The sequence below is a fragment of the Periplaneta americana genome, chromosome 1, assembly GCF_040183065.1.
Source record: "Periplaneta americana isolate PAMFEO1 chromosome 1, P.americana_PAMFEO1_priV1, whole genome shotgun sequence".
Classification (NCBI taxonomy): Eukaryota; Metazoa; Arthropoda; class Insecta; order Blattodea; family Blattidae; genus Periplaneta; species Periplaneta americana.
In genome coordinates, this window is record NC_091117.1 from 119,947,108 (window position 1) to 120,091,286 (window position 144,179).

Below are 144,179 nucleotides of genomic sequence, written 5' to 3' on the forward strand. Positions count from 1 at the left end.
CCTACAGTCCACCACTGGTTCTGTCGTGCTTATTTACCAGCATAACCTCGCACGTGTTCCGTCTCAAACAGTTGGTCGGAGCACAAATGGTCTGTTTACATTTTCCGGCCATTTCTGAGCATGAAGCTACAAAAATATCTGCTCCATGAGGATAAATCTGAAAATTTTCAGTAGTACTTTACTCAAGGAATCACCTTTCACGAGCAGAAATCAAAAACTTTGTAGCACATTTATGGCATGTCTGTTAAAAAGCTGCAAGACCTCTATTCCATGTCTAAAACTTAGCGCCGGAGTTCCTCATTTTCTCCATCTGATTGAATTTTTACTCAAGAGTCGCATATAGTTGTGATGAACAGTGTAACTTATTATCTTCAGTAAGACCCACTATTCCGCGGACTTCAAACCTGTCATTTATTTCACATCAGTATCGTTATTTCCTACAAAGTAGCACACGTTTTTAAATTTCGCCCTGTCCTGATTTCAGAATATACCATAGTTTTCTTAATAGGAGGAAAATGTTAAAATGTTATGTTTTATTTAACGACGCTCGCAACTGCAGAGGTTATATCAGCGTCGCCGGATGTACCGGAATTTTGTCCCGCAGGAGTTCTTTTACATGCCAATAAATCTACTGACATGAGCCTGTCGCATTTAAGCACACTTAAATGCCATCGACCTGGCCCTGGATCGAACCCGCAACCTTGGGCATAGAAAGCCAGCGCTATACCAACTTGCCAACCAGGTCGACTAATAGGAGGATATTATAAGCTTTATACTTAATATATTGTAATTTTTAAACTAAACAACAATGTAACTTTATTATCTCAACAATAACTCTTCACTTTCTACACAGTAACACAGTATTCGTTAGTGCACTCCACAGACGACAATGACAATTTACTTGGACTATTACGAACAATGAACTGTTAATCTTAACTAATATTTACAAAGCACTATTTACAAATCAGAACTGTCAGTTCTCGGTTCACAGTTCTTCTAGCTCAGTCACTCGAGTTCACAGTATCTCGAACCACAGACCTTCAGAGACAGTCCACTGTACTCGAACTCAGGTCCCTCCAACTGCGGTCCACTGCACTCGAACTCCGGGCTTCAGGCTCCACAGTTACGGACACAACTCAAGTCGCGCTCTGGTCTCGAAGCTGGCTTCACTGCTACACAAGACTGGCTGGCTTGCTCTGTTCACTGGCTTACTGACTGAACTAATCATGAATCACACTGTCCGAGTTCACTCGCGTTTCTTCTTTTATAACCACAGCGACGTAGCCTGGAAAGTTCGAGTTCGCGATTTTTCGACGCGCGTCCAGATAGCACTCCAGAGAAAGCACTCGAACAATCCGGACCCCTTCTCTCCGCCGCGATCACTCTTTCCCCTTTCTTCTCTCCGCAAGCACCAGATGCGCGCGCAACCCGCCCAAAACACGGACGACTTAGCCTCTCCTCTCCGCCGCGCGCCGTCCCCCCAGTGCTCTGTGGAGCCCGTGTCGACTCGCGCGCGGGAAGCGTGTTCGATTCTCGAGGTGGCTGTCACAATATTTTCTTATTTTTCATACCTACGAAATTATAAGGACTAACGAAGCTGTGTTCATGGCTCAGCGTTAGAGCTCTGGTCTTCCATTCGGACGGACCAGGTTCGTTTTACTGCCAGGCTGTAATGGAATTTTTGGGAGACAGAGCAGACTTTGAAGATAATTCTCCCCCATCCCCTCCAGGGGTATTCTAGTTTCCCTCTTTCATTTAACCTACACTTTCATCTCCTACTCATTTCACATAGCTATCATCTGCAAGAGCTGAAGTAACTCTTAGGTATAGTATGGCCTTCCGATACTGATATAGGAAGAATTTTTGGTTCCAAGTCCTGGAATTTATCAGGTATTAGTCTGAGGATAGGACCTGGCTCTGTTATAGCTGAACAAGGATGGCCTACCTACCAACGTCGGATTCACGAATATCATCCATACTATCTGTCGGACATATATATATATATATATATACATAAGCATTTTTCATTGTTTGTTTTTTACATGAACGTAAGTTTCATGAAATGTGTCATGACGTGTCAAATCTTCGAAAATGCTGGAGAGTCATGTAGGACGTGGACTACTTGGACCACTAGTAGGGGAGAGATGGGTAGTATCGGACGTCGGGTAATATTGGACAGTGAGTTTCTTTCATCTACCACACGATGATAGTACCTGATTGACATGGTTACGTTTCTGTGATGTCGCATACAGAAACGTAACCATGTCATTCAGGTATTACCATATGGCGGTAGATGAAAGAAACGCATTATCCGATATTATCCGATGTCCGAAACTACCCAACTCTTCCCTATGCTCAGCATATTGTGCTCCATGTATTCGTAATATTGTAATTGATTGTGTTCTAAGTCCGAGTGTACTTAAAATCTGCCCCAGAATGGCTGTATTCAGAAAAGGAAATTGTAAGGATTTAAAAGCATAAATACCTATGGGTGGTCAAAGAGATCCAGTATCAGTGACTAAAGACATTACTATTTTCATAAAAATTTACACACTGTTATGAATATCACACTTCATTCTGCTTACAAACGCTCACTGGGTTAAATTAAACGGTCCTACTGAATCGTACATAAAGCAGCTTAAAATGGGAATGAAATATTGACCGTGAGGTGAAGTAAATGCTGCGGACCAGTAATCAATTTGTCTAATAATGGACTATGATAGAAGGTCAAGACATTTTCGTCCTTTAAATGAATCATAAATGTATGATATGTTTCATTTCAACAATATTAACACTAATCTTTACTGGAACTCCACAATATTAACAGAAACATTAGAGACAGAGAAAGCTACCTCCAGTTGTAGCTCTCTATTCCAACGATAAATTGGAGACAAAGAACGCTAAGTCTAGTTAACGCTGTTCGCCTCTTCACTATTTTTAAAATGCCAGAGCGTTAACTCCAAAAAAATTTAGACTATTGAAAATAAGAGGATAGCAATTTGGTGGTCGAAAAGCATGGCATTTATGTCTCTAAAACTGCCTTTAACTCAAAAGTTGATTTTTGGAGTTGACGTTGTCTGACTCTAAGCTCTCGATATCATAAAATGCATGAGTGCTGGATTCAATTCGTCAGAAGTTCCTTTTCTCCTTTATCACACTAACAATGAGACTTGGCTATTCAGCCATACTAAAGATGTTTGTAGGAAATGTTTCAGAAGCCTGCAATGGAGAACTTCTAGCGATGTGCGGCAAGTAAAATGTTATCATGCGATTGAAAGATCACAGAAATAGACCACGGGGTTATTGAACCCAGTCGGCCTGTTGGCGCAGTTGGTATAGCGCTGGCCTTCTATGCTCGAGGTTGAGGGTTCGATCCCGGGCCAGATCGATGGGATTTAAGTGTGCTTAACATGCGACAGGGTCATGTCAGTAGAACTCCTGCGGGACAAAATTCCGGCGACGCTGATATAACCTCGGCAGTTGCGAGCGTCGTTAAATAAACCGTAACATTTAGTGAACCCATAGAGGAATAAAAATTACGTAGGCTACAGCTAACTGATAAGGCAAATCATTGGGAACAAGTTGTATTATGTATATTCATTTCCCTCAAGGTTCTCTTTAATTTTAGAGTGTCATTTCAAGAACAAAGGGGTAATTTGATGTATCAAAAGTGCTTAACCACACAGAAAATATATCTTGCTCTTTATATGCACTCTTTGATGCTATGTCGAGAAACCTTTTCAGTAACTCAGACATAAAGAAGGCACGTCAAGTGACAAAGGTTATTGGACTACACGATACACAGTACACATATACAGTCTCTTTGTTCTCGCGTAGCTTATGTTGTCTTCATTATGTAAAGGTAAGTTCAGCTATACTGTAGACTTTCCTGGAAGACGACGAGTACAACTCTCTCGGTGTGCCCTTTAAACCTATTAGTTGCATTTACAAATTGTCAAGTAAAACAGGGACAGATGACAACATGAAGAATTCTAATTTCTTAAAAGTGTCTGACAAGCTTTTCAAATGACTTTCGTTTGTTGACAAATCTCACAAGAAAGTTATTTAACTGTAACATAGTTTTTCTACAGAATATTAAATAACATAACATCTTCCCAATTTTTACGAATAGATACAAAAACTAGGAAATGGAAATTAATTTCTCAGGTGATTGAATCTTAGGAATAATTTACAGAAAGTCATGCAGGCACGAAATTGATCAAATGAGGAAAGAGAACATATATCAGCTAGACGCTTGCGTATAAATTGTTTTTTAAGTTACATAATTGCCATTTTATTACACTACTCAACAAATTTAAACTTTTCTTTCCATGACATTAATAAAATAGGCTGGTATTAATTAATTTGCAAGCACTGAACACGAAAATGACAGTGAAAAGTTCGTAACACGTCACGTTTTTGAGTTATAGATATTTACTTGATACACTTAAAAATAAGGATTTTTGACCTATTAAAAATTACTTTGCTCTAATTTTTTGTATGAAAATTTCTAAGGGCAGCTTAGATATGATAAAACTTATACATTAATAACTGGCCAGCTATTAAGACTTATAAAAACCACTCATCGTGAAATAAGATAGAGAAAGAAAACAAATACCTTAATTTTTTCTCTTGTGAGAATTGGAATCTTCCCTTTTAAAAAACCAGCAATAATCGCTCATCATCGCTGGATCTCATATTCCTTGATACCGTTGCTCCATTGTAGCAATGTATTGGTGAAATTGCTCTCTCTGCTCATCACTTACAGCCCCCAAGTTCTCAGGAAAGAAGTCCAAATGTGAATGTAAGAAGTGGATCTTCAGTCACATACGGCAGCCCATATTATTGTAGTTTCTTAGTAACGCCTCTATTAATTGACGATAATTTTCTGTCTTATGATTCCCTAAAAATCCTTTGACGACAGATGCAAAAGATTTCCATGCTGGTAATTTCTTAGGGTTAAGTCTTTTCTAAAAAATGCTGTCCTTCAAAAGTTTTCTAATTTATGGACCGACAAATATGCCTTATTTTAATTTATCATCACTGATTTTAGGAAACAGAGTCTTTCAGTATTGAATGGCTTCTCCACTCTTATCTAGAGCTTTCACAAAATATTTCATTAGCACTAGTTTTATATGCAGAGGAGGAAGAAGTACTTTTTCACTTTGCACTATCGGAGGATATTTAATATTATGCTCACTAGGAATATAACCTTATTTGATAGGCCAGTTCTTCACCACATAAAGTTTTGCTGTTGCTTGACTGTCCCACAAACATAAACAACAACAACAACACAACTTAGTAAACTCTCCTTGTAATCCAAGGAGCAAAGCTATTACTTTCAAATCTCCACAAATTTCCCCAGCGATGTTCATTATAATTTATTGCATTCAATATTTGTGACATGTTTTCATAAGTTTCTTTCATAGCGACTGAATGGGCCACTGGAATGGAAGGTTTTGTATTGCCATTGTGCAACAAAACTGCTTTTAAGCTTATTTTTGATGAATCGATGAACAGTCTCCATTCTTCTGGATTATATTCAATATCTAATTCGTCCATCAGTCCGTTCACATTTTTTGCAGGCACAAACAGAATTTCCCATTGCAAAGTACGAATAACTAGTCAGCTTGTCGTTTCGCTTTCTGAACACTAAAATCTTAGTACCTTTTGCTAATAAGTTACATTTTTGTAATCTAGAACCTAATAGTTCAGCGTGTTGCTTGGAAAGACCTAAATCCCTAACTAGGTCATTAAGTTCTGCCTCTTATCAGATGTGGTGTTTCTGATGTTCGGGAATTTAGGTGGGATCAGTGGAAGTTGAAGGGTAGTCTGAGGATTCTGATAGTTCGTGTTCCTCTGGAATTACATAATCTTCCCCACTGGGCGAAGGGATAGGGACAGGAAGTTAGGAGAATATAGCACGGGTATTATGGCTGATGGGAGATTAGGATACATAATTTTATCTTTAGTTTTCCTTGAAAATCTCTCTGCTTTGGTAATGAAGAAGTAACAATCTTCCAGATGACTCGTAGGCTGTCGCCAAATGGTTGGAACAGCGAAAGACATGTTATTTTCCCCCCGCAACCAGTCTGTTAACTTCACGTAACACGTTACACAACACAGTGTGGTGTCCAATTTTTGTCTTCTTCATCACTTTACAGCCAAAACACAAGTAATATGCCTTTTTACATTGTCTGTAATTGATCGACGTCGTGATTTCAAAGTTAATTCCCCACAAACATAGCAAAAACTATTTTGAGAATTTTTACGTGAACGACGATTGCGATCCATTTAACACTATTACAGAATAACTAGTACCACTCACAACACTTCCACAATCAGAACTAATCGCTAAAATGTTAATTTCTTTTCTCACAATACAATAGCAACCGTATTTACTTTCCCTTAGTCAGTTATAGCCGGATGTGACCTTCCCTCCGTGCAGCCGCATAATAAAACAATAAACCACCGCGAAGGGTAACACTCATTCAACCCACAAAAGTGAAAATATGTTTCAAATGGTACCTGAAAAGAACGTAAATGATTATATAATTGTGTGAAAGATCTACGTTAAATAAAATAACCTCTTTCAAAATGGGTAGGTTTTAACACATTTTTATACGAATCGCTAACAAAAAATAAAAGCTTCTAAAAAATGTGACGTATAGGCACTTTTTCAATGCCATATTCGTAATCAGGACATATAAATTACATAAAAATAGTTATTCTTGTTCATGTTATGAAAATCTCGTTGAGTAGTGTTATTAATACTTTATTACAGACTCAAAATTTATATTTACGAAGTTGTGAGGCAACTATTGTATATAATGGAAGATGGAACGAGAATAAACTAAACACTTATTTTAAATATATTAGTCTTTGCTGATGATGTGGTGATTCCGCAAGATACCAAACACAAATACAAACTGCGAAAAGCAGTGTATTCCTTAATGATGTTTGTAAGAATTTGATTTGGAGATTGCAGGAAAATATTTTCATAACGTGTACTCTATAAGTTCAAAATTATCCATAAAATTAAGATATTGCAACATGTGCCGTACTTTAATTATCTAGACTGTGATATATTCTGCTAAAAGGTTGAAGATATAAATAAGAGACTCCAAAGAAACCAATCAGCAAATGGAATCATTAGAAAAACATTAAAGGGGAAATGTAGACAAAAGTCCCTGTTACGTTTCTGTAATTTACTCTCAGTGCAGACGCTCTTATATGGCAGCGAATCATGGACTGGAAAGGTAAGTTGAAAATAAAATACAAGACCAAAATGTGTATGGTTATATAAAAATTGATAAAATAAGAAATGAATATATATAACTTATAAATGAAGGACTCAGAGCCAAAGGCGACCAACCCACAATTTTGTATTGTTCATTATTAAGCCTTTTTTCAAAACTATACATTGTTGTAATAGATTCATGTTATATTTTTGTATTTATTCAATGTAGACCAATTAAAATAACTTCTGACACCAATCATTTTTTGTCAGGATCCTCGTAATTTCAACCCTTATTAACTCATTTTGTAATTGTGGGTTAGTCGCCTTTGGCTCTGAGCCCTTCAAATATGTCTTTTAATAAATTATAAAATAAAATAAAATATATTTAAATGGAAAGAATATTCGACCAAATGGAGGAAGATAGATAACCTAAGAAATACTTTTATATACACCAAGAGGAAGCAGGAATGTCGGTAGACCTGTTAGGAGGTAGACTGATGCTGAAACAAGCTGTTAAGCCTATTCTTGAAATGCCGTTGCTGCTGACGATGATGATGATGTTAATGATGATGATGATGATGATGATGATGATGATGATGATGATACAGACGAAATAATATTGGTCACAAATTTTTATAAGAAGTACGAAACTTAAAATTGGATTAATATTTATAATAAAAAATATTTAAAAACGACCTTCCAGATCTGGAAAATTATGACTAGCTTCAAAGGTTGGAGATCATTGGTCGCCTGTGAAACATTACATGGTTAAATCTGGAAATAGAAGAAATCGCACAAAAAATAATCTGTTTTAATACACATTCTATCTTAAGCTGGGGTAATATTTCTTCTGAATGGAGTAACTGGAGACAGAAATTTAAAGTAGTGTAATATATTTAGAAGCTTAAGGCCAAGATTTAAGAAAAGGAAGTAAAAAATTACAATATTCTTTAACTTAGCTGGAGATCGAGCATTAAAAATATAGCCTATAATTTAAAAGTTAATTATTTATATTCACTACCTTGAATGAGCTAATAGCCTAATTGCCTAGTTTGAAAAGCACTTACTCAAACGGAAAATGCAATGAATAAATTGTAGAATATCTAAAATTAAGTCAAATAAATCAAAACTGCGTAGAAGTGTTTGACAAATTCCTTTTTAGATGACTCCAGCAAGCTTCTCAGTGTGAATTTTGTCAACGATATTTGCAGAAAATAATATCATTACAGACAAAATAATAATAGAGTTATATAACAAGTAACTACAAGAAAGACTTCATCGTAAACCAAACTTCAATCTTGATCAAATAATAGACATTTGTAAATCTTATGAAATAATTAAACAACATCAAGAGATGGAGTCACAAAAAGAGGAGAATTCTATAACTGCAGCTCCAGAGTTAGAGGAAACGTGTACAAAATGCCAGCACTGGTTGAAGATGTCTTTGACATTAGATTCAGAATCATTAGTCTGTGCTGTTGGACCAATCCATTATTTTAGCCATAAGAGCTAGTCCAGGAAATAGCCTATATCCGGAACGTCAAAGGAACGTGCGAATCTTAGGCAGCGGTTGAAATCTTATATGGTACGACCAGGATATGGACTGTCTGAAACCTCGGAGGTAATATTAAACATCAATTCACTGCTCAAAAATCTACACGTTTCACAAAATCATCACAAAAAATCTTTAACTCTGATATAAAATAATATAGAGCTACATACTTAGCAGCCCATAATTGTAATCTTTCTCGAAAAATGTAATGTTACCATGTTAAAATCCTTAACATGGCTTCCCCCGAGAGGGAATTGAAGTTGTAAGTCTTATGTCATGATTTCAAGACTTTAAAAGAATCCTTTGTCTGACAGAGGTTTCCAAGCAAAACTTGTGGCCATTTCTTGTCGACGTTGAAATTTAACGCTAAATAACCTCTTCAGTTTAAAGTGTCGTACGATAATATAGTCTATTACAATTATTACCACAACTATTACTACCGGGTCTGCGACAACTACCACTACTACTACCATTGCTACTGCTACTACTACTACTACTACTGCTGCTGCTGCTGCTGCTGCTGCTGCTAACAAAGGTGTGTAGGTTTAGCTTTTAAGCGTTATTAAATTGTTTAGTTCAAAAGCGGTTGTAATAATTTACATAACTCTTACATTATCATTATTGGTTCTACAGCCTGTTGCAGGTCTAGACCGGCCCTGTAATGCGCTTGCATTCGTTCCTACAGAGGATTTCACTTTAAGAAAAAAATCATTGAACTTATGGAGGGCTGTTCCATCAACTATTTATAAGTATTTTCTTGAGAATTGGGAATCAATTAGTTTCCTTCAATTCACTAAATATAATTTCATGGTGAACTCGATCGATTTCATGTGTTAAATATTGTTACATCTCTAAAGTTACCATATAATTTAATTTTCTTTTAACGAGGTAACAGCTAAATTGGTGGAATAGCCAACTGCTTTCTTGCCGACTGCTTTCTTATGGAACTTGACAGATAAGTAGAGGTGGTATAGTTGAGGCTAAGATTTCACACTGTTAAAACTCGTAGAACATTGTCTGCGTTTATTATAAAGTGCACAAAATTTAACTATCAACAAAACAATTAAGACATTAGGTATGTAACTTAAGTTATTGTTTGATTTTAGTGTGAAATTAATAACGGAAAACTTGTGCTGCATATAATATTAAATCTGTATTAAAAGCGCTTCTTAACTGTTAAAGACGGAAAACATGTGCTGCACGTAACTCCGTCACGGGCGAGTAGGCCTATTTTTAGTGCAGCAATTGAAGAGAAAGTTTAGACTCAAAGACATCGTAATAGTTTGGTTGAAGGAATGAATAAATTCCCGCTAAGTAACTGGTTTTATTGAGCACTTGAGCGGACAGCAGCAATATAAAAGAGCAGTGTCGTGTGAAAAGATAATTTTGAGCTTAGAAATTGGTTCTAACAAAAGACAAAGTCTCAAAACAGAAAATTTAGGCCTAGATAATCATTGTCATGCAAAGTCAATTATGAATTTGTTAATAGGAAATTAATTAGTTCTAACAAGTAAGTGTAATATTGAGATCTATGTATCGGCAACCATAGAGACCATGAGACCAATGAATTCATTAATAATAAGTTAATTATTCATAATTTAAGACATGATAAGAACGAAATTTCTAAACACAATTTTTTTTGCTGTCATTGTCACTGTATAGGGTAATAATAATTAATATTCACTAATTATTTGCATCGTTATATTTCATGTAATTTGAATGGGTAAAAAATTTACGTTCCTAAAATCGTATACTTAGCTGCCTGAAATTGTATTTTCATGTGCCTACAACTATGTATTTTAATACCTATTTTGATTAATTTAGAGCCTAGTTGAGGTGCCTAAAAGTTGGTTATGGCCTAAATGTCCTAACTCTAGTTATAATATATATAAGATATAATTTATATGTTTTTGCAGGAATCATTATGGCATTAATAGGTTTTTTAATAACTATTAATTTCAGCGGATTCGATGTACCTATATTGTGCGATAAACTTGCGAGAACACTGTATGTTTAGGAAGAGTGTGAGACAGAGATACTATACCTCACTCGTTCTACTAACGAAGGCATCTTGCGGCAACAGTGTACTAGGCAAGATCCATGAGGCCAATGCTTTTTTTCTTAAGCTGGAATCCTCTATATCTTCTGCCTTACTTTTTCATCCTTGTACTCCCATTACTTCCAAATCTTGTTCAACACTATCCTGCCATCAAATGTTAGGCCCTCCAATTCTTCTTTCGCTGTTCATTTTTGTTGAAGTAACTTTGCAGCATGAATCCATCTAATCCTTGAGATTTTAATTATCCTAATTATATCGATATCACCACATAGCGGGTAGGAGCACACCAGGTCTACCGCGGATCTTTTTTTTATAATGATCTTTCGGGTTGTCTCATTAGTACATAATTATAAAATAAACACAATTCACCATACAGACAAAATTTAATTAAACAATAACCAAATAGATAAGTTAATATGTATATAATATATAAATAAATATCACAAGCAAGCATAATATCTAAAAAAAAAAATCTGACTCCCCTCATTACACATGATCCAGGCCATCACATTCCAAATACAAATATTACTGTCAAGCCGCGTGCTAAGACACTGATAAACATTCATACTCTGGCCCACACACCAGCGACGTACACTACACGACAGTTGTGAAAAAGCAACTCTTAATCTAAGCCAGTGATGTCAACTGGTGCTCATAGGAGCAAGCGCGCGCTTTAGAGCCCAGGAGAGCCTGAGAACTTTACAGCGGAAAGGAAAGAGACAGACGAAAGAGGTAGTATATGCCGCTTGGTCGAACTATATTCAGGGATGGCCAGCACTGATTCAATGGATAAAGGGAAGACAACTTATTAAAACTGTATCCATGTTAATTTTTAGATTTGTCTGAGAAGTATAAGTGCATTATAAGAATGTAAGTTTTAATTTTAATGTTCATTTTTCACAAGTTTGCTTTTTTATTCAAACGGAATATTTTCTCAACTTTTTTTTTTACAGGAAGTGAAATTTTCAGATATGTTTGTTTAGTAGCCTTACAGGTACTAAAACAATGTTTTCGTAAATCTAATATATCGTAAATACGTGTTACTGAAGATAGTGTATTAAAATGTTTGAAAATATTCGCATGGAAAATGTTTGTAAGGAAAAGAATTAACAAAGCAAATACTGTTACATCACAAACAAAAGATATGTGCCTATGTGTTGGTAAAACGTCAGCCCTATAGCTTCAGCAGATTTCGAGATAATTTAATATTCTGATAACAGAAAGTTGCGCACAAATATCACCTAAAAGTATAATGCGATAAGAGTTTTATTATGTAATATTAGTTACAGTTAAAACATATACCTAGACAACTTTGCTTTGTACTATAACATTATTTTGATTAATTTTATAATGCTAAAGATACCATCAATATCAATTTCAACTTATTATGTCATATTCAGTGTCTCCCTTTGGGATAACACTTTCTTTATGAATGATGTGTTTAATTCACTTAGTACAGTATAGTTGTAGTTATTATGGAATTTGTGTGAATATTCCTTCTTTACTCTTTTTTATGTTATTAACGTTTAAAACACAACTGCAATATTAGGCTACGAAATAGGTGTTAGTACTTTTGTTTTACAGACAATATAGAAAATAACAAACAGAAAGAAGCCATATAAAAATAACGACATAAAATTTCACGTTCCGTTTGAAGTTTGTGCACCAATGTTTTCTTAATCCAACAGGCTGCTTATTCTTCCTTCAATACCCAGCGCTTAATGCCCGCGTACGACGTCAAGATCAGAAAAATGCGCTTGCTCTGACATCACTGATCTAAGCTATCACGTTCCATGCTGAAATAACAGTCACCCGACACACACGGGGAAAATAACAGTACAAATCAGCAATATTTCAAATACGGCTGATGACGGGTTTACCAACCTAGTTGGTACACCAAGATACCATAACGAAAGAGAATACACTAGGCGTTACTCACTTCCCAAGCAACATAAGCCTCGTACAACACAACACGAGACGAACGATCACCAAATGGCAACCATAAGACAGCTGTCCCACAACACATCAGTCAACCACGTATCCCTGTTAAGCCTATAATTTTCCTTGCAACATACAAGCATTTCTTCTGAAGGAAAAACATTAATATTTCCTTAACTACTTACAGTATATTATAAGCATGCGGGTACTGTCATTATTATTATATTTCTTTAGCTTAATTTCTGCTACACTTAAGTCTATTGATTTTAGTAGGTTATTTTACGACACTTTATCAACATCTTAGAATTAGATGACGGTGATTATGCCGGTGAAATGATTCCGGGGTCCACCACCGAAACTTACCCAGCGTTTGCTCATATTGAGTTGAGGGAAAACCCCGGAAAAACCTCAACCAGGTAACTTGACCCGACCGGGAATCGAACCCGGGCCACCTGGTTTCGCGGTCGGACGCGCTAACCGTTACTCACAGGTGCGGACGCTATTGATTCATAAAAATAAATTTTTGTGAAGAAGATACTTTTTTATGATTAATATTCATCCTTTACTTATTGGCTAGATTTCCTAGCTCTAACGTGATTTTAAATCTAACGAAAATAGCTTGTCGATATCAGTAATACGAGTATGAAATACTTAAGGTGGTGGTTTTAAGTGCCGCACTCTGTGTAAGTAATTCCGTTGTTGTGTAATTACATGCATGCCGTATGTATAATATGCATACATGTGTCCATGAAAAATAATTGTTTCAATGGACTTTTTATTAATTTAACATTTGTTTTGTATACTTATTAAAGTTAACATAGCTACTACCGACAGGAAGCATCACACTTGGACCACACTTGCCCATCGGTTCTTGACTTCTTTTTAAAAAGTTTGCTTGTGTGCGGAGCAAACACTGAAGCCTGAGCTCGTGTTTGCTCACTTGTCTTTCTCGGTCCACTCCGGTGGACGGTGCCTTGGAGAAGCAAACCAGGTGTGAAAACTCATAGCGGCTATTTTTGTGTCGGGTTCGCCGCTTTGTGCAAGTACACTCATATGCGCAAGTGTGTGTTAGTGTGTGGGTGAGCACCTGTCTAAATGTCGTGTTAGTCCATGCAACAAAACCTCTAGTGTGATAGTTCATTTATCAAGTATTTTTTCCACGCTGAAGTAAATTCAGCGTTTTATGTTTATTTTATTTTTTGCTTCCTCAAATTCTGGGGTTGCTCGTAGACAAAGCATACCAAATAATAATATATTTATATAATGCATTAAATACAATGTTCAGTTAAAGACAATTGATGTTCACAACAGTGAAAAATCCTGAAAAGTTCAATATGTAAGGTAAATAATAGAGTCATTCCACGTCAAATCGCACAAAATTATACAAATTTTGACCTTCATATTTCTGATTGCGTTTATATTTTTTTTACCAACTCTATGGGTCTCATAAACCAACAAGTCTATTTTTAGTTCCTCCTAAGTCCACATGTTTTTAAAATATTACATGTTAAAATTCGTTAAAAATGTCGCACAATGCAACATTTAAAGCGTCATATTTCTGACGATATTAATGTTAAAATTTTTTTGAAAAAAAAAATGCATTTAAAAGCTTAAAGTACTGTCTTTTATTAAATATTTACTAACTAGTTTTAATATAAATATTTCAAATATTTTTTATAATTCAATTTTTAAAACAAATACATCAATGTGAAATAGCCCTATTAAAAATCTAAAAAAATGCCTACTAGGTGCACTAAAGTATTCTTCATAATTCCAGAAAAAATCAGAATGGGATCTCCAATAGTTTAATGGAAATTTAATTACTTATGACAGAATGTGTAGCGGCCGGCGCAGCAGCAATGGACGGGAAGCGATCGGCGCTGGATAATTGACTGAACGTTGCAACATTACACCCAGTACGGATCAAGTTACTCGAGGAAACACTGCTAATTTACTTATTATGATATCTTCAAATAATTGTACATTATGCTTCCCAAATGTTTCTTTTCATTCACACTTTAAATTTTCATTCGCCTACTTTCTTTCTTGAAAGAAAATTGTTTTACTAAATCTTCAGTTTTTGACAACGGAATGAAAGAATATAATTTTAATGTACCAGTTATTGGTTTTAGATTATGGTATCTGGCCTGCAAATTTTCAGTGTGGTTTTTGTGCTTATTGAATGGACAAAATATAAATGACACGTTAGAAATGTTTTTTGTGACTAATCAAACAGTTTTTTTTTTTTTGGTGTTGTTATAGGATCTTGTATAGGCTAACTCTCGTGGCAAGTCTTTTAACAGTATCTCCAATGCCAACACTTGGACCTTTACCATGCGACATTGCAAAGAAGTGTCATTCAGCACTAATTCCATAATCGTCTTCATGTAAGCAATTATTTTTAATTTTTTTTTTTTTTTTTTTTTTTTTTTTTTTTTTTTTTTTTTTTTTTTTTTTGTGAACTTGATCCATTGGAAAAGTAGATGATTTTTTTCATATCGTTGAATTCTTGCTTTAAGAAATTGATTGCTTAGAATTGAAAAAAGTGAAAGGGATCGGTGTCATGTTTCATGGTTTCTGAGATGACATTACTTTTGTAACGAATTTCTGTATCTCCTTTGAAATATACTACGAAAGCATTTATTTATTTATTTATTTAAATATACAGAATAAAGAATATAATTACAAATAAGAGAAATAGAAATAGAATAATACAATCAATATAAAAAAGGAGATGCAGTAGTATTAACAAAATTTGAGACCGAATGAGCAGCGCTCGTGTTCGGTCACAGTTCAGATATAATATTAATAGGCCTATAAGAGAATATGAAATAAAATAAAGTAGGAAGTAAAATTAAAATTGTATTGTATTGTGGCTTGGCATATGTTCCAATGCACACCTTCTATTGAATCTTGTATTACAAATGAATAATTTTCAGAAAAGTCTGCAATAACTATGTAATTTTCAGGTTGTACCTTTCTTTGCATTCCGTCAAAAATAAAATATGGCTGACTTTTGAATGGATGATGATGATGCATCTTCTACATGAAAAACTTAACATGCTAGGGAGCATAGTAGAAAAGTTTTCCGGGCTATGAGGCCGTGGTCTGTTGGTTGTGAGACCAAACGTTTCGTTCACTGCTGCGGTGAACATCTTCAGTGGTGTCTATTGCTGGTGCGGCTGGTTCTACTGCGTGTGCTGATTACAGTCTGCGCTCGAAAAATCGAAGGAGAATTGGGAGGAAAATTTAAAAGGTACGCAAAACGCGTCCTTGCAAGGGGTTGGGGGCTGTACAAAACTAAATATGTGAGCTCCAAGCCTGTTGGCCACTAGTCTCACTCCGGGTTACGCTGCTCCCCTGAAGGAGCTCTAGAAAATTTTGAAGGGGAAGCCGAAATTGGACGTAACCTCTTAGGTACCACATACGCGAGGGGGGCTGAGATTGATCAATTGATCACGGAATGGGGCGAAGAGGAGTTGGCTGGTGTTTGCCGTTAGGATGGCAAGACGCCGTCATCTGTTGTTCGATGACAAAGCAGGTGAAGGCCGTCGGAAGAAGCGCCGTGAAATCTAAGCTGCAATTTGAGAGGTCCCTGTCCTTTCAATTTGCGACTTATTGAGTGACCTCGTATGTTTAATAGACTATTAATATTATCTGAACTAGGGCATACATAATTTATAATAAAGGTGGAATATATATGGGGAAGGGCATATAGGTCCGTGGCCCATTTCTTATAGGGCTCATCCCGACATTTGTCTTACGCCTGAGGAAAACCACGGAATACCTTAGGCAGGATGAGTTGTCTCATATAAGAGACTAGCCAATTTGGCTATTATGTAGGAGGTCATGAGCCTTGTTGATTTGTCTCAATTTCGAGACCAGCCATTTGGCTATATGATGGCTCAATTGCGAAGAGGGGGGAGAGATGTAATTGTTAATTAGGGAGTTTCATGGGGATATGAGTGCAGGTCCGTGGCCCATTTCTTTTAGGGCTCATCCCGACATTTGCCTTAGCGCCTTAGGAAAACCACGGAAAAACCTTAGGCAGGATGAGTTGTCTCAATATCAGAGACTAGCCAGTTGGCTCTTAGGTTGAATGACTCTATGAATCGATGGATATATACTAGCCAATTGGCTCTATTAGATTTCCATCGATCAACAAAAGTAGATAATGTTATGGAGGGATTTTGTTTAGCCCAGTTAAGACAAGGTCATTTTACAGCGGTTGCACTATCCAAGGAGTCTCATGGAGTTGAGTCGTGGCTACCAAAACCTGGGAGTAACGCCAGCCTCCCTGTCCTCCTGTCTCAATAGTATAGCTAATGGACCTGTCTGGTGTCTACGCCGTAACCTAGGATCATACTGGCCGAGGCCAGATATGAGCGGGTTGGGGTTAGCACGAGCTTCCGCATACAGGTTCCTAGCCAGTCGAGCAATGAACTCGTCTATGGTTGGCAAATCTAGTTCATCATGGAACTTTCTTCTCGAGGCGACTCGGGGGAGATGGGTAATGAGTCGAATCACCTGGTTTTGGACAACTTGGAGTTTACGGAGATGGGACACTGCCGCAAACCCCCATGCGGGTGCGGCATAGGTAATGACAGAGCGAATGAGGGCCTTATACATGGTAAGTCCTACCCTCAGGTTGTCAGGAGTTAAGGCCGCCAGAATGGGATAGTGTCTAACTATCAGCCCGTTGGCCTTACGAAGAAGGGATTGGATGTGATCTCGGAAGTTGAGATGAGAGTCCATAATGATCCCTAAATATTTAATTTGGTTCATCCACGGCATTTCTCGTCCGAAAAGTGTGGGTGGTGGTGGTATGTCTTCGAGCCTCGCTCTTAGTGAAAAGAGTATGGCCTGACATTTGTCTACATTGACCTTGATTCTCCAGTCGTGGAACCACGGCTGGAGGTGATCTAAGATCGACTGTAATCTACGGGACGCTAATCTATAGGTTTTGCCCATCGCCAAGAGGGCAGTGTCGTCTGCATAGATATACAGATGACTACTTCTGCCGTGGATATAGCGAAACGGGAGGTCATTAATGAATATATTGAAAAGTATGGGCCCGATAATGGAACCCTGTGGGACTCCTGCGTGAATTTCACGGGGGGTGGAGAAACTAGTGCCTACACGGGTTTTGAATGTACGGCCTCGGAGGTAGTTAGAAATGAGGCGTATCATTCCATCTGGGACTCCCATGCCCAGTAACTTAACGAGGAGTCCCTCATGCCAAACCTTGTCGAATGCTCGCTCGATGTCCAGGTAAGCTGCAGCTACTACACGCTTCGTGCTCATAGCCCAGGTAATGTCCTCCGTCATGCGGAGTGCCTGGAGTGTAGTGGAACGACCAGGGTGAAAACCGAATTGCTCGTTCCTGATTTGGGGCAATACTACTTCAGTGAGGCGTCTATGTATGACCCGCTCCGCCAGTTTGCTGAGACAACTGAGGAGACTAATAGGCCTATAGTTGCTTGGATTCGTCTTATCCTTTCCGGGCTTTGGAAAGAGAACCACGTGAGCTTCTTTCCAGGGAATGGGATAGTGACCGGAAGCCAAAATGTTATTAATTATCTCTGCTATGCGCTTCATAGCTGACCTTGGGAGATGCTGCAATATAATTCCTTGGATACCGTCGGCTCCTGCGGCCTTATGAGGGCCGAGGCGACGAATGAAATGGGCGACCTCGTGAGTGTTCGTAGGTCGTATCCCATTTTCCGGCTCCCTGCTAAGGAGGTCTCGAACCGATTCCTCAACAGCTCTGATATGGGGCAAGTTTAAATTGTGTTCCACGGGTTGAAAAGTGGTCTCTAGCACGTCTGCCAGTGCGGTAGCCTTCTCCTCAGGAGTAAAGGCCGTGACATCTGGACCGACTACTAATGGGTGAATAGATTGAGACGGATTGGACAGAGCTCGAGATACACGCCAGACATCTGACATGTTTCTGCTGTCCATCGTCTCAACCTTGGATTTCCAAGCATCCACGACCGTTTCGTGGACCGCCTCACTGATCCGCCTGCGCAAGCGGTTCATTTCTATTCTATGTTGATCTAACCTAGTACGCTTCCACAATGTTCTTGCTCTATTGCGGGCGATCTTTAGGTCTCTAATATAGGCTGGGAGCTGCATCCGTCCCGGTTGTGAAGACCGTTTCGGTATAGCAGCAACCATTGCCTTCTTTATGCACTCCGTCAGGTCGCTAACTGACCTATCTATCCCTGCCGGAGTGACTTCAGGGGGGAGTGGTGGAAGCGTAGCGGCTACCTGGTCTTGAAAGAACACCCAGTCTGCCGCCTTGTAGTTGAATTTCTCAGCGGTTGGGGAGAGTTCGACTGGGTGCATGATCTCCATTATCACCGGTAGGTGGTCGGACGGAAGATCATCCAGGGTTGTTAGTCTCGCTCTAGTTGTGAGACCTTTCACCAGAGCGATGTCTAATATGTCAGGCAGTTGATTTGCAGCATCCGGTACGTGTGTGGGTTCCCTAGGGGCCATCACGACGTATCCGTTTCCTGTAGAATTAAGGAAAAGCCTATCGCCCTGCCGATTGGGGCGTTGACAGTTCCAGCTAGCGTGCTTCGCATTGAGGTCGCCGGCGACTACGAATCTATCGGATAGACTTGTCACTATATCTAAATCGCGTTCATCTAGTATGCCCGGAGGACTGTAGGCAGCCATAAGCAGAAAGGGGAGTCTGCCTATGTAGGCTCTAATAGCCACTGCCTCTAATGCCGCTAGCTGGGGAAGGAGATACTCACAGTGCGCGATCGTAGAACGAACGAACACCGCTACACCTCCGCCTCTTCTACCTGCTCTATCTTGTCTATAGACTTTAAACCCCGCGCATCTTAAATTTACTTGGGGTGTCAGGAACGTTTCTGTTATAAATGCTACGTCTATATTATTAGCGTCTAGGAAAGCCCTGAACTCATGTCTATCATGTCTAAGGCCCCTGGCGTTCCATATACACATCCTAGCAACTCCGTCACTTCGTCTGGCCATTGAGAGAAACGAGGGAGGTTAGGAGCTTAAATATCTCCGGGAGGGCAGACATAGGATTCTCCATAAGGAGAACTATCACTCTGGTTAATCCTTCTAGGATTGGGGCGAGCGGGAGGTTAGGGTTTGCTAATTGCAACGCCTCGGCAAAGTGCTGAACTTGGTCCAAGGTCGCGCCTTGAACGGTCGGGCCTTTCGAGGTGCTTGCAATAGCTTCCTGCTGGGCCGGTGGGACAGGGGCGGAGATGGACTCTACCGTGGTAGCCTTGGCGGCTTTTCTGCTGCCCCTGTTGCGCTTAGGGCGCTGAGAAAGGGGTCCTACATTATTGGCAGCAGTTTGGGGGGCTGTCGCTGCCACGGTGGACCACAGAGGCGCGGCTACGGGCACTTCCAAAAGCGAAGGGATGGTCACCTGCTGCTGCTGCGTTTGCTGCTGCTGTTGGCGGACCGGCCCGAGTTCCGTGCGTCGCTCCGCACGGGGCACCTGCACAGGGGCGCGAGCCTGTGGCTGCGGCTGCTGTTCTCGGAACAGCTGCTGCTGCCTCGCAGCTCGCTCCACACGCTGCTGCCGGAGCCACTCGTATTGGAGCGTCCGCTGTTCCTCGAGCTCTGCCCTCCTCCGTCGGGCAGCCCTGCTCGTTCCTTCCGTGGCATCTCTAACCTGTAGTGCCACGGGACACCCTCCATAATTGGCGGTGTGAGCGCCAGTACAGAGTGCGCATGTAGCGGGGACATCGTGCGGCTTGCGACAATCTTTAGTCTTATGGGGGCGTGCACAAGCTCGACACATAGGCTGCGCTTTGCAGCTAGCCTGCGTGTGGTAGTACCACTGGCAGTTGCTGCACTGAGGCGGGCGCTTGCTGGGGACGTAGTCCTCAACTGTTACCCTCATCAGGCAGCACTGACGCAAGGCTCTCATTCTATCCCGGGTTTCGGGGGAATTCTCCACATCGACAATGACCATTGGGAGTTTGGCCTTTGTCCTTGATGAGTGCATCCTCGTCACTCGCCGGACGATTATGCTTTGGAATTCCAGGTCGCCCTGGATGTCCTCCTCATCTGTGTGAATATCTATTCCTCTTAGAACGAATCGCAGAGGCTTGTCGTTCTTGGGGCGCAGCAAGTTGTACGCTACTCCCCGTTCGGTCAGGAACCTGCAAAGATTTGCGTAATCCCTTTCGCAAACAGTTTTCACGGCCGTCCCGCCGCGCGCCCTGTACGAGCATAAGCCCAACGGTTCGTATTCGGCCTTGAACTCTAAGTTCAGTCGGCCCAGCGAGCCAGTGAAGGCTGGCGTAATAATAACGGGTGGGATATCACCACGTCGCCTAGTGAGGGCAGTCTCAACATCATCTTCCTCGTCCTCACTCTCCGACACGTGAGTACGAGCTGGGGAAGGGGGGCGGGGAACTGCCTCATCTACCTCAGGGGCAGCAGCCGTCTCCTGTGGGGCCTCAGGTTCGGCGGGGGGTGCTGCCTCCTCGGTCACGACTTGAAGAGTCGCCGCCTCCAATTGCTCCAAGGTAGAGAGAGCCGATCTCTCTTCCTTGGTGAGCTCACTAGCGGAAGGAATGCCGCCCTGCTGAGTCCTTCTTCTTTTTGGCCTTAATGACCTGATGTGCGCCGGACCCAGATGTATTCGGCGGCACTTCATCAGCCAAGACCGTAACACCACGGCTATTCAGTCCGCTAGGACCGGGCAAGTCAATACGTGTCACCTCAGTGACCTTGGGAGCTATCTTGGGAGGGGTGGGCTTTCTCGGGAGTCCTGAAGGGACTGGGATGGTGGTAGGGGGACGAAGCTCAAGGATCTCCGCAACGGGGACCGGGACAGGCGGCGTCCGTACAGGACCAGCCGATCTCAGGTTCCGACGCCTGGGCGGAGGAGTAATCTGCGCGGGACGCGACACGCGCAAGTAGGAGGTGGTGGGCCCTGTCTGGCTAGTGCAAACTAGCAACCGCTGTACGCCACCTGCAGTAGGATGGCTCGTGGCCTTGTTGCTCTTAACTGGAGCCATTCGAATTACAGATTCGATCCTGTCAGGGGGGGGGAGACCTAAGCGGCACTCTGTCCGCAGTGCAAGAACCTGCTAGGCCCCTTTCCCACTAAGGGTGGAAGCCCAGCAGTTACGCCCGACCGGTCGCCGTCGCCTAGCCCGGTTAGCCGATCGCAACAAGCGTTGCGGAGCCCGCCGGGGACCGTCGGTTTGGTTCGCTAATTTCGTTGGCCCTGATAAGGGCCGGACGAAAATTTGCGTAGCCCTCAGAAGGGCCGGTCAATAGTAGAAGAGTGGGCAGTCTCTCCGGCACGAAGGTACAGAGTCTCTCCCTAGCAGGAAGCCTGCCTAGGGGCCGAGGACGGCTAGGGGTCTCCTCGAGAGAGGACCCAATCCCCGACCGGGATCCGCCTGGCCTAGGGAAGTTAGTGCGCACAGCCCTCCGTAGGCTGCGCGGCTTTCTTCGCGCTGAGCGCCGGTGCGGCAATGGAACCAATAGGCTGCTCTTTAAGAAGTGCCGATTACGTAGGTGTCCGCCGCCTGGCCGACAGAAGTACGATGCTCGGCGCCTCGAGCCTCCCTGGCCGAGAGCTGCTTGGCTGCTGCGCTCGCTTGCTGCTGTAGAACTGAGGAATCTGGTTGGTTGTCCGCTGTAGCTGCTTTCGCCGGTGCGCCAATCAGAAGTTCTCAGGACACGTCTTGCTCCTTTCACGTCCAAGAAAGAAGTTCTTTCCAGTCTGCGCTCGAAAAAAATCGAAAAATCGAAGGAGAATTGGGAGGAAAATTTAAAAGGTACGCAAAACGCGTCCTTACAAGGGGTTGGGGGCTGTACAAAACTAAATATGTGAGCTCCAAGCCTGTTGGCCACTAGTCTCACTCCGGGTTACGCTGCTCCCCTGAAGGAGCTCTAGAAAATTTTGAAGGGGAAGCCGAAATTGGACGTAACCTCTTAGGTACCACATACGCGAGGGGGGCTGAGACTGATCAATTGATCACGGAACGGGGCGAGGAGGAGTTGGCTGGTGTGTGCCGTTAGGATGGCAAGACGCCGTCATCTGTTGTTCGATGACAAAGCAGGTGAAGGCCGTCGGAAGAAGCGCCGTGAAATCTAAACTGCAATTTGAGAGGTCCCGGTCCTTTCAATTTGCGACTTATTGAGTGACCTCGTATGTTTAATATACTATTAATATTATCTGAAATAGGGCATACATAATTTATAAGAAAGGTGGAATATATATGGGGAAGGGCATATAGGTCCGTGGCCCATTTCTTATAGGGCTCATCCCGACATTTGTCTTACGCCTGAGGAAAACCACGGAATACCTTAGGCAGGATGAGTTGTCTCATATAAGAGACTAGCCAATTTGGCTATTATGTTGGAGGTCATGAGCCTTGTTGATTTGTCTCAATTTCGAGACCAGCCATTTGGCTATATGATGGCTCAATTGCGAAGAGGGGGGAGAGATGTGATTGTTAATTAGGGGGATTCATGGGGATATGAGTGCAGGTCCGTGGCCCATTTCTTTTAGGGCTCATCCCGACATTTGTCTTAGCGCCTTAGGAAAATCACGGAAAAACCTTAGGCAGGATGAGTTGTCTCAATATCAGAGACTAGCCAGTTGGCTCTTAGGTTGAATGACTCTATGAATCGATGGATATATACTAGCCAATTGGCTCTATTAGATTTCCATCGATCAACAAAGGTAGATAAGGTTATGGAGGGATTTTGTTTAGCCCAGTTAAGACAAGGTCATTTTACAGCGGTTGCACTATCCAAGGAGTCTCATGGAGTTGAGTCGTAGCTACCAAAACCTGGGAGTAGCGCCAGCCTCCCTGTCCTCCTGTCTCAATAGTATAGCTAATGGACCTGTCTGGTGTCTACGCCGTAACCTAGGATCATACTGGCCGAGGCCAGATATGAGCGGGTTGGGGTTAGCACGAGCTTCCGCATACAGGTTCCTAGCCAGTCGAGCAATGAACTCGTCTATGGTTGGCAACTCTAGTTCATCATGGAACTTTCTTCTCGAGGCGACTCGGGGGAGATGGGTAATGAGTCGAATCACCTGGTTTTGGACAACTTGGAGTTTACGGAGATGGGACACTGCCGCAAACCCCCATGCGGGTGCGGCATAGGTAATGACAGAGCGAATGAGGGCCTTATACATGGTAAGTCCTACCCTCAGGTTGTCAGGAGTTAAGGCCGCCAGAATGGGATAGTGTCTAACTATCAGCCCGTTGGCCTTACGAAGAAGGGATTGGATGTGATCTCGGAAGTTGAGATGAGAGTCCATAATGATCCCTAAATATTTAATTTGGTTCATCCACGGCATTTCTCGTCCGAAAAGAGTGGGTGGTGGTGGTATGTCTTCGAGCCTCGCTCTTAGTGAAAAGAGTATGGCCTGACATTTCTCTACATTGACCTTGATTCTCCAGTCGTGGAACCACGGCTGGAGGTGATCTAAGATCGACTGTAATCTACGGGACGCTAATCTATAGGTTTTGCCCATCGCCAAGAGGGCAGTGTCGTCTGCATAGATATACAGATGACTACTTCTGCCGTGGATATAGCGAAACGGGAGGTCATTAATGAATATATTGAAAAGTATGGGCCCGATAATGGAACCCTGTGGGACTCCTGCGTGAATTTCACGGGGGGTGGAGAAACTAGTGCCTACACGGGTTTTGAATGTACGGCCTCGGAGGTAGTTAGAAATGAGGCGTATCATTCCATCTGGGACTCCCATGCCCAGTAACTTAACGAGGAGTCCCTCATGCCAAACCTTGTCGAATGCTCGCTCGATGTCCAGGTAAGCTGCAGCTACTACACGCTTCGTGCTCATAGCCCAGGTAATGTCCTCCGTCATGCGGAGTGCCTGGAGTGTAGTGGAACGACCAGGGTGAAAACCGAATTGCTCGTTCCTGATTTGGGGCAATACTACTTCAGTGAGGCGTCTATGTATGACCCGCTCCGCCAGTTTGCTGAGACAACTGAGGAGACTAATAGGCCTATAGTTGCTTGGATTCGTCTTATCCTTTCCGGGCTTTGGAAAGAGAACAACGTGAGCTTCTTTCCAGGGAATGGGATAGTGACCGGAAGCCAAGATGTTATTAATTATCTCTGCTATGCGCTTCATAGCTGACCTTGGGAGATGCTGCAATATAATTCCTTGGATACCGTCGGCTCCTGCGGCCTTATGAGGGCCGAGGCGACGAATGAAATGGGCGACCTCGTGGGTGTTCGTAGGTCGTATCCCATTTTCCGGCTCCCTGCTAAGGAGGTCTCGAACCGATTCCTCAACAGCTCTGATATGGGGCAAGTTTAAATTTTGTTCCACGGGTTGAAAAGTGGTCTCTAGAACGTCTGCCAGTGCGGTAGCCTTCTCCTCAGGAGTAAAGGCCGTGACATCTGGACCGACTACTAATGGGTGAATAGATTGAGACGGATTGGACAGAGCTCGAGATACACGCCAGACATCTGACATGTTTCTGCTGTCCATCGTCTCAACCTTGGATTTCCAAGCATCCACGACCGTCTCGTGGACCGCCTCACTGATCCGCCTGCGCAAGCGGTTCATTTCTATTCTATGTTGATCTAACCTAGTACGCTTCCACAATGTTCTTGCTCTATTGCGGGCGATCTTTAGGTCTCTAATATAGGCTGGGAGCTGCATCCGTCCCGGTTGTGAAGACCGTTTCGGTATAGCAGCAACCATAGCCTTCTTTATGCACTCCGTCAGGTCGCTAACTGACCTATCTATCCCTGCCGGAGTGACTTCAGGGGGGAGTGGTGGAAGCGTAGCGGCTACCTGGTCTTGAAAGAACACCCAGTCTGCCGCCTTGTAGTTGAATTTCTCAGCGGTTGGGGAGAGTTCGACTGGGTGCATGATCTCCATTATCACCGGTAGGTGGTCGGACGGAAGATCATCCAGGGTTGTTAGTCTCGCTCTAGTTGTGAGACCTTTCACCAGAGCGATGTCTAATATGTCAGGCAGTTGATTTGCAGCATCCGGTACGTGTGTGGGTTCCCTAGGGGCCATCACGACGTATCCGTTTCCTGTAGAATTAAGAAAAAGCCTATCGCCCTGCCGATTGGGGCGTTGACAGTTCCAGCTAGCGTGCTTCGCATTGAGGTCGCCGGCGACTACGAATCTATCGGATAGACTTGTCACTATATCTAAATCGCGTTCATCTAGTATGCCCGGAGGACTGTAGGCAGCCATAAGCAGAAAGGGGAGTCTGCCTATGTAGGCTCTAATAGCCACTGCCTCTAATGCCGCTAGCTGGGGAAGGAGATACTCACAGTGCGCGATCGTAGAACGAGCGAACACCGCTACACCTCCGCCTCTTCTACCTGCTCTATCTTGTCTATAGACTTTAAACCCCGCGCATCTTAAATTTACTTGGGGTGTCAGGAACGTTTCTGTTATAAATGCTACGTCTATATTATTAGCGTCTAGGAAAGCCCTGAACTCATGTCTATCATGTCTAAGGCCCCTGGCGTTCCATATACACATCCTAGCAACTCCGTCACTTCGTCTGGCCATTGAGAGAAACGAGGGAGGTTAGGAGCTTAAATATCTCCGGGAGGGCAGACATAGGATTCTCCATAAGGAGAACTATCACTTTGGTTAATCCTTCTAGGATTGGGGCGAGCGGGAGGTTAGGGTTTGCTAATTGCAACGCCTCGGCAAAGTGCTGAACTTGGTCCAAGGTCGCGCCTTGACCGGTCGGGCCTTTCGAGGTGCTTGCAATAGCTTCCTGCTGGGCCGGTGGGACAGGGGCGGAAATGGACTCTACCGTGGTAGCCTTGGTGGCTTTTCTGCTGCCCCTGTTGCGCTTAGGGCGCTGAGAAAGGGGTCCTACATTATTGGCAGCAGTTTGGGGGGCTGTCGCTGCCACGGTGGACCACAGAGGCGCGGCTACGGGCACTTCCAAAAGCGAAGGGATGGTCGCCTGCTGCTGCTGCGTTTGCTGCTGCTGTTGGCGGACCGGCCCGAGTTCCGTGCGTCGCTCCGCACGGGGCCCCTGCACAGGGGCGCAAGCCTGTGGCTGCGGCTGCTGTTCTCGGAACAGCTGCTGCTGCCTCGCAGCTCGCTCCACACGCTGCTGCCGGAGCCACTCGTATTGGAGCGTCCGCTGTTCCTCGAGCTCTGCCCTCCTCCGTCGGGCAGCCCTGCTCGTTCCTTCCGTGGCATCTCTAACCTGTAGTGCCACGGGACACCCTCCATAATTGGCGGTGTGAGCGCCAGTACAGAGTGCGCATGTAGCGGGGACATCGTGCGGCTTGCGACAATCTTTAGTCTTATGGGGGCGTGCACAAGCTCGGCACATAGGCTGCGCTTTGCAGCTAGCCTGCGTGTGGTAGTACCACTGGCAGTTGCTGCACTGAGGCGGGCGCTTGCTGGGGACGTAGTCCTCAACTGTTACCCTCATCAGGCAGCACTGACGCAAGGCTCTCATTCTATCCCGGGTTTCGAGGGAATTCTCCACATCGACAATGACCATTGGGAGTTTGGCCTTTGTCCTTGATGAGTGCATCCTCGTCACTCGCCGGACGATTATGCTTTGGAATTCCAGGTCGCCCTGGATGTCCTCCTCATCTGTGTGAATATCTATTCCTCTTAGAACGAATCGCAGAGGCTTGTCGTTCTTGGGGCGCAGCAAGTTGTACGCTACTCCCCGTTCGGTCAGGAACCTGCAAAGATTTGCGTAATCCCTTTCGCAAACAGTTTTCACGGCCGTCCCGCCGCGCGCCCTGTACGAGCATAAGCCCAACGGTTCGTATTCGGCCTTGAACTCTAAGTTCAGTCGGCCCAGCGAGCCAGTGAAGGCTGGCGTAATAATAACGGGTGGGATATCACCACGTCGCCTAGTGAGGGCAGTCTCAACATCATCTTCCTCGTCCTCACTCTCCGACACGTGAGTACGAGCTGGGGAAGGGGGGCGGGGAACTGCCTCATCTACCTCAGGGGCAGCAGCCGTCTCCTGTGGGGCCTCAGGTTCGGCGGGGGGTGCTGCCTCCTCGGTCACGACTTGAAGAGTCGCCGCCTCCAATTGCTCCAAGGTAGAGAGAGCCGATCTCTCTTCCTTGGTGAGCTCACTAGCGGAAGGAATGCCGCCCTGCTGAGTCTTAGCTGAGCCCTTATTCTTCTTCTTTTTGGCCTTAATGACCTGAAGTGCGCCGGACCCAGATGGAATCGGCGGCACTTCATCAGCCAAGACCGTAACACCACGGCTATTCAGTCCGCTAGGACCGGGCAAGTCAATACGTGTCACCTCAGTGACCTTGGGAGCTATCTTGGGAGGGGTGGGCTTTCTCGGGAGTCCTGAAGGGACTGGGATGGTGGTAGGGGGACGAAGCTCAAGGATCTCCGCAACGGGGACCGGGACAGGCGGCGTCCGTACAGGACCAGCCGATCTCAGGTTCCGACGCCTGGGCGGAGGAGTAATCTGCGCGGGACGCGACACGCGCAAGTAGGAGGTGGTGGGCCCTGTCTGGCTAGTGCAAACTAGCAGCCGCTTTACACCACCTGCAGTAGGATGGCTCGTGGCCTTGTTGCTCTTAACTGGAGCCATTCGAATTACAGATTCGATCCTGTCAGGGGGGGGAGACCTAAACGGCACTCTGTCCGCAGTGCAAGAACCTGCTAGGCCCCTTTCCCACTAAGGGTGGAAGCCCAGCAGTTACGCCCGACCGGTCGCCGAAGCCTAGCCCGGTTAGCCGATCGCAACAAGCGTTGCGGAGCCCGCCGGGGACCGTCGGTTTGGTTCGCTAATTTCGTTGGCCCTGATAAGGGCCGGACGAAAATTTGCGTAGCCCTCAGAAGGGCCGGGCAATAGTAGAAGAGTGGAGGGCGGAAAGCAAATTAGCCCGAAGGCCCTGCCTTTGGGCAGTCACTCCGGCACGAAGGCACAGAGTCTCTCCCTAGCAGGAAGCCTGCCTAGGGGCCGAGGACGGCTAGGGGTCTCCTCGAGAGAGGACCCAATCCCCGACCGGGATCCGCCTGGCCTAGGGAAGTTAGTGCGCACAGCCCTCCGTAGGCTGCGCGGCTTTCTTCGCGCTGAGCGCCGGTGCGGCAATGGAACCAATAGGCTGCTCTTTAAGAAGTGCCGATTACGTAGGTGTCCGCCGCCTGGCCGACAGAAGTACGATGCTCGGCGCCTCGAGCCTCCCTGGCCGAGAGCTGCTTGGCTGCTTGGCTGCTGCGCTCGCTTGCTGCTGTAGAACTGAGGAATCTGGTTGGTTGTCCGCTGTAGCTGCTTTCGCCGGTGCGCCAATCAGAAGTTCTCAGGACACGTCTTGCTCCTTTCACGTCCAAGAAAGAAGTCCTTAACCTTGAGGCCTTCTTCTTTTCGATTGAAATTGTTCTTATGTTTATATATTTCAATCGCCTCTCGGTGTAGCCTCGCTTAGAAATGTGGTGTGTCGCTGAGTGTATCGGTGTCTTCGAACCTAATTTTATGTTCGCCTTCCAGATAAGCATGTTCAGCTACAGCCGACTTATCTACGTGGCCAAGGCGGCAGTTTCTTCTATGTTCGGAGATCCGAGTCTTGAAGCTCCGCTGCGTTGTCCCTATGTAGACTGCTCCACATGAACACGGGATCCTGTAGACCCCCGTAGAAGATAATCTGTCGCGTTTGTCCTTGGCTGAGCGTAGGCTGTTGCGTATCTGCTAGGTGGGCAGGAAGATAGTGTCCACCTTGTGCCGGTTGAGGATCTTGCATATCCGGTCCGTAACTTGCTTGTGATAGGGCAAGAACACCGTGCCTCTCTTCGTATGGTCTTGGCCTGACTCCGTTGTCGTCTTCTTCCTTGGTTTCAAGGCCCTTTTTAACTCTGTCTTGGCGTAGCCATTAGCGGTTAGGGCTGAATGTAGGTGGTCGATTTCTTGGTCTAAATGTTGGGGGTCAGAAACCCGTATGGCTCGGTCGAAGAGGGTTTTAATCATTGCACGCTTCTGCCGGGGATGATGATTGGAATCTTTGTGTAGATATCTATCCGTGTGTGTGGGTTTCCTGTACACCTTGTGGCCGAGGGCGCCATTTTCTTGTCTGTAAACCAGTACGTCTAAGAAGGGTAACTGGCCATCCTTCTCTGTTTCCATAGTGAATTGTATTTGTTCATGTTGACTATTGAGGTGTAATAAGAAGTCTTCGAGTGTCCGTCTTCCATGTTTCCAGATCACGAAGGTGTCGTCCACGTATCTGTACCAGCAGCTAGGCTTCAATGTTGCCGTTTCCAGTGTTGCCTCCTCAAAAGCTTCCATGTAGAAGTTAGCTATCACAGGACTTAGTGGACTCCCCATGGCCACTCCGTCGGTTTCTTCGTAAAACTTTTGTTGCCATTGGAAATATGTCAATCCCGTGTTCATGTGGAGCAGTCTACATAGGGACAACGCAGCGGAGCTTCAAGACTCGGATCTCCGAACATAGAAGAAACTGCCGCCTTGGCTACGTAGATAAGTCGGCTGTAGCTGAACATGCTTATCTGGAAGGCGAACATAAAATTAGGTTCGAAGACACCGATACACTCAGCGACACACCACATTTCTACGCGAGGCTACACCGAGAGGCGATTGAAATATATAAACATAAGAACAATTTCAATCGAAAAGAAGAAGGCCTCAAGGTTAACAATGCCTGGTATCCGGCATTAAGGAAAACCAACATCAAACCCGCCCGCGTAGCACAATTAAACAACACAAGCTCGGACGCGGAGCGCGTGGAAAACAGCAAACCCGCCCGCGAAGCACATTCGAGCGCGGACCGAGGCGACAACAGCAAGCCCCCCCCCCCTCCCGCACTATATATACAACGATGCAGCCAGCGCAGACTGGAGAAGAGGGGGACTTCTTTCTTGGACGTGAAAGAAGCAAGACGTGTCCTGAGAACTTCTGATTGGCGCACCGGCGAAAGCAGCTACAGCGGACAACCAACCAGATTCCTCAGTTCTACAGCAGCAAGCGAGCGCAGCAGCCAAGCAGCTCTCGGCCAGGGAGGCTCGAGGCGCCGAGCATCGTACTTCTGTCGGCCAGGCGGCGGACACCTACGTAATCGGCACTTCTTAAAGAGCAGCCTATTGGTTCCATTGCCGCACCGGCGCTCAGCGCGAAGAAAGCCGCGCAGCCTACGGAGGGCTGTGCGCACTAACTTCCCTAGGCCAGGCGGATCCCGGTCGGGGATTGGGTCCTCTCTCGAGGAGACCCCTAGCTGTCCTCGGCCCCTAGGCAGGCTTCCTGCTAGGGAGAGACTCTGTGCCTTCGTGCCGGAGTGACTGCCCAAAGGCAGGGCCTTCGGGATAATTTGCTTTCCGCCCTCCACTCTTCTACTATTGCCCGGCCCTTCTGAGGGCTACGCAAATTTTCGTCCGGCCCTTATCAGGGCCAACGAAATTAGCGAACCAAACCGACGGTCCCCGGCGGGCTCCGTAACGCTTGTTGCGATCGGCTAACCGGGCTAGGCTTCGGCGACCGGTCGGGCGTAACTGCTGGGCTTCCACCCTTAGTGGGAAAGGGGCCTAGCAGGTTCTTGCACTGCGGACAGAGTGCCGCTTAGGTCTCCCCCCCCTGACAGGATCGAATCTGTAATTCGAATGGCTCCAGTTAAGAGCAACAAGGCCACGAGCCATCCTACTGCAGGTGGCGTACAGCGGTTGCTAGTTTGCACTAGCCAGACAGGGCCCACCACCTCCTACTTGCGCGTGTCGCGTCCCGCGCAGATTACTCCTCCGCCCAGGCGTCGGAACCTGAGATCGGCTGGTCCTGTACGGACGCCGCCTGTCCCGGTCCCCGTTGCGGAGATCCTTGAGCTTCGTCCCCCTACCACCATCCCAGTCCCTTCAGGACTCCCGAGAAAGCCCACCCCTCCCAAGATAGCTCCCAAGGTCACTGAGGTGACATGTATTGACTTGCCCGGTCCTAGCGGACTGAATAGCCGTGGTGTTACGGTCTTGGCTGATGAAGTGCCGTCGATTCCATCTGGGTCCGGCGCACTTCAGGTCATTAAGGCCAAAAAGAAGAAGAATAAGGGCTCAGCTAAGACTCAGCAGGGCGGCATTCCTTCCGCTAGTGAGCTCACCAAGGAAGAGAGATCGGCTCTCTCTACCTTGGAGCAATTGGAGGCGGCGACTCTTCAAGTCGTGACCGAGGAGGCAGCACCCCCCGCCGAACCTGAGGCCCCACAGGAGACGGCTGCTGCCCCTGAGGTAGATGAGGCAGTTCCCCGCCCCCCTTCCCCAGCTCGTACTCACGTGTCGGAGAGTGAGGACGAGGAAGATGATGTTGAGACTGCCCTCACTAGGCGACGTGGTGATATCCCACCCGTTATTATTACGCCAGCCTTCACTGGCTCGCTGGGCCGACTGAACTTAGAGTTCAAGGCCGAATACGAACCGTTGGGCTTATGCTCGTACAGGGCGCGCGGCGGGACGGCCGTGAAAACTGTTTGCGAAAGGGATTACGCAAATCTTTGCAGGTTCCTGACCGAACGGGGAGTAGCGTACAACTTGCTGCGCCCCAAGAACGACAAGCCTCTGCGATTCGTTCTAAGAGGAATAGATATTCACACAGATGAGGAGGACATCCAGGGCGACCTGGAATTCCAAAGCATAATCGTCCGGCGAGTGACGAGGATGCACTCATCAAGGACAAAGGCCAAACTCCCAATGGTCATTGTCGATGTGGAGAATTCCCCCGAAACCCGGGATAGAATGAGAGCCTTGCGTCAGTGCTGCCTGATGAGGGTAACGGTTGAGGACTACGTCCCCAGCAAGCGCCCGCCTCAGTGCAGCAACTGCCAGTGGTACTACCACACGCAGGCTAGCTGCAAAGCGCAGCCTATGTGTCGAGCTTGTGCACGCCCCCATAAGACTAAAGATTGTCGCAAGCCGCACGATGTCCCCGCTACATGCGCACTCTGTACTGGCGCTCACACCGCCAATTATGGAGGGTGTCCCGTGGCACTACAGGTTAGAGATGCCACGGAAGGAACGAGCAGGGCTGCCCGACGGAGGAGGGCAGAGCTCGAGGAACAGCGGACGCTCCAATACGAGTGGCTCCGGCAGCAGCGTGTGGAGCGAGCTGCGAGGCAGCAGCAGCTGTTCCGAGAACAGCAGCCGCAGCCACAGGCTCGCGCCCCTGTGCAGGGGCCCCGTGCGGAGCGACGCACGGAACTCGGGCCGGTTCGCAAACAGCAGCAGCAAACGCAGCAGCAGCAGGCGACCATCCCTTCGCTTTTGGAAGTGCCCGTAGCCGCGCCTCTGTGGTCCACCGTGGCAGCGACAGCCCCCCAAACTGCTGCCAATAATGTAGGACCCCTCTCTCAGCGCCCTAAGCGCAACAGGGGCAGCAGAAAAGCCACCAAGGCTACCACGGTAGAGTCCATCTCCGCCCCTGTCCCACCGGCCCAGCAGGAAGCTATTGCAAGCACCTCGAAAGGCCCGACCGGTCAAGGCGCGACCTTGGACCAAGTTCAGCACTTTGCCGAGGCGTTGCAATTAGCAAACCCTAACCTCCCGCTCGCCCCAATCCTAGAAGGATTAACCAAAGTGATAGTTCTCCTTATGGAGAATCCTATGTCTGCCCTCCCGGAGATATTTAAGCTCCTAACCTCCCTCGTTTCTCTCAATGGCCAGACGAAGTGACGGAGTTGCTAGGATGTGTATATGGAACGCCAGGGGCCTTAGACATGATAGACATGAGTTCAGGGCTTTCCTAGACGCTAATAATATAGACGTAGCATTTATAACAGAAACGTTCCTGACACCCCAAGTAAATTTAAGATGCGCGGGGTTTAAAGTCTATAGACAAGATAGAGCAGGTAGAAGAGGCGGAGGTGTAGCGGTGTTCGTTCGTTCTACGATCGCGCACTGTGAGTATCTCCTTCCCCAGCTAGCGGCATTAGAGGCAGTGGCTATTAGAGCCTACATAGGCAGACTCCCCTTTCTGCTTATGGCTGCCTACAGTCCTCCGGGCATACTAGATGAACGCGATTTAGATATAGTGACAAGTCTATCCGATAGATTCGTAGTCGCCGGCGACCTCAATGCGAAGCACGCTAGCTGGAACTGTCAACGCCCCAATCGGCAGGGCGATAGGCTTTTTCTTAATTCTACAGGAAACGGATACGTCGTGATGGCCCCTAGGGAACCCACACACGTACCGGATGCTGCAAATCAACTGCCTGACATATTAGACATCGCTCTGGTGAAAGGTCTCACAACTAGAGCGAGACTAACAACCCTGGATGATCTTCCGTCCGACCACCTACCGGTGATAATGGAGATCATGCACCCAGTCGAACTCTCCCCAACCGCTGAGAAATTCAACTACAAGGCGGCAGACTGGGTGTTCTTTCAAGACCAGGTAGCCGCTACGCTTCCACCACTCCCCCCTGAAGTCACTCCGGCAGGGATAGATAGGTCAGTTAGCGACCTGACGGAGTGCATAAAGAAGGCAATGGTTGCTGCTATACCGAAACGGTCTTCACAACCGGGACGGATGCAGCTCCCAGCCTATATTAGAGAGCTAAAGATCGCCCGCAATAGAGCAAGAACATTGTGGAAGCGTACTAGGTTAGATCAACATAGAATAGAAATGAACCGCTTGCGCAGGCGGATCAGTGAGGCGGTCCACGAGACGGTCGTGGATGCTTGGAAATCCAAGGTTGAGACGATGGACAGCAGAAACATGTCAGATGTCTGGCGTGTATCTCGAGCTCTGTCCAATCCGTCTCAATCTATTCACCCATTAGTAGTCGGTCCAGATGTCACGGCCTTTACTCCTGAGGAGAAGGCTACCGCACTGGCAGACGTTCTAGAGACCACTTTTCAACCCGTGGAACAAAATTTAAACTTGCCCCATATCAGAGCTGTTGAGGAATCGGTTCGAGACCTCCTTAGCAGGGAGCCGGAAAATGGGATACGACCTACGAACACCCACGAGGTCGCCCATTTCATTCGTCGCCTCGGCCCTCATAAGGCCGCAGGAGCCGACGGTATCCAAGGAATTATATTGCAGCATCTCCCAAGGTCAGCTATGAAGCGCATAGCAGAGATAATTAATAACATCTTGGCTTCCGGTCACTATCCCATTCCCTGGAAAGAAGCTCACGTAGTTCTCTTTCCAAAGCCCGGAAAGGATAAGACGAATCCAAGCAACTATAGGCCTATTAGTCTCCTCAGTTGTCTCAGCAAACTGGCGGAGCGGGTCATACATAGACGCCTCACTGAAGTAGTATTGCCCCAAATCAGGAACGAGCAATTCGGTTTTCACCCTGGTCGTTCCACTACACTCCAGGCACTCCGCATGACGGAGGACATTACCTGGGCTATGAGCACGAAGCGTGTAGTAGCTGCAGCTTACCTGGACATCGAGCGAGCATTCGACAAGGTTTGGCATGAGGGACTCCTCGTTAAGTTACTGGGCATGGGAGTCCCAGATGGAATGATACGCCTCATTTCTAACTACCTCCGAGGCCGTACATTCAAAACCCGTGTAGGCACTAGTTTCTCCACCCCCCGTGAAATTCACGCAGGAGTCCCACAGGGTTCCATTATCGGGCCCATACTTTTCAATATATTCATTAATGACCTCCCGTTTCGCTATATCCACGGCAGAAGTAGTCATCTGTATATCTATGCAGACGACACTGCCCTCTTGGCGATGGGCAAAACCTATAGATTAGCGTCCCGTAGATTACAGTCGATCTTAGATCACCTCCAGCCGTGGTTCCACGACTGGAGAATCAAGGTCAATGTAGAGAAATGTCAGGCCATACTCTTTTCACTAAGAGCGAGGCTCGAAGACATACCACCACCACCCACACTTTTCGGACGAGAAATGCCGTGGATGAACCAAATTAAATATTTAGGGATCATTATGGACTCTCATCTCAACTTCCGAGATCACATCCAATCCCTTCTTCGTAAGGCCAACGGGCTGATAGTTAGACACTATCCCATTCTGGCGGCCTTAACTCCTGACAACCTGAGGGTAGGACTTACCATGTATAAGGCCCTCATTCGCTCTGTCATTACCTATGCCGCACCCGCATGGGGGTTTGCGGCAGTGTCCCATCTCCGTAAACTCCAAGTTGTCCAAAACCAGGTGATTCGACTCATTACCCATCTCCCCCGAGTCGCCTCGAGAAGAAAGTTCCATGATGAACTAGAGTTGCCAACCATAGACGAGTTCATTGCTCGACTGGCTAGGAACCTGTATGCGGAAGCTCGTGCTAACCCCAACCCGCTCATATCTGGCCTCGGCCAGTATGATCCTAGGTTACGGCGCAGACACCAGACAGGTCCATTAGCTATACTATTGAGACAGGAGGACAGGGAGGCTGGCGCTACTCCCAGGTTTTGGTAGCTACGACTCAACTCCATGAGACTCCTTGGATAGTGCAACCGCTGTAAAATGACCTTGTCTTAACTGGGCTAAACAAAATCCCTCCATAACCTTATCTACTTTTGTTGATCGATGGAAATCTAATAGAGCCAATTGGCTAGTATATATCCATCGATTCATAGAGTCATTCAACCTAAGAGCCAACTGGCTAGTCTCTGATATTGAGACAACTCATCCTGCCTAAGGTTTTTCCGTGGTTTTCCTAAGGCGCTAAGACAAATGTCGGGATGAGCCCTAAAAGAAATGGGCCACGGACCTGCTCTCATATCCCCATGAATCCCCCTAATTAACAATCACATCTCTCCCCCCTCTTCGCAATTGAGCCATCATATAGCCAAATGGCTGGTCTCGAAATTGAGACAAATCAACAAGGCTCATGACCTCCAACATAATAGCCAAATTGGCTAGTCTCTTATATGAGACAACTCATCCTGCCTAAGGTATTCCGTGGTTTTCCTCAGGCGTAAGACAAATGTCGGGATGAGCCCTATAAGAAATGGGCCACGGACCTATATGCCCTTCCCCATATATATTCCACCTTTCTTATAATTTATGTATGCCCTATTTCAGATAATATTAATAGTATATTAAACATACGAGGTCACTCAATAAGTCGCAAATTGAAAGGACAGGGACCTCTCAAATTGCAGTTTAGATTTCACGGCGCTTCTTCCGACGGCCTTCACCTGCTTTGTCATCGAACAACAGATGACGGCGTCTTGCCATCCTAACGGCACACACCAGCCAACTCCTCCTCGCCCCGTTCCGTGATCAATTGATCAGTCTCAGCCCCCCTCGCGTATGTGGTACCTAAGAGGTTACGTCCAATTTCGGCTTCCCCTTCAAAATTTTCTAGAGCTCCTTCAGGGGAGCAGCGTAACCCGGAGTGAGACTAGTGGCCAACAGGCTTGGAGCTCACATATTTAGTTTTGTACAGCCCCCAACCCCTTGCAAGGACGCGTTTTGCGTACCTTTTAAATTTTCCTCCCAATTCTCCTTCGATTTTTCGATTTTCGAGCGCAGACTGGAAAGAACTTCTTTCTTGGACGTGAAAGGAGCAAGACGTGTCCTGAGAACTTCTGATTGGCGCACCGGCGAAAGCAGCTACAGCGGACAACCAACCAGATTCCTCAGTTCTACAGCAGCAAGCGAGCGCAGCAGCCAAGCAGCTCTCGGCCAGGGAGGCTCGAGGCGCCGAGCATCGTACTTCTGTCGGCCAGGCGGCGGACACCTACGTAATCGGCACTTCTTAAAGAGCAGCCTATTGGTTCCATTGCCGCACCGGCGCTCAGCGCGAAGAAAGCCGCGCAGCCTACGGAGGGCTGTGCGCACTAACTTCCCTAGGCCAGGCGGATCCCGGTCGGGGATTGGGTCCTCTCTCGAGGAGACCCCTAGCCGTCCTCGGCCCCTAGGCAGGCTTCCTGCTAGGGAGAGACTCTGTGCCTTCGTGCCGGAGTGACTGCCCAAAGGCAGGGCCTTCGGGCTAATTTGCTTTCCGCCCTCCACTCTTCTGCTATTGCCCGGCCCTTCTGAGGGCTACGCAAATTTTCTTCCGGCCCATATCAGGGCCAACGAAATTAGCGAACCAAACCGACGGTCCCCGGCGGGCTCCGCAACGCTTGTTGCGATCGGCTAACCGGGCTAGGCTTCGGCGACCGGTCGGGCGTAACTGCTGGGCTTCCACCCTTAGTGGGAAAGGGGCCTAGCAGGTTCTTGCACTGCGGACAGAGTGCCGCTTAGGTCTCCCCCCCCTGACAGGATCGAATCTGTAATTCGAATGGCTCCAGTTAAGAGCAACAAGGCCACGAGCCATCCTACTGCAGGTGGCGTACAGCGGTTGCTAGTTTGCACTAGCCAGACAGGGCCCACCACCTCCTACTTGCGCGTGTCGCGTCCCGCGCAGATTACTCCTCCGCCCAGGCGTCGGAACCTGAGATCGGCTGGTCCTGTACGGACGCCGCCTGTCCCGGTCCCCGTTGCGGAGATCCTTGAGCTTCGTCCCCCTACCACCATCCCAGTCCCTTCAGGACTCCCGAGAAAGCCCACCCCTCCCAAGATAGCTCCCAAGGTCACTGAGGTGACACGTATTGACTTGCCCGGTCCTAGCGGACTGAATAGCCGTGGTGTTACGGTCTTGGCTGATGAAGTGCCGCCGAATACATCTGGGTCCGGCGCACATCAGGTCATTAAGGCCAAAAAGAAGAAGGACTCAGCAGGGCGGCATTCCTTCCGCTAGTGAGCTCACCAAGGAAGAGAGATCGGCTCTCTCTACCTTGGAGCAATTGGAGGCGGCGACTCTTCAAGTCGTGACCGAGGAGGCAGCACCCCCCGCCGAACCTGAGGCCCCACAGGAGACGGCTGCTGCCCCTGAGGTAGATGAGGCAGTTCCCCGCCCCCCTTCCCCAGCTCGTACTCACGTGTCGGAGAGTGAGGACGAGGAAGATGATGTTGAGACTGCCCTCACTAGGCGACGTGGTGATATCCCACCCGTTATTATTACGCCAGCCTTCACTGGCTCGCTGGGCCGACTGAACTTAGAGTTCAAGGCCGAATACGAACCGTTGGGCTTATGCTCGTACAGGGCGCGCGGCGGGACGGCCGTGAAAACTGTTTGCGAAAGGGATTACGCAAATCTTTGCAGGTTCCTGACCGAACGGGGAGTAGCGTACAACTTGCTGCGCCCCAAGAACGACAAGCCTCTGCGATTCGTTCTAAGAGGAATAGATATTCACACAGATGAGGAGGACATCCAGGGCGACCTGGAATTCCAAAGCATAATCGTCCGGCGAGTGACGAGGATGCACTCATCAAGGACAAAGGCCAAACTCCCAATGGTCATTGTCGATGTGGAGAATTCCCCCGAAACCCGGGATAGAATGAGAGCCTTGCGTCAGTGCTGCCTGATGAGGGTAACAGTTGAGGACTACGTCCCCAGCAAGCGCCCGCCTCAGTGCAGCAACTGCCAGTGGTACTACCACACGCAGGCTAGCTGCAAAGCGCAGCCTATGTGTCGAGCTTGTGCACGCCCCCATAAGACTAAAGATTGTCACAAGCCGCACGATGTCCCCGCTACATGCGCACTCTGTACTGGCGCTCACACCGCCAATTATGGAGGGTGTCCCGTGGCACTACAGGTTAGAGGTGCCACGGAAGGAACGAGCAGGGCTGCCCGACGGAGGAGGGCAGAGCTCGAGGAACAGCGGACGCTCCAATACGAGTGGCTCCGGCAGCAGCGTGTGGAGCGAGCTGCGAGGCAGCAGCAGCTGTTCCGAGAACAGCAGCCGCAGCCACAGGCTCGCGCCCCTGTGCAGGTGCCCCGTGCGGAGCGACGCACGGAACTCGGGCCGGTCCGCCAACAGCAGCAGCAAACGCAGCAGCAGCAGGTGACCATCCCTTCGCTTTTGGAAGTGCCCGTAGCCGCGCCTCTGTGGTCCACCGTGGCAGCGACAGCCCCCCAAACTGCTGCCAATAATGTAGGACCCCTTTCTCAGCGCCCTAAGCGCAACAGGGGCAGCAGAAAAGCCGCCAAGGCTACCACGGTAGAGTCCATCTCCGCCCCTGTCCCACCGGCCCAGCAGGAAGCTATTGCAAGCACCTCGAAAGGCCCGACCGTTCAAGGCGCGACCTTGGACCAAGTTCAGCACTTTGCCGAGGCGTTGCAATTAGCAAACCCTAACCTCCCGCTCGCCCCAATCCTAGAAGGATTAACCAGAGTGATAGTTCTCCTTATGGAGAATCCTATGTCTGCCCTCCCGGAGATATTTAAGCTCCTAACCTCCCTCGTTTCTCTCAATGGCCAGACGAAGTGACGGAGTTGCTAGGATGTGTATATGGAACGCCAGGGGCCTTAGACATGATAGACATGAGTTCAGGGCTTTCCTAGACGCTAATAATATAGACGTAGCATTTATAACAGAAACGTTCCTGACACCCCAAGTAAATTTAAGATGCGCGGGGTTTAAAGTCTATAGACAAGATAGAGCAGGTAGAAGAGGCGGAGGTGTAGCGGTGTTCGTTCGTTCTACGATCGCGCACTGTGATTATCTCCTTCCCCAGCTAGCGGCATTAGAGGCAGTGGCTATTAGAGCCTACATAGGCAGACTCCCCTTTCTGCTTATGGCTGCCTACAGTCCTCCGGGCATACTAGATGAACGCGATTTAGATATAGTGACAAGTCTATCCGATAGATTCGTAGTCGCCGGCGACCTCAATGCGAAGCACGCTAGCTGGAACTGTCAACGCCCCAATCGGCAGGGCGATAGGCTTTTCCTTAATTCTACAGGAAACGGATACGTCGTGATGGCCCCTAGGGAACCCACACACGTACCGGATGCTGCAAATCAACTGCCTGACATATTAGACATCGCTCTGGTGAAAGGTCTCACAACTAGAGCGAGACTAACAACCCTGGATGATCTTCCGTCCGACCACCTACCGGTGATAATGGAGATCATGCACCCAGTCGAACTCTCCCCAACCGCTGAGAAATTCAACTACAAGGCGGCAGACTGGGTGTTCTTTCAAGACCAGGTAGCCGCTACGCTTCCACCACTCCCCCCTGAAGTCACTCCGGCAGGGATAGATAGGTCAGTTAGCGACCTGACGGAGTGCATAAAGATAGAGCAAGAACATTGTGGAAGCGTACTAGGTTAGATCAACATAGAATAGAAATGAACCGCTTGCGCAGGCGGATCAGTGAGGCGGTCCACGAAACGGTCGTGGATGCTTGGAAATCCAAGGTTGAGACGATGGACAGCAGAAACATGTCAGATGTCTGGCGTGTATCTCGAGCTCTGTCCAATCCGTCTCAATCTATTCACCCATTAGTAGTCGGTCCAGATGTCACGGCCTTTACTCCTGAGGAGAAGGCTACCGCACTGGCAGACGTGCTAGAGACCACTTTTCAACCCGTGGAACACAATTTAAACTTGCCCCATATCAGAGCTGTTGAGGAATCGGTTCGAGACCTCCTTAGCAGGGAGCCGGAAAATGGGATACGACCTACGAACACTCACGAGGTCGCCCATTTCATTCGTCGCCTCGGCCCTCATAAGGCCGCAGGAGCCGACGGTATCCAAGGAATTATATTGCAGCATCTCCCAAGGTCAGCTATGAAGCGCATAGCAGAGATAATTAATAACATCTTGGCTTCCGGTCACTATCCCATTCCCTGGAAAGAAGCTCACGTGGTTCTCTTTCCAAAGCCCGGAAAGGATAAGACGAATCCAAGCAACTATAGGCCTATTAGTCTCCTCAGTTGTCTCAGCAAACTGGCGGAGCGGGTCATACATAGACGCCTCACTGAAGTAGTATTGCCCGAAATCAGGAACGAGCAATTCGGTTTTCACCCTGGTCGTTCCACTACACTCCAGGCACTCCGCATGACGGAGGACATTACCTGGGCTATGAGCACGAAGCGTGTAGTAGCTGCAGCTTACCTGGACATCGAGCGAGCATTCGACAAGGTTTGGCATGAGGGACTCCTCGTTAAGTTACTGGGCATGGGAGTCCCAGATGGAATGATACGCCTCATTTCTAACTACCTCCGAGGCCGTACATTCAAAACCCGTGTAGGCACTAGTTTCTCCACCCCCCGTGAAATTCACGCAGGAGTCCCACAGGGTTCCATTATCGGGCCCATACTTTTCAATATATTCATTAATGACCTCCCGTTTCGCTATATCCACGGCAGAAGTAGTCATCTGTATATCTATGCAGACGACACTGCCCTCTTGGCGATGGGCAAAACCTATAGATTAGCGTCCCGTAGATTACAGTCGATCTTAGATCACCTCCAGCCGTGGTTCCACGACTGGAGAATCAAGGTCAATGTAGACAAATGTCAGGCCATACTCTTTTCACTAAGAGCGAGGCTCGAAGACATACCACCACCACCCACACTTTTCGGACGAGAAATGCCGTGGATGAACCAAATTAAATATTTAGGGATCATTATGGACTCTCATCTCAACTTCCGAGATCACATCCAATCCCTTCTTCGTAAGGCCAACGGGCTGATAGTTAGACACTATCCCATTCTGGCGGCCTTAACTCCTGACAACCTGAGGGTAGGACTTACCATGTATAAGGCCCTCATTCGCTCTGTCATTACCTATGCCGCACCCGCATGGGGGTTTGCGGCAGTGTCCCATCTCCGTAAACTCCAAGTTGTCCAAAACCAGGTGATTCGACTCATTACCCATCTCCCCCGAGTCGCCTCGAGAAGAAAGTTCCATGATGAACTAGAGTTGCCAACCATAGACGAGTTCATTGCTCGACTGGCAAGGAACCTGTATGCGGAAGCTCGTGCTAACCCCAACCCGCTCATATCTGGCCTCGGCCAGTATGATCCTAGGTTACGGCGTAGACACCAGACAGGTCCATTAGCTATACTATTGAGACAGGAGGACAGGGAGGCTGGCGCTACTCCCAGGTTTTGGTAGCTACGACTCAACTCCATGAGACTCCTTGGATAGTGCAACCGCTGTAAAATGACCTTGTCTTAACTGGGCTAAACAAAATCCCTCCATAACATTATCTACTTTTGTTGATCGATGGAAATCTAATAGAGCCAATTGGCTAGTATATATCCATCGATTCATAGAGTCATTCAACCTAAGAGCCAACTGGCTAGTCTCTGATATTGAGACAACTCATCCTGCCTAAGGTTTTTCCGTGGTTTTCCTAAGGCGCTAAGACAAATGTCGGGATGAGCCCTAAAAGAAATGGGCCACGGACCTGCACTCTTATCCCCATGAATCCCCCTAATTAACAATCACATCTCTCCCCCCTCTTCGCAATTGAGCCATCATATAGCCAAATGGCTGGTCTCGAAATTGAGACAAATCAACAAGGCTCATGACCTCCAACATAATAGCCAAATTGGCTAGTCTCTTATATGAGACAACTCATCCTGCCTAAGGTATTCCGTGGTTTTCCTCAGGCGTAAGACAAATGTCGGGATGAGCCCTATAAGAAATGGGCCACGGACCTATATGCCCTTCCCCATATATATTCCACCTTTCTTATAAATTATGTATGCCCTATTTCAGATAATATTAATAGTATATTAAACATACGAGGTCACTCAATAAGTCGCAAATTGAAAGGACAGGGACCTCTCAAATTGCAGTTTAGATTTCACGGCGCTTCTTCCGACGGCCTTCACCTGCTTTGTCATCGAACAACAGATGACGGCGTCTTGCCATCCTAACGGCACACACCAGCCAACTCCTCCTCGCCCCGTTCCGTGATCAATTGATCAGTCTCAGCCCCCCTCGCGTATGTGGTACCTAAGAGGTTACGTCCAATTTCGGCTTCCCCTTCAAAATTTTCTAGAGCTCCTTCAGGGGAGCAGCGTAACCCGGAGTGAGACTAGTGGCCAACAGGCTTGGAGCTCACATATTTAGTTTTGTACAGCCCCCAACCCCTTGCAAGGACGCGTTTTGCGTACCTTTTAAATTTTCCTCCCAATTCTCCTTCGATTTTTCGATTTTTCGAGCGCAGACTGTAATCAGCACACGCAGTAGAACCAGCCGCACCAGCAATAGACACCACTGAAGATGTTCACCGCAGCAGTGAACGAAACGTTTGGTCTCACAACCAACAGACCACGGCCTCATAGCCCGGAAAACTTTTCTACTATTGACGCCGGCCGTGAAAGCCTACACTCCAATATATGCTAGGGAGCCTTTTACTTTTGAAACTTTTCACGGGGGTATCGTTATGTTGTATCTTTCTTTTCTTGATAGGGGATTCTATTGACATCAAACTCTTTGTTTAATTCCTCAATATTACTGATTTCTAGCACTGTATCCAAGAACTACTAGAAGCAGTAATGGGATAATCACTTTCTCTGTCCGCACTTTCATTTGATTCATGTTTATTAATATCACAAGAACTACCGGCTTCACATATAATTTCACCTGACCTGTGCGGGAATTGATTGATTTTTACGGAACAAATCACATATTTGCACATTCAAAGACTCCTTTAAATTGAGCTTTATCAATAAGTCGCGACTTACGCATCTTAGTACTTTTCCTTTTAAAAGCGTGATTAGGAAGGTAAATGGATTTAAACACTTGTTATATATTACGCGATCTTTACCATTACTCATGTTGTATAAATTCACGTCACTCCGTGAAATTCAAACCCAAACTGATTATTTTTCTCTCCTGCCATCTGTTTACTGCCATAAAGTTTACTGCCTTACCCAGCCTTGCTATCATCAAACACTTGGCAATATTACAGTATAAACATACAGACCTGTGAAGGGCTTCCCCTCCTAGCTGAGCTGACAATAATAAAATAATTTTAGATAAGATATTTACTGTTCCTTAAGGTATTAATCATTTGATGATTAGTATGGTGACATCAGATGCAACGGGGAATTTCCACGGGCAGCCTTCTAGCCTATGGCTGCAAGCAGTTCATTAGCTGGTCATCACGAGCGCGTGCATGCCTCCGGAAAATAAATTGTTACAAATGTATGGGTGCCGATCCCATATTTATAAATGCAGTAGTTTACAGATAATACATCAGCGAACAAGTCTATATTTTTTCAGATTTGTAACTTTGCTATTTAATATAGTAATTTTGCTTTGAAAAAGAAACGATTAAAAAAATAGGCCAAATTTTAAATTTATTTGTGATAGGCCTAAAGTAATAAAAAGTGTTGTATTTCGTCTTTCAAATGCGCCAAACCGCAAATCTCAATTATATGTAGACACAGAGTTCCAAGCGAGTTTATGTAAGAGTGCGCGCATAATTTGCGTAACTTCAAATCTTCATAACTACACAAATAATTAATAATTGTGAAAATAAAAAAATACGGGTCTCCTTATTTGATGTCTGGAATTCATGAAAAAAAAAATTCGACCATTTCCGAGAAGGTCGTGTTTTTTTGCTGTGCGATTTGACGTGGAATGACTCAATAGCAATGGTTATTTAAATTTTGTAAGGAACCCCTGATAGTGGTAATAGTTATTTCTTTTAAAGTAGATCTTGAGAAGGAAAGAGATTTCCAAAATTTTTCTAGGAAGCCTGGAATTGCTCCTCTAATTCCGATGAGTAGGCCACTACCTCTAGATCGTAGAGTTCGTATTTTTCTTTATAATATGAAATGATGGGCGTATAAATGCTCTACTTTTCTTGATGGACTTCTAAAGGCTGGGACTGATGGCTTTCAAACCTGATTGTTGGGTCAGGGGGTTAAGTATGAATTAGCTAAACTGGGATAAATACAGATTTAGACTCTCCACAATTACTTCTTGTGTTAAAGGGCTTAAATCATTCTTCCATCCATGATGCAGTTACAGTACTCCGTATTTTGTGACAAAAGGGTTGTTTTCAGTACCAAATGAGAGAAGTTTACATATCTTACAATTATTTGATTTAACCCCCTTTACACGAGCACCCGCGATATAACCTTTGTTTTTGTTTTTAAAGGCAATTATATCGATTCTTCTGTGGCTTCCATTTTCTGCTAGGCCGTGGACTTCTTCGAAAACCTTGAAGTCATTATCTCTCAGTGCTGCAGCTATAATGGAGTGAATGTTATGATGATGCGTATTCCTTAATAAATCACCGTGAGAGCAGGATCCCAAAACGTGCGCAAGGGTTTCTATCTGTGACACCGCCTACAGAGGTGGTCGTTTTGAGGTCATACCGGTACAGATCTAACTACAGAAACATTTGCTGTCATCTCGATAGTCTTTCGCCATTCACTGCATGACAAGCTACCATGGTCTCGTGTCCATGAGTTAGTGAGTGTATAAGTCTTACTTCTTGTATAAACATACGCCTTTCCCTTTATATTGCAAATTACTCCAATTTCAGTTAATATTTCACTTCACTTTTTCGTTATTAAAATAATGACCTCAATTATCGGCAATAGCTCGTCAATGCAACTTTACTATAATAATGCTTTCATGCGACTTAGTTCATGTGTCCCATCTTCTTCGTGGCTACAATACTTTGTCTCTGGGCTCATGTAAAATTTAAAATACCAACAGTAACAATGACTGAGTCGTAACATTAGAGTTAGCAAAGCTGTTTAAATGCGAATAACTCCTATTGTTCTGGGTGGCTAAAATCCATGAACGAAGTACCTTGAAAAGGGGTATAGCTATACAAAGACTACCACCATCACCAGTACAGCAAATAACAGGCTTACAATCGGTAACAATACTCAATCATTAGTGGGCCTAGTGATTCATTACCACAATCATTGTCGATATCATCACTACTTGTACTAGTAATATAACTAACACACTTCATCATCCACCACTTTCACCATCACCACCACTTGTCTGCATCCACTAGTTCTCGCTGTCACAACCGCATTACAATCAGCACCGTTTACAAAATTTTCGGTGTTTTCAGATCATCACTGTTTCAACGATCATCGCCACTTTTTTAATTATGACATCATTCCACTATCACTACCGGAACTGTACCGTTTTAACTACGATAATTTTTCACTGTTATCACCATTTGAACTATGGCATCGAATTCACTATCACCACCGTCTGAACTATGTCATCGTATTCACTAACACCACCGTTTGAACTATGGCATCGTATTCACTGTAACCATCGTTTGAACTATGGCAACGTATTCACGATCACCATCATTTCAACTATGGCATCGTATTCACTGTAACCATCGTTTGAACTATGACATCGTATTCACTATCACCACTGTTTGTACTATGACATCATATTCACTGTCAATACCATTTGAACCATGGCATCGCATTCACTATCACTACCGTTTTGAACTATTGCATCGTATTCACTATCACTACCGTTTGAACTATGGCATCATATTCACTATCAACACCGTTTGAATAATGGCATCGTATTCACTATCACTACCGTTTGAACTATTGCATCGTATTCACTATCACTACCGTTTGAACTATGGCATCATATTCACTATCACCACCGTTTGAACTATTGCATCGTATTCACTCTCACTACCGTTTGAACTATTGCATCGTATTCACTATCACTACCGTTTGAACTATGGCATCATATTCACTATCACCACCCTTTGAATAATGGCATAGTATTCACTATCACTACCGTTTGAACTATGGCATCATATTCACTATCACCACCGTTTGAATAATGGTATCGTATTCACTATCACTACCGTTTCAACTATTACATCGTATTGACTATCATACCGTTTGAACTATGGCATCATATTCACTATCACTACCGTTAGAATAACGGCATCGTATTCACTATCAATACCGTTTGAACTATTGCACCGTATTCACTATCACTACCGTTTGAACTATGGCATCATATTCACTATCACCACCCTTTGAATAATGGCATCGTATTCACTGTCACTACCGTTTGAGCTATTGCATCGTATTCACTATCACTACCGTTTAAACTATGGCTTCATATTCACTTCACCACCATTTCAATAATGGCATCGTATTCACTATCACTACCGCTTGAACTATTGCATCGTATTCACTATCACTACCGTTTGAACTATGGCCTCATATTCACTATCACCACCGTTTGAACTATCGCATCATATTCACTATCACCACCGTTTGAACAATGGCATCGTATTCACTATCACCACAATTTGAATAATGACATCGTATTCACTGTCACTACCATTTGAACTATGACATCATATTCACTATCACCACCGTTTGAATAATGACATCGCATTCACTATCACTACCGTTTGAATAAGGACATCGTATTCACTATCACTACCGTTTGAACTATGGCGTCATATTCACTATCACCACCTTTTGAATAATGACATCGTATTCACAATCACTACCGTTTGAATAATGACATCGTATTCACTATCACTACCGTTTGAACTATGACATCGTATTCACTATCACCAAGGTTTGAACTATGACTTCGTATTCATTATCACCAAGGTTTGAACTATGACTTCGTATTCACTATCACCACCGTTTGAATAATGACATCGTATTCACTATTACTACCGCCTGAATAATGACATCGCATTGACTATTACCATGTGTTCAATAATGATATTGTATTCACTATCACCATCGGTTCAATAATGACATCATATTCACTATCACCACCATTTGAATAACGACATCGTATTCACTATCACCATCATTTGAATAATGACATCGTATTCACTATCACCACCGCTTGAATAATGACACCGTATGAACTATGGCATTCTTTTCACTGTCATCATCGCTTGAATAATGGTACCGTATTCACTATCACCACCTTTTGAATACTGAGATCGTATTCACTATCACTACCGTTTGAACTATGGCATTCTATTCACTGTCATAACCGCTTGAATAATGGTACCATATTCACTGTCAACACCGTTTGAATAATGATATCGTATTCACTATCATCACCTTTTGAATACTGAGATCGTATTCACTATCACTACCGTTTGAACTATGGCATTGTATTAACTGTCATGACCGCTTGAATAATGGTACCGTATTCACTGTCAACACCGTTTGAATAATGATATCGTATTCACTATCACCACGTTTTCAATAATGACATCATATTCACTATCACCATCGTTCGAACCATGGCATTCTAGTCACTATCACCACCGTTTGAACTATGCCATTCTAGTCACTATCACCACCGTTTGAACTATGCCATTCTAGTCACTATCACCACCGTTTGAACTATGCCATTCTAGTCACTATCACCACCGTTTGAACTATGGCATTGTATCACTGTCATCACCGCTTGAATAATGACATCGTATTCACTGTCACCACCGTTTGAATAATGACATTGTATTCACTATCACTATCGTTTGTACTATGGCATTGTATTCACTGTTATCACCGCTTGAATAATGACATCGTATTCACTATCACCACCTTTTGAATAATGACATCGCAGTCACTATCACCACCGTTTTAACTATGGCAGTGTATTCACTATCACTGCCGTTTGAATGACATCATATTCACTATCACCACTGTTTTAACTATGAATCTTTCCACTGTCACTACCTTTTGAACTATAACATCGTATTCACTATCACCACCGTTTTAAGTACGAATCTTTCTGCTATCACCACCGTTTCAACTATAACATCATATTCACTATCAGCAGAGTTTTAACTATGAATCTGTCCACTATCACCATCGTTTGTACTATAGCTCGTATTCACTATGACCAACGTTTGAACGATAACATCATATTCACTATAACCACTGCTTCAACTAAAACAGATTTGCACTAGCACTACTATTTTCACTAACTTCAGATTCCGATAGTACAATTTATTTCTCAATCACTATCATTTCACTGTCACTTCCACAGCCAATATTAATATCACTATATCCCCCATCAAAATACCCGATTCCCATTATTTCCGTCACGTTCCTGTCATTGCCACTATCATAATTGTCACTACTATTTGTCAGTGTAGAAAACATGAACGTAAGTAGGTCGAAATTAAGATACCGGTATGGCGCTGGCACCCTTGCATTACTAACATTTGGTCTACTCTGCTGTACGGTCCATGTTTAGCTCTGTCACTGTGTAGGTGGGATTATCTGTTGTGTCTGAGACATTCATTGTGCGTCAGTTAATTTCGGTAAATTTAGAAGCAACAGTAGTCTACTGTCAGGTGTAACGCGAATTGATGTTGTTGTAGGTGGATGGATGGCTGTTGCGATAACATGGAGCCTTGTTGACTAAATATATGTTCCTAACCGAGATAATTTGGCTTTGTATATAGTACTGAGTAGTTGAAGGAAAATCATTTCTCTTCACGGGCGAGATAATAGCGTGAAGAGTACCCACAGAGCCAAGATATAATCTAATATTGAAATGGAAAATACATTTTTAATGTATCAACGCTATGGAGAATGCTTGCAGCCTTCCAGCTCAAATACGATTACGAAAGCGAAGTGCACTGTACGTTGGAGATGTGTGTATGTAGGCCTACATTAGACATTTAACGGACGAGATGAAATGGTAAAATAGGGAATAACATGCGAGTAGCGAGTGAGTGAATGAAATGAGTTAATCATGTAATTTTTATGTTTATTCCATCCAGTAGTAAATATAATTTTAAGGTAATATTAATTAAAAGTTTGTTTTACTGGAGTAAATTAGTGACTGAGTGAATTAGTGACTACGATGAATTAAAGAGTGAGTGAAGTCAGGCATTTCAATTAATTACGTTTTTAAATGAAATGAATGAAATGAGTACGTGGTTGGGTGAATCAGTGAAATGAGTTTGTGAATAAGGAACAGACATGAATTTGTGTGTGAGTGAAAGAATGAAGCGAGTTAGTAGGGGAGTGAATGAATGATATGAGTTTCTAGATTGAATGATTGAAGTGTGTTTGTTGATTAGTGAATGAATGAAATGAGTATATAAGTAAGTGAATAAATGAGATAAGAACGTGGGTAAGACAATGTTTGGGATGTGTACGAAGGTAAATGAATGAATGACTTGAGTACGTAGGTAAATGAATTAATGAGATAAATGTTCGTACGACTTGGATAAGTTTTTTGAGTGAATGAATGAGATGAGTTTGTAGCTAAGTGAATGAATGAAATGAGTATGTAAGTAGGCTTAAATGAACGAAAGAAATTAGTATGTATCTAACTAAATTAGTGAATTGAGTTTGTAGTTAAGTGAATGAATGAAATGAACTTGTAGCTAAGTGTATAATTTAAATAATTATGTAGTCAAATGAGCGACTGAAATTACTAGACTATGTAGCTAACTGAACAAGCGAATGAGTAAAATAAGGATTTAGCTAAGTAATTAAATTAAATACATATTTAACTAAATGGATGAATGAAATGAGAACGTAGGTAAGCGAATAATTTGGACGACTTTCAGAGTGAATGATAGAGTCGAATTTGTATGTAGTGAATGAGTGAGATAGCCTAACTATGTAGGTGAGTGAAATGAATAAAATGAGTGTAAATGCATGATTAAGATAAGGCGTATTTTTAGATGAGTGAATGAGATGAGTTTGTGAGAGAATAAATGAATGAGATAAGATTGTGAGAGAATGAATGGGACGAATCTGTGAGAAAATGAATGGCATGAGTTTGTTGATGAGTGATTGAATGAGATGATTTTGCAGGTGAGTGCAAGAATAGAATGCGAATATAGACAAGTGAATAAATGAAATAAGGATTGAGGATAAATGAGTGAATAAGTGAATCATTTGGATGAGTTTATGAATGAATGAATGAATGAGATTAATTTGTAGATCATTATGGGATGGGTAATGTAAATGCCTGAATGAGATGAATAGGTAAGTAAATAAATAAGATGACATTTTGAATGAGTGAGTGACTTGGTTGAGTTTATGAGTGAATGAATGAGATGAGTTTTTATGTGAGTGAATGAAATGAGCTTATAACTAAGTTCATTATATGACATGAGGATGTATAGGTAAGTGAGTGAATGAATGATGAGTTTTTGAATGAATGAATAGTTTGGATGAGTTTTTTACATATATGAGTTAGATGACTATGTAGGTGAATGAATGAATAGAATGAGTATATAGCTGATTGAGTAGGCCTAAACGAAATGAGGACATATATATATGTGAATGAATTAAATGAATCTTTGAATGAGTAACGATTTTCATCAGTTTGTGAGCGAATGAATGAGATGAGTTTGCAGGTGATTGAATGAGTGAGTTAGGTTTGTAGGTGAGTGAATGTTTGAAATTTATGTAAGTTGAGTTTGTGGGTGGAAAAATGATTGCAAAAGTGGCCGAATCGGCGTATATGTGTATGACAGAGCGAGAGAGAGAGAGAGAATTGTAAAGTTTTTCCAAAGCATGCTGTTTACAATGAAGTTTATGTTCAATGGGACATATTCTTACAAATAAACTTTGCAAACACCTCTTGTTATTACAGCACGGAAGACATTTTGTTTTCCTCGTGGATTGCAAAATTAAGTGAACTTCGTAAAATACAGCCATAGAGATTTCAGATGAGAACTTGAAATCGTTTGCACACTCAGTCTATATTCGTCTGGATTCCATACGATACGAAAGACATTAAAGACAAACGTTTTTAAAAAATCGGGACTTTACATATAGTTACATATAGTTAAAGATAAGTTATTTAATCCTATAGAAGAATAGGGAGTAATGAATATTTGCCTAACTGTGAAATTACTTATGTAAAAATAATTAATAAAACACTTATCATGCAATTATATTCCATTCGTTAAATTCCTAGAATTTCTATTCAACGAGGCAAAAATGTCCATTTGGGAGAATGTGTAGACATTCTTCTCGATGCATTTGAAGTAGCGACCTCAATAACGAACATTTAGGCGTTCATTAATACGAACTTCATGAAGTGGAAATTGGAAATAATGTTGATGACCGTCAGTCACATGGTGCATGGAAACAATGCAGAAGTGTTCTCTGACAGTTACATCAATTCACGCCATGAAGAGCAACTGGGTCGAAAGCGTGGTCCTTGTATCATCCAATTTCAAGTACAGTTGGGCTCAAAACCTAGTGCAGTTACTCAACGATGACTACTCAGAAAGTTGTCTCCTCATTTAGCCTACTTTCTCGTTGTGTGTAGTATAAAAGGAATGTGTTTGTAATGCGTAATAAGTCTTACGAGATTGTCATAAAAGTCAACGTTTTCAACACCAAAAATATTTTGGGAAGCTATACAGCAATTTATCCTGAACTGTTTGGAAGGATTTTTATTAACATTCCCAATTTACGAATTAAATAACCTGGGAATGATACATGTTAGTAATATTACTTAAATAATTTATATATATATATATATATATATATATATATATATATATATATATATATATATATATATATATTATAAATTAACAAGATACAATCGCAGTTTACTCCGGAGTTGAGTAGAAAACTTTATCCGTGACATTTTTATGATGTCAGATAAAAAAATTCAACAGTTTCTATGAAAGCAAAAATTATTTATTTGATAAATTAGTTCTATACACATAATAATTTCTACAGTCCAGTTGAGATTTCCATAAAAAGTTGTATGTTCTCCAGCACGGAAAAATTAATAATCATTAAAAGACCATACGTTAAGTCCAGATAAAACAAAATGGTTGCTCATTTTTAAAAGATGAGCGCTCAGAAATTTAAATCTTCATTTTATGTGCAGACGACGTCTACAGAATAATAAAATTAATATATTCTAATATTGATATCACTATTGTAAGTCATTTCCTTAAAATAGGAATATGACATTAAAATAATGAAATATAAAAACTACCGTAAATTGGGGTTACTTTGAACACAGAGGAAACTTTGAATATTTTTTCAGAAAATCATATTTAGGTTTCTACATGCTGCACTTGTATAGATGGAGGTAAATTTGTTATGAGAATGATTTTTATGATAATTTACCTCCATCTATAACAAGTGCAGGATGTAGAAACCTAAATATGATTTTCTGAAAAAAATATTCAAAGTTTCCTTTGTGTTCAAAGTAACCTCAGTTTACGGTAACTATTATGTGAATTTCTGTACAGTGTTTCTATCATAGATAGATAGATTTATTGATATAGTTCACAAAAGTACAAAACAATAATTTAACAAAAGATCTATATACAAATGTAGGTGAATTTCTGTAACATACGTATCCAAAAAATATGCCACTATTTTAATATAATTTAGGAAAGTGTGTAAACTGTAGGAACGCAGTTAATCTCAATAGACAGCTAATATTTCCTAGTTTATTAAGCTTACTTCTATCACACTGTATGCACATGCGATGGCTATTGTTGGAATATAGTTAGAAGATAGAACTATCGAAACCTCAGAGAGCTTTTTGCATCCTGAATTTAGCAGCTCATTGTTCTGTTGTGACTGCAGGAAGAGAAAGACGAGTTCATTTTCCAGCAGGATGGTGCACCACCTTAAATTTCAGTGTCATGTGCGTGAGTACCTCAAAGAACATCTCCCACAACGTTGGATTGGTCGTTGCATTGCCAAACACTAAAACTTCTTGAGGTGGCCTCCGTACTCACCTGACCTAACAACCTGCGATTTTTCCTTTGGGGATACGTAAAGAATAATGTTTACTCTACTTTCCTCTATTGGCCAATAACCGCAAGGAGCTATGACGTCGCATCACAACTGTGGTGCAGACGAGGATAATAATGCGCCGCTAAGGGTGTGGGAGGAATGATCGTTTAGATGTGTGCCGTGTGACCAGAGGTTCACAACTATATTGAGAACTTGTAAAGTATCAAACAAAACGTATTGAGATTGACTGTTTACCGGCACTTAATTGAGTTTCTCTTGCATTAATACCGACAGAAATAAAGCACTGTCAAGTGTGAGCAATTATTTTGAAAAAAAAAAATACGGCGTGTTGTTTGTTTAGCATGTATATATTCAAAACGTGGAATTTATAAATTAAATCATTCTTTTTTTTTTTTTTTTTTTTCATAATTTGGCACTATAAAGAATATTTTGTGTGAATAGGAAATTATTTTTCTGAATGATAATTCAATAAAATAAATTGTAAAAGGAAATATAATAATTAATATTTATTTAATAATGACAACGTGATAACTAGACCTCGGATTTTTAGGTTATAAAAATATTAATTTAGGTACCTACATAAAATAATCTTTATTCCGAAGCAAAATAGGTTCTAAAATGAGAAAGTAGGTTTTAGAAAATTATGATTACATTAATAAATTATCATCAATTATAATAATTCAAATAATGTTTATGAAATGTCCATTTTAAATGATATTTAATGGAATATTTGCCACGACAAGGACTTGACGTAAGTCTACATGACATTCATTTTCATTTGTCGAACATGAAGTTTGAGTAAGTTAATTAAGAGTGATCGCTTGAATATTTCCTTTGTGCATTTACCTGATATTTAACTCAGCCCGTGCCTTTCCCCTCAAGGGAACTAATCGAATATCCTGTGGATTCGCAGTAGAGTTAGTTGTACTTGACCACGGGACCAGTGATTTAAGTTCACTAAAGATGAATGTTCAATATAACTGACTTCACGATATCCAGAGTTGACTGTATATATGTATAAATATAAAGTTATATTAGGGCCGTGACATATTTTATAACAGCCTTTTATGTTTTATTTACCGGTATATATTTTGGAAAAAGGAGTGAAATAGGTAAAAAATATAATTTCTAAAGTAAATTTAACTATTTTAGATACTATAGGACCACTAGTTTTGATAATATAGTCCCATAAATCGTGTATATACGAATTAATTTTCATGTATTACATGAGAAAGGAACAAAAGGTTTTTACCTAAACTCCGAGATCTAGTGATAACAGAACAAAATCATTACGAAACTTGTAAAAGATACGAGAAACACATATATTCTCACGTTCGTGATACCAATTTGTTTGTTCTTGTCAAATAGTCGATCTGAAGAAATTAAATTTAAAGACACAGTTCAGACTTCATTTATTGTTAATTTATTTGATCAAAATAAACACTGCATTCTATACATTTTCCTAACGCTAAGGAATTATCCACGCCCCTTTCTATTCAAATCGCCATTGTTTTGAGTGAAGCTCTTTTTAACAGTATTCATCAAGAAATTGAAAAAGAAAAATAAATGCAGGAATTCTGCTATTATGTCATGAGTATAAAACTGGAAGAAGTCGCTAAGTATGTATGGACTTTCATTTATATAGCTTAAGGGACAGGATGGAAACCAGAGCAATGAATATTAAAATCAAACTGCTAAACTTGATTTAAAATAAAGCCAGACTTTATTTTCGTTATACTTTGATAGTCAATCGCATAATGTTTTCTGATGTAACATTGAAGTTCTACTATATCACCACCATCACCACTAGTGACTATATTTACCTCTTCAAGTTTTGAAAAATTCTGTCCTTAAAGAAATCTTGCTCACGTTGGAGTCAGCTCATAATTCCGACTCTAGCAGATGAAATTTATAGACAACTATACGGAGGCAACAGAGAACAACAACATTTTGTCGATATGAGTTGAGATGGCTAATACTGGGTACTATTTTTGCATTACACGTCTATACAAAGAACGTACGTAGTCATTAAAATATTCATTTTTTATGTAGAGGTTTTCAAATGTAAAATAACTTCACTGAAAAATTAACTAAACTGACTTAGGCCTACACATTTTCCCCCGTAGTCTTCATATAGAAACAAAACTTGTAATATGAAACTGCCATGCTGTCGCAGACTTTAGATAATATGTATAGGAAAATTTACACATACAACCCAAAAACCAAAAACTCAACACACTAGATATGAAATATACTGTATATGAAATATACAGACACACTAAAACACAACCCAATCAAATTCTCAACACACAGATAAATTTCAGATCACACACACTATTTGACACAACTCTTCATCACACGAACGCACCCACACAACAGGCAGCGAAGTTGAGATAGCGCCGAGATCTAGTAGGCTCTGAGAATGGTGTCGAATAGCACTGAAACAGCTGTAAGCCGCACATGCTTACATAATTAACACGAGTAAGATCGCCATTTAACCTATTATTTATATTCAAGTGTTAAAAGTAGTGTACGAAAGATTCAACATGGAAAACTTATAATCTGATTTGACCACTCTCAGCATGACTCTGTGTTGAGCGTTCTTAAGCTCGTCCAACGTCTTAGTTCAGCCGTTTTCAACCGTTGTGCCGCGGCACACTCCGAGAATGAACTGCAGGTGTGAAGCGAGGAAATGAAAATAGTAAAGATTGTCGAAGCAAAAATTGGAAAAAATTAAAATTAAAAGAGTAATAAAGCTAAGTGAGTCCGTAAGAGTCAACGTTCAGCGAACGCAGCACAAGTTAACATTGACTAGTCACAGTGTGCAGTGTATATAGATGTGTAAGCCGCAGAGAAGAGAATGACTGACGCGCAGCTAGAGTTGCTAGATCAGTAAAGCTAGAACATCGTACTAGCCTTAAAAAATCGTATTTTATTTACTTACTTACAAATGGCTTTTTAGAGAACGCGGAGTTCATTGCCGCCCTCACATAAGACCTCCATCGGTCCCTATTCTGAGCAAGATTAATCCAGTCCTTACCATCATATCCTACCTCCCTCAGATCCAGTTCAATATTATTCTCTCTGCCTCCCCAAAGGTCTTTTTCCCTCCAGTCTCCCAGCTAAAACTCTGTATACATTTCTGGATCTGGATTTCTCCATACGTGCTACATGCTCTGTGCATCTCAAACGTCTGGATTTAATATTCTTAATTATGTCAGGTGAAGAATACAATGCATGCAGTTCTGCGTTGTGTAACTTTGTCCATTCTCCTGTAACTTCAGCCCTCTTAGCTCCAAATATTTTTCTAAGCATCTTATTCTCAAACACCCTTAAACTCTGTTCCTTTCGCAAAGTGAGAGTCCAGTTTCATACATAATCATACAGAACAACCGCAAATGTAACTGTTTTATAAATTATATTTTTTAGAGCAGACTGGATGACAAAAGCTTTTCAATCGAATAATAAGAGGAATTTCCCACATTTATTTGTTGGGATTTCGTAACAAGTTGCTTTTTACAGTGATGGATTGTTAGTCCTACGCCTAACTCCCAAGCTGGAGGACCACCCCTTATCTGCTGTCCTCGACTGTTTTCAATATATTCGCAGCTACCCTCGATATCTGGAGGCCGTATCCTCTATCCGCAACCTGAGGACGCGCGATGCCGTGATATTTTACTTGTATGTATAAAAAAAATACCGTACATTAAATATCTCGGCAAAGCATCTAGTAATATTTTATGTTTTCAGATTTCTCAAATAACAAATTAATAAAATATCCATATTACCATAATTATCACACTAATATTGCACTGTAATAATTTTTTCTCATTAACATTTCTATCATAAACTTCAAATAAAAGTACAAAAAGTGTGCTAGTTCTATTTATTAATAATATGTATCCTGTTTTTCTTCTCAAACTTTTTTCCGTCATTCGTCTTTTCACCTTTCATCATACTATCATTCCCCCTATGTTAATTAAAAAATAATGCATATAAATTTTAAAATATATTATTTTATATATTAATGCATATACACATATCCTTATCTCACTTACTTGTATTTTATAGTCCTCAAACCCTTGTAAAAGTTCCCCCTGTTTGGCAACCACAGCTTTAGATTATATGAGACTGCAGTGGGATTTTAAATTACGTCTTTAGTGTGCCATATGCTGGAAAATGTTGAAAAACGCTGTGTTAGATTAATTGAAAGATATTTGAATAACCGAGCAGGTGTTAAGAATTACTAAAGTGCAATAAAATAGAATTCAATATTAAAATAATAGAGAAGCCATGTCCTCAAAAATTATCTTATTAGACCCGAAACATCGAAGATTGAAGATGCAAGAGCAAAACTATGTGATGATCTAGAAGTCGATCAGTATTTTACAGTACATTAATTTCCCTACTAAGATTAAGTTTACTATGAGGGATTCTGTGTTATGTCGATGTAAGACATTGTAACCAAGTTGTTTCAAAATTGTGTCTAGCATCTGAACCGATCCAAAATTCTAACATAAATTGGGTGTTCTCACCGAGATACAAGGGCGACATGTTCCAAGCTTGTAGTTGTTATTTCATCCGTTGCAATTACTCACACTATTCCAGCATCTCACAATATTACTTCTGACTTACTGACTGCTTGTAATAATATTTCCTGTAATACTTACGAATTTAAATTTACACAATACGCTTTCCTTTCTGAAACTCACTGATTCACTGCTTCAGTTATGTCAACCTGATTAAGAAATGTAAAACATATAGATCGATGGAGGAAGGTTTAAAATATTCACGAAGCTTATCAAAATACATTGTCACAGGAAAAGTTTGAACATAAAACTATTGTTCTCCAACCAGGAAATCAATCGTGAAAGGAATGTGCTTACTATTGCGTCATTTATTGGAGCGAAGTAGATAGATAATATTATCGTTATAACGTCAGTTTAAAAACCATGCGCTCTCCTGCATATGTTATTTCCTATATGGAGGGATTAAAAGACCACGAGGTTAACAGTGATCTAATTTTGTAACTAGGGTAGTATAAATATGTGTGTAACAATGTTATTGTTTGTACTATGAGAGCGAGCCACTAGAGATACGAGTACCCACGTATGTGACCTTATGACATCTTATGACATCAACATTCATTCACAGCATTACCCCGCTGCGTTTCATTCCGCAAAGACTTTCTCGTGGTTGGAGCACAGTAAGATATACTTCAGTATACATCTTATTGCAGAGAGTTTTCGCATACCAGACTGAGAAGGCACCAAGAAAGTTGAATTTGGTGCAGAAATTTCAAGTGGATTGAAGGAGAAAGTCCCCAGTTGAAATTAGCTTCTATCTAATAGACTCGCCTGCAGTTTACCTATTTAGGCCAACTATTTTTTTCTTCAGTTTGCTTCTTGATTAAATTTCTTAATAAAAGTCCTTATTCGGTGTTTAATCATTTTGCTTACATTCATTGTAACTGTTCTGGATTTATGACATTTTATACTTCTTATTCTTATTACGTGGTAATTTCCCTTACATGATATTTTGTTCAATTTTTTATATATCAGTACCTAAGTTCCTAGATTTCTCCTTATTTTTTTTTCCACTACTTTAATTAGCTTTATACAGATGTCTAGTTGGAAATTGCTTGCAATTTAAGACAGAAAAATAGAAAAGCAACTTGACCTGGAATATTATTCTGGCAAAACTCATTACTCCGTAGAAGTAAACGTGAGACTTCATACAGCCGTTGAAGTCAGTCTTTGGAGAGAGCCCAATGGCTTTCGAACAAGGTAATCATAAGATCTTTAAATCCACTATTGTTATTATGTTAATTTAAAGAATACTATACAACTTCAGTTTTCAAACGCTTAAAGGAAAAATCGATGTGATGAAAATGGCACTTTCTCTTCCGTAGACGGGGATCATAGTGAATGTTTCTGCATCGCGATCAGTCTTCAAGGCGACAAGATCCTGCTGCTGACAAACTTCTCCATTAGTAGTGCTCTGCACCTCCCTCTTTAATTAACCTTCCCTGCTATCTTCTTCCTTTCAGACTTTATTCTTCTGAATTCCCTCAGTAATTGTATAATATTATGACGACAAAAGTGGTCAACAAATTTGCAACTCAGTTTTCTACCACTGTCACATCCTCCAGCATGTGCATTTTTGTTTCATTCTGCTTTAAAGTTCCATCAAGTGACATTTAATTTTATGTAAGAGAAGTGGCCAAGCGCAAATGGTAGAGTTTATACTGAACAAACAGCAGATTTGTGTAATTTAAATAAATATGTCTTTTATTAACGTTATTATATTATATTTCATGTTAAAGATTTCCGGATAATTTGAGTTACAGATACTGAATGTTAACAAATTCCATACAGTGCGTATTGGCCGGCAGCATACCGAGAACTACTTTTTTGATAGACGAATGCTGAAAATATAATATCTCTGCGAAAATTTCGAAATATAATTTTTGAACATCGTAATGATTTCTCTTTATACATGCACAGCAAGAGAGACGATTAAGCCTAATACTTACTAACTGATAAATATAATTAGTAAAACTCATAAATGAACTAATTTGAGTGAAATTAGTAAAATTAATTTAGTGTAACTCACTCACGTTTCAATAGTTTATTTGTACCAATTTAACACATTGCGTGACTGTAGTTGATGTTTACAGATGAAAGTACCATGGTTACATTGCTATCTAATGTCATTACGTATGGGATATTTGACGAAGGAAATCAAACAGTCATGTGCTCAAAATACCCTATTAACGTTGATTGTATTTAACCTCGTTCACGGTTGCTTGTTTGGAAGCAGGACAAGAGTCTCATTAATAAGTTTCAGTGAGAAAATTAAACCACTGTGTTATATTTATTTACAATACTGTGTATAATCTATTTGGCAGCATTGAACGGTGAAAATTTTAATTATCATCAGTATTTTTTAGATTAAAGCACAACTGAATTCCTTAGGGTGAGACCTATTTGAAAAGTCCTAGGATGATTGATTTCAGATTTAATGCATTATTTTTTAAAGATAAGATGAAAATATATTAGGGATATATAGCAACCACCTATATAATAGGAAAATAAACTTTGTTAAGAACATTTTCACAGATCTGTTACAAAAAGATATTAAATGATGTAGTGATGATTATGTAGAATAACTAATTCACGCAACATTTTCAACCCTATTTATTTCGGGTCATTAAAATTTAATCCATATCTTTTAAAAACTAGCTTACTTATCCGTACCTTGGACAGGAAATCTAAAACTAAGTGGAGTATGTGTGTGTCACAGTGTTCCCATCTAGGATTATATTATAATAGCTTTATATACGAGGGGGATCCAGGAACTAACGACCGTTTTGTTGTAATAATTAAAAAATATATATATTTATTTGAAAAAACAAAGTCTGTTACATAACTGAAGCTTCCTTTACTTCTCTACATAATCACCACCTACATTTAAACATTTGTCGTATCTGTTCACTAGCTTTAGAATTCCCGTGTTATACTCCTCTTCCGCCAGTTCATTAAGCCAGGTGTTCACTGTCTTCTTCAACTCTTCATAACTTCCAAAACGCGTACCACCCAGAAAGTCTTTCAGCTTAGTGAAAAGGTGAAAATCGCTAGGAGCAAGGTCTGGACTATAGGGCGGATAATCAAAGATTTCCCAACCGAATTGATCCAGCAATTCTCGAGTTGAAGCAGCAGTGTGCGGGCGGGCACGAAGAAGCACAAATCCTCTCGAAAGCATTCCTCGCCTCTTGTTTTGGATGGCTCGCCGTAGTTTTCGTAAAGTCTCACAATAACGATTTGCATTGATCGTAGTGCCTTTTGGCATGAAATCCAGCAAAAGAACACCTTTGCGATCCCAAAAGACAGTAGCCATGACATTTTGTGTTGAGAGAGTCTGTTTGAATTTTCTCGGTTTCTTGGGTGATGAGGGATGATGCCACTGACGTGATTGGCGCTTGGTCTCTGAGGTGTTGTGAGACACCCAGGTCTCTTCACCAGTCACAATTTGATCAAGAAAGGCGTCTCCATCTGTGTGATATCGCATCAAGAATGTCAATGCTGAGGCCATTCTCTGAGTTTTGTGTTGGTCACTCAGTTGCCGTGGAACCCATCGTGCACAGATTTTGTGGTAGCCAAGATGTTGCTACACAATTTCACCAAGCAAAGAACGAGAAATGTCAGGAAAGGCAATATGCAATTCGTCGAGTGATGTGCGCCTGTCTTGCAAGATTCTGTCGTTCACTTTAGTCTTCAGGTCTTCTGTGATGAGTGATGGGCGTCCGGGTCGAGTTTCATCGTGGACGCTTGTTCGGCCATTGTTGAACATTTCGCACCATTTTCTCACATTTCTTTCATTCATTACAGTATCACCATACACTTCTTTCAATTGCTGGTAAATTTCTGCAGGTTTCAAATGTCGGGCATTCAAAAATCGAATCAAACTCGTCACCTAACAGTCGGCGGGATTATCAATCACGTCGTTCATTTTGAAGTAACACAAAATGCACAATGGCGACTTGTTGCAACCAGTACTCACAACATTATGAGAACACATGTTAAGGAAGCCAGTTGACCTTCAAACAAGGAAGGGGAGTCAGCTGCGCGGCGGGTATGCGCGAACGGTCGTTATTTCCTGGATCCCCCTCGTATATATATATATATATATAATACACGAGAGTCATTTAAAAAGCCATGGTAATTATGTTATATCTTCCGAATAACCGAAAATGTGGTTAGTTTAGTATACATGGTATATCAAAAGGTGAGGTCAATCCTTATGGAGGTGATTCAGGACCTTATTTGCAACAAAAAATCCTAATACACTTTTTCAATATTCATCCCCGTTTCTGAGTTACACTAATATCACGTATAGTATCCATCCCCATTTGATTCCACACATAATGGACCTGTCTGCTTGAGAGATGGTAGGTTAATTTGTCAGTTGTCTAGAGCAGATGCTCAAAATGTCCCCCTCTCGCATGAACACACTCTTCAGCACACCATCTGACTTCTCGCTGCACATTATCCAATCCGTACTGGTGTATCTCCATTGCAGCCGTGTTAATCTTTGCACCGAGCTCTTCCCTGCTTCTTATCTCTGGTACACTTTCTCCTTCATGCGGCCCCAGACAAAGAAGTCCAATGGTGTTAGGTCTGGGAATCGGACTGGCCAAGCAATGGGACCATCCCTTCCAATCCATATACTGGAAAATGGTGATCTAACCACTAACGTACTGGAAGTCTGAAATGTGCTGGAGCGCCGTCTAGTTGATACCATAGTTGCCTGGATTGTATAATGTGCAGCGAGAGTTCAGACGGCGTGCTATCTTGGGAGAGGGGGACATTTTGAGCATCTGCTCTAGACAACTAACAATTAACCTAACTTCTCTCAAGCAGACAGGTCCATTAGGTATGGAATCAAATGGGGATTAGGTACGGTACGTGATATTCATGTAACTCGGAAACAGGGATAAATATTTAAAAAGTGTATTAGGATTTTTTGTTGGAAATAAGGTCCTGAATTACCTCCTTAAGGATTCATCTGACCTTTTGATACACCTTGTATAGTTTTAAAACCTGTTGTACACTGTACGGAATTTCACCGCCAGATTGCATCTGTGTACATTGGTAGCTAGTTGACAGCACACGCAAAAGTTGTAAGATAGAGGCTGTGCTCTAAGATGGATGTAAGTAAAGTTCAACAGCGGTCATACGTGAAAATTGCGGTTATTTGTGGTAGAATGTTCGTCTATGTCATTCTGAGCTACGAGAAGCAATTGAAGAAGCCGTTGCATGGGAACCGGTTTGCTAACAGGGAGGACATCTTAACAGCGTTCGACAAGAAGTTTTACCACCATAGACGAATTCCACACAGCCGATCGTATTCAAAGCCTGCATCTTCGTTGGCAAAGATGTGTGGGAGTCTTGGGGGATTATTTTGAAGCGTACTAACTGTGAATAATTGAGCCGTGCCCACGACCACGACCGTTCATCTAGTACGTCACTTCATCCGTCAGACGTCACAGTATAGATAGCGCTATCAATCCCTTCATTTGTTCTTTCCGAATAACCCTATTCGCCGGTTCATTACGTCTCACGAGGATAGAGGGGGAGAGAGTTTACCTGTTTTAATGGAGATACACGGAGCGTCACTCGGGTTCCGGTACGCGGCAGATACACTTAACAAGACTTAGGCTCTCGTACGCGGGAGATACACGGAAACAGTTAGCTCAGATTCAAGCTCTCGTACGCGGCAGAAACATTTAGCAAGACTTACAATTTTGGTACGCGGCAGATATAGACAACGTGACTCGGGCTTTGTACGTGTTGGAGATAGATCAGTGGAGTAGTTTTATTGCGTCGTGTGTGTTTGGGATTTTAGTGGATCGTAGTTTGAAACATCGCTTGCTAGTGATACGTTTTGGAGGCAAGTTTTAGTATTTGCATTGAGTAATATATTTGTGAGATATATGTGTTTGAGGTAAATTGTATTTGGGAATTATGTAATGAGATTTGATTTGAAACGTGAGTTCATGTTCCGAGACGGTTAGAGTGATAAAGCAGCGGTTACGGTCTCACATTTTGTTTTAGTGTATTCCCTGCTCCATTTGATTATTGGTTTCCTTCGCCGCTATTTTGTTATCATATGCGTCGAGTTTTGTTGCTATTTAAACGATCCCTGAGATTGGAATTATCGTCCGTTACTTATTACGTGTATCTGTCTCTATCCCTCTCTCTCTCCGTTGGGTGTTCATTTTGTTAAGTGCAGAGATTTGTGTTAGTGCAATTTGCACAGAGTATGTGAGCAATATGTGCAATGGGTAATGTATAGTGATCAGTCATGTATTGTCTTATGCTGGGTAGAGTTTCTCTCCGCCATATTAGATGGTTTAATCACTTATAAGTGTGTTGGCCTCATCCTTGTGATACTTACATGATTTACATATCCTGGCGATATCATTTCAGATTAGTTTGTCCTATTTTCACTCATCTATTTCATGTTTATTGTTATTTCATTTTTCATTTATGTACATTGTTACTTATTATTGTTAATTATATTTGTTTTACAAATTCACACTATTCATTTCTAAAAGTCTTCCACTGCGCACACCCAATCCTTTCAATGTGCCGTCCATCTGGCGAAAGCAGCCAATATAAGAAAGATAAAGAGGAGGAGTGGATGATTGTACCACCGCCCTCACATAATATACTTTGTTTCCTTTTGTGCATAATAAAACAATGATTTCTATTTACGCATACCCATTGCCTGCTGTACCCGGACCCATATTATTGGTACTAGCGTTGCGAAGCACATTCCAGTGATCTTCAATCGCATTTAGTGAATTTCTATTACTGCAGCTTTATTCGCTGATATAATTCAGCTGCCATGACTTATGAAATGACCCTCATATATATACACATACTCACACACATTGTATTAAAGTTGGTGTTTCATGGTGAAATTGTTATAACATATAATTTGTTTCATAAGACAACCCAATAGTCTTCTCCTCTTCTTTCCTTTTCATTACTGAAACGGTTCATGAATAGATTTAAAGGGTTAGGCTTACAGAAGTAAAATAAAATTAAAAACAGTTATACTGTGCAAGTTTTTATGTGATTTTGCGAAAAATTTATTATATTTACTTAAACGTTACTATTTATAAAGGAAGAAAAATTACCTTTTAGTGCAACATGAAAAGCGAAAGAGTATTTTTTGTATGCTTCAGCAATAAGAAATTTGATAGAATTTGATATATAAATTTTTTGATAAACAAAAGAACTGGAAAAGCAATATTAATTTGTAACATGTTAAAGAGCCGAATTATTGTAAAACACGTAAAACGTAGAAAAATGAAGTGTGCGCCAGCTTTATGACATAATTTTTGACCCAGCGATAGTTTGACCTTGGTCAGTAAATAAACAATGCTATTATATTACTCAATTCCTTAGCCTTCTTCTTTGTTCCAGATAATCGAAACGCCAGGGTCAGATACACAAAGCTTTGAAAGCAAAAGACAGATCTTCATTTCGTTTATTTCTGCGAGATAGGCTTCTTACAGATTTTTAATTTCCTCGAGGTAAAAGGGAGCAGCAGCTGTACATCCGTACGTCTGTCTGAATGGCTGAGACAGTACTACGAGTATACACGTATAGTGAATTTAATATCTTCAGCATCTGCCGGGAACAAAATAATGTGATGCAGGTCCGAAGTCCAAATCTAGGCTAGAGTTGGTGCTTGCACGACCAAAATAAATAGGCCATAAGAAAATAGAGCCATTAGGATATCCAATTTTGGAACCAGTATCTTAGTGTTGGTACTGCGACATTAATACAGTAGCAGAAATTCGATTTGTACAGGAAAGTGAAGATATGAACTACGTACCACTAACACGCGTAGACTCAAGCACGAAGATCGTGCGATATTTTGATCCAAATAGTTCAATTTTTGAACACATACTAATGATTCTGCTGTTACTACTACCATTATTATTTCTATTATACCTGAATGTATGTAAGTACGGTAGCCTATGTATGTATGTATGTATGTATGTATGTATGTATGTATGTATGTATGTATGTGTATATATGTATGTATTTATTTATTATTTGTTTATTTATTTATTTATTTATTTATTTATTTATTTATTTATTTACTTATTTATTTATTTATTCACACTGCAAATGGGTAAATATCCGGTGGCAGTGGTAACTAATTACACTTAATAATTACAATTAATAATAAATTACAATTCATAACATTAATTATAAAATAATAATAGCAATATATAATAATATTAACAAGGAGCATCCTAAATTAAATGAAGCACAATCACTTGATATAACATAATTAATTAAAGTAAATCTAATTTGTATCTTAACCCTAAGTTCGAACTTAAACCCACGAGTGTATATCATATGTTCATACTTGCCCAAGTACCTTTCAGCACTACACTCGTTTCGCTATCAATTCACTCACTGCACTGGAACTATGAAACGTTAAACTGACACTATCCTGATTTCACTAACACTTCAAAAACATTTCAGTGATCAAATACTTTGCACTACCACTATCAACTATAAAACTTCACTAACACAAACACACTTCACTGACACAACACACTTCACTGACATAACACATTTCATAGACACAACACACTTCTTCACTGATACAACACTTCAAATAACAAAACATCAGTTACATCCTTATTATTCCGTAAAATTGTACTTGCTATATTAACCTCAAATCGCTAGCCTAGACCCCATTACAAGCAATTTAGGACATTCAGTATAACTCATACCCTTTCACTATAAATCTCTGCCACTATAACTCTCAGAATTTACTTTTAAGCTCACTGCGCTTTCACTACAACACACTGCACACCTAATATAAACGACTGGAGATTCACTATGTTTCTCTGCTTACTCACTATACTTGTAAAACCATAAAATAGTGTGCATAATATATTACCGTCTATTAGTAAAGTCCTTAAGCCTATTTTGAAATACATTTTTGGTTATTGGTAAAGCCTTTAGTACGTCTGCAGGTAGAGCATCCCAATTCCTGATGATTAATGTAGGCTTAACTACCCCTACCAAATTCTACTCCTGCAACCGTTGCTCCTACTGCTACTGCACCTACTACTGTACATACTACACTTATCTGTTGCACGCTCATTACGTTAATGGTGGGATTGAATATTCTTGTCTAAATACATAATACTTACCGTTCACTTGAATACTTACACACCACGTGTATACCACTGTCAAACGGAAGGGATTCAATAATTCCCCAAGCGCAGAAAAGTCTCTTTGTTTCCTTTATTTACCTTTTCCTAATTCTAACCGTCTTCATCGGCACGGTTTTAGCGGAGTATAGATATTGCTACAGTTACTACTGCTGTTATCGGTACCACCTCTCTTGATTCCGCTAAAACAGTCACTATGGCTCCAACTAATCCTGCAGCTAATATTACTCCAGCAATAATTGCTTCTAGGCCTACTTCTACTGCCACTATTGCTACTATTACTACTATCGCTAATTCTACCATCACTGCTTCTAATAAACCTAGCTTTATTATGTTCATTACTTATATTATCACTATTACTGCCATGATATCACTACAGCTACTGTTGTTACTGATACTACCGGTACTATTACGAATAGCTCTCTTACTACTACTTCCAATGTTATTACTGCAACTCTTATTATCAGGGAACGGACTTATATGGACTAAAAATATATGAAATATGTAAATATATATGTAGTTATTTTTACCAAAATATGGAATTAAATATGGATTTTTACCAAAATATGGAATTAAATATGGACTTAAAATTATAAAAAAATGACTATGTACGTTAAATATTGGTACATTTTAATCAAACTAAACAAAAAATATAATGGACGTACCTTATCTTCCAATGTAGTTTCAACAAAACACAATTTTTATTGTCTGTTACCATAACAATAGGTTACAAACATTTCTTTCAAGTGCTGAAAAGTGAATCTTCTTCTATTGTCTCTGAGGATAGATTTATACTGACTAAAAGAGCGTTCGACGTCACAAGAAGTAACTGGTACATAATTCAATTTCACAATGTCTGCTGGGGATAAGTCCAAGTTAATCTTCACTGTTGATTCACCACTCATCACAGCAACAACCTTTTGTAGTTCTTCATATCCAGGGTTTTTTGAAAGTACAGTGTCCACCTTAGCTCTTACTGCATCTGCAACTTTACCTCTACCACGATTCAGTTGTTCCACAGTACTATTTATAATTTCAAAACTTTCAGATAGTGAAAGGTGCCTATTTTGGAGACTTTTGAGCGTTTTTATGATGCATGAAAATGTATGCTGAATGTGAGCTAAGTCATTCTTCACACTTATGTCACAGGTAACTGTTTTCGCAGTATCAATTGAGACTGCATCTTCAGAGTCCAATGCAAGGAGAACATTGTTAATAGAGTCTATATGTTCGGCATAATATTCAACTGCTTCTAGCCATGTACCCCATCTAGTTAAAATTGGCTTTGGTGGCAATGGAATTTCAGGGTACATTTCTTTCAACACGTTAACTCTACTGGGAGCTTTGAGAAATACTTTTTTCACTGATGAAATCAACAAATCTACTTTAGGGAAATTGTCTCTGACCACTTCTGCCACACGATGAAATGCATGCGCCACACAAGTAAAATGAGTCAATTTAGGATATACAACAGATAATGCTTGTCCAGCTTTGACCATATAAGGGGCAGCATCGCTAATAAAGAATAACACATTATCGTACATAATACCCTTTGGCCACAGGATACCCATAGCTTCGTTGAACAGTTTAACTATAGTTTTGTTATTGCACTTTTCTAGAACATCACAATGTAAAAGAATTCGTTCAGAATATTGTTCACTTAACAAACCGATAACTACATTACCAACAAGTCTACCTTCTTTGTCGGGAGTCTCATCAATGGAAACCCAAATTGAACTATCTTTAATTTCATCTCTTATCTTCTGTATTGTCTCATCGTAGATGGATGGAGCATACGTCTTCCTAAGTGTTGACTCATCCGGGATTGTATGTTGAGTATATTTTTCAAGGAATTCCCTGAAGACCTTATTCTTTAGTTTGTAGAGAGGAATATCAGCAGAGATGAGAGAACGGCACAGGTCGATGTTAAACTCAGATCTTACATTCGATGTTGTTGGTTGTGTTAAAAACAATTGTCTCTGCTTGGAATTTAGTTGTTTGTTGGCCTGATGTTTACTAGTTGTAATGTGTTGTTGCACCAGGAACTTTTGTGTAGATGATACTGCACACTGACACAAATTACAAAATAATATTTTATTGTCAGTTGATAAACCATCTTCTTTAAATTCTGAAATGTAACTTGTTAGTTTTGATTTTAAATTGACTGAATGACGTACTTTTGGCATATTTACCGTCTTTATAGTATGATTTACAAAACTGAACCTATGTGTACTCTGACTGGCATTTAACTGTTGATCTGCACAACTGAAGTCTGTTAAAAATTTTAAATTAAATTAATACAGTTTTGTAACTTACTTTCCCATTGTTGATAGGACTGCTAATTTTCAAATAACTCTGATGTTAAAGGGATTACTGAACATGTGTTTAAATCTCTATTGTTGAAATGTATTTTTAAAAGTTAATGGAATTTTGTTTTGTTTTATTGTTAAACCTAATATAATATGGACTGTTTTATATGAAATATGGAAAATATATGGAAATTAACGAAAATATGTACTAAACTCTAAAATATGGAAGAATATGGAAAATAAAAGTAGGATTTTTCAACCCTACACATTGTGAAACATAAAGATAATGCAAAATATAAATTATATTAGCTTTATAAGTAAATATGTATTTACATATAAATCCTTTCCCTGCTTATTATATAGTACTGCTATTATTACTACTATCACTACTTCTGTTACTAACACATCATTACAACTGATACTATTATGGATACTGATACAGAATAAGATATTACTGTTACATACATACATACATACACACATACATACATACATACATACATACATACATACATACATACATACATACATACATACATACATACATACATACATACATACATACATACATACATACATACATACATACATACATACATACATACATACATACATACATACATACATCTGCTAGTAATATCGAAAAGAAGACCAGTGATTGAACGAGATCTCAAGATATACCTCAACAATAAACAGTTACAGCAGACAGAAAGCTTAAAGTACTTGGGCATAATTTTTGACAAAAAATTTAACTTCACACAGCATATAGAATACGTCAGCCAAAAATGCATTAACCTTATTCACGCACTATCCAAATCTGCTAAAATAAACTGGGGCTTAAATAGTGATGTTATGAGAATAATATACAAAGGAGCCATACTGCCGATTTTGACATATGGGGCACCAGTGTGGGTTGAAGCCATCAACAGAAGACACAACAAACTGAAACTACAAAGAGTCCAGAGACTTATAAATATAAAAATAGCAAAGGCCTTTCGAACCACGTCATCCGAAGCACTATGCATCCTAACAAAAAACATACCCATAGGTATAGAAATTCAGAAGCTGGCGACAGCATATGAAAGCACGAAAAGGATCCAGGAGGGAATTAAAATTGACACAGTAGAGCATTACACAACATGGCCGCATCCAGCAGATAAAATCCTGATTAAAGAAAAATCAAGTGATCAAACTTACAAAGTAGATATCTACACCGATGGCAGCAAGGGAGACTCGGGAGTTGGCTCAGGTGTCGCCATATTCATCGATCAAGAATTAGTCCATGAGCTGCAATATAAACTCCACAGGCGGTGCTCGAACGACCAAGCGGAACAGTACGCCATTCTCAAAGCACTAGAACAACTCGAAATACTCCAGCAACTAAACGATGTTCGAAAATCAGCAGCCATTCATACCGACAGCAGAATCACACTCGATTCGTTACGAAATTTCAATAACCATCACCACTTGATAGAACATATTAGAAAACAGATAAGAAAGCTGGAAACATTAAACTGGACTATTCACTTCGCATGGGTCAAGGCGCACGTTGGACTTGCGGGGAACGAGCTGGCCGACCACTTGGCAAAGCAGGCAGCACGTAACAACGAGATACCAGTGAGCTTCGACAGGATACCAGTCAGCGACATCATGCGGGAACTTCAAGAAGAAAGTGTGGTTAAGTGGGAAAGTGAGTGGCAAAACACGAAAAATGGTGCAGTGACAAAATCGTTTTTCCCCAGTGTAAAAGAGAGGTTACGCGTTAACATTCCACTGAATGGAAAGGTCACAACTTTTCTAACTGGACATGGAAAAACCGGTGCTTACTTATACAGATTCAAGCTGAGGGACAACCCGTCGTGTACGTGTGGAGCAGAGGAACAGACCGTCGACCACCTCCTTTTCGAGTGCCCGAAATTGGGCAAAGAAAGACTAGCGTTCCAGCGGGAAATGTTAAGGAAAACTGGCAAGTGGACTTTCACAAAGCTTAAAATAATGCAAGAACATGCGCATACATTCACAAACTATGTCAATGTTATAAATTTAGACGAGTAAACGTAGGATAATTTAATCTAGGATAGATAAGAGTAGGCAATAGATATAATGAAAGACTCAAATTTTCACAACAGAATAACAGACCTACATACGCTTAGAGAGTGACAGAAACGAGACATAATGTGTTATATTGTAAACATACAGGTAGCAAGGCATGTAGTATTACCTTTATTGTAATGGGACATGCCGTTCAACTAATATAAAAAAATACATACATACATACATACATACATACATACATACATACATACATACATACATACATACATACATACATACATACATACATACATACATACATACATACATACATACATACATACATACATACATACATACATACATACATACATCTTGGTTACACAACTTTTAACACTACGTATATCACACGGAATATGTATTATATGTCTTTCTCGTGTTAAATTTGACTGTACCTGGTTAACATGTTTCAGCCTGTTATGGGCCATCTTCAGAACTGGTTAGTGCTAGTCTTGGCTCCTTTTGTTTGTGTGGAGGTGTGTTTGTGCAGTGTAATGTGGAGTCAAGGAGTGTGTGTGTTCTGAAATTGAGTTTTGTGTAGAGAATTTCATTTGAATGTGTTTTTGTGTGTCTATATATTTCGTATTGTTCTAACCCTTTTTACGAATAAATGACATTATGATAATGTTTTCGTAGTTGAATATTTTTTCATCTTATACGATGAATAATTATCAAATCAAGTGGGAGACATGATTATATGATATTAAACCTAAAGATTTATATTAAAACATTTTAAAGAATAATATTTTCAGTTTAAGGGTCTTGGAGAATATTCTACTCTATTCCTAAACAATCTAAATTAACATTCTAAGAAAAGAGACTCATCACAACGCTATTTTTTTCATTATATTATTGTGAAATAAATGTAGAAATGTTTAGAATATATAAGAAATGTAGATTCGAGGAAAATAATGTATTGACTATAATTTTATTGTGCTTTTTAATGTCGATGAGCATTACGACTTATCATTAATCGATAATAATATTCATAAGGTGGAAATGTTTCTAAAATAAATGCCTGGAAAGGAAATGAAAAATATCCATATGTTTCTAGTTTTTATGCTCGTGTAGTAATTTTCAAGCAATATGCTATCACTTTTATTGCAGTCTTACAAAATTTTGTCCAGTATTCTTTTGAGAAGATTAACTCCATATATAGATGAAATTATTGGTGATAATCAATGTGGTTTTAGGCGTAATAGATCGACTATTGATAAGATTTTTTGTATTTGACAAATATTGGAGAAAAATGGGAGTATAAGGGCACAGTATCCACATCAGTCGTTCATGAATTTCAAAAAGGCATATGACTCTCTTAAGAAGAAGCTTTATATTAAGGGTTCAGAGCCATAGTGGGCCAAGTGCCATATATTAAAAACAAAGAAAACAATGGTTACAATTAAGTGAATATCATAATTTAATGAAACATATAGCAAGTAATATAAAGTACGCAGATTAAAACTAGATGATATGTCAATCTTCATTACACTATGGCATTCATTTAATTTTAATCCTTGCTTTCTCTGATTTTAATATATGGCGCTTGGCCCATATGACTCTGAACTCTTCATGTAATAATTTTATTGAATTTTATATTCCCAAGAAGCTTTTTCGATAGATTAATTAATATGTCTCTCGGTGAAATATAAAGCAGAGTCCGTATAGGCCAGTTTCTGTGTGACCCTTTTCCAATTCACTGCGGGGTAAAGCAAGGAGATGCACTATCACGTTTACTTTTTAACTTCGTTCTAGTTATGACATTAGGAAAGTCCAGGAAAATAGAAAGGGGTTTGAAATTGAACGGGTTACATCAACTGCTTGGTTATGCGGATGACGTGAATATGTTAGGAAAATAATCCACAAACTATTAGGGAAAAGACGGGAATTTTACTTGAAATAATAATTATATAGGTTTGGAAGTAAATCCCGAAATGGCAAAGTAGGCTATATGATTATGTTTCGCGAACCAATACATAGTATGAAATGTAAATAGAAAAAATTGGAAAAATATCCTTTGAAAAAGTGTAAAAATTAAAATACCTTGAAGCAAAAGTAACAAATATAAATGACACTCCAGAGGAAATTAAACGCAGAATAAATATGGGAAATGGCTCTTTTTATTCATCTAATCTGCTTTTTTTTTACTGAAAGTTAGAATTTATAAAACAGTTATATTACCAGTACCTTTGGGGAGACCGAGACGTAGATGGGAGGATAATATTAAAATGGATTTGAGGCAGGTGGGCTATGATGATAGAGACTGAATTAATCTTGCACAGGATAGGGACCGATAGCAGGCTTATGTGAGGACGGCAATGAACTTGCGGGTTCCTTAAAAGCCATTTGTAAGTAAGTAAGTTATATTACCAGTTGTTCGGTATGTTTGTGAAACTTGGACTCACTTTGAGAGAGAAGAATAGAGGTTAAGGATGTTCGAGAATAAGGTGATTAGGAAATTATTTAGGGGTGAGAAAGATGAAGTCACAGGAGATTGAAGAAAGTTACACAACTCAGAACTGCACGCATTATATTCTTCACCTGACATTAAATCCAGACATTTGAAATGGAGAGGGCATGTAGCACGTATAGGTGAATCCAGAAGTGCAGATAGTGTTAGTTGCGAGACTTGAGGGAAAATGATTTTTGGGAGGCCGAGCCGTAGATGAGTGGATAATATTAAAATGGATTTTAGGGAGTTGGACCTGTATTAATCTTGTTATAGAGAACAATTAAGCGGGCTTATATGAGGACGACAATTAACCTGGGGGTTCTCTAAAAACTATTTGTAAGAATATAAGTAATAAAATTTTAATTCTTTTAACTTTGCAATACAGTCATAATTAATAGTTTCTAATTGCTATCCATATTATTATTATTATTATTATTATTATTATTATTATTATTATTATTATTATTATTTGTTATCGGTATTCATAAGGTAAATTGCGCTTAAATTTAAATGTCAATTTGAGATGTGATTTTTGAAACTGATTTACATGTTCTTTCACCTCTGAAATTTTAGAGACCTTACAGAACAAATGATAAGTCTTCTTGTCAATAAATCGCTTTGTTTTCATTTTTCGTTCATTGTGGGATATTTCTCTGTAAATGCGCCTGTAAAGATTAAGAAATTCCATACCGTAGTGCAATTTCATTGTATACGGGGCGAAAATAAGATAGAACAATATGTTAAGCTATAAACAAATCAGTGGAGATAGCATCTCAAGAATATGTGTGTCCGTGCTTGTAACTTTTCGTCGAATTCAGTTGGAAGGAATTGTTTGTTCTGGGACTAAAAGCAGTAGGCCTATGGCATGATAATAATCGAAAAGCCAAAATATTTAGATTTTTATGGTGAGGCAAAAACGCCATTTGTTTAAAAACCGGCAAGAAATGTAATGTTCATTTGCAGAGAATTAGGCTTTCGAGATTCAAGATGAAAATGAATAACACAGAGACCCGCAAAGTTTTTAAGAATCACGACACATATGAGCGAACAACTTCGATCACGCGACACAATGCTTAGGCGTGTGGATCAATAGAATATTCAGTTAGGTTCTACAATTTGTGCTTCAGTTAAAATATTTTTTCTCGATATTTATGCTGTCTTCCACCTTTCATTACATTTATAACTAGAGCCCGGATGTTTAGGCATTTGTAATAGTTAAAATAGACAGGCAAAAAAACGTAAAAGAAGCACAATAGTCTTTGAAAAAGTCATTATACATTTTAAAAAGGCATAATATGCTTTAGCAATAAATTTAAATTATATTAACATAACTCACATTTTTTACTTCGTAGGTGACATATATTGACTTATAAAATACCGTACCTTTTTTTTCGTGATTAACTGTCTTTTCACAAATCCTACATAACAAAACTGTTCCATCGCTTGAAAACACATGGGCACCAAATAGGTACTAACGTAAGCATGAAGTTTACTTTGCAATGGTTTACTGAATTTAGGCATTGTAGCTAATCGAACTCATACCTTCTGTCATCCGACAATAACTGACTCTTCCTCGTTCAAATTTCTTTCTCCTACAGTAATAAACACGTGTATCAAAAAATTGTAACAATATGATTTGAAAATATGAAAGCAAACAATTGAAAATGCTACGTGACAACGAGCTTAATATTTAAAATTATAAAGCTGATTGTTGGTATCGTGAAGACATGACAATATTTTTTTTTATCCATGACCATAACAAAAAACATGCCTTTACTAAATACTTTTGCGTTTGTAAAGTGGGCTTTTATTCAACATTACTTTATTTCACTAGTGAGGTAAAGACTTTACCTCACAGTTTGAACTTTATCTCACAGTTCATTAGTATTTTCCTAGTACCCGGGTACACACGTATACTTTTCCATTGAACTATTACTCAAGAAGTTAATATATTAGTTACTAGATGTCACTACCTCTACTTCTTTATTATCATTTCTTAAATATACACACACTCAATCTCCTTCTCTTTTCTCTATCTGCTACGTCGTAATTTGTACATTACATCCATATCTAATATGCATCTTTTTAAAATTTTGTAATAATTTACCTTTTGGGATGCGAGGAGACTTGAACCTACGAAGTTGGGTTTATAGGATTTTAAAACAACGCGCGTTAGCCAACTGAGCTAAACAGACACGATGATTAATTAAGTTTTAATATTCCTCTTAAGTTTACAGAAGTAAAATGTGAAATTATTTTAATCACATTAGTTCCGTGAACACTTCTAAATAATCCCTGAAACTTCAAAAAGACGAAAATACACGTTTAAAGTGAAAAAATATATATTAAAATTATATAATTAATTATAATTTGTTATTTATCCAACGCCTTGGATACCATTCTTTACTAATCATGGGCTCCTACATCATGACCTACCTAGTAACGTATTGATTCTAAAATCCATGACATGGTATGTGATTAAATGAGGACTTATTTTCAACATATTTTCTTTTATGAAACATAATTTTTCGTTTTGGTCATGGATAAAATTACGTATGGTACTTGTGAGCGTGATCTTTATTGCACTCGTGTAATTTAAGCACTCGGCTGACGCCTCGTGCTTAAATCTTTCCACTCGTGCAATAAAGATGCACTTACCTCACAAGTACCATAAATAACTATTATCCAATGCCACAAGGTTGTCTTTTCGACATTTTTGGTCTTCTGTCCTGGCTGCGGCTTAATTGTAACCCACTTCTGAGATTGGGGCGCCAGGAAGGCGTAGTTACATTACCCCGATGATGTGATAGGATGATTATGGTAATGTAGTGCCAGGAGAGGTCTTAAATCTAAACTTAATCTAAATTCCAGACCAAGGACGAACACAGGAATAATCCCCTTTAAGGAAAAATTCCTGTGCTCTAACCGGGAATCGAACCCGGGACCTCATGAACTCTGTGGATTGTCGATCATTATTCATATTACACTAATAGTATTAAAGCATGATTATTAGCAGATTAAGCACCGAAATAAATTACTATTATTTACTGTTGTTAGTGAAGTTAGTCATTGTTTCAAATATTTAAATGTCATACACATTACATTGCAATTAATTAGAAAATTTCAAATAAAAAGGAAATATTGCTTTGAAATGAGAAAAAAGGCATTTATTAGTACGTAAAACACCTTAAAAAGGCAAAAAAGCTCAAATAAATATTGGCCCTATTACTTTGATTTATTCTACAACACATTTATATCTATGCAAATAATGATTTACTTACACCCAGTAAAAAAGGAATTTTGCCAAACATCCGGGCCTTATTTATAACACTTGACTCCATATTATTTAATAGTATAAAATTCTTTGCATTTCAGCACCGAGGCAATTACATTTGTAAACTGGCTGACAAAAATCACACTATGTCAGACCCACCTGACATACAATACATCATTGTTTGTGTGTGTGTGTGTCAAAGTAAATTCCGTGCTGATTTGATTTAAAGTTTACTGCACAATAACCAAAAACATTTTAAATTTTCTTACATTCTGTCATTCTTTTGTGCCATTGTACAGTATTCGTTCGTGTTTCAGTGTAAAGTACTAAAATTGGAGTTTAAATTTTTACTAAAATGTTTACTAAAACCGAAGAAAGCTTCCCTGACGGGACCACCACCAAAAATATATTTTGTATATCAAAACGAGAACATTCTATTGTGAATGTATCTAGTAATACTCTCTAGTGTTATGGGTGGATGTTGAATATTAAATTTGAGCTTATTAATATTACGTTGTAAAAGCCACAATCCTTCAGTTGAAACCTTACCAAAATTTCCGATACTTCACTGTGAGATTACTATAGGAATATGTTTAACGGAAATGATAGTTGAGATTTTTTGCCGAAGAAGATAATATGTATATTTCTATTGTTGTCTCTGTTAACTATATAGTTTATGATGCTTATGATTGTTTATTAGCTTTAAATTTCTTATGCTTTTTTCTATTCTCGGTATTTTCCTACTTACTTTTTAGGACGTGTTTTGTATTCTATATATGATAATATTATCCTCTTCAAATAATCTACTTGAGGCATTTATTCGTTTTTAAATTTTCAAGTATACTTTCTAGTCATTACATAAAAATTCGTGATGTACCTACCGACAAAGATGTAGGAAAAATGACCTCGATTTATATTAAGAAATAAGAATAGCAGTAACACTAAATTTAGAGACGAGAGAAGTATTGAAATACTGCATTGGTGCTTATTACCGCCTTCTCTATACCATGATTCATGAATATGTCGATGAAATAGGAGAAAAATATACACCAATGCTAATTCCAAAACTTGAAATCTTTCTTTTTACCTCAAGTTATTCAGATGAACAAGTTATACTTTATTAGAACCTAAACTAGCATCTATATGAACTCCATTAAGTAATTACAAAAGGAAATATTTAAAAAGAGATCTGGACGGAATAATTATTATAATAGTAGTAATGTAAGTAATTATATAATTATTAGAGACCGGATTTTAAAGGGAATCCCGTTTTTTATTTCAACACGAGAAATGAAATAATTAACTACGATGTTCAAAACTATCTTCCACCGACAAAATTATGCGGTTTTGACTTCCTTTTTTTTTTTTTTTTTTTTTTTTTTAAATCTATATTCCCTTTTTTCCCCCTTTTAAAAACATCTCTTATTTTGGTATTTTTTAAAAGAATATCGCAAACATTTATATGATTTTTTATATTTTTTCTGGTAGACCTATAAATTCCTGAGCAAGCGAAAATAAATATCGTTCTTCTTCTGATTCCAGACATTGAAAAACTAAAAAGTGTGGTAATTTAGAGTTCGTGATAAAAAGAAAATTTTCACCTCTGGTTTCAGTTGATGTTGAGCGGTCATTTTCTGTTTATAAAGACATTCTGCATTCAAAGTGGCAGAATCATACTGAAACAATATTGAAATGTTGAATACTGATGAAATACAACACTTTCCTTATGTGTGAAGCGATAAATATAGGCTTGTGTGTGCTATGTAGCCTATATCCATGAATGTGCTGAAGTGTGTTTTCAATTAAAATATCACCCTTTTGAAGAAGTAATATAGTCCTTTTTGAAGTCCTTCTTTGACTGTATCAAATACAACACTTTCCTTATGTTGTGAAGAGATAAATGTAAGATTGTGTGTCCAGTGTATATCCTTGAATGTGCTGAAATGTGTTCTGGGAGTAATATAGTTCTTTTTCAAGTCCTTTTTTACTATAACTTTCCCTCTTTTTGTCCTTTTTTGATTAAAATGTTTCCCTAATAATTATGTATGTTTCGCTCCGTAGTTTCTATGTCCTGTAAAAGCGTGAGATCTGACTTCATTTATAAAAACATGATTTAAATAGACGTAAATAATGATTAATTATGCAGAAATGCGCCACCGGCGTAGCCCAGTCAGCTGAGGCGCTTGCCTCCCGATCTGGAGTTGCGCTTGGGCGCGGGTTCGATTTCCGCTTGGACTGGTTTGGTTTTTACGAGATTTTCCCCAATCGTAAGGCGAATGTTAGGTATCTATGGCGAATCCTCGCCCTCATCTCATTATCACCAATTCCATCGACGATAAATAACACAATAGTTGATACAGCGTCGTTAAATAAGTAAAAAATTGGAGAAATGAACATACAAAATAGCTCTTCTTTTAGCGCATCCATTTATAATGTCATTTTGTAATTTTCGGAAACTAGTTTAAAAGTGGTTGAATTATTAAGAGAAATTATTAAGTAATAATCAGATTTTGCATACATTGTTTTCTAATTCCAAGCAGAAGGCCTACTGTTGCACTGTTGTTTCAGGGAGACGTTATGGAATTACTCGTATATTTCGTAGAGGTTATTTTCCCGCACAACAAAAACTGAAGCTCTCTGAACTAGTGAACGGTAATCCTTTAAAAAGGAAACGGCAACGAATGGTTCTATTATCGTACCAGATATTTAAATTATTTCTGTCAACATTATAGCGACGTTTTATAGAAAATAATACATATTTTTTACTGCTCTAGTTTCGTAACGGCTGTGGTAATTTAAGTGTAGGAAGCAATAATTCTCGAGCTATTTTAGCCAGTAATTTTTTTTCTGATTACGTAGGGCTATGCGATTGTATAATTCTGTTTTCGTAAGATCTGACGAAAAGTTGTTCTTGTAGATACATGGAAATATGTTTATGTACATTTAGATTGCAGCATCATTTATGTAACAAATCAAATTACGGATTGAATTGAAGTTTTGAGTTTTTCTTTTCAAATAAAAACTGATTACATCAGTAAAGAAAGTTTATTCTTCATATACATCACTATCGGATGAAGTAACTTGCAGATGTCAAGTATGAACAAAAGACTAAATCCCTGTAAAACAGGGAACAATAAAAATCATTTTTAAGTAACTGCAGTAAAGAGCTATTGGTCCACCGATGTGGAGTAACGGTTAGCATGCCTGACCGTGAAAAGTGCGGGCCCCGGGTTCAAATCATGTTTAGGACAAGTTACTTGGTTGAGGTTTTTTTCTGGGTTTTCCCCACAACCCAAAAAGAGAAAATGCTGGGTAACTTTCGGTGCTAGACTCTGGACTCATTTCGCTGGCATTATCACCTTCATCTCATTCAGAAGCTAGATAACCACAGCAGTTGATAAAACGTCGTAAAATAACCAATTAAAAAAGAACGTATTTGGATTATTTCTATACTTAGTAATACGTTTGTTACATAGAATGTCATTTATTTAGAGAAGTTGACTTTTTCAGTTCACTTTTCTTCCTGCCTTCACCTTCTTCATATTTTGTAATGTTTATTTCAATATTGTATTATAGAGACCTCCATATATCGTGAAACCTGTTTGGCGAGGATAATGTTTACAAACGACTTAAAATGAATGCAGATGTGTCTTACCTATGCCGCAAGAGTTGTGTGTCCTCCTGTTTCAGTACATTTTACAGTCCACACCTGTGGAGTAACAGTTAGCGCGTCTGGCCGCGAAACCAGGTGGCCCGGGTTCGATTTCTGGTCGGGGCAAGTTACCTGGTTTAGGTTTCTCCGGGGTTTTCCCTAGACCCAATATGAGCAAATGCTAGGTAACTTTCGGTGCTGCACCCCCGGACTCATTTCACCGGCATTATCACCGTCATCTCATTCAGATGCAAAATAACCTAAGATGTTGATAAAACGTCGTAAAATAACCTACTAAAATAAAAAATGCAGTTTACATATCCGAACATGCATTGTTCTGAAATACATATTTCTTGTGAAATGTTCGAATTTACTTGTTGGAAATTTTCTTCCGCTATTGTCTAACTTATAATTACAGAAACTCGCAGCAATACTCAAATAACACTAGTCTACCAATTTTAACTTTGAAAATTGTGCCGAAATGAAACATTGTTACTATCCACATATTTGCCATGCTGAATCCAAAAATGGAACCCATTTTTCAGCAGCACCCTCAGATTTTCAGTTATTACCCTTATTACACTTCAGAAAAGTTCGATACTAACTAAGCAGTTCCACATTTTTAATATCTAATGCAGAATGCACAAACATAGTCTTCCACTATTATAGTGGTGTTAGTACTAAAAATAAAGTATCCTTCATTTTATAATGATGTAAATGGCTGTTTACATTTACGTAGTGGAAGGCAGGCATTGCTTTAAAACACTTTTTTGTGTATCATGTAGTATTCTCTCTTTGTATGAACCAGCAGTAATCACTCATCATAGATTGATCCCATCTCCCTTTATAACGCTGTTCCATCTGTAAAATGTCTCGATGAAAGCGTTCCCTTTGTTTGTCACGCACTGCACCCAAGTTTTTAGGAAAGAAATCTAAATGAGAATGTAGGAAGTGAATTTGACAGACATCCTGTATCCAAAATTCTTATGATTTTGAAAATGATTCTGAACTAGTTCGTCATGATTTTCTTCCTTCTTGTTGCCGAGGGACCCATTCACAACACTTTTAAATGACTCCCATGCTGCACGTTCGTTTGGAGTTAATTTTTTTCTAAAAAAATTGGTCACCCATCACTTTTTTAATCTGAGATCCAATGAATATTCCTTCTTTTAATTTTGTATCACTCAAACTAGGGAATATTCTTCTTAGATATTTCAAACCTTCGCCTGTTGTGTCCATACCTTTCATAAAGCTCTTCATGAGCCCTAATTTAATATGTAAAGGATGGAGATATATTTTTTGTGGGTCCACTAAAGGTTTAAATTTTACATTATGTTTTCCAGGAGTGAAATCTTCTCTTCTTGGCCATTCCTTGACTCTATAGTGATGTTGAGTATCTCGGCTGTACCAAAGGCACAGGAAAAAAAGGATATTAATGAATCCACTCTGCATTCCATGTAGAAGACTTTAAGATCCCGCAAATATGCCAACAATGGTTTTCATATTTTAATGGCTTCAAGAATACGACACATGTTTTTGTATGTTTCTTTCATTGTTGCGCTGTGTGCTACAGATATGGAGGGAAGTTTATTGCAATTGTGTAACAAAATGGCTTTCAGACTAATTTTAGAAGCATCTATAAATAAGCGCCGCATTTCAGCATTATGTGTAATACCTAGTTTTAATCAGTCCATTTACATCGCTGCATGCTCAAACTCCAGAACCTTTAACTATGAAAAATGGTAATAGATCCTTATTTATGTTTCTAAATACTGAAACATTAGCATCTTTATCCAGCACCTTCCATTCCTGAAGACGAGATCCTAGAAGCTCAGTCAGCTGTTTAGTTAAGTACAAATCACGTATACCAATCATTGAGTTCCACCTATGTTATTAAATGTGGCTTTTCTTCTCTCTCTTCATCTGGGATGTAGATGTCATCCCTTTGTGTAGAGGGCTGCACATCATCAGATGACGTTATGTCAGATTCCAATTCTTCTTGGTATGTAGAAGGTGGAATGGGAACAGGTAAATTTTCTCCGTGAGGTATTGGTCTTATAGCTGACGGGAGATTAGGATATTGAATGAGTCTCTTATTTTTTTTTAAGAAAATCCAGTAACATTGATTAAGCAGAAATGACAATCATCTTAGTGGGTTTTTTGCTCACACCATACCATTGGTTCGGAAAGTTTTTAAAACTACGCCTTTGCTTCTTCATTTCATTTCACACAGAACAGCTCACACTACTAACAAAACCTCTACACTCGAACTAAACAAAGTACAGACTGTCTCTGTTTTCATTATCAGGTACCCTATAAGTCTATCTTATCTTTCAAGTATCAACAAACCATGATTCAGATGTGTCAAGTGAAGAGGGACTTGGCATAATGGATAGAAACCAAAGAAGCGCTGCTACATATATACTAGGTATTGAAAAATGTGTATAAATTCTATATTAACAACATTAAATTATTGAAATTTATTTCATGTGTACCTTGTTAAATGGGAATACGTATGCATATATCAAAATTAAACGTAGGCACCTGTGGCTTCCACAAATTTCCTCAAGCGGCCGGTAATGGAATCCACAGTCTTCTGGAGGAAGTTGCGTGGGGTATTGGTGATAATGCCCCGAATCCGTGATTCCAATTCTTTATCGTCTCTGGACGGATTGTGGCATTCCTTCCTTTCTCCATATGGCACCATCTCGAACGAAAACGGAAATCCACACTTCATAGCGAGCAGCAATCTGCGCTCTCTCGCGAACACATAGGTGATCGACCATCTTTGCTATTGTTGCGCGAACTGTCCCTCACGGCCATCATCTATACTACGGACGAACAAAAGTTCAAATTCTATTTAATGATTTATATATACACACAATTTTCATTATGGTTCCATCGATATTAAAAATTCTAAAGCCAATTAATAATACCTAGTTACTTCCCGCCAGCACTGTATTTATGGCTATTCATAAAATATAACATTGTTGCAGTGCTCAGAAACCTGACGTGATGGGAAAAATCCGATTACATATTCGTAATCAGCGCATCAGACTTGGTAATAATCAGCATTCTGTTTGTCGGCACAAAAAATGTTGTAGACTAGTGTAATTATAAACAACATTAGCTTGCACTATTACGCATGAATGAGTAATTCCTTCGGTCTTATCTGATTATAAGTAAAACCACAGTAGCTTGTGCTACATTTCACACAATGAATAATTCCTTCAGTATTCTCAAACTGTCAGTAAAAACACAGTAGGTTGCGCTACACTACATACTAATGAGTAATTCCTTCAGTGTTATCAAACAGTTAGTAAAACCACAGTAGTTTGCGCTACACTACACACGAATGAGTATTTCCTTTAGTATTCTCAAACAGTTAGTAAAACCACAGTTGTTTGCGCTACACTACACACGAATGAGTATTTCCTTTAGTATTCTCAAACAGTTAGTAAAACCACAGTAGTTTGCGCTACGCTACATACAAATGACTAATTCCTTCAGTATTGTCATACAGTTAGTAAAACCACAGTAGTTTGCGCTACGCTACATACAAATGACTAATTCCTTCAGTATTCTCACACAGTTAGTAAAACCACAGTAGTTTGCGCTACACTACATACAAATGACTAATTCCTTCAGTATTCTCACACAGTTAGTAAAACCACAGTAGTTTGCGCTACGCTACATGCAAATGACTAATTTCTTCAGTATTCTCACAGAGTCAGTAAAACCACAGTAGCTTGCGCTACACTACACACGAATGAGTAATTTGTTCAGTATTCTCAAACCGTTAGTAAAACCAAAGTAGGTTGCGCTACACTGCACACAAATGAGTAATCCCTTCAGTGTTCTTAAACAATTAAGAAAGACAAAATAACTTACACTACACTACGCACGAATGAGTAATCCCTTCAGCGTTCTCAAACGACTAGAAAAAAGCGCAGTAGCTTGCCTTTCATTACCACGAATTAGTAATCCCTTCAGTAGCTCACAACAGACTGCGGTGAACTACAAGCATGGAACGTCCGACAAATGCTCTTGAGCTTCGACTCTTATGACAGGCGCACTGTTGGAAGCAGTGTTTCTGCACTTTCCGTAGCATCATATACAGAGGACGGTACATTTCATTGTGTTTAATTGATCACATTCCTTTTTTGGGAATCTTATCTTAAGAAATTTCTTCAGTGATCTTTTGGTGTCATTGTGTAATATTATATTAACGTTAAATCCCATTGAAACATATTTTATTTATTGTGTAAGTTTTTCCGTCCTGTATCCCAACATTCTTTTAGTATTGAGCAAAATATTACTAAGTTTTATTAATGTGATCTAGGATAGTTTTAATACAATATTTTATTAATATGTATCGCTACTTTAAAAGTGTGTTTGCTAGTGTTATAAGGTATATTATCTTCATTATTGGATGCTAATTCGTCAGAGTATTACAACAAATAGTAACTATAAACATAAACAAACTGATTAACATAAAACAGGAAGTAATAATTATGTTTTACGTCAAACTTTGCTTTCACACAATTCAATTTTAATTACAATGAAACAAAATGTTTTGGTGGTGTGTTACAATTACTAGTAATTATATTTAAATTTACATGTCTCTAACAATATTTGATCAATAAATATGTGGAATGATCGAGCTGTAGCCAAAGTAAGTTCAGAAGTGAATGATGCCATGCGGGAAATGAAATTATCCAATATTTGAAGTTAATGAAAGTGGAATGGGAAACGCAATTAAAATTGTGGAAGGTAGTGATGATAGCATTCACATTTACGTTTGGACCAGAATACTGAGGAATAAAAAAATATGTATTGAAATATAAACATCACAAGTCGAATCTGTAAGAGCTTCAGAACGGTTTTAATTAAAAATTTAGGAAAACAAATGACCACACATGACGATAATTTTCGGGTAACAATAGGAAAACTACGGAAGTTAAGACAAAATATAACACGATCAGGTTACGTGTACAATTACAAAAATTCTTGACAACGCCTTTAATACAAATCCCATACAAGAAACATCGAAGAATAAAGTAATGAAACCGAAACAGGAAAATAAAATTTTATTCTGCAACATTTAAAGTTATTTATATTTAAAAAAATGTTTTGTTTGTATTTGATTAACGAAATATTTATATGTATTTCTGTTTTTGTTGCAGGTATATGAGAAAGATGGCCGTTTTTGGGGGATTGTTTATCACTGAAGAAAGCGATGTTATGAGAGTTTAGGAAATTGGTCGTAAACGTAAGTTCAAAAATATTGATTACTGACATGTACAATAATTTTATTTCTCTGTCTGTTAGAGTATGTATATGTAATTTTAATTATGACACCAAAGATGTTGTTTAGTCAAGTGTCCGAAAACAGATTTGGACCCCTCAAGTGATAACAACAAGGCACCAATTACGAGGCAAGTACGTCAGGAGATACTGGGATAGGGTGGCCAGTTCATTTCCCCCTCCATTTCATACATCGTCGATTAGCTACATATTACACTAATCAGTCTTCAGATGCATACAAACAATTGTTCTTCCTCTAACACATATCGTCAAGTGAGATGTACTGCCTGACAATAGATACACATCAGCCAGAACCTCAATCACAAGCAACACCGAAGTTAATTAATGAAAATACATTGAAGTAATATGTTTCATTTAATAAATCAATAGTCTTTACCATTAGCAGGAATATCTTTTTGTACATATGAACAGTCGACCTTGTTGGCGAGTTGGTATAGCGCTGACCTTCTATGCCCAAGGTTGCGGGTTCGATCCCGGGCCAGGTCAATGGCATTTAAGTGTGCTTAAATGCGACAGGCTCATGTCAATAGATTTACTGGCATGTAAAAGAACTCCTGTGGGACAAAATTGCGGCACATCCGGCGACGTTGATATAACCTCTGCAGTTGCGAGCGTCGTTAAATAAAACATAACATTTAACATATGAACATCTTTTTGACGGAATTGTTTTGAACAAAGATAATAAGTGTCATAAACAAAGAATTAGATAACATCTATAAGTACAATTTGAAAGAGTAATAATACATGTGAATTACTTAATAACATAAAATAAAATAGAAATAATACATGTAAAGACTGTAATTTGGCTGTAATTAATTCAAAATAATGTTATTTAGTCCTATAGCCTGCAGTTTAAAACATTTTTTTTTCCAAAAAGTAATTAAAACGGTGTGAATTTTGTTCATTCGGTCCGGATTTTTAAGTAACTACATATTCTATTAACTTTTACATATCTACACATCTAGTATGAATAAGTATTTGTGATACACGACGATATATTTGACATGTTAAATGTAACGTTGAATTAATAATTTCAAATTTAATATTCATTGCTATCAATATAATGTATATTAATGACTTCTTTAACCCTTAGAAGCCGGAAGACTTATGCCACTATTGCACTCAAATTTCTAACTCTTAACCAGGGGTTCGTATACTTGCACAATCGGGTAAATTCGTGTTGGGTTCGTTAACTGAGCTGTTTAATGCGCACAAGATATGTCTTGGCAGCATATCGTGCCTAAGATCGCAGGTTCCCGTCCCAGCCACTGTAGTCAATTGAGCCTGTGGTAAAGGATGGGCAGGACCCAAGTAAAACAACCGTTGTAATGGTACGCATGGAAGCTGACGGGGTTTCAGTTGACTGCAGTTGAAATGATTTTCCTCCTTTTTTTTAAGAAAAAAACATTACAAAAATGTATTTTTTTTAATCAAGTGCAATGTCCTTAATGTTATATAAAATTAAAGAATATCAATATATTTTATATATAACACACAATTTATAACATATAACGTCATGACCATAATACTAGTTGGCAACTGTAATGGACACACGGCTCCTAAGGGTTAAAAGACGTAATAGAAAAATTCTGAGATCAGTTCTGTATTCAGCGGAAAAAAAGTTTGTTTAGAATCATCTTTCAGTAAAAAACAGCAAACAACAATTTTTTAATGCAGATCAATGTTACTAATATTACTGGAGGATTTGCTGTTATGCATAGCCAATTTCATTCCATTCATTAGACACACTTAGATCTTCTGAAAGTTGTATTTGTCTAATTTTATTATTGTAAATCCTGTATAGACGTTATGCACACAATCATAAGGGTTTCCTAAAATCCCCTGCCATTTCTGTTTTATTTTATCATCGTAACAACGGTATTTTATTCAAAATAACTGATTTAAGATAACGTCATTAGTAATTAAACAAATAATCTTAGTGCGTGTTTCAATTTCAAAGCTACATAATAATAAAGATGTATTTCCACATGTCTTGTATTATGCTCATATTCCACATTTTGATATCTTGAAAAAAAAAATCCGCGCTCTACAAGTAAATATAGATACTTTTTAATGTCTTATATTCAGTACATTAATGAAAACAAAGAACCTTTTAGTTCACTTCAGATATGCGTCATTACAAATGAGGAGCATTAAATAAGACTGAAAACGTGATTTTATTGTATTCTATACGTAAGCGAAACTAAATCGCATAAGTAAAGTGTAAGATGTGTACCGCGTAGGAAGATGGGAACAGACTGGCATCGTTAAGGAATGGCACGTTCTGCATCCTCATTTGCATTAAGCGGCAAAGTTTTCTTGGGTGAGCACAAGATACTGAGCCAGAGTATGGGGCCCGCTATCGTGCCTAGGAATTAACTTTCAGACGAGGTAATGTAAAATAAGTAAAGCACATTGTACAGCAATCAATACACTGATGCAATAGATTAAAATGTACTGACAAGGAATACATTGAGTCAGTGTTATATATTGAATACCTATTAAAGATATAATATTGAACGTATTGATCAATATAGCATATTATTAAAATATGTGGTTATTATAAAGTAAGTGACATAGTTTTAATTAATATACTGCCACATAAATTAAGCAATCAAAATGAAATGAGCAGCTATGAAAATGTGCTAGCAATAAAAAAGGGAATTGGTCTGTCTTTATGGATTGTCTGTTGTTCATATTTGGCAACTTTGAGTATTGACTAAACTCTTAACAGCATTAAGAGTAAAATGGGCTTTATATGTCCACAGTATTCGAAATAACCTTTCTGATTACATTTCCATCTGAGCTGTTATATGTAATGAAATGTCGTGTTTATTTTCATAATCAGCTACCTTCAATTCAGATATCACTTTCAGTTCATAAGGATACACAATTAGACGTTTGCTTGAAATGTTCCAAATGGTCTTGTAAGGCATTTGTAAGCGATTGCTTACACATTAGCACTGCTGGCAGATAACAAGTTTTCTTCAAGTTTTGGCTTTCATGAAGAACTCCTGCGACCTATCGCTAATTTCGGGTTGCAAAATATGATTTCCAGTGTTTTGGCCCGAAGACTCATTTGAGTTCTCTGATATATTAGTTAATTATGCAACAAATGGATAATCTTGATGAGTAAATGTTTGTTGCATGAACGATAGTGAATGCGACAATTTTCACGATTGTCACAGTAAGATTATCCATGAGTTGGATACAACACTTTATGGCATCTTAGCATTATAAATTGTAGAAAATAAATTATGAAATAATCCGGCATCCATAGCTGACAAAGTCCTCATATGCACGTATCGATTGGTTGCGCCTGGCATTGGCATTGAATAAAGAGAAATGGATGACCTCGCAGGTATTACAAACTCTAGTTATATCTTATGTATCAAATTTTATGTTACAAATGTTCTTTTATTTTGTTAATATGATATGATATATATTTGTCGTCAAGCATTACTTCCTGTGAGATAGTAAAATTTACAATTTAATTAAGATATCTTTCCTTCTTGGATTATAAAAATGTATTTCGTGAACAGCGCTGAAAGTGAAATCTTTATCGTGTTATTTAGATGCTTTACTTTTGTATGTCCTGTAAATAACAATTTAAAAAATAACTACTTTATGTTTGACTATCATCGGTAATACGACAGAGAACTGAATTGTTGCAAGAAATAAAATCTGTACTTTCTAATGAGATATTAGGCATTCTCTTCATGAAATATAAAGCTGTGACACTGATACGAGGTAAGGAAATGTGCCACCGATGTTGAAACTTAAACATGTTTACAGACAGAATCGAAATGCTCGAAGCATACTCCGTTCATTTTCACGCCGAACTGAACTATGTGTTCGTTAACGCATAGGTTCTTTTCAGCATCTCTTGTGAGAAACTAGGGTATCTACTCATTATAGATTACCAATAATTTCATATTTAATACAGCAAAAGTGAAAGTGTACCCACGCACGTTATATGCTGATATCAAATCATTGTATTATGTTTATGCTCAGGAACTACTGTGTAAATCGTGTTTCAAGATAATGAGATACTCTTTGTGCACCTTATTTCCTTGAAACAGCGTCACAATATAATGGGCAATAAAGTAGCAGGTGTTAAATTACTGATTTCTAAAGCAAATCTCTTTCAGAAAATTGAATGTGAACAGTTACTCACATATAAAAGTCTGTTACTAAAATTGTGTTATGGTAAAAAATCAAAGACATTTCCCTAATTTTACTTCTTGAGAAGTAAAAAGTACGTTAATAATAAATTAAGGATACTATTCCGTCAGTTCGTGAGTTAGAATTCAGGTTAGGGAACACATCTCTCTTCTTTATCGTCATGATAAGGTGGAGTTCAGGCAGCATCACATGAGTCCTACCATGTATAACTTTAGGAGTTTAGTATGAGGTGTTAGAAAAACTAACTGTGGGTTCTTTATTTTTAAGGGTGACCTGAAATAGCATATTCGTCTGAAGAATTGTGCATCGCATCTACAGGCATTAAATAGCCATGTTAGTAGTGTGTGTAAATTGCACAGATTGATTAGTTTAACCTCATTCATATTATTGTCAATAGCTAGCGAGTAGTTTTCAAAATTTATTTTATATTTGAATCCATGAAGTTCAAGAATTTCAAGAAGAAGTTGTAAAATATGTATTTTTTTGTTTAAGAAATTTGGCGTAGAACAACGTCTCTCTCCTCACGGGCTATTGTTCACATTCTCATTCTTTTTGTTTTCCCCTTGTTCTCTTTGTCTTCTCCTTCTTCTCGTTGCCTTCACCTTGTTCTCGTTGCTTTCAGTTTCTTCTCTTTGCCTTCACCTTGTGCTCCGTATATTCCTGTTGCCCTTGTCTTCCACTTGTTCTTCGTGTTTAATTTCTAGTACCATCTACACATAGTTCTACGGAGGCCTAAATATTACGCAGCATGGTAAAACTAAACACCTGTCGACAGGTGATCGCACTCACACTTAGTTCTGCCAACTAACGATGTGCAGCTTAGTAGGGGTATGCGCGTGTCGATTTTTCTTACTGCATTAGGGCGTGGGTTTGAATCCCTTGTGGACTAATTATTATCTGCTTGAATTTTACCGATATTTTTCGAATTTTGAGTAAGGAGAATGTCGGTAATCTCATGGCGAATCATCGAATACATCTCGCTGATATATCATCTCTCTATCATGAAGTGACGGTTTTATACGATAGTGGTAGAGCAGTTGATTACGGACCTGAAAATCTGGGTTCAATCCCGGGTTGTAGTGGCATTTTCTGTTTGACATATGAAGCGATTGCTCAAAGAAAGGCCCAAGATTTTACAAGATGAACAAAAACGTGAATTTCTTAGTATCAAATGAAGATACAAAATAAATTCTTTAATATCTATATTTAAAGCACTTCCAAGAAGATATGATATAATTTTATTTTTTCTGTGACTGCTTGAAGAGGGCTTAATTATAATTTAAAAGTTAGATAATTAGTCCCTTCTTCTATAATACTATTATTTTAGATATAAAATTCCTCTCAAATTCTTATTATTAATATAATTTCAACACAAATCAATTTCTACGCTATTATATTAAGTAAATTCAAACATATGAAACGACATATTAAGAAAAATGGAACTCGAAACTGATTTAAAAGAATGCTCGTTTGGCCCTTCTTTGAGTAGCGGCTTCAAATATTCCAGAACGGCCCCGAGATTCACTCAGTCTCCTTAAATGGAATACCGAGTCTTTTCCTTTCCGGTGACAAAAGACGGTAGGGACGTGATAGCGAACACACCACCACATTCTAGTGTCAAGATCAAGAAAGCATGAAGCTGTACCCCTATGCCCCCAAGCGCCTTCATGGCGTTTGAGGGGGGATACCTTTATCTGCCATTTATTTGTCATCACCAGGGAGCGAAACTTGTTGCCCGATTGGAGAGAGGCAAATCGTGGTCTTGAGTCCTTCGACTGTGCACAACAAGGCGGCGTGGGTCGTGCCCCGTTGAACTACTGTGCCTTACTTGTGCGGTACTTAGGCCTACTTGCTTTGTGTTATAGTCGACGAGTAATTTTTAATTGGTTATTTTACGACGCTTTATCAACTGCGACGAGTAAGTTGCATAATGGACTAGAGGCACAGAATTCCGTATTAATTTTGAAAAAAAAAATAGTCGTGATAAAAATATTATATTTCGCGTTTTATCGTTAAATTAGTTGTGAGATAGGCTAATCGCAGCAATTTTATATAAATTGGAAAGAGATTTTTAAGTGAAAAAATAACCCTATATTACGCATTAGACGTCAAAATAACCATGAAAAAGTTTCATACATAAATTTATTCAACAGATGCACAAGGAATCTAAACACATTTGAACACAGCAGTTGTAAATTAAGGGTAATTTAACATGCGAGCTCGTAATGCCTCAATGACATCAACTGTAACATTGAAATAGAACTATTTATTTCAATGTGAGAAATGCTATACTGCAATCAGTACTTTTTATATTCTTGAAGTAACTCATTGTTTTAACCCTTTCTGTGAATGCATTAACATTATTAACATTTATCTGTAAAATATTTTCTGGGTTGAATAAGTAATTTAAATTCGCAAACAATGAATATGAATCATGTAACTCGTATATTTCAATTTTCTGAACTACTAATGGATCACTAATTTACTGACATGCTTAAATAATTCTTATATTTCAGTTTTTAAGCCCAAACTGAAATGGTTTGCCTACCGACTACCCTACATTATCAGAAAATACTATATTCACTCTACGCTTCTTGTCATTATGCGGAAATCTGTGGTCTCTGGCTAGGGCAGGGCATGGTTGCGCCCCACGGTCAGGTGAGATGCAGCAGATAAAAAAAGGGTCCCTGTTTTGTGGGCATAGTTGTGCCCCGTTCCCATCAGGTAGAGAAAATGGCATGGCATAGTTGCGCCCCGATGAAATAGGCAGAGAAAAAGGCATTACGGGAACTCGAGCCTCGTAATCAGCCAACCTTATTGATTTCTTAATATTCATTATCGAACCGTTAAAATGAACACCATAAAATTGGTAGTAATTTATTAACTGTTTTTCTATTGTTTATGCAGTGATTATCGATAGCCTACCGTTAAAATCAACACCAAGAAGTTGGCAGTACTTTATTAACTGACATGTTGGAATATGGGGCCTTAGCAGTTTTGACATTTTATTAGTGATTTTCACACCGTTTGTGACGTATACTGAGGTATGAATGTTACATTTAGTGAAAAGGGTAAAGAGTTAATAATTCACAATGATTCTAAGTTTCGATTTTCGAAACCCTGTACCATAGGGTTAAAATATCGGTGTACAAACAAAAAATTCAGTTCATTTATTGTGTGTGATCGATAAAAAAAGTGTTATTTTAAATAGCAAAATTGATCACATGCTAGGCCTACCTGATTTCAATGCGTCTACCTCTATACTATTTTTAAGTAATTTATTTATTTTATGACAGTCACTTTCGTGTGTACTATGCCCATCGGGGCGCAACTATGCCATGTCCATTCTGCTACCTTATTTCTTCGGGGCACAACTATGCCATGTCCATTCTGCTACCTGATTTCTTCGGGGCGCAACCATGCCATGTCCATTCTGCTACCTGACTTCTTCGGGGCGCAACTATGCCATACCGCTCTGCCTATCCCTCTCCACCGCTGAACATGACTACTCGCGCAGGCAAAAAAACCCGTAACTATAGTTAGGAACAGCAAAACTGTTTCATCGGGCAACAAGTTTCGTTCCCTGGTCATCACCTAATGCATTTACGCTGGCTACGCGCGTAATAGATACAACATCGTTGAACAGATTTTAAATGTGTAAACATTCTTCACATAGAATTTAGTTACAAGTAAGATTTAGGATAATCGCAGTGCATCACATGATGCGAAATTTTTGGGATTTTGTACAATATCAATTTGCAAAAATACAGGATATTTAGGTTCTGTATAGGTAAAGCAAAAACTAGGGAAACTCCCTGTCGAATTCATTACAAAGAGCTAATTTCGAACCATATTTAAACAAATTTCCTTGCAGAGTATTCAGCATGATTTAAGGATTTCGCGATGTGACACGTGGTTTCTTTTTGCAGAATGGTATAGATGTAGAAACACCGAAAATTTCGGACCTGCGTAGCTATTGGTACCCCAATTTTTCCGATACGTTGAGAAGACTTCTTTAACTCGACATCGCAGAGCATTCTCCTATTTATGGTGAGTTAAAAGTTCTCGCCTTCATCCAGGCTCTTACCGACAGTAGTCGATCGCTGTAACGACAGAGCAACAGACTTTGCTCCTCTTTATGACACTCTGCATTATTATTAATTGAATATCGTAACTTGGGATCGTCTTGGTGATCTAGTGATTACACCTTGAATTAGAATAGAGGTTTGTGGCTTCATACTCTGGCTAAGGAGATTGAATTTTAAGGACAATACAGGGATGAAACATATTACAGATTGTCATTAACCATTACTGCTTCCTCTCACTATAACTGCATTACAGCCACAGTGAAAATTATTATTGAAAAAACATAATTATCACGGTAAAAAAATATACATTTTTCTTCCGAGAAGAGGAGGAAGACGTAAATATTTCCAATATTGAGACTGAATATCTCAACCCATAAACGCCCAGTGGTCTATTTACAAACCGTTGCACACTCGACTACATTACATTTTTTTTTTTACTGGCACCACAATGATTCAATATTAATGATCATTTTAAATATATCTTCCTTCAAAAATTGGAATTCATTAAGGTATGATAGTTCGCATTAGTAAGGCACAAAATGATGTGTTAAGAATAAAATTATTTTTCCGTGTTATATTGTCTTGATATTATTATTAGTTTGTGATTTAGTGGTGTTAAAGTTAGAGCCTAATACTATTGCGTCGCACTAGGAAAACACAGATGTAATTGTAATAATGTAATACGATTGGAGCAATATGAACTGAAGGAGCTGCAGTCTATAAATAGACCGCTGGGTGCTTATGATATCACGTGAAATTAACAATAGAGAGAGGTGTGTCATTGCACTAAGTACCCCAACAGTTGATTTCAGCAAGTGACTATGGGCAGTACTGTGCTATTGCAAGTAGATTGACATCAACAGTTGATATTAGCTAGTGACTGTGGGTAGTAGTGTGCTATTGTAAGTAGATTGGCATTAACAGTTGATATTAGCAAATGACTATGGGCAGTACTGTGCTATTGCAAGTAGATTGACATCAACAGTTGATATTAGCAAATGACTATGGGCAGTACTGTGCTATGGCAAGTAGATTGACATCAACAGTTGATATTAGCAAATGACTATGGGCAGTACTGTGCTATTGCAAGTAGATCGACATCAACAGTTGATATTAGCAAGTGACTATGGGTAGTAGTGTGCTATTGTAAGTAGATTGGCATCAACAGTTGATATTAGCAAATGACTATGGGCAGTACTGTGCTACTGCAAGAAGATTGGCATCAACAGTTGAAATCAGCAAGTGACTATGGACAATACTGTGCTATTGCAAGTAGATTGGCTTCAACAGTTGATATCAGCAAGTGACTATGGGCAGTACTATGCTATTTCAAGTAGATTGGTATCAACAGTTGATATTAGCTAGTCACTATGGGAAGTACTGTGCTATTGCAAGTAGGTTGGCATCTCAAAGCTGCCTTACTATTTGATTCCCAAGACATTTCATTGTGTAAAGTGGAATTAAATGTGATCTGGTGTAAGTCTGAAGTATACACATTTTTTAACAGTGGATTTATTCCTTTTTACTTGTAAGTAGGCCTACATTGGCCTATAAAATGTGCATTAATATTTTGTCGGCAGTAATAAAATCCGCGCATCTCATTTTCACAACATATTACAGCAGACAGGAAAAAAATTCAATATTGTAATAGTACAATATATTGCTTCATTTTCTTTCGCAATATTATGTCAGATGGTATGACTTTTGACTCATTTCACCTGTGGCTAACCTTAGATTGAGGTTTTCTATCCCCTGTGTAAAAATCTCTGGTAAGGACACAGCTGGAATGGCATTAGTAATAGGCATGACTTAGTCTCAGGTAGCAGAGTTGTGCTGAATATGCTGGGTTGCATTGTACATCCTCGGGCTCACGACATATAATTTTATAATTTTTTAGAAGTAGAGATCTTATGCTTCACCTTCAGAGTCTTGGTTTCCGAGTTACAGACACTGTGAGAGAAAACAGAATGGACGGCTCTCCTCTTCATGATACGAAATTACTCAGAAATCAGTACGACAGTCCTATGATTATGCATTTGACACTAATAGTGAAATTCTGTTCGTGAAGTGTAATGACAACAGATATGTGACTGTAGGATCAAACTTTGATGTAGTGGAGCCAGTGGCTTCTGTAAGTAGGTGTAATAGAAATGCAAGATTGCAAAACAGAAGATAAGTAAGTAGCAACCACAAGTCACAAAAAACTACAATAAGGGTACTTGGGTGGAGTTGACAGTTATGATTGGTAAGCAGGGAAATATGCCACTTCAATCCGTGAAAAAAGTGGTACTGGGCTCACTTTGTCAGTATGCTGAATTTGGTTATAGTAAATAGTTTGATTACCTACGGAGAAATACATGGACGAGACTCCCTGGACCTACTTGAATTCCGACTATGTTTGATTGTCTAATATCTCAAGAAGTTTTCGAACCGAAAGGGAATGGGGCCCCCTGTTTCATCACCTCGAGGAGTATAATTTGATACGAGGTTTGATGGTAGAGGTCATTTCATGGCAAACGATCTTCTCAGAGAGACGGTTGTAAAAGCAGACCCCAAAAATTTTCCAATAAGTGTAATGAAATTCTCTGTCAAAGATGTTTTGTGCCTTACCACACTCGATAAGGGCAGACATCACTAAAATAAATGTGTTTTATTATTGCTGTAGCATTGTATTCTTGCATTAAAGATTAAAATTATTATAAATAAATTGATTTACATAGGTGTAAACTTTTCTGTTTATAATACATTCAGTACGCAAAAAAAAAATATAATTACTTTATTGCTTTGTTTATTTATTGTCTATTCTAGACAGATGGTAAATATGGCATAAGTCTTAAAAATTATTGCTAATGAATCCTCAGATATCTTAAGTGCCCAACGGTCTATTTATAGATCGAGTGATTTTCAGCTAAGTTACTTGGTGCACGGTAGAAGGAACAAAACTTATTCTTGAAATCTTATGGAGTAGATTTTTTAAAATAGATTTTTTGTTTTTTTTTTTTAATAAAAATAACTTACGCTTTAATGGGTTAATCATGCAGAAATTGTAGATCTTACACTAAGGAAATGTTTCATATTCATCTCTTTAGTATTTTATTCAAAGTTCCAAAAATTGGTTAATGAAGGTGAACACTATAAACCTTAGGAGGAACTTCAAACTTACCAATGCGATACTTTTCTTGAGTACTTTATGGCTCAAGAATAACTACTAATAGGGCCAAAGTTGCAGATTTCTGAAATGAAAGTGGAGAAGTAAAATATTTCCTCTGATTGAGATTCTGATTGATATGTAGCCTACATCTATTATCAGGCAGTACATCTCACTTGACGATATGTGTCGGAGGAAGAACTTGTTTGTACTATGCATCTGAAGTCTGATTAGTTGAATATGTAGCTAATTGGCTATGTATGCAAGGAGGGGGAAAGGAACTGATCATCCTACCCCATTATCTCCTGACCTACTTGCCTTGTAAGTGGTGTCTTCTTTGTATCACTTGTGAGATTCAGACCTGTCTTCGGACAGTTGACTAAACAACAAGTAAAATATATAACATTAAGTAAAGTTGTATTTGCAGCGTGCCTCACACTGACTCTCTTACGGAAAGAGTCTTCAGTACTCTGAGAAAAAGATCAGATAATTCAAGTCTACATTAAACATATAAACGCTGCAATCACTTTTGATCGTTAAGATGAATATACCATAAAAATAATTATGTTTTTCAATAAGAAATTTACAGAAAAGCAGCTGCTTAATTCGAAACATGTAAGAAGGCATTTTTTTCGTCAATGAAGTAACTGGTAACGTGTAACTTAACAGTTATACAGTATATTATGCTTTACATATGACTTTGCCAGGAGGGGAAGCACGCGCACTGTAGAATTACTAATGGCCTACTTGAAATGTTGGCAACTTTGACTTTAAGAAACTTCAACTTGGCTTCCTTCAGAACAGAATAAAAATGGAATTCCAGTGTCGTACAGTTACGATATATAAAAGAACTCAGTCCCGAAATGATAGGGCTCTAAGATAAATTGAACCGCAATTTCTCGTGCTCGTCATAATTTGAAGATAATACAATGAGCCCATGTAAGTAGCATAAATGTAGACCTAAGTTTGCCTCATACTCCATGGTGACTTACGATATAAGAGTCATGAAATGAAAATGGAAAATAGAGTGAGAATGGAAAGGAAGAGGATATGAAGGAAATTTATTTGTTCTGTTTTTTTATAGAATATTTTCACAGAAAATCAAATCATCCATTATTCGCTGAAGAGGAATTCCGCCGCCCGCGTGGGGAGAGCATGCCGCACCATGTTACAGCACATAATCTGCCACAAACACGATAAGGTACTCACAGATTTTACTCAACAGCATTTTGTTCACAGGTTACAAGATAAACATAGCGGTTAATGAGGCGGCGGCTAATTCGTCATTGTCAGTGCGCCTCGTACATTGCTATTCGTTTCTGCTCGCTTTCAGATACCATCGGTATGCTTTTTCAAAATGACAGCAATCATAAAACATCTCCAAACAATCCTCATGCGGAAAAAAGTAATGCTATTAGGTCAGAAGTTTTAACCTCCCGCTTGATGTCTTATCTTGATATCGTCTGTAACTGAACAGTTGATGAAGTACCAGAAGTTGTAGTACTGAGAAAATAGTGCACGAAATTAGAAGCAGATCAGTGTAATATCACAGAATGGATGAACAGAACGTGCTTCAAAAATAACATACGATACAGTAGTGAACATTATTAAACACTACCAGAAGTAGAACATAATCCTGTTAGACCTAATGAAACTTCATCATCATCATCATCATCCACTGTAGAGTATAAGTTCTCAGACATCTTCCAGTTTCACAAAATTATTAATATTTCAACATATATGTAGAGAGGTGTGTCTTGTACATTTTTAGATTTTCCAACGTTGACTTGGTCTATAACTAATCTTTATTCTAGCAATTTTTAATATTAGAAGGAATTTGGATTAAAATCTTTAGATTTTTGCTGAAAAGGAATAAACTTTAATATATGATGTTCGTATTTCTAAGGTTAGTTTCACCTTCGTCTTCACATATAAAATCAACGTGCTCACTGAAGTTCCCATCTAAATTGATCAGGCTAGTCCAGATGACGATGAAAAACACAATGTGCCAAGTAAAAATTCAGAATACCCTCACAGATGGGTTTTTGCAATCAGTGGGCTAAGACAAGGGGATGCACTGGCGTGCATGCTGTTCAACATTGCACTGGAAAAGGTTATAAGAGATTCAGAAATACAAACAACGAATACGATTTATTATAAATCAGTACAACTCCTAGCCTATGCAGATGACATCGATATTGTTGCTAGAACAAGAACAGCACTGGTAGATGCATTTAACTCTCTACTGGAGCAGCAAAGAGGATGGGACTACAAGTGAATGAAAAGAAGACCAAGTATATGATATCTAACCCAAATAGATCTTGTGGTGCAGATGGTTTCTTTGAGATTGGAAACTATAAATTTGATCGCGTAACTAATTTTAGTTATTTGGGCTCTATAGTTAGTCAGATAATGATATGAGCCTTGAAATTGGTAAAAGGATCTTCCTCGCTAATAGATGTTACTGTGGTCTCGTGAGACATATTAGATCTAAAATATTAACCCCCCAAAGCAAAATTAGGATATATAAAACTTTGATAAGACCAGTCCTCACTTATGCCTCAGAAGCCTGGACATTGACAAAAAAGGATATACATAGATTAAACATTTTTGAACGGAAGGTTTTAAGTTCGATCTTTGGGCCAGTCAATGTAGATAATGAATGGAGAGCCCGGTATAATCATGAATTATATGAACTATTCAGTGAACCCAATATAACATCATTTATAAAAATGGAACGCCTGAGATGGGCTGGTCATAGAATGAGATTAGAGGACTCGAGACCAGCCATCAGAGTCCTCCGATATGAACCAGGGGGACGTAGACGAAAAGGAAGACCAAAGGTCAGATGGGATGATGGTATCAGGGAAGATGCCAGAACTGTTGGAGTTAAAAACTGGATGAGTGTTGCTAGAAATAGGGATGAATGACGGAAACTCCTATGGACAGCCAGGACCCATGATGGGTTGTCGAGCTACGGATGATGATGATGCTCATTGAAGTTCGTTGCAAATGGCTAAATCTACAGAATTATAATTTTTACATTACAAAATGTATCAAATATTCTTATATTATTATTATTATTATTATTATTATTATTATTATTATTATTATTATTATTATTATTATTTTTATTTTTATTATTATACTCAAGAAAATTGTAGAACACATAGGCTCGCTGCTGGTAATAAATGTGAGATACTTTTGGAGAATGATAAGGAGTGGAGGCCATTCCAATTTGGAAGTGAAGAAGTTACCTAGGTGTCTAAACGCAGTAACATTATCGTCGACAAATATTTACTTAATGAATCAAAGATTTTGTGAACTGACGAGTATGAAAGGAACTGTAACACTGCAAAGTAATTTTCGAAGATAATAAATACTCTGTCAGAAGTCCATCGCTCGCAAGTGCATTTTGTCATGAAATGCGTGCTACCAGCTTCGAAGTGGAAGAGTCATATCAGAGACGCTGATTCGGAGCGACTCTCCATTAGTTCACAAACACCGAAACACTCAGCAACCGTGTCACTTTGGGTGTGAAACACTTGTTCGCTGCATTCAATTCCTGCCACGTTTAGTAAGACCTGATGTTCGGATGTAGACCTAACTACTTGTTAACGACTTTGCTCTAACGACATCTCGCCTCTCTCTCATAGTCTCAGCGCTTCCCCTTACATATATTCGCTTCTAGCAGCAAGCTAATAGCGGAACTTTTGCCTTCCAATTATTTAGTGTAATGGTAATTAGATAGTTCATTAGATTGTAGGAATTCAAGGAGAAATTTTGTCTGAAATACATTTCATGCCATAATATGTATATATTTCTCGTACTACATTTCTTGTTATTTTTGTCTAAATTCTTTGCAGGTCAAGTCAGGCTGTTTTAGACTACTACGTAATTTTGAAATTTGAAATAATTTCCTGAAGTTTCGATATATTTTACTCTGCTAATTTGCAGTCTTCCTCTTGGAAATTCATTTTACGTTTCTTTACGTTTTTCTTGAGCTTTCCTAATACCGTCATATGCTTTGAAAACTGTGTTGCTGTCGCTATAATGATGAGTGATTATTTCCGCCGTTATATTTTCTAATTTATACACTTTAATGTCATAGACGGTGCGACAATTAAAATACTAAATACATTCTCAGCAGACAGATTTGCCAATTAGAGTAGTAATATTGACACGCTACACATTTCAGTTTAGTTTTCGTAAATTTCAATTTTTAATTTTAGTTTACTTAAGCCAGAGCGGATAGAACAGAAAGTGACGCAACTTCCTCTAGTTCAGTGGCTCGGCGCTGAGTAGCGCTATCTCTATTGTCCGTCCAGAGTCCGTGGATATCCAGAGTGCCGCAATCGTTTGAGCCGGCAAATGCCGACAAATCCGCCATTGTTAGTCCAGCGCGCTATGCAGTATACAGTTGGATAGGGAAAGAATGTAATTTAAATGCGAAAAAATGTAAAGCTGCTGTGTTCAGAACTGTTCACACAGAACTGAAAAAAAGCGGACATTTGTTTTCTCTGTGACAAGGTGAAAGAAATAAGGAAAAAGGAAAGAAGTGACTATAAATATAAAAAGGAACGATCCACTACCTAAGCGAGCATACATTGTGAGATTAAATGAATGACTGTATTTTGATATTTATTGTTTCGAAAATTGGGCCCCAAAATATTTTTATAAAAGTAATCTAGAATTTAAGTTGTTTCAGCAATGATATTTCTACATAAAACAAATGAAAATCACGTACCAATTAGGATCAGTGTCAAATTTTTACCATCTTCTCCCTTTCAAATCAAGCATTTCTGAATTTAATCCTATTTGCTATTTTCAAGAATGACATAATATATTTGTGAAGTTCTGAATTCATTCTTGAGACAAGATTGTATTGTTTGGCTCGATTGGAAAATGAAGAGACCGTAGAAACTAGAAACCCTATTAAGGTTAGACTGATGTGAAATTTCAATTTTCTAAACTATTCTAGGTAGATCTCTGAAATTTTGTACTTTTAATTTGTAATTTTAAATTGTATAAATTTAGGTTTTCAAAAATTGCTACTGTTATGGCCAGAATTTTTGTCTACATACTTGTCAGACCTTCAGAAACAAAACTTACTATACAATTTTCCTTTTATTTTACTAAAAAACAATTAAAAATATTTAATGCACTAAAAGTGTAAAAACAGAAAAAAATTCAATTCGAGCGTAAAAAAATAGCATTAAAATACCTTTTATTGATATTCTGGCTGATATGCATATATATTATCAGGCAGTACATCTCACTTGAAGATATGTGTCAGAGGAAGAACAATTTTTTATATGCATCTGAAGTCTGATTAGTGGAATATGTAGCTAATCGGCGAAGTATGCATTGGAGGGAGAAAGGAACTGACCACCCTACCCCATTATCTCCTGGCCTAGTTGTCTCATGAGTGATGCCTTATTGTTGGTACTTATGAGATTCAAACATGTCTTCGGACATTTGACTAAACAACAGCAACAACAAAAAATATGAGTGTTAGGTATAATCCTGATAGTAAGTTTTGTTAAGAACATAGCCTATTCAAAAACATTAATGATTATTGTAATACAGTAAACTCTATGTAAACTGTAAGAATATTATTGTTTATGTATTTTCGCGATATGACTTCCTAAGCTAAAACGACATAAAATAAATAAGTTAAAAAAACTCTACAAAAAATCATGCACGTAGTACAAAATCTGTAGAAATAGTAGCACTTTTAGCAATGCAAAATTTACAGTAAACTGAAGTGGAGAAAATTCACTTCAAAGTTTTGGATGATAATAATGAACTAGGTCTCTGTCTTTTTTATTTTCTAGGCATTTTGAAACATATAGACCTAGCATATTATATACAGAACTTACCCTTATATACACTACCACGCTGTGCACACCTAACATACACTAGTAAATAAAGGTGACTAAAAAAACTATGTAAACTTATGAAAACACTATAATAGATAAATATTATTTACAAATAACTATAGACTGTAGTACACTATTATAACACTGGCAATAAAACTGTTAGAAACTTGCAAATATTTCTTGTATCACAAACAAAAACCAAGCATGGAAAACAAGTTGTTATGGCTACTAGCAACAAGCGGAATTTTCCTTTAGACAAGAGTTGTACTCTCCTTTGTAACTGAATGTTTTTAAAGGAAAGCAGCCTTTGAAGTAGGCCTAACACCTGTTGGATTTTATGAAGAAATATTTCGAGAAGTCGACCTGGTTGGCGAGTTGGTATAGCGCTGGCCTTCTATGCCCAAGGTTGAGGGTTCGATCCCGGGCCAGGTCGATCGCATTTAAGTGTGCTTAAAATGCGTCAGGCTTATGTCAGTAGATTTACTAGCATGTAAAAGAACTCCTGGGCGGGACAAAATTCCGGCACATCCGGCGACGCTGATATAACCTCTGCAGTTGCGAGCTTCGTTAAATAAAACATAACATTATTTCGAGAAGTCGAGAAGCTACACTGGCTCAATCGGAAATCTAATATAATAAATAATGTATGAAATAGAGCGTAATTTCCAAAATGGTCGCAGAATTCAGAGTGGAGGGCGTGGACAGAGCATTTAAATTAACAGTCAGAGCCCGCAGCCTTTTAAAAATGTGACCCTAAATAGCTGATAGACCGGTCGTATGGTCATGAAAATTGGCAGAGGGCATATTTAGACCAAAAATGAATTTTTAAAGGTAAAAACAAATAAATGATATTTTTACCAAAAATGACAAAACCTCACGTCAGTGTATCCTTGGGGACATTATACTGAAATTACTAACTTCCATATTTTTAAAGATAAATTCACAAAATGTTTATCAGTAGTATATCTGGTTAGTAATAACACATGTACAAAATTTCGTCTATAATAAGTGGTTTGCATTTTATTAATAACTTAATAGAATAATATTGTATTGCTTTATACAAAAAGTCCTTTGCGTCACAATTTACATTATTTTTAATTGATATTCACTTATACGATTCTTTATATACAATGGAACAAACATTACTGTTGGAATTTTCTGTACAGCGAATGGGTAAAATACTAGAAAATTTTATGGCTATTAATTTTTTATTTTTTATAATAAAAATTCTAGTAATTTACTGATTAATTTTACAGCAAACCCTGTAGTAAGCTTTGATTCCATGTATGTAAGGATCCATATGAGTGAAAATCACTTAAGAATAATGTCAATTGTAGTGCAAGCGCCTTTTTATACAAAGCGGTTCAATATTTTAATAAAATAATTAATAAAATGCAAACCACGTATCATAGGCGGATACAATTTTGTGCACTTGTCACTATTAAGCAGATATATCAATGATAAAAGCTTGATGAATCTAGCTTCTTAAGTAAGGTAGTTATGGAACTCTTAATACTAATGAACTTCGCGAAATTTCCGTATAGTGTCCCCTTATATGCGGAAGCCGGAGAGTTCGCACGAGGAATGTAGTTGGAAATGTTTAGATTTATTGTTATTTTATTTTAAACATTGTTGTTTTAATTTGTTACTTCTAATTTATTAAGTTCTTGTTGCTGTAATACCTACAACTGTGACGTTTATAAAGGAGTGTATTGAACACTTAAATGTATATTTATGCTATTATAATTATTAAATGAAGTTTTTTTTACATTAGTATGTTGACTGACAATAATGTTTTATAATGTAAAAAGATCCTTTAGACGTTTTTGCCCTTTAAATTAAAAATATCTGAGTTTTACTTTAAATATTCCTATCCCTAGCGTGTTGAAAAGGACTAACAATGGCGCCCGACTCGGTGATTGCGCTACTCTGGTATATACACGGACTCTGTGTCCGCCCAAGTTCCAGGATCGCTATTCGAGCGAATGTAAAATGTTTTAAAAATAACCCATTACATAAGAATGCATTGTAGAGTACTTTGTCGCAATATTTTACTTATTTAAAAAATGTAACATTACTACATTAACAAATTGTGAGCTGTAATACACCCCTGAATAGTAAATATAATAATTAACCGAAAATTGGAACATTGTGCCGGCTTCAACCAGAAGTACGCAAAAAAGGAATACAGCTTCGCAAAAATGAACAGTTTTATGACATTATAAAGTACGCATTGCTATGAAATTATGTTTTTTATACACGGGAAAGAATGTAATATAGGCCTAATAAAAGAGACACTTTATTTTCACCAATTGTTTTTATCTACTATTTACCCATTAGTTGCAGTTGTAACTGGTTTATACGTAATTCAGGGGGGACAAGCAATATAACTGCAGCTCAGACTTAAAAATTATTCGATATTATAACTATGATAATGCAAATTTTGATCTTTTGAAATATCTAGGTTATTTTGTAAAATTAAAACAATTTAGTAGTACTGCATTAAGTTGTTGTATGCCAGTTATTGGAGAATATTAAATTAACGACATTTTCCATGAGACCAATTTACTTTCTCATATGCTTGATCAGAAATCTCTTATGATGTGGAAACGTAATAAACAAATGTAATAAAATTGTGAGCATTTATAACTATGATGTCGCACCATCTACCCTTAAGTACTAAATATGATAACCTGTCACTGATAAATTCGACATTTTTACTGCTGATTTTATTCTTTTATGAACAAAGAATCCTATTCCTAATTGGTGATTATTGTTTCCTTCCCCATAATACAACAAGTAATCTCCTATTTGTGATATGTCATTCCCATCTAACCTAACCTCTTGTACTCCCACGAAGTCTATTCTATATCTAGCTAGTTCTTTTGCTACTAATGTTACCCCTCCTGTTCTATAAAGACTAGTTACGTTCCAAGTGCCAAATCTCAAAACCTTATTCCTTTGCTGTGGTCGTGCCAGAGAATCAGTCCTATTCCGAGGCTTATTGTAGGGATTCGTAACAAGCTGTGTTTTTACGGTGATGGGTTGTTAGCTCTTCGCCCAATCCCCAAGCTGGAGGACCACCCCTTATCTGCTGTCCACGACTGCTTATTCAATATATTCGTAGCTACCCTCCATATCTGGAGGCCGTCTCCTCTATCCGCAAACTGAGGACGCGCCATGCCGTGGTGATAGGGACCCACAATACATGAAACTATTTCGATTAATTAAAATGTATCTCAGTGAAACATATAGCAGAGTCCGTATAGGTCAGTTCCTATCTGATGCTTTTCCAATTCACTGCGGGCTAAAGCAGGGAGATGCACTATCACCTTTACTTTTTTACTTCGCTTTAGAATATGCCATTAGGAAAGTTCAGGATAACAGGCAGGGTTTGGAATTGAACGGGTTACATCAGCTTCTTGTCTATGCAGATGACGTGAATATGTTAGGAGAAAATCCACAAACGATTAGGGAAAACACTGAAATTTTACTTGAAGCAAGTAAAGCGATCGGTTTGGAAGTAAATCCCGAAAAGACAAAGTATATGATTATGTCTCGTGACCAGAATATTGTACGAAATGGAAATATAAAAATTGGAGATTTATCCTTCGAAGGGGTGGAAAAATTCAAATATCTTGGAGCAACAGTAACAAATATAAATGACACTCGGGAGGAAATTAAACACAAAATAAATATGGGAAATGTGTGTTATTATTCGATTGAGAAGCTTTTATCATCTAGTCTGCTGTCAAAAAATCTTAAAGTTAAAATTTATAAAACAGTTATATTACCGGTTGTTCTTTATGGTTGTGAAACTTGGACTCTCACTCTGAGAGAGGAACATAGGTTAAGGGTGTTTGAGAATAAGGTGCTTAGGAAAATATTTGGGGCTAAGCGGGATGAAGTTACAGGAGAATGGAGAAAGTTACACAACGCAGAACTGCACGCAATGTATTCTTCACCTGACATAATTAGGAACATTAAATCCAGACATTTGAGATGGGCAGGGCATGTACCACGTATGGACGAATCCAGAAATGCATATAAAGTGTTAGTTGGGAGACCGGAGGGAAAAAGACCTTTGGGGAGGCCGAGACGTAGATGGGAGGATAATATTAAAATGGATTTGAGGGAGGTGGGATATGATGATAGAGAATGGATTAATCTTGCACAGGATAGGGACCGATGGCGGGCTTATGTGAGGGCGGCAATGAACCTTCGGGTTCCTTAAAAGCCATTTGTAAGTAAGTAAGTAAGTAAGTAATAAAATTGTAATTCAGATTAACCTGTAGCCCACATACAAAGCAGCATTATACTGTATTTTTGTTACTGAAATAACTTTTTCGTTAATTACGAGTGAAGTGCTGTTATTGAAGATAAAATAATAATTAAACATGTACAGTTGTCAAAAAAAAAATTAAACAGCGAATATTTTCTAAGCCCACTTCGGGTCACGGCGATGTTACGCGATGCATGTGATTGTAGAAGCAGTTCTGGAACTATAGAATCTTCCCATATCTGTGTCTCGTATACCAGAGGAAGAGTGCTCGCTTAATGATTCGAAGGTTGTGAGTTCGGACCTTGTTGAAATTTTCATTTTATTTTTTAATCGTTCTTTAGCGATATAAATATTATTCAAATTATCATTTATATTCTTTTATCGTTCTTTATCGATATAGATAATATTCAAGTTAATTATATTTTATCGTTCTTTTAGCGATATAAATAATATTCAAGTTATAATTTGTTATATTCTGTTATAGTTCTTTAGCGATAAAAATAATATTCAAATTATGATTTGTATTCTGTTATCGTTCGTTAGCGATATAAATAATATTCAAATTATGATTTATATTCTGTTATCGTTCGTTAGCGATATAAATAATATTCAAATTATCATTTGCATTTTGTTATCGTTCGTTAGCGATGTAAATAATATTCAAATTATGATTCATCCAAAGACCAGAGATTCTGACATAAGATTTTTTGTTTCCCAACTGATAAAATGCTGAATGCGAAATGGTAACACTTAAGCAAAGGAGAGGAATAAATTATGAAATCTAGAAGATCCTTTCACAAATTTATCATTATAATTAAAGAATAAAAATGGTAATTTTTATTAGGTATATTATTATAATTATTGTCATTACGTTTATTATTACTGTTATTATTATGGTTATTGTTGCTATTATCATTATTGTAATTTCCCACGACTATAGTCCTAGAAGACAACTATGGTCCACGATACAACCGTTCAAAGAACATTGTAGAAGTATTGTAGACCGTTCATAGATAGCTGCAGTGACTTGACTTCAAACTTCAATACAGCAAAAATGTGGATACACGAGGTACTACGTTATAGAGAGCAAAATTCGAATTGTTGTATCGTGGACCATAGTTGTGTTCCAGAACCATAGTTGTGGGAAATTACGGTAGGCCTATATTATTATTATTATTATTATTATTATTATTATTATTATTATTATTATATTTATCATTTTTGTTATTACCATTATTGTTATCATTACCATCATTATTATTTCATTGGTAGTATCATTATTATCATTATCATCATTGTAATTATTATTATTATTATTATTATTATTATTATTATTATTATTATTATTATTATTATTATTATTGTGTGGTTTCTTCTGTGCACTGATAATCCCTTAATTATTTTTATTCTTATGCATTCCCAAAATTTTATAAATGTAAATATTATTGCACATTGCCACATTCTTCTTAGCGCTCCTGTAATCAAGGTAACGTCATTGCGCAGAACCGCACGGAACACGTCCGTCATCTGCTCACCACCCATCGCAGTGTTAGCGAAAGGGACTCGTGTTCCGAAGATGCGCTCGGTCGTAGGTTTAGAACGCCGCTTGAGTTGATTAATAATTAAAAGCAAATATCAGCTAACTCCAGTTCGAATTTTGAAAATCCTCACACTGAACTCTTGAGAATACCATCTCGCAATAACTAATTTCATCTATAGGCCTACCTGATAGAGTGCAGTTGAAGCTGTGTCTTTGAAAACATACTAGAAACTATAGAGAGGTAAAGAATGAAAGAGATACCTACAGTATCTTCTCGTTAATACATAATTTTAGAGATGAGTTTTGAGATATTAAAAAATTATAATAATAAAAATAACTTTTAACACTAAGGTAATTCTAAATTTTACTCATTTACACTTTTCTTCAAATTTGTTCTCTCATAAAACCTTGAATGCTTTTAACAACACGACTATTGCGCTGAAGGAGGGAGGTATACCTTTCGGTGTTATAATTTTGTTATATTTCAACATTTTTCTCCTCAGAATATAGGTTTTCTGGAAATAAAAGTTGGCATGCTTAAAATTTATTATATCTACATCACTGAGAAATTGTAATGATCTGAAAACGTAATAATTATTTTTCAGTATGAAACTTTGAGATTTATTTTCTTCAGCTGGACAGCGTTCACAGGATATGATAAATTACTGAAATATTTACATTTTGATGTAAGTCTCGTTTCGAGCTTTTTTAATGAATATATCTGCAACCTACAGTAAAATTCTAACTTATGAAATCAAAAAATTTATATATTAAATTTAAAAAAATTATTACTATCATTTCTATAAAAATTAACTACATATTCTAAATCAAAGATTTTACTATATTATGTTGTTTAGATGGAAAAACAGTACATGCAAATTTTTTGTTATACTTTCTGAGTTATCATCTAAAGCAGGGCTGGGCACCGGGAGCGAATGCAGACTCTAAACGGGGACGCTTAATATTCATCCGTCACGGCACCAACGCTGCGCGGTGTTCGGTGGGGAAGAAAAGGGTTGAAGAGAAGTCATATGGCTCCCCGTGAGAAAGTAGAATCCGCTCTTGGTACCCAACCCTGATCTAAAGGCTGCCCGACTGAAGATATTCCACAAATTTTCACAATAAAATAACTATTTTATTTCGAAAAAACATTAAAATTCCTTAGTGATGTACACATAGTGTATATTAAGCGTGTCAGTTTTCATTTTCAGATGATCTATATATTCTGAGGAAGAAAGATGAGTTATAATAAAATATACTAGCTGATAATATGGGCCTACGTCTCTTCTTCAGTGTGCTATAAATCATTATATCCTATCAGATTTAGAGCTTGATAGAATTACTTTAAGTTCGGAGCACGAAAATGTCAGCCATCCTCTCTCTGGTTACACAGATCACGACTTCATTTGGTTACAAAACTGTAATAAGACATAATCAGTCCCAGTTTAGAAATGAAATATTTTAATCTTAAAAATTGTAGAAAACTCACATTTTAAATAATTCGTTCAGTGTATTTTAAAAACTTGTTAATTTACGTACTTGTGGACAAAAAAAAGTAGACAAGTACAACAGAAATAATAGTTACATACACACAGGGTGATTCACGAGAATTTACCGTCCTTTACGGAGTTATTTCCGAAGATATTCTAAGAAAAAATGTCATATAAACATGGGTCCTATTCTCAATATTCACACAGTTACGTTTCATTATTGGAACGCATTGCTGTGAACGCGTGATCTTGGTTAGCGTGCAGTCAGCAGCCAGCGCGAGCGTAAGCTTAGCGCGAGCGTTACAGAAATCAAAGCTAGCCTTATGCAGCTACATAGCGCGACGAGTGCTGTTCACAAACGTGCGGCGAAGTGTTCTCAAGCGGACGGAGATATTTTTTAAAATATGTTGTAAACTCTCCAAGACTGTAAATTAGGATGCAAAATTGAACTGAAAATAATTAAGTCGATTGAAATGGTGTGATTTGTAATAATTGTTGTGAAAAGTGCGTAAGAATAATGTACTTTTCTAATTAGAAATAGACAAAGATGTCTGTACGAAGCAACTAAGGAGTTCACATCACATTTTTAGCTTCATAATACTTGCCAGTTAAAGAAATGATACTTCTGAATGGTTCATTCTGTATTTGTATTATTCTTTTACCTTCAAACTAAAGAAAAACTTATTTTACAAACAACTGTAAATTAGTGTAACTCTGAAAATATTGAGAATAGGAACTATGTTTATATGAGATTTTTTGCTCAAAATGTCTTCAGAAATAAGCTCCGTAAAGGACAGTAAATCCTCGTGAATCACCCTGTGTAATGCTCGCGTAACTATAAGTGATCTTACGGTTCTTCTCATTGTAGCAGCGGCTCTGTTGTGAGGAAATGTTACTATTATGCAGCAATAAATTTTTTATGATTCTGAAAGCTAACTTTCCTTAGTGGCGCAACTAATTTCGATACTTTAAAAGAAAGGAAGTAGCACACTGAACTCCGTATATTCTCGTCAAATTTCTTGCCAGTTGTGACGCAGTACAAGGATTTGTGAATTGCAGCAACAGTTGTATTCCCATTTGCATAACATTCTGCAACAGCTAAAGCAACTCACAATTCCGGTTCCTTTATAATACTTGTTAATTTGCATGAATTTTAAATCAAAATGAAAAGCTTCTGTAGACTTGGCACCGACGAGCTAGTATACTGCAGCGTGCCAAGTCATATTGGAAAACTTCAGTTTATTGATATTTTAGTATTCATTGCATACATTAATCACTAAATACTCCAATTGTTAATTCATTTCTAAGTAAAACAGTTCATATATAAAAATGTAGTCTCTTTTCATTTTGAACATTTACATTAGAAGATTATTATTAATGATTACAAGAAGGAATTATAGAGGGCGAGTCCATTTTTGCAATCATTCCGCTTCTCTTTCTCTCAGTCATTATCAGTATAACACTGCATTTTGTTGGCATTTATACTGTATATCCCATTCCCTTACGATTATTCTTTGCAGTATTTGTTAACTTCAAAGATAAATCTACTATAAATTAAAAGGGATAATTACGTTGTGGTTCTTTTATGTCACTGCATGATATAAAACTTACGTATTGGTAGGAGGCCTTAGCGTTTGCATTGTTCCCGCACATATTGTTAGGGCCATTAAATCAAGGAACAAGGGGCATTGAAAACGCCCGCCAGGAAACAAATGTCCGTAACATATTAGGAGGGAGGCTATAAATAAATAACTTGAGACAAGTAAGCGCACACTAAAGGATATTAAACTGTTGCGAATCGTTCTATGTAGATACTGCATTTCACAAGTGTTTCCATATACGTAGATGTCATGGGGGGACTGAAAAGTTCAGAAACTTCTCCAAAGGCCAACCTAAAACTTTGTCACTAAAAATGGTAACACAAAATAATATATTCGTACACCGTATGTTTTTCTGGGTGTAGGACGTAGGATTTAACATTGCCATAAGAAATCTATGTATAAAAGTGTTTAAATACCTTAATTGGTGTGTCATGTTCAAAAATGAGTAGACTCTGAAAATAAATTTGTAAAACGAGAAGTTCAGCCTTTGACTTGGTAACCATAGAATGTGATGTTCTCTTATTTTACAAATTGTCAAAGCCTACTATTTCTAAACATGGTCCACAGAAGTGGACAAACCACAAATCCTTATGTGTAGAATACGGTATCTCATTATTTCACTGGGATTTTTACCTTTCATCTGAACCCAAGGCTAAATAATATAAAAGATTAGAACCGGAGATAAATCCAAGGAATTGGTACAAACGGTTTTTCGAAAATTTCGTAATTTAATATCTGCCAAAATTAGATTTCTGTAAAATACACGGATAAAATTTATTTTACAGTTAAAATGCCCGAAAAATTACAAAGAAATTGCAGATAGCAATATGAAATCTTGATAGGTTTGACGTGGAATGGCTCTTGTGATACGATAGGAAGTGAAACAAGACAGCTTCAATCCACGTAATAATAATAATAATAATAATAATAATAATAATAATAATAATAATAATAATAATAATAATAAGAGTGACAGGAATATTAAAAATAAATATAAAAACTACTGCGATATTCTTTTCATTTTTTTAAATTTAAAAGTATATCAAATTAGTGTTTAATTAGCATAAATATTATTTATATAATAGAACTATTTTTATTAAATTTCAAAACTCACGATTAAGTCTAAAACTTTAAGCAATGTAAACATTTCGAAAACAAATTTGAAATCATCGCGATGATTTCTATGAGATTCCGCAGTTGTAATAGACAAAAGTTTAGTCATTCTGCATACAGAAGTCCGCCAGTCAACAATACTGCTTTGTTTAACTAGCCGTAACACGGAAACTAGTAAAGATTTTGAATAGCAACCACTTTTAAAACTAATTTTCATTCTTTCTTAACATTCCTCTTGCTTTGATTCCCCCATCTAAAGTGAAAAATAAAGATTGTCACTAATTTCTGATTGTGTCAATGTCTATTTTTTCGACTTTTTTCTCACTTTACAAAAAGTATTTTCTTTTCGAATTTTTTTCTATGCTTTCCTTAGATATTTATCTATGAATTCTAAAAATTATAGCACCATTGATTGACTAATGATAATGTTTAAAGTTGCGCCAAATAGTGTCTTCGTCTGCAGCTACTGATTGTCCGCAAAAGCTACGGCTGCTTTGTTCCTCTCCCTTCTGCACGACGGTGAATATTACGATACGCTCCTTACACGATATCCATTTCAGTGAGTGCTGACGACCACTGTTTTAGAAGATGTATAAAACATAGATATAGTTAAAGAACGGAGATACAAAGTATACGGGACAACATATGGCACATAATTATAAAAAAAAAAGTGGACACAACATATTGTAGATATGTTTAAGACCGACAGACAGCAGACTAACAAAGAAAGTCTTACTGTATAATCCCAGCGAAAGAAGAGCGGTGGGAAGATCTAGGAAGATATGGATTCCCCGCTATCAAAAAGATGTCACCGGAAGAGACTGATACTTCCTAGTCCACATAGTTGATCATAATGATAATGATGATATTGATGATTAATATATTTTAAACCATCCCTAAATGTAAATGTTTGAAAAAATAGTGAAGCAAACTTCTTTTTTGCTATTTGCAAACAATAAGTTGTGCCAAAAAATGAATAAGCATTTCATGGTTTCAATTCATTGCATAAAGAGTTCTTAAAAAGAAATACAAAATTTCGATTTCGTAGTCCTGAAATCTACAAATAAGTAAATTATTGGTTTATTTTTGTCCATATTTTTCTTTTCTTTGTCAGAAGGATTATTGAATGTAACATTTCTGAAGTATTCTTGAAAACATTGACGCATTAAATGAAAATGTGATAATCTCATGAGACTGTTCAATCGGCATTAAAGTAATTGAATATTGAGTCCCAAGCTTCGGCATTGTTAGACGACCTATATGTCACAATTGTACGACAGAAGCCATAACCATCAAGGAAATTGCCAATTGGGTCGTTGTCTGTTTGAGGAACTCAGTCTGGGACTAGAGATTGCTTCATTGCAGACCCCGCTGGCTGCGTGCGGCAGGAAGCCGGGACCGTTTCGACCGCAGGCCGGAAGCGGGTCTGTCCGCGGTCATCTCTTATTGGGTGTTCGCTCCATTGCTCTCAGCGCATTGTGTGCTATTAGCCCAGGCTTAATTGGGTCGTCTGCCTGACAAGTCCGCGACAAAAGACATCCATTCAGACTTTACCCGCACAACTACCGCTGCCTTCGAATTCAATAAGGCGAACGTTGGCTCCTGACTTTCCTAGCGCTTTAGTGGAATCTTTCTTTAAATTGTACGGCTTCAATTTTTTTATGTATCTATATAGGCTGTTAATCTTAACGTCTTTTTCTGTCATCTGGTAATGTCTTCGGAATTGTTGCCATTTACGCCATTAACAACTCAAAACCAACCAGGTGTTCTTCGCAAGCTGTACTGGTTCGAAGTTAAATATATTTTCACACTGACTTCTCATATGTAGGAGCCTTATTCCAGAATAAAAGGTTTAGAAATATGAATATACATACCATCAGCGTATTCCGAATCTCACAACAATGACGTCACGCTGCAGCGAAATAGGAACAAAACTGCTGGAAGGTTCGATGGCTATCATGGCGGCTGTACAAGTTGTCTGTGTTACGCTAACAATATTTTGCGAAATTTCCGTACTGTTATCTCGTTCAAAGAAAAGAGAGCATAAACAATTTATTTCTTGAACCAGTAGTAATAACTGGTCCGTTGACATGTTCGCTCATAAACCATTAACATATTGTTTTTACGTTGTACTCATTACAAACAATACAGCAGAACCAAAGCAGAACATACTGCCATTACACAATAGTGCACGATGTCATTCGTCTATTAATTCTCGCCCTATACAAGAACCAATCAGATTCACTGATGACGGCTGATGGAGACTGCCACCACCTCTGCAAGCTGATGGAACCGGTGCGACACCGGTGGAGCATCAATGACGTCATCGTTGAAATTCGGAACACCGTAATGCCATCAGATTGCTCAGCGCTGAGATTCGGAATACACTCCATGACAACACAAGCTAGCTATCACCTAAAAAGTATGAACATGAAATCCTCAATACATACATGAATTATATATCGGATTTATAAAATAAAATAAAACCATCTGCCTTTCAATAAAGGTGACCACAAGGATCCGGAAAACAAATACATAATTATATTATAAGAGTTTACAATGAAACAATGAAAATACATGCAATAAATTTCAAAATAAAATTGAAGTGAATCATATTACTTGAAATAGAGATAAAATTGCAAAACTTGAATTGAGTCCTTTAGAATGTCTATATTATTGTAGTCATGATTATTGTCGATAATGTGATCAATAATCATGACTACAATAATATAGAAACAGATATGGAAATTTTACACATCACACCAAAAAGTTCACAGTTAAACATCCTAGAACAATACGAAATATATAAGAATACAATAGCACACCCACAATATATACTTAATACGCAACTACAGTTCAATACGCACACATTGTTTGACGTCATAGTACGTCATAGCATACAGACAACCAACCCCCACCATAGGAGCAACACACCCCCACCCCTACCATCGACAACTGCACATCGCAGAGCCAAAATCAGCAGTGGTTCAAGAGACACTGAAGATGACGACAAATAGCGTCGAAACGGGCCGTCTGTCGAAGGTAAATACCTTTTTAACAATTTTAACACTTTTAACGTGAGTAAGTTTTGGCTGTTGTGCATCTTTTTCAAACCTGATACTGGGGTCTAATATTGTTCCTACGTTTTTTTTCTCTATCAATGACAGCAATATCTGCTCGTCTTGTTTAATCATCTTCCGAGATACAATGCACTTCTTCATGGACTTCTAATCCTTGTTGTCTTAGGATGTCAGCAAGCATTGTCCTCACCCTTTGATGGCGGTTGTTCCGCAGTAACTCAGTTTTTCGGCAGAAACCCAACACATGTCCTAGTGTTTCAGTCTCATCACAGCCTGCGTGGCGGCAGCGGGTTGTGTTGAATGCTCTACCTGGGACTGACCGTACTGCAGAAAGGTTGCATGACATCTTCGCGCCATTAATATATTCATAATATGATGACAGGCCTTTTTATTGAATATCCAGGAATTTGTCTTAAGACATTCCCCATAAAAACTGACTCAACTGACTCAACTGACTCCCTTACGCTTATGCGTCAGGTAACACCACGAAGAAAAGTATATATAATATATATATATATATATATATATATTTTTTTTTTTTTTTTTTTTTTTTTTTTAAAGGATTTCTCTGGGTTGCTGTCTTTTCTTTAAGTTCGGAAATTCATTTTCAGAGATATTAAGATTTGTTACAGCATGTTGTCTTTCTTTGTTAAGATCTCTAACAAAATTTAAATAGATCACATTTACATGTAGAAGTTGTTAAAATGTTTAATGCTAGCTTCCCACTCCGCTCGAATGATACCAAGCCCTCGAAGTTTTCCAGAAGCGTAGATCATGGCATTAGGGATGTCATCAGGAAGCATCATTATTTCTACACAGCATTTCTTATAAGTTTAACGTATCTCTTAAAAATATTTTAGAGATCTGGGTTAGAGGAGCGCATTATAGGGGATAGACGAGTCTTGACCATATAAATTCGTTGATAATCTTGATCTTTTGTTCTGCCTTAAGTAATTGTGATTGTATCGAAGAATTCAGATCTGAAGCCAGAGATGAAAATACTTTCCTTTTATCAAAACAGGTTCCATCATTAAAGTCTACACCGAAATATCGGATTTGCTCTTTTTTATTTTGAAGTGATGAAATAGCTGAATCCTGTAGAGAGACTCTTTGTCCACTGGATAAGAGGCCTTTTGGTAGAATATTACATTTGCTTTTATTAGGATTAATTTGAAGACCAATATTGGCAAGACTGCTTTCAGCTTGGTTGACTAATGAGGCAGCATGTTTTTCAGAAGAACTTATTAATGCCAAGTCATCCGCAAATGCAAGGGCAGATAAATTAGAAAGTTCTTCAGATAGGCTGTATCCAAATGTTTTGAGATATCAGGATCTGTCGGATTTTGAAGTACACCATTTAAGGCTCAATTGAACAATATGGGAGACAAAGGACAACCTTGGGGAACTCCACAACGTACAATGATTCGTTTTGTTTTCTTAAAATCCGCCTCTATCTGAATTATGTTTTCAATTAATAAAGTTTTGATCACAGCATAGAGATTCTGTGGAAGACCTAATGAATGAAGGAAGGGTTTGTAATATGTGGTCATGTCCTATGGAATCAAAGGCTTTTGACGCATCTAAGAAAACAGTAGCGCAATTTTTTCTGTTTCGTTTGGGTGATTTAAGGTATCCATTTATTATAGAAGAATTTATATGGGTTCCAGGAATAGGCATGAAACCCGATTGGAAAAGGTTTAGACTGATGATGGCGCGTAATTTAGAATCAATCACTCGTTCAAAAATTCTTTCAATCACTAAAAAAAATACATAGATCGGCACTCCCTAATGTTATTTACATCACTTCCTTTATAAATAAGTATTGTCTGTGCCATTTTCAGTTGCTTAGGTATGTAATTAAATTTAAGTATGGCACTGGATAGCAAAGTAAGAAATTTTGTAGTTTTGAGATGTCTTAAGACTCGAACCGTAACTTTATCAGGACCAGGAGCTGTGTCGACTTTAATACCAAAGAGTGTCTTATGAATTTCTTCACTAATTATAATATCTTCAGAAAGATCATGATGAGAAGATTCCACAGAAATGTTCCGTTATGGAAGCAAGTGGGATTTTGCATGACTGCTTATTTGACTCTGTCAAGTTTTATCGAGCAACTCAGCGTCTGTGATTGTAGAAATTGTATTGAGCAACCTCAAACTCATATTTCCATTTACTTTTTCCCCTTGTCTCTTTGTTGTCCTTTGTGGATTGCAAGAATATTTTAAGTATGCGAGCTTTTGTGTTTATTAGATTTACGATAGTTAACGTATCGAATTGCAGGGTGAAAAGGTCCTGGCAGTTCCGCTATTTGATTAAAAAAAGCGTTAGCACATCAGCAGTTAATCTTCGGAGATATTCTTTAGTTCCATGTAATAGTATGTCAGAAAGTATTGTTTTCCATTCTTGCATAATATAACTTTCAGTAGGACTATATTGTTGATGATAATTATTAATGGAGGTTTCAGCGGTGTTATGGTTAACATTATCATTAGGTAATTGCGAATTTGATGTTACATTTGGTGTTTGATATTTAGCATCTAATATGTCTCTTCTGGATTGTGGGTGTGATTTTCCAACATAAAACTTAATTCTCAAATTCGATTTACATGTTTTTTTCGGTTAGTTGGTAACCTCTGCACTAAAATTTAAGAGGTGGTTCTACATGTTGAATATAACAAAACTTTTATTATACTTTTTCTTCGATGAAGAACCGTTAAGCAGGAAAAAAATAGTCATTGCCCAATGGTTGCAGCGCTCTATTGCAGTAATAACCCGAGAGAAATTGCTGATTGCTATACAAGCAGATAGGTAAAAATTATCTCAACAGTTAATGTCTATTTATTTATTTATTTATTTATTTATTTATTTATTTATTTATTTATTTATTTATTTATTTATTTATGCAAATTAAACCGTTTAGTCGTGAATTTAAATTGAGTACTAGGGAAAATCGTTGAAATAAATCTTGCAATGCAGAGAACGTCGCGTGTTACCAACTGAGTACAGCAGAGGGTAAGGGGGAGGTAAGGAGCGCAGGCCGCCTTTGCTTAGAGTTATTGCAGCATTCATGACATTGCCAAATGCTTCATAGAAACATAACGATTCCCTCTAAACGGTGAATGTTAGAGAAAAAACTTATTTAGGCTTTTCAAATTCTACCTCACATTCATTTTGGTGCGGAGGTTAGCATCCCCCTGTATATTACATGCATTTGAGCTCTAATTAATTATGTACGTACATGTTTTTAAGTAGATTATTTTACGGCGCTTTATCAACATCTCAGGTTATTTAGCGTCTAAATGAGATGGAGGTGATAATGCCGGTGAAATGAGTCCGGGGTCCAGCACCGAAAGTTACCCAGCATTTTCTCATATTGAGTTGAGGGAAAACCCCGGAAATAACCTCAACGAGGTAACTTGCCCCGACCGGGAATCGAACCCGGGCCACCTGGTTTTGCGGCCAGACACGCTAGCCGTTACTCCACAGGTGTGGACCGTATGTATTTATGTACAGTATGTATGTATGTATGTATGTATGTATGTATGTATGTATGTATGTATGTATGTATGTATGTATGTATGTATGTATGTAATTAAATATATAAATTGCAATAATCCTACTATGCAATACGTATATCAGGATTTTAATAAATATATATGTTAGAGCTGTTGATCAACTAAAATTCTGAATGTTTAAGCAGATGCTTTTAATCGATTAGTCAAATCGGTTAATCATATTTTAATCATAGTTTCCAAATTTATATGTATTAACGTTCACATCTCTTTGCTTCTGTCAATACGTTGACTGTACTGTATTTCACAAGTTTAATCGTTATTTCAGTTTCTTTAAAACAGGATACACGCTTAACTATTACGTGCTTCAGCGTTGAATGAAAAGATGGCTGGAAGTAACAACAGTAGGCCTATTAGATGTAAGTTCACCTTGGAAAGGATGAAAATGTTTAAGTGATAAGGGAGACTACCTTGCACTTGCACTACAACTGAACGATTTTCAACATTTCTTATAAAACAATGTTTTTTTTTTTATTTCCACCACCTTCCCACAATCGTTAAACTAGTAGCAAATTTTCGAAGAGTTTCTTTGGAACAACGTAGAACAACAATGACATTGAAGCAAAACATAAATTACTCTCCGTTGTACATAATTATATTAATGTGGATGATTAAGTATTGTGTGCGATCTCATGACGCTCCTACTTAGCCTGCCACGTTGGTAACGAGGGACTGTGCATATACGTAGCAGACGTTCTTATTAGGGGTTCGATTTCCTCATTCTGTTCAGAGAGATTCTCTTCCATTGTTTTTTCTTTCTTTTCTGCTCGAGCAAACTTACTGGCTGACTTGGCAGAGGCATTTTAATCGGACTGGGCAACGTGACGTCATTAAGTAAGACGATGAACGCCTCGATGTCCGTCGCAGAATAATTCACTGCGGGTGAAGTCCTCTCCATAGAAAACGTAACGCTTAAGATATTTATTTCTTGTTTGTTTTTCGGTGTTATAAATTTGAATGGTTTGTACTGTATATTGAAATAAATGAGTATGAGTAGGAATCTACAGCGTCTTCGCCGCAAACGTAGTATAGTTATTGTGAAATGATTAATTAATTTTTCTCCATCAAAAGATCTAAATCAGTGGTCGTCAGCACTCGCTGAAATGGGTAAAGGGTAAGCGGAGCAACGTGTTGTGCCCCGTCGTGCAGCAGGAAGAGGTAGAGAGCATACCCGCCAGCAGCTTCGAATGCATCATAGTAGTACAGTGTCTTCTGAGCGGGTAAAAGACGCTAGCCCCAAGGTGCTCTGTGCTGATGACCGCTGATCTAAGTAATCTACATAGGCCTACTATAAACAAAAAATAGGAATCAAACAGAGTTATCAGTACTGAAAAATTTCTTGTTCTTATAATTATTAATCTTATGATGAGGCTAAAATATGGTCTTTAATTGATTAGAAACAGCTCCGAATTTCAAACGTCACTGTTTATATGTATACGTACGTATTCGGCTGAATTACTAGATTGGGAATTAGCATGCATTACATTTGAATTCTCTTTAGTTTCTGTTTTCATAAATTGTTCTGTTTGATTGAAGTACAAAATTATGTAAATTCTTCTCTGCCTTAATATTGTATTATATGTGATTTCATTGTAGGTCTTATCTCATTATTTATTTCTATATTGATACACTAGTAAACTATATTTCTGAACTGTGGCCGAATACGAGTACTGCTCATTCGGTTCTCAAATGTAGGCTATCTGTTTATCCTCCGTTTTTATAAGTAGGCTTATTATTATTTTATTCTGTTTTTATTTTGTTTTCTATTTATCAGAATTTATGAATTAAAATCTATTCAGTAAAATTAAAAATCGTTCTCTTCGCGTTTTCTTTTCCTGTAAAGCAGCGGTGACCAAAACTCGAACTGCAGTGATTACAAACGACAGACAGCCTATGAGGTAAGAAGACGGAGGAAAGGTACTTGGCATGAAAACTACAACCAGTGGTGGTTCCTGTACTAACATCTTGATCAATTCCGCAAATAAAAATCTCACGCTTTGCTGTATCAGTAATGTCACTGCTGCCATAAAGAGCCAGTGAATAATATACGATTTTTCTTCCTTCCTTTTTTTTAACCTTCCCCTTGAATATAATCAGGAATTTTCTAAATTCTTCTCTCGATACTTGGTCGAGAAATTCGCAGTTTTTCAAAATTAAAAACTTGTTCTGGACAAGTTATTTAAGCTGTTTTAATCATTACTCTTTGAAGAAATTTTGTTCCATTAAAAGGCTTTCGAGTACAAGATATTTGAAACCCCATTAGGTAGTGGACTTCCTTTCATTTATTTATGTCATCTTTCTCTTCCAGGCAGTGATTTAAGACATATCAATTCCTGGCGTTTAACAGTTCGTTGGCACATAATATCGAATCAGTTTTCTACAATATTAATATTAAATGAATAACTAATAAATAGTTACTCTCATCTAAAAATTAAGAATATTAAAACTGAGATGAAACCTAATAATTGTATCCTTGTAGGCATATATAAAAATAGCCATATTCATGTACGTACAGAAGAATGATAGAAATACATATTTAGTGGTCAGTAATAATAATAATAATAATAATAATAATAATAATAATAATAATACATTATTCAGCGTAGAAATTAGTGTTTATATACACTCCTAATTGAACCGTTGATGTAAACATACAGTATTACATTTTGTCCGACATAACAACAAAAAAGTTCTTCTAATTCTTTACGAAACCACCTCTTGCTGCTTGTAGAGACAGAGTTTGCAGAGCGACATGATACCGCCCTGCCTCCCTTCAGTACGTGAATGAAACACACAGCAGTGTACAGGAAACTTCTCGTACCCGTTTGAATGTCTGTGATTACATGATGTAATCACAACACCCCCTTTTGGTCACCTCTGCTGTAAAGTCTCATAAATTCTCCGGGACTACATTTCTGTTGACATGTTGATCTGTAGAAGTTACACTGTTGCGGTTTTTTGGGTTATTGTGTCAAGCTCTCAGTATAGCAGTTGCATAAGCCGAACAAAAAGACCCTAACTCCTAAACGGTAAGAGATGGATAAAACGGATTGCATTTTTGTATTTCACTCAAATATATCTCGTCAATCTTTTACGGATGAATTATAGCAAGCGGTTAAAAGTATGTAAAATTTAGAAAATACACTGTGTTTTTGCGGTTATTATTTAGCAGTGCATAATTTTATTTTGGAAATAAACTAAGCATCCTTTTTATAGACAATTTATAAATACACAATAGATATTAAGTTACTATCGTTCAAAAGTGGAATTGCGTCAGTGTCAACGCGAAAATCTGTACGTTTCATCCTCTCTCGAATAATAATTATATTCAACAGATTTAGGCAACTTATGTGAATAAATGTTTCATTTATATTGTACAGTATTTAATAAAATAAGAAAAGCATACACTATATTTTATGTAAGTATGAATGATGTGTATTCCTCTATGATGCAGATGGACAGAAATCCTGTATGTACTGAGAGCAATAGTATTGGACTATAACAAATACTAGACCTCAATGGAGAATACATATTTCTTAATAAAAATGGAGCCTGAGCTCTCTAGCAATGCGATTGCTCACCAGATCTGAAGTTTCGTCCACATGCCTATACAATTCGCAAACATTGGCTTTTGCGTGTAAATTCAAACAATTGAAATATCGTGTAAACGTGCAATTTCGGTGCTCACACAATAAATATAGTACAAACGTATTCTTAAACGATTGATATTATATTTTTGTAATAATTGTATGATGAAATGAAGTGTAACTCTTACTTTCGAAAAAGTAATTCGAAAATTTATTTAAACAATTGTACCAACGTGATATCCTCTGCGCCAGCATTTTCGTTCACATCTTTCAGTTAGCTTATGTTCACACTCATTTCATCAGATGAAAACATTTTCTAGCTTCGCAAACATGTGCAAATTAGAGCGAAAGTTCGGGACGTAAAGGAGATGCTCCAATATTTTTTTTTAGTTCTTTGAATTTCTTCTCGTTTTCCCCAGCAGTATGCAAATATTTGACAGCATGGACAGCATTACAACACGAATGATTTCCCATAGCTGTAAAATGTCTCATTTTAACGGTCAGGATCAATTATTTCGATTGTATAAATGAAAGTGACCGATAAGAATTCCTTTTTACCCCAGAAAACTATTACGATCACTTTATGAATAATGTATGAATTTTGTTTTGTTCAGAAATATTCTGGAGCATTTCTCTCAGGACTCAGGCTTTGCACCTTCTAGTTTTTTCTAATTTGGGAAAATGCAGAAATATAGGGTAAACCATACAGTTATTGGCCACCTTACAGTTATTGGCCACTTGAACTTTGATGTGTTATTATAAGACAGGATGTGCAAATAATTAATTAATATTTTGCCAGATGGTAGCAGCATGTTTTCTTATTTGGTAGCTACTTTAATTTTCAACAACAGATTGCCCTGTGAGATGAAAAAGATATTTCTGCAAAACATACGTTCCCGGGCTTTGGTTTCTTGTGAAATTCTTAAGAACTGTGTTGTGGTTGAGTCGTAATAATTACTGTTTCTTTTAACTGGTATTCATTGTTATTCCAATTATGAGGTAAGTACATCTCTATTTTGACTTTACACCTATGAAACGTAATAAAATACAATCCCTAAATTTTGAAAATTTGCTGGCTAATAACTGTTTAATTATAACGCATTTTTCAGTTATTGGCCACCCCGGCCAATAACTGTAATTTTAAAGTAATTTTAAAAATCAATTATTTTCCTTCGTTTAACTTATTAGATGCTACTATTTCACTAGTATTTTTATTTTGAGTCAATTAAATGTGTGCATAGTTATTAGCCACGTGGCCAATAACTGTCTTAATAGGTGGCCAATAACTATACTTATTTATTTTATACCCTGGTTAGGTTATTTTTAAGATTCCAAAATGGGCTGACTATAAGCCAAAGGCGTTGAAGGTAACATTGGAAGAATTGGAAACTTTCAGGACTTCACTTGGAGTCATTGCTAAAAAGTACGGTGTTCCTATGGCAACCCTAAAAATCAAAATAAAGAATGCTAAAAAGGAAAGGGATTTGAATCTTATGGCTTAGGAGGAAATTGATGAGTGTTCTGAAAATGTCATTTCATATCGAATACTGGATGCAGACAAGTCTACAGGGTTGTTTCCGATCTCTGAAACGAATTTGAATGACATCATGTACGTCAGGAGTCACATGACAGCTGAATTGTGGCGCGAGATGACAGACCAGTAGTGAGTGATCTTATAGTCAGAGTGCACGGCGACTCACAGCAGAAATTCCCAAGAAAATCGAGCCTTTTTTGGGAGGGGTACATTACGACCCTTTCTAATGCCCAGTACAGTTAAGTGAAAATAAAAGAAGCCTGCAAAAAACGAAGTTTCGTTATTTCCAAGAAAGGCATCTTCTTTATACTTTATAAGATTGGTAAAGCTCGAATGGAATTAATTTGTATCATCTCGTGGGGTGCGGCGACTTGTGACGGGGGGGGGGGTGGATTTGCTTGCTTTTTCCACTCTGGAATTAATCCCATCCGAGTTTTGCCAGTCTTATAAAGTACACGTAAGATGTCTTTCTTGAAAATAATGAAACCACGTTTTTTGCAGGCTCCTATGATTTTCATGTAACTGTACTTGACATCGGAAAGAGTTGTTATGTACATCTCCCAGAAAGGTTAAATTCTCTTGGGCGTTGCTACTGTGATACACCGTGCACTCTGATTATGAAATCACTCACTATTGGTCTGTCACCTCTCGCTGCAATTTAGCTGTCGGTGTGATTCCTGACGCACATGACATCATTCAAATTCGTTATCAGAGATCGGAAACAACCTGTACTCAACAAGAAATTTTGGCTGACAATATTGACAGTTACACCTATTATAAAATGCAAGAGATGAACCCCGGAATATGACTCTCCATGACAATTTTTTATATTGTATTTTTGTTGGCTATTTAACAACGCTGTATCAACTACTAGGTTATTCAGCGTCGATGTGATTGGTGATAACGAGATGGTATTTGACGAGATGAGGCCCAGGATTCGCCATAGTTTACCTCACATTTTCCTTACAGTTGGGGAAAACCTCGGAAAAACTCAACCAAATGATAATTTCAAGCGGGAACGAACCCACGCTAGGGCACAAGTCTGGATCGGCAGGCAAGTGCCTCAGCCGACTGAACTACGCCAGTGGCCGACTCTCCATGACAATACATCAACAAGTGTGAATGCAGGTTCCAGTAGTCAACATTCTGGTTGTGGTAACATATCTAAGTGAGAGCCACTGGCGTAGCTCGGTCAGTTAAGGCGCTTGCCTGCCGATCTGAAGTTGCATTCGGGTGTGGGTTCAATTCCTGGTTGGGTTCTTTTCGAGGTTTTCACCAACCGTAAGGGAAATGTCAGGTAATCTATGGCGAATCCTCGGCCTCATCTCGCCAAAATCATCTCCCTATCACCAATCCTATGGACGCTAAATAACCTCGTAGTTGATAGAACGTCGTTAAATAACCAAGTAAAAAGAACATAAGTGAGAAAATATCTTCCATGCTCAATAGAGCCAAGAATACATCACTCGGCAAGTTTCTGGTGTGGCCAGAGACACCTAAAAGAGAATGCAAACATGATATAGAAAGATTGCCATTTTCGATAATATCACAGTGCTACCAGGATATGCACAGAAAGAAGCGCGAACGGAAAGTTATCCAAGAAAAGAAAAAATAAAGAGAAAACGTAAAGTTGCGACAGAAGAAAGAAAACGAATACTCTTCAGAGAATTGCAAAATTAATCAAGTCCAATTTGTGACATTTGCAAGAAGCTTCCAGTGAAATTTGATGTGAAGATTGTAAAAAAGTATTTTATGTAAATTATAATTCACGTAAACACAGACGACACATTCTTGAAAAAGAAGGTGTTATCTCCCTGTGTCACTCATTTTTATAAAGGAGAAGATTCACATAACAGTATGGACCTTAAGGGTAGTTCGGAGGACGATGATTTCCTTGAAGAACTTGATAAACTAGCAACATATAAATAAGGGTCTATACAGGAAAGAGACATGTGGATTTATATTTTACATAAAACTGGTATTAGGGGAGTGCAATGCATGTGTAAATAACTAATGGAAATAATAGCAACTGTTCAAAATAATATTTGCAGCCAAAACAAAAATAAATGTCTGTTAGAGTTGATAATTGTTAAGTGGCCAATAACTGTGCAGTCAGTGGCCAATAACTGTCAACAAGTGGCCAATAACTATAATTTCACACATATTAATTTTAATTGGTCACTAGTATCACACAGTATTATTGATTCCATTTTTGTAACAGTGATTTGAATAAAGAAATAATTGACAATTACAGGTGCACAATCAGTTCTTTCTTACAATATAATGCATTGAAATCCTCGACTTTCAAACATAAAATTTTCCTTAAGTGGCCAATAACTGTATGGTTTACCCTACTTCAGGGAAACTATAGTGATTTCAAGTTGAAATTCAGACCATAAAATGGTATAAAAGTAGGAAAGTATCTGTGTAGAGGCTGTATTTCAAGCTAGTGTCACGTTGGAACAAATATTTAAAAAATTGAGTAAGATATAAATTTTCATTTTACCGCATGATTATAAGGGAAACGATTAAATTATTAATTTCCGTTTTCCAAGTGTACCAGTATTATACTTTGCTTTTGAAACCGCTCTTTTTCCTGAAAATGAATACAGATGTCTGTGGAAAAATGAACGTCAAAACCAAGACCAACTTCAAAAGTTGGAGAATAAACAACGAGAGCTCAAACATGAGGAAATGAATTCGATTATAGGATTAACTGTGAAAAATAACAGAGCTTCTATCATAATTTACTGACCTCTGGCGCGGTATGTTGCTTCTCGGCCGCGGCAAGCAGTGCTCCCCTAGTATAAATATTCCATTCTGTCGGGTCCCCTTTCATTCATTCATCGGCTCATCAACAGACGAGCACCATGCCCCCCAAAGCTTCCGGAAAGGAAAAGGGAGCAGTGTATTGTACATTCGTTTGAGAAGATGGTTAGACAGCTGACACTAACAAGGGAAGGGTTTCGGCTCGAGCAGGAATTTCGTATCCAAAATTTGTATACAGGCCCATCTTTACATCTCTACAAAGCTCCCAAAAGCATTCGTTTGTGTAATGTGTGGTTTGCCTGTAAGAGCACTGTACAAGTTGAGGGGTGGGGGAGAGCACTGCACAAGTTAAGGGGATGGGACACCTTACCCGTAAGCCTAGCCTAGCCTAGAAGCTAGTACGAGTGGTAAAATGTCTAAAAAGCCCATTTAAGAACATTTTTCTCCAACGTTCTGTCTGAAAATATTGCAGCTGTTGTATGATTCATTGAATGCTCACAAGGACACAACCTTAATAAATGAATCATTCCAAGGCTAGGACATAGAATGTATGATCGTTCCACCTAAAAAACTAAATATATGCACCCTCTGGATATCTGTTTGCTTAGACAATACAAAATATATGCTCGGAAGATACCAGATTACATAAGGACTCTTGCTGAGAATCCAGAACTTAACTTGGGAAATCGAGTGTTTATAATGACAATGCACTCTGTTATTCATAACCAGTTGTCTGTTCCAAAATACTGCCCTATGCTTCGGTAGTCCTGGCAGTCAGCTGGTTACGTGAATCCTGAACAAGTTTCAGACTTCAAAAATGTAATTCAGGTGGCATTTGATTTTTCAGCACTGGAGTGTAGTTCAGAAGATTGTTCAGGTGTTGCTTTGCGTGTTGTGCTTATTGCTCTGCTCCATGCTGTTTCATGCATTTCATAGAGAATCCTCATGTACACTTTTAAAGAAGTATATTGACCAATACCAACCAAACGGAGAGTTACACAAATGAATGCTTTTACGGTCTTCATCACCATTGTGAAGTATTCCTGTTCGAGCCGAAACCCTTCTCTTGTAAGAGTGTCGTATTTTACTGTGTAAAGTTTATTATAAATACGAATCAGCTCGTGATATTCCGCCGAATTTATTCAGACATTCCCTGGTCAACTACATCCTTCCAGAATTGCAGTTCATGACATTGTGAACAGACTTGACTGTACATACTGTTTTAGAGCAAAACAAAAAACACACGCGAAAACGTACAGTTCTAACAGGAGACAAGCTAGACCAAATTGGTGCACATCTTGAACGGTCGCTAACAAAATCACTAGCGAAATTAGCATAACAAGTTGAAGTTTCAGTGTCTTCTGCACATAAAGCAACAAAATGGTTAAAACTGAAGCCTTACAAGTATACAGTATCCATTGTTTAGAACAAAGCGATCCAGTAGCACGAGTGCGTTATTGTGAGTGTTTTTTTTTTCATCAGGGACTGAAGGTTTAATCGACCCACAGCTCGTGTTCTTTTCATACGAGGCGTGGTTCCACCTTACTCGTCGCGTAAACAATCACAACACTCACTATTGGTGTTCTGTAAATCCACATCGTGAACGAGAAATCCGCCTTCATGTTAGGGAAGTTGGAGTTTGGTGTGCAATTAGCGCATGACGAATGATCGGTCCGATTTTTTACTAGTGGAACACACTTCGTCTACTCTTCATTGTTCTTAAATTGAGCATTTTAATTATTGTGAGGTTAAATATCGTATATACCTCTGTAGAACAAATGAAATCAGAAACATTACAATCATAGGCGGAGTGGGGGGGGGGGGAGGAAAGAAAAACCATAGATTCCCGGGAACAACTGGATAATACCCACGGCAGAGCAATGTCGATATTCGACGTTACTCGCTGGCCACTAGTCACCGGACCGTACCGAGCCGTGTCAAACAGAAGACAATCGAAATGGTGGTAGTAAAATTCGCGACTATATTCTTAAATAAATCACTCTATAAGTGCAAGATTTATTCCGTACAACGACGATGCACTAAAATGAAATGCTTATGTAGTAAGAATTTACAGTAGGTTATGACAACGAAATGAAGAGGAAAAAGGTGTGGTTCGCGGAATATCATTTAAATAACGGAAAGTAAATTTCCGGTTAATGTTCGCCAAAGCATTAAGTACATAATTAGGACCGCGTTGAAGTTTTATTTGTGGACTAGAGAAAATACCTAGACTTTTACGAAAAAAAAACTTTTAGGGGCCATGAAATTATTCACCAATCTAATTATATTACAGTCTATCAATATTACGAAACAAAAACTGTCATAAAGGCTATGACCGACTAGAAACATTGATACCGAAGAGATAATTCCATTCGGCCATGATGAAACAAAAGATAATGCGAGAGAGATTTTAGTTCGAGATAAAATGGACACAAAATTTTGATGACCATACTGTTAGTAACTGGAGATCGCTTGTAAGATCTGTCTTAATCTTCTTCTTCTTCTTCATTTCCTGGTTTAGGCATTAATTGCCTGTTCCGTCTTCACTAATAGATCTAGGACCATCTCTTCCGAGGACGTCCAACATCTCTTCTTCCTCTTGGGAAGTAGTTTTGTATCCTCTTTGGTAATCTACTCTCTGCCATTCTTCCTATATGTTCTTTCCATTGTTCCTTATTGTTAGTTATCTTTTCTTTTATGGAGTAGATTTGCAGTTCTTCACGGATATCCTCGTTTCTTATCTGGTCCATTCTAGTACATCCCTTTACTCTCCTTAAAAACTTCATCTCAGCTGCCTGGATTTTACTTTCATGTTTAGTAGTGGCAATCCAAGATTCACTCCCATATAGGAGGGTAGGAACTGCCATTGTTTTATAGAATTTTAATTTTGTTTGTTTGTGGGCTTTATTATTCAACGTTCTATTTATTGTGCCACAAATAGCTTGGAACTGAATAATTTTATATTCAATATCCTTATCATATCCATAGCTAATATCATATCCTAGATATTTATAGTGGGATACTTGTTCAATCATTTGGTCATCAATGATTATTTTTGCGCGTAGAGGGTTTTTTCCACTAAAAGCCATCACCTTTGTTTTATTTATCGAGATTTTGAGATTATAATCTTTACATATTTCATTTAACTTATGGGCAGCCAGTTGCAATAAATCTTCGTCATAATGTAGTAAGACTAAATCGTCAGCGAAAATTAAGTTGTTAATACTTGTGTCATTATTCAATCTAAGGCCTTTGTGTGTTAACATTTTCCACTGTTTCGTAATGTCGTCAATATATATATTAAAAAGAGTGGGCGATAAACTGCACCCTTGTCTAACTCCTTGATTTATTAAAATTTCTTCTGACTTTCTTTCATCTGCTTTTATTACTATTTTGGTTTCTTCATATAAGCTTTAGATTGATTTTATTAGATGATGCGGATATCCTCGTTCTTTCATTATTGCCCATAGTTTGGTTCTATTCACTCTGTCGAAGGCCTTTTCAAAATCAACAAACAGTAAATACGTTGGCAAGTTAAATTCTCTTCTCTTTTCGATTAGTCTCTTTATAATAAACACATTATCACTACAAGATCTTCCTTTTCTAAACCCTGCTTGTTCTTCTTCTAAAAGTGTATTAGATATAATCTTCAATCTATTATTTATAATTTTCGCGTATAATTTATAAGTGGAGTTCAATAAACTGATACCTCTGCAATTTTTACTATCTAATCTATTTCCTTTTTTGAAGAGGGATATAACTTCACCTATCTTCCAATTTTCAGGTATTTTGCATGTATTCCAGCATTCATTTATTAAATTCAGTAATCTTATTTCTGCATATAAACCTGCATATTTGATCAATTCATTATTTATACCATCTATACCTGGTGCTTTTCTGTTTTTCATTTCTTTCATTGCTTCCCTCATTTCGCTTAGAGTAATTCTGTCTATTTCTGATTCATTTTCATTTTCACATATTTGTAGCTTATTATTTTTGATCTCCATTTATTATTAATTAGTATAGCTACTCCACTGCAGGCTCTTCTATCTTGAGGTACTCCACTGTATATTAATATATAGTTACCAATATCTTTTGTTCCTTTCAGCTTCTTTTTTGTTTCAGTAAGTACTAGTATATCGATGTTTTGGTTATTTAGTTCTCTAATTAGCTCTTCTTCTTTAGTGTTCAGCCCTCTAACATTCCATGTTCCCACTTTAATCCGATCCTTTATGCCTAATCGTTTGTCCTTAATTCTGCGCTGAGGTCGTCTTTCGTTAGATCCGTCCGAGTTCCTATTGTGAAGAATATGAGTAATTGTGTTTTCCTCTGATCGCGCTACCAACGCTATGCAGAGTAGACCATTGGTGGGGCTGCCACCTCAAAGCTTTAGGTCCAACTTCTGTATGTATTAGCCCCATACAGAGGGCTGCCACTTCCGCCAATCTATTTAAATTAGTTGTCGTTGTGGACTTCACTCATGTTTCCCCGAGCACGGGCCTCTTATCATCCCAGAGAAAGGACCCCCTTTTCCCATCAGTTCTCCGACCCAAATCGCCGAAGGGATTTTATACCACAACCTTGATTTGGGTTACTCGGATTAGCAGGTCCACCTCGAGCAGGTTGGGAAAGGAGTTGACATGCAGAGGCTAAGTGTTCACTATGGGAACTGTATTACGCATGTATGCCTTTGGACCCTGTCATAATCTTCTATGTAGAAATGTCGTCCAAGCAAATTGGTGGTCCAGGGAAAAATCATTGCAATGGATGAGAGTAACGGTGGTGCTATCTCTCAGTAATGTTCAGAACGAAGGAGGTAGAGAGAAAAAGAAACAAATTTCTCCTTCTAACGACGCCACAGACCAAAATCATGTTCTTATGTTGGCAACATTGCGTATGTAGTCAAATTTTATGGTAAACGTAACGGCACGGTTCAAAGCTGCCGTGGTAATTCTCCAGTATAGCGGATTCCCGATATAATAAAGTTATGGGGGACATTATCTACCTTCTTCCCCGATATAACTTGACCATAGTACAGTATATCGGAAAGTGATTATTAATAAAGGTATTTTCGGGAGGCATATATCTTACAGTGTTACATCCATCATAACAGGACATAACTTAAAACAATCTCCCTATTTTTCTCTGTCATACACAAGCACTTGTATACATCAATAGCACTACATAACAGTGCTAACAGAAACTTTTTTTAGCTGAAGCTTACCTTCCTGAAGATATGATATGATATGTATATTATAATTATTTTACTTAATCTCTCGACTTTAAGTTTACACATTATACCGGGTTCACTTTTTTTTCTGCATTGTTCTGCAGTATGTTATTCATATTTCTCCAAGTGGCGGCCTAAACACCTGCAGACTTCTAACACATGAGTACAGGCTGTTACAATAGAAACATTACAGTACTTACATTCCTAAAATGAGGTATAGAAATTATTATACATTCAGAAATTTAAAATAAATATTATAATCCAGACAATGATCTGAAGACATTAATTCGTCAATTTAAGCACAGAATCTTAATCACAAAAAAGCAAGAAACATCTTTTGAATTCGATATTTTATAACGTCAATAAAAAAAAAGAGTTCACACCTATGATTACAGTAGCTGAACCTAATTGTGTAGATAAGAATGTGTTTTCCTGATACAACGCCTATTTAGCCAAGGGAGAACGACATTTCACGCAGCTTCTATAAGACATCATTTTATACATGTTTTAAGTAGTGGAGTTAAAGATATGCCCAGCCGCCGAGAATAAAAACACCGAGCTAGCGGTCAGTACATATAAGCCGCCTTATACTTACGCATATGGAACTATAGAATTTATTAATTTTTTGTTATAAGAATCATAATGAATACTTCCATACTTGAGACAGATAGTAAACAGACGTACATAGGAATGCTCAACACCCTTTCATGTGCGAAAGTGAGTAAAATGCAAAACCTGTGGTGATACATTTGTAATCGAAGGAAGGAACGCACATTAATTATTGCCCTTTATCTAATTATTAGAGCCCGGATGTTAGGCAAAAATGCCTTTTTCAAACTAACTTCATGTATAAAAGACCTATTAGAGGTAAACACATTTCCACACATTTGGAGACGATAGGCCCAATTTTTATTTTGCATTTTTTTGCCTATTTTAAGGTTAAATGCTTTTTTTTAGCCTTTTTACGTCTTTATTGTACATTTTCTACATTTTTAATGCATTTAAAATAAACCGCACACAAATTATATCAAAAAACAAAAAAGAACGGTTGCACAAATTAAAAATATATATTCACATCACACACATATTTGCTGAGAATCTTATTCTCCAGCAATGCACGTTTCCAAGAAGTCGTAAACTTTTCTCCCCTACCGATTCCATCTTTTATGTCACTTAACAAAGAGGTTTGAACAGTACAACCCTCAGTTCTCAGGTCACTTCGGGGTTTACCAGCGAAAGAAAGGGGATGCGGGAAGTATTAAAAGCAAGTCTCCAGGTCCCGTTACTGTTGTCGCTTGCACGCACAAGTCACGCGTACTTTGAAGTCTCTAATCCCTTCTCACACCCTCTTTTTGAGACGATACACAGTCGTTTTTTCCCGATCTCTGAAAGAAAGTGGAGACAGTCCTTCTGAAATGAGTTGTTTTAAGTTTGCTGCAATCACTTCAGAAGTAGAAAGATCTTTTTCCACCATGAAAAACGTTCTCTCTGACAGGCGGCTCACTATGACAGTTGACAACTTAAAAAAGCATCTTGTTGTGACATGTTACCAAGGAAAGCGAGTACCGTATGGGATAGTTTATTAAGTATTTGTCTATTTTTTTGTCCGTTTCCATGAATAATAAATGCCTATTTCACTGCCTATTTTTACTATTTTTAGTACCTATTTGTCTACCTATTTTAACAAAATAAATGCCGAAACATCCGGGCTCTACTATTTATATTACATAAACTCAAGAATGTCGTTACATTAGTTTGTTACTAGTACAATTTTCTGTAGATGTATTTTTTAGTACATTTAACAAAACGAAAGTTTTTCGCTCCTTATCTTTCGACCAGTTTAAAGAGCAATGTCAGATCAGTGAATAAAATTAAACATCCTTCGGTAGACTAGAGTTAATACAAGAAAGTCCCCCTAAGAGTTTCCTCGCCTTATCGGTTTTTCCTTCTTGTACCATATTTATTGAATCACTTGTCGTAAGAACAGTTTGTTACAGAAAATTGCACTCAATGTCATCTCTGCTGTAATATCAAAAATGGAAACCACCTTTCTGTTAATAGAGTATCGGCAGCGCCGTGGTATTTCCACAGAAAAGATCGTAACTTCGAGTCTAAACGCCGGATACGTCATAATCTAACGCTCAGTTTACACTTTATTGGATTACTTCTGTTATGGCCGAATTTTTTCAGTCTTCGGATCATGCCATCTGCTTACTACTCAGAAAGAAAAAAAGCGAAAGTGAATTTTGTTTTATTTTTCGAAATATAAAATGTAAGTTAACTCTATTTGCAAACATAGTTACAGAAAATATATTGGCACTGAAATCTGTTCCTGAGAACTGCTTTTCTTATCGACACGTCTTTCTTGTACTATAGGCTATTTATGGAATTTGGTATTACTGTAATAACGTGTTGAAGAAAATTCCATTTTAGAGTGACCTTTGCTACAGAATCCTGCCTTCTGAAACTGGAAACCGCCTCTCTGCTTGCTTGAGTATTGCGTCCCATGGCATTTCCAAGGAAAAGGAGGGAGTCTACAATCCGAACTAGTCATAATATAATGCTCAGTTTACATTCCGCACAATATCAGCAACTCGCCCGCCGTGATAGGATTATTGCACTTTTTTTTTAAGAAAAGAGGATATCTAGCAGAATCCAGCCGCCGCAAAGGACAATCTGTATCTTCTGTATTACCAGACTCTTCTTTATAGGTTTGGCGTTTCTCATAACCATATGTATTGGTCAGATTGTCTAAATCAGACCGGGCGCTATTCGCTCAATTGAGTCATACAGATTTCCCCTTAACTTCTTATTTCACCTTCTCCGGCTGAAACGACTAGACTGGCAGTTAAGCACTACTCAGTGATGAATAGCATCATAGCTTTTACGAACTTTCGTTCTCGCTGGTAGCCTGAAATCCATCACTGATACACAGTGTCCACTGTGCGTTTGTTTATAAGGTAATGAAGCGGGAAGGACATGGAAGGGGTGATTCAGAGTTTCGTTCCACTTCCCCGTTATGCCCAGGGTTGGTCTAAAAGCACAGATTAATATTTTCAATCAGAAATATGTCTAATCTAAATAATGGATATTGTAAACAACAGAATGTTTGGAGTAAAAATAATGAGACTTAACATTTAATACAAGTTATAAGAATAATTTATGGTTTTGAATCTTTACGGTAAGTACTAGTTGCAAGTTTCTTCATGAACGTCGTCTTGACTATGCTTCGAATGCACACTTTTTCTCTCGGTCCGTCATGTCTGGAATAATTTATATTCTTAAATAATAATAATAATAATAATAATAATAATAATAATAATAATAATAATAATAATAATAATAATGTTGTTGTTTAGTCAACTGTCCGAAGAAAGGTCTGAACCTCACAAGTGATACCAAGAAGGTACCACTTATGAGGCGACTAGGCCAGGAGATAATGGGGTAGGGTGGCCAGTTCCTTTTCCCCTCCATTGCATACATTGCCGACTAGCTACATATTACACTAATCGGACTTAAGATGCAAACAATTTATTCTTCCTCGTCAAGTGATAGATGACTTTTACGCCATATTTTCCCCACTAAACTTGTACGCCATCTTAATCTCTGAGACCTGGCTTCAGCCATCTTTACGCTCTTCCCTAATTCACTTCGACGGATACAACCTACTTCGCAACGGTCGCTTAAATAAGAGGGGTGGTGGTGTTGCAGCCTTCATTAGGTCAGATCTCGAGCCCAAAGTTATTCATCAGTCCTCCGACGAATATTCATCTCGCCCTAAATTTCTATACATAATCAAGTTATATTATTTACCCTATTTTTTCATTGACCTTTCCTCCTATTATTCTGTTATACTCATTTAAATACTGCACCAATGTTCAAATGTTAGTATTACTTTCTTTACTGTCTCTTATTCAATTCACGTAACTCTTTTTCACTGTTATTATTGACACTTCTTATTTGCGCTCACTATCACTTTCTCACTTCTCCACTTACACCAAATTCTTCTTCACTATTCTCACTTCCTGTAAATACTTTTACTCTTTCTCTACACATTTGATTAGGTCTATACACTTCCTCTCTCCTTTATACTTCTCTGTCTTTTTCCAGTTCCACTTTAGTTGCATTTTTAATCGCATCTGACAACTTGGAATTTATAATATCCAACTCCTTAGCTGTCGCAACTTCTCACCTTTCTTTACTGTTCATATAAGCCTTATTTCTATCCCTATCTTTCTCCCTATTTGTGTCTTCTTTCCTTTCACGTTCATTATCTCTAACACTCACTGAATCTATTAATGGGTCATCTATGCTAGTACCGCTTTGAATGGTTTCCTCTCTTCTTCTTCTTCTTCTTCTTCTTCTTCTTCTTCTTCTTCTTCTTCTTCTTCTCCTTCTTCTTCTATCCCCCCACGCTCTCACTTGCATATACTGTACTAGAATTCCATTTATATTCGCACCCTTATTCCTCGCACTTCCTTCCTCCCTATCACTTCCCGACTCCTGGTTTCTCTCCCCCCCCCCCCCCCCACACCTTTTTGCTAGCGACAGTGTTTCTTGTTCCATTGTCCGCATTTCTGCTGGAGTGCGCTGCCCTTACCGCCGTTCTGTGTAGATTTGGATTCCGCTTACGATGCATGATCACAATACTGTTTTCTTTTCCATGTTATGTCAACATCTTTACACTTCGTATTACGTCAGTAGGCCTATGTGGATTCCTGACCTAGCTACTATTCCCTCCTGTTGGCATGTGTTAATCTGCGACTATCAGTTGTTCCGCCCTTGCAGTTGAGATGATTTTTCTCCAGCATTCCTGTTCCTTCCTTCGGCTTACGTAGCTATCATCGATTATCGAATGTCTTCTCCGCAAACCCGTAATATATCCTCTGTTCTCTTTCGTTCTTCTCATTAGTCCAAATTCTGGATGATCTTCATTCCTCAGGCAAAACTCCATATCATACCATTTTCCGTTCACTTTCAGTTTGTCCTCGTACATTTTAGCAAAGTGGCCTTTCGCCCTCGCTGCTTTCATATAAGGTAGTAGCCGTTTTCTTCTATTTCTTACTTCAAATGTCATATCTGTTTCTACTTTCACTCCTGAACAACAGAGACGTCCTAGGTTATTCAGAATAACTTCTCTTAATTTTGTATTCTTAAAGCTCAAGAAGATAGGACTTTTAGTTCCTTTCCCTAACCTATACGTATGGTCGACATGTTCTTCTCTCAAATCTCTATTAAATATCACTTTACATATACCGCTCACTTTCTCAAAGGTACCCATATCTTTTTCCCGGCCCATTTCTTCGACTCCGAAAATTAAATTCTTTTTTCCTCATCTTGAGATCGTAACCACTCATTTTCTTTTTTAATTAGTTATTCTCTGCTATCAACTCTTCCATCTGCTATCTACCTATAGTCTTAAGTTTTCTAAAGCCTGGTTCTTCATTTCTACTTCTTCTTGACTCAATTCTGCGCTATTCTTCCTTTCCTCTCTGCTTAATTCACTTATCGTCAAACCGGGCTACTTGGACCCTTAAGGTGTTACTTGAACCCAGAAGAAAAAAATGTTTACTTACCATTGGAGTAACTTAGGTGAAAATATTTGTACAGATGAAAGTTTCCAGAGAAAAAGACCACAACTTTCGACACCAAACTATTATTTTACATCGACGAAAACATTTTTTCCTTCTGGGTTCAAGTAACATCTTAAGGGTCCAAGTAGCCCGCTTTGACGGTACTTTATCGTTTCCTGAAGTCTCTATCTACATTCACTTTTCCATCTTCTCTTCTTCCCAATCAGTTCTTCCTCAGGTCAATAGCTTTTATACTGTGTTAGCGAATTGTGCACACGTGACTGCTTTCTCCGACGTTCCGCTGTAGACTAATATATATACTTATACCGTACACGCTTAATTTTATGCTTTTATGAAACTTACCCACTGACTTTCCTACATATTTCCAGTCGTTCGTCTCCAATTATGTGCAATTGTAAATAGCATACTTACATATATATAAAGGAAATACTTGCATGCATACAATATACACAAGATTGTTATACCTACTGTTCTCCAACCAGGAGATCAACCGTGAAAGGAATGTGCTTACTATTGCGTCATCTATTGGAACGAAGTAGATAGGTAATATTACCGTTATAACGTCAGTTTAAAAAACATGCGCTCTCCTGCATATGTTATTTCCTGTATGGAGAGATTAAAAGACCAGGAGATTAACAGTGATCTAATTTTGTAACTAGGGTAGTATAAATATGTTTGTATCAGTGTTGTCGTTTGTGCTGTGAGAGCTAGCCAATAGAGATACGAGTACCCACGTGTGTGACCTTATGACATCTTATGAGATCAACATTCATTCACAGCATTACCCCACTTCGTCTCATTCCCCAGAGACTTTCTCGTGGTTGGAGTACAGTAACTTGATCTATTATATAGCTATAGAGCGTTAAAAAAGTATCCAATATTTTAGGACGTGATAATATGCATCAAAACAAGAAAATAATGTCTAATAAAAATGGGTCCTACAACACATACTTTTTGAGATCTGAACACTTGTTTATAAGAGGTGCTCAATGTGACTCCATTTATGGCGATGCATTTATCTGCCCTACAAAACAGCAGACTACCAAAAAATCATACCATAGTTGACAACCCTGGCATGGAATAATGATACGTCGCAAGGAATACTGAAAACAAAAGTCTGGTTGCGGATATGAGCAGGGTTCAGCAGAGATAAAGTTGTGAATTTTCGTAATCAGCATGTGTGGGCAGATGAAAATCCCCATGCAGTTGAAGAAACAAGGCATCAGCACCGATTCTCAATCAGCTTATGGGTAGGCGTTCTTGGTGATAGATTAATGTGACCATACGTACTACCACAGAGATTACCTGTGGATTATTATCAGGACTTTCTAATTAACATATTGAAACAAATTTCAAAGAATGCGTGATTCTTTACGCCGAGGGGCAGAGGAATTCATTGCTATGAATGGACGTCACATTGAGCACCTCCTGTGAACAAGTATTCAGATCTCAGAAAGTATGTGTTGTAGGACCCATGTTTATTAGACATTATTTTCTTGTTTTGATGCATACTAGCACCTCCTAAAATATTGGATACTTTTTTAACACCCTATAGGTGCAATTAGCCTATGGGGTACAAACAATCTCTGAGAATTTTATGTGGCGGGATTTATCAGTGAATTATCCTGAATTAAAGATCCACATGAATGATAACTGAAGTACTTGTAACTTAAGCTTTCTTTGATACATTTTCTCTTGTGCGAACTGTTAAATTGTAAAGTGAAAGTCAAAATGGAAATGTCATTCTTTTTAAATACATTTTGTATCAGTATACAAATAAGCAAAAAAGGAATTATCGAATTGTATTTATTTGACTGTTCAACGATTCATGGAAATTGGATTGTGAAATTGAAATATAATCGTCAAAGATAACTGCGTGCGTGATATTTCAAAATGAGAGAAAACAAACTGGAGCGATACGCGGCCCACAGTCCGCAGCTGCTCGTGACTGAGAGACAATCTGCTCACTCAAACAAATCGATAGCAGTAAACATTGCAACTTCAATTAAAATCCAAAAAAAAATTAGGAGTTGATTCAAATCAAGTCTTTTGTGCCGCCTATGTTTCTACAGGCCTACAAAGCATTGTAATTAATGTCGAAAATTTCTCTCCAGTGCTAAAATTACACGCGGAATTTTAAGATGAGTTCCGGCTGAATTAGACCATGAATTAGTAATGGCTAAAAAGCATCAATAAGCTTACTAAAAATGTGTAATTTTAACACAGTACTGTAGTAGAGTTTTGCCGATTGTGATACCGCAGCGGTTAAGGCACTGATATTAAGGGAAGGTTAAAAGTGTAGGTTGAATTCAGGCTAGAGCATAAACCTATTTTAATATGCTGTCCTGTATTGTTTTCGGCGGAGGTTCGGCGTCGTCGAGCCGACCCCTCGTAACTATAGTCCTTCAAATTCTTCTGAAGGCCAAAGCCATCGATGAATTATTATTATTATCGAGGAATTGGTGAATGATTAGGGTTGTTCTAATGGTAGATGTTTCGTAATATGTAATGTCGAACTTAAAAACTCAATATAACGAGTATTTTCTAAATAACTACATTTAATTTTGTACATTGATTCTTCAGTGTGTTATCTAAGGAAAGAATGCTTGCTTAGTTACTTACTTATTTACTTACTTACTTAATTACTTACTTACTTACTTACATATGGCTGTTAAGGAACCCGCAGGTTCATTGCCACCCTCACATAAGCCAGCCATCAGTCCCTATCCTGTGCAAGATTAATCCAGTCTCTATCATCATATCTCACCTCCCTCAAATCCATTTTAATATTATCCTCCCATCTCCGTCTCGGCCTCCCCAAAGGTCTATTTCCCTCCGGTCTCCCAACTAACACTCTATATGCATTTCTGGATTCGCCCTTACGTGCTACATGCCCTGCACATTTCAAACGTCTGGATTTTATGTTCCTAATTATGTCAGGTAAAGAATACAATGCGTGCAGTTCTGCGTTGTGTAACTTTCTCCATTCTCCTGTAACTTCATCCCTCTTAGCCCCAAATATTTTCCTAAGAACCTTATTCTCAAACACCCTTAACCTATGTTCCTCTCTCAAAATGGGAGTCCAGAACAACGGTAATATAAATATTTTATAAATTCTAAGTTTCAGATTTTTTGACAGCAGACTAGATGATAAAAGCTTCTCAACCGAATAGTAACAAGCATTTCCCATATTTATTCTGCGTTTAATTTCTTCCCGAGTGTCATTTATATTTGCTACTGTTGCTCCAAGATATTTGAATTTTTCCACCTCTTAGAAGGATAAATCTCCAATTTTTATGTTTCCATTTCGTACAATATTCTGGTCACGAGACATAATTGTATACTTTGTCTTTTCGGGATTTACTTCCAAACCTATCGAAGGAAAGAATGCTAGATTTATAAATTAAATGAAGTATGATTTATCAGTTTTAATTTTTAATTTAAATGTTTTACATTTTAAAAATATACTTTCCTGGCCTAGAGTTTCAACTGGTTACAACTGAGCTGTCTGGTATGTACATGAGAATTGTATTTTTTATTTATAGAAAATAATAATAAGTAAAGCTTTCAATATAACCATATTTCCTTATTAAATAATGAAATCCAGTCTTATAAATATTTTGTGAAAATTTTATCACTTAGGAAAGTATAGTTTCAGAGTAATATGTCCCTTGATATTAAAAAAAAAATACACCTATGGATAAAAGTACTGCACAATAATAGAAGATCCCTCCGGACAAAGAATGTAACATCAATTTAATTAAATAAGTGACTTAGGTTGAAAAACTAATTTTGAAGTATTAATTTATAACCGTAAATTATTACATCCAATAACTGAATAAATAGGCTATGTATCCTTGTTTAGTCAAATGGTTCTACTAGTAAGTAGGCCTAACAAAATATGTCCCTGAAATTATTTTTCTTTGTCCTGAAACGTGTAATATAGATTTTTTGTTTACACGCTTATTACGGGAAGATCTTCAATTAAAGATTCACACACGATATAGACTGACATGTCCTAATGTGTCCCATGCCATAAGTTTGAACATCTTCCTCCACCGCTCTCATAACTTTTTATTGGTGTATTTTGTTTCCTGACTTATTTGTCCATACTGGACAATAATAATTCTTGCTTAGCTATTCTGTCTTAATCCATTTTGATGTTACAAAAGGGCAAACAAAAAGCTGATGTCATTGAAGAAGAGAATTTGTCGTCCGCTTCAGAAGTAGAAATGAATTAAAGGTTTTCACTCAATCACTTCGAGAGCTATTGCCTCGTAATTCTCTTGCATAATAAATTTTGACATGCCCAAATATAAAAAAAAAATGCAACATCTGGGATATAT